The sequence below is a fragment of the Bos indicus genome, chromosome 9, assembly GCF_029378745.1.
Source record: "Bos indicus isolate NIAB-ARS_2022 breed Sahiwal x Tharparkar chromosome 9, NIAB-ARS_B.indTharparkar_mat_pri_1.0, whole genome shotgun sequence".
NCBI lineage: Eukaryota > Metazoa > Chordata > Mammalia > Artiodactyla > Bovidae > Bos > Bos indicus.
Window position 1 is genome coordinate 96,276,096 of NC_091768.1, and position 144,179 is coordinate 96,420,274.

Sequence of the window (144,179 nt, forward strand, 5' to 3'; positions counted from 1 at the left end):
GACTTCTCTCCCTCTACAAAGTGAGATCCTAGATAAAATAGACTTTATACTATTTTTTATGTGTCTGGGCTCCAGGAAGTTAAGTCTCCAAAGACACTTTTTTTTTTTTTTTAAGTTACTGAGCTGAAATCAGAGCAGGAAGTCACAAGTTCCAAACAGAGGCATCAGGTGCAATTGATGTGAAAGCAAATGATGATCCCACTCATCAATAAAAATCCGAGACTTGCACCTGCTGCTAGGTGAAAAGATGACTTTGAGATTCCTGCATTAAGTTTGACCACCTGAAGACACTGCTGTTGCTGCTGCTGCTAAGTCGCTTCAGTCGTGTCTGACTCTGTGCGACCCCATAGACGGCAGCCCATCAAGCTCCACCGTCCCTGGGATTCTCTAGGCAAGAACACTGGAGTGGGTTGCCATTTCCTTCTCCAATGCATGAAAGTGAAAAAATAAAGTGAAGTCACTCAGTTGTATCCAACTCCTAGCGACCCATGGATTGCAGCCTACCAGGCTCCTCCATCCATGGGATTTTCCAGGCAGGAGTACTGGAGTGGGGTGCCATCGCCTTCTCCACCTGAAGACACTGCAGTATGCCAAATCCTAGTGAAACCAAATGCAAAGTCTTCTCTGGAGGGAAATCCCCAGTTTGGGCTCTCAGGATTCCCCAGTATAAAGATCAAACAAATTCAAGCTCACAACCCAAGATCAAATTTGCAAAGGAAAAATTACCATGAAAGTGAGTTAACAGAAATAAATTTTGGGTCCCCCACACAAGGACTTCAGAGAGCAAGATCATCAAACACAGATAAATTCTGTGTTAAGTGTTTGAAAGAAGGAAATTTTGTTGTTGTTCAGTCGGTAAGTCATGTCCAATTCTTTGCAACCCCATGGACTGCAGCATGCCAGGCTTCACTGTCCTCCACTGTCTCTCAGAGTTTGCTCAAACTCATGTCCACTGAGTCAGTGATGCTATCTAACCATCTCATCCTCTGCTGCCCCCTTCTCCTCTTGCCTTCAATCTTTCCCAGCATCAGGGTCCTTTCAAATGAGTCAGTTCTTTGCATCAGGTGACCAAAGTATTGGAGCTTCAGCATTAGTCCTTCCAATGAATATTCAGGACTGATTTCCTTTAGGATTGACTGCTTTGATCTCCTTGCTATACAAGGAACTCTCAAGAGTCTTTTCCAGCCCCACAATTCAAGAGCACCAGTTCTTTGGCACTCAGCCTTTTTTTATGGTCTAACTCTCACATCCATATGTGACTACTGGAAAAACCATAGCTTTGACTAGATGGACCTTGGTTGGCAAAGTAATGTCTCTGCTTTTAATACACTATCTGGGTTTGTCATAGCTTTTCTTCCAAGGAGCAACTGTCTTTTAATTTCATGGCTGTGGTCACCATCTGCAGTGATTTTGGAGCCCAAGAAAATAAAAATGATTATAAGACTTCAAAATATGTTTTAATACAAAGGAAGAAAGAAAGAGTTAGGAAGGCAAGCTGTGAAAACTGCACTTAACTTGTATGACTCATTTGTTGGACATCAGACTTTCAGGCTTGGTCTCGCCTCTTAGAAAGACTCTGACATTCTTGAACACATGGATTACTAGACATCCCAAGAGTGACAGCGTTCCTCACATGTCGTTCATATTCTGACTACCCACTTGTTAAAGCAGAGCCTTGAACACTATTGGACATGAGTCTCTTCTGAGTCTCCCTCCCTTGGTCACTCATCTGGTAACAGTCTACCTCTGAGAGCTGATTTGCTCTACCTAGGTGCAGAGGGAAAAAGCAAATGGGCTCAATCCCTGCTTTGCACTCCACTGTCCTGTGACAGAGTCCTAAGAAATGATGGTGGATCTTCACACACAGAAGCTGACACTTGAATGACTCCATGCCCTGGAATTTAGCAGCAGGTTCCTACATTTTCTGGGAGAGGGGAAGCAGCAGGAGGGTCATTTATCCAAAAACATTTTGTAGGAACATTTTTTTTTCAGTCTATCAATCAGACAACACCATTGGACATCTACTTGTCTCCAGCAATGCCCTGGGCACGATGAAGTAGTTCAAAGAAATGGAAGTCATGGCCCCGAGCAGCAGGCTCAAAGGTCATCTGGGAGGGTTGGACAGTGTACAATCAAGGTTCAGTGAGAAAAGCAAAGCCAGGTTTTAGGGATAGGGGATTTAATGTGAATTAGACCTCACATTAGAGGTCTAATTAGACTTCCCTGGTGGCTCAGACAGTAGAGCGTCTGCCTACAATGCGGGAGACCCAGGTTCAATCCCTGGGTCAGGAAGATATCCTGGAGAAGGAAATGGCAACCCACTCCAGTATTCTTGCCTGGAAAATCCCATGGACGGAGGAGCCTGGTAGGCTACAGTCCATGAGGCTGCAAAGAGTCAGACACGACTGAGCGACTTCACTTCAGACCTCACGTAAATCTTGGAGTGGTTTAAGAAGTGAAGACTTGGAAGGCAAAGTTTGAAGGATCAGAGAAGAATCACTCACTAGGCCACCTGAGGCTCTAACAGAAAAGTTAGAGCTTGTGGGGAAATCTGAAAAGCTGGGGTGGGCAGCCCCTAAATAAGATAATAAAGGGGTCTTATGAAGGGGGATTTGGGGCCATGCCTCAGTGGCTTCTACCTCTGAGGGTCTATGGCCTGATACTGGGCTTGGACCCACTATGGCCAGCCAAGCCAGCAGCTCGGCAGAGCAGCTGGACCCAGAGCAGAGAGGACCTGGGACAAGCTGGGAGCCACTGGGCAGCTCTGAGTCCACCCATCACTAGACGTGACCACCAGGAACTTCTGTGAGTGATGGTCACACTTCACTCCTACCTTCCAAGGCTCACACAAATTGCTTTCAGTTCAGTTCAGTTCAGTTGCTCAGTCATGTCTGACTCTTTGCAACCCCATGAACCTCAGCACGCCAGGCTTCCCTGTCCATCACCAACTCCCGGAGTTTACCCAAACTCATGTCCATTGAGTTGGTGATGCCATCCAAATCTTGATTCCAAATCTCCTTGGCCAACTCTAACCCGGGGAAGGAAAAGTAAGGAATCGCAGTGCAGCCAGCTTGACCACGTTGGCCCAGAACAACCTAGCACAGCTGGCAGTGGAGAACAGTTCCTGAGTGAAGAACATAGCTTGAAGAAGACAGAGAAAAGGTGGGTAGAGTCTATGTAAAACATCCATGAAGGTGGTATGACGCTTACCAAGGTTCAAGGAAAGATATGATTAGAATATGGGGAAAGGAGAGAACAAGCTAATCAGTTCAGTTCAGTCGCTCAGTCGTGTCCAACTCTTTGCAACCCCATGGACTGCAGCACGCCAGGCTTCCCTGTTCATCACCAACTTCTGGAGTTTACCCAAACCCATGTCCATTGAGTCGGTGATGCCATCCAACCATCTCATCCTCTGTCGTCCTCTTCTCCTCCTGCCCTCAATCTGTCAGAGCATCAGGGTCTTTTCCAATGAGTCGGTTCTTCGCATCAGGCGGCCAAAGTATTGGAGTTTCAGCTTCAGCATCAGTCCTTCCAAAGAATATTAAGGATTGATTTCCTTTTAGATGGACTGGTTGGATCTCCTTGCTGTCCGAGGGACTCTCAAGAGTCTTCTCCAACAGCACAGTTCAAAAGCATCAATTCTTCGGCTCTCAGCTTTCTTTATGGTCCAACTCTCACATCCATACGTGACTACTGGAAAACCAACGTGGCTGCTTTTTTATTTCAGTGTTGGTCCAGGATGTATACAGTTTCTGCAGAGCACTGACGGGAACCATGGGCTCCTGAGCTGGGGTGTGATGTGGGGACATAGACAAACGAACAGCATCATCTGGCACTTGACTCTGTCCTGGGGGAAGACTGAGCCAGGGTCCTGCTGCCCAGACCTGGAGAAATGCGTGTGTCCCGAGGCCTCATCTTTGCATCCCACTGCTTCTGTGTCTCCTCGGCAATTACTTGGCAGGCCTGCCCAAAAAGAGAAGTCTGCTTCGAGAATAATGAATTCTGTCTGGCTGCTTTTTAAGGGCAAATTTTAAAATAAAGACAGCATTGAAAGCAAGTAGTGTTTTGTTCTCTGGTGACCTCAATGAGGTGCCTGCCAGCACCAGGGCCCAATAGCCTGGATTACAGGTCCAATGAGCCGGTGGCCCAGAGCACAGATCGAACAGTGCAGGGAATGGACCCCGAGCTGTGAGCTTGCACCACAGCAGGAGGAAGAGTGGCCACTTCCTGAAGGGTCCCACCAGGGAGGGGCTGCAGAGGTGGCCCTGGGTACCTCACAGGGGAGGAGGGTGGGGAGATGCTTAAAGGGTGCCTGGTGCTCAAAAGGAAAGAAGTTCTGAGAGGGAGGAGGTTGTAGCCAATGAAGACACGGGGTCTCCAAAGATGAACATCAAACCTCAACCTGTTGCCATGTACCCCAAAACCTCAGGAGCCTTCAGAGACCCAAAGAGTAACATAGGAGCATAAGACGCCTCTGGTCCCATTGTCCTGTAAACTGTGTCTCCTCATTTCAGGACAAGATTTGAAAGCAAGCATTCTCCTGCATGTTCCTTTGGGAACAATAGCAGATGTTTTCAAAGCTATCTGTCCATTATTTTCAGGTCCTCTCCTCTAGATTGTCAACATTTCAATAGACTCTTCACCTTGCCAACTCCACATGTATGTTACTGTATGCATGGCAGAATATTTTGAATGGGATGCTAGATTGCTAACTGGGAACATTAATGTTAACAGGCTTTAAAAATTATTTTTTATTGAAGAATAATTGCTTTACAGAATTTTGTTGTTTTCTGTCAAACCTCGACATCAATCAGCCATAGCTATACATATATTCCCTCCCTTCTGAGCCTCCCTCCCATCTCCCTGCCCAGCCCACCCCTCTAGGTTGACAAAGAGCCACTGTTTGAGTTTCTTGAGCCATAAAGCACATTCCCATTGGCTATCTATTTTACATACGGTATTGTAAGTTTCCATGTTAACTCCCTCCATGCATCTCACCCTCTCCTCTGCTCTCCCCATGTCCATAAGTCTACTTTCTATGTCTGTTTCTCCATTGCTGCCCTGCAAATAAATTCTTCAGTACCATCTTTCTAGATTCCATATGTATGCGTTAGAATATGATATTTATATTTCTCTTTCTGACTCACTTCACTCTGTATAATAGGTTCTAGTGTTAACAGACTTTTTAAATGGCATGGAGGAATACTGAGGTGGTTTCTGTCCCATTAGGTCACTAAGTGAGTGTTAGCAGCTCAGTCATGTCCGACTGTTTGTGACCCCATGAACTGTAGCCTACCAGGCTCCTCCATCCACGGGATTCTCCAGCAAGAATACTGGAGTGGATTGCCATTCCCTTCTCCAGGGGAATCTTCCCAACCTGGGGATCAAACCCAGGTCTCCCAGCATTGCAGGCGGATCCTCTACTTCTGCGCCACCTGGGAAGGGTAGGACGGTGCCAATTCACATTTTCTCAGTTTGCATCTACTCAGAGGGGTGGTTCCTCCACCTACCGCTGGAATGAAGACGCTCCCTCCCTGGAGCAGTCATTTGCCTGAAGCTGTCACTGCGCTCACGAGGGGCTCTTCTCCGACCCCCATCTCAGGGGGACCAGTGCAGGAGGATAATGAATGTCTTAGATGAAGGGAGTTGATGGAGACGGGGAAGCCAAGGCCACAGGTGGTGGCCTTTGACCACCTGGAAGGGCAGCCTCCCACCGGCCTGTCCCGCTTGGCCTCACTGTATTCACACCCCTCTGTGTCCAGCCAGCCCCACCCACTCTCCAAGCTGCTGCAATTATATCTTTCCAGTGCAGGAGGGTGGGAGGAGGAGGGGTTGTTACTTTCCTGCTGACAACCACCCTCTGGCTTCCACTGTCTGGTCTAAAATCTTTTTCAGGCCTCCAGCCCCCTCTCTTCCCAGCCTCCCTCCCTGGCCTGAACTTCCTTAGGTTCTTCCCTGCTGTCACAGCAAGGCCCCCCTCTGGTTCCCACCTGCTCCCTCCCTGCTGGGCTGGTGCCCTGGCCCTCTCCCCTGTCCTTCTGGCCAATGCCTCTGCCTTCAGAGGACTTTGTGACCTCTAACCTCTGTCCCCGAAACCTCCTGCATATATTTTATTCTTCATTTAGTTTTCATTTGTCTAGTTTTCCAGCCTCCATCTCTCCCAACAGACTCTTCAAGCATCCAGAGATTGTACCTGTTTTTCCCACCATGGTTTATTTAGAGCCGAGTACAATGCCCGCCATGCTGAAAGGGCTCAATGATCACTTGCTGAGTGAGTGAGTGAGTAAATGGACAAATGGTGTGGCTGAGGTTTCTACATCCTGCTCCACCCGTGCCCCCGGGTGCACAGGGAGGCCCCAGGCCTGGACTCAGGCCTGGTGTCTGTGGTTATGTTAGATCCATCCACCAGCAGGAAATGTGCCCCTTCACTTCCACCCACAGCAAAAAGCACAGGAGATCTCTGTGTTCTGGAACTCCAGAAGCTCCAAGGAACTCCAGCTTCCAACTCGACCACCCTGTTCCCCTTGTTGAAGTTAACGTCACCAGCACGAGACCTGGAAGGTCCCCCTGTGGTATTTCCCCTTCGTCTCTCCTGCCCTTGTTTACTGATGAGCAAAAGATCCAGGACAGTCTCAGAGGAAGTAACTAGATAGTCTGTTCTAAAATCCTAGGATATTCTAGAATTCCCAGAAGTCTTACTGCTGTGAAATGAAATATTTTCTGCTCTACCATCAGTCAACAAGCCTTTTCCAAATACAAATTTCTGAGCCCAGGTGAAACAAAGCCAGCTGTTTGGAAGCCATCAGCTACTTCCTCCCGGTAAGTGCTGAGGAGCTGGAGGGACGTGAGAGGTGGCCATGTGCCACATCCACCATCTCTTACGGTAAACAAGGAATTAGGAAGTGAAAAATAGAGAAAGCGGGGACTGGCCCCAGATAGCTAGGTACATATGAAAGAAATGATTTCAGCAAGCCCGGATGCCTGCATCTTCCCATACATAGAAGATTGTTAAATCTCTTCCTGTGAGAGATTTAGTTTTTCTTAATCAACAGTAATCTTTTCATATTCAGATTACCTGCCCCTTGCTGCAACCTTGTATATAGCCTGGCTTCTCCCCTGCCTCTCTGGAGTCAGCTCTCTGGGGGTCTCCTGAGGTATTGTCTCCCTGGATCGAGTCCTAACATGCTCACCGAATAAAATCTAACTTTTAACTTTTAGGTTGCCGGTATTTATTTTTCAGTCCACACTGCGTATATAGTCGATCTCTCTTACATGGTCAGCATCGTCCCCCTCCCGTTCTTTGGGTCAGAGCTTCAGATCCCCAGGAGAGGGTTATTCTTATTTTCCAAGGGCTTCTTCACGGCCAGCTCTGATTTCAGAATGACTTTGAGACGTAACAAGATTTAAACCAATATTGATAGAGTCTAACCAAACAGTGCTTTCGCCAGCTCTCCTGTAGAAACAATGTCTCCTCCATTTTCACTTTAAATATTTCATTTCTGGAGCACCAGTCCTAAAGGAAAACTTGACACTTGTGTTCATAGGTGTGCCTGAACACACACTTAAATAACCTGAGTATCTCTTCCAAGGGACTCCACGTCTGAGGGATGAAATCTGACTAAGGAAGAGGGATTCTCAATGACCACAGTAAATGAATAAATGATCTGATGACCATGAAAGGAGTAAGTAGAATTTTGAGCCACGAGATAAGGGAAAGGAATTTACTGTTAAAAATGTGCACAGAAAGGTGTGTCTTAATAATAATGCTGTTCTAAAATGAAATTCGTCTAACATAAACAGCCTGAGATGTTTTCACATGCAATAACAAAATGAAGATTATTGGCCCCTATAGCTCCTTTGGGATTATTTGTCTGTGAGCAGCATATGAAGAAACCTTTGGAACCACATCCATATAACAGAAAACATCTGTTTGGGCATCTTTCAATTACAATATGTTACAGAGGAGAAAAAACTGGGATTCAGAAATACCAGTCTGACATGTAAACTGGCCATTCCTGATTTAAACATTTCATAGACTTCCTTGGCAGAAACAGCTATGATGATCCTTTAAATTTTCCTCTTTTGCAATTCTTAAAAAATTTGTCTCCCCATCCTCTTATATGGTAAATAAAGTAACTAGCGTGCTTGCGTGCCCAGTTACATCCAACTCTTTGTGACCCCATGGACTGCAGCCTGCCAGGCTCCTCTGTCCACTGAAATTTCCAGGCAAGAATACTGCAGGGGGTTGCCATTTCCTCCTCCAGGGGACCTTCCCGACCCAGGGATGGAACCGGAGCCTGTTGCGTCTCCTGCATTGGCAGTCGGATTCTATCACTGAGCCACCTAGGAAGCCAAGATAAAGACATATAAACTAAGAGTAATCATGAGGCCAGGTTCAAAAACACTTCCTTATGAATATGTAATAAGAGGGAGGAAATAGGACAACCTGGACAGACATAGTTGGAAAATCTTAGTCATATAATGTGAGTCACTGATTTTCATTTCTCAGGTGGAGGGTGGCAGGCAGTAAAGGGGGGAAGAGACGCATCTTCCAACTTTAAAAAAATGTCTGTGATCCCACAAGGCTTTCCAATGCTGTGTTCTCTCCTCCCTCACAGTAAACCAAGCTCCCAGCCATACTCTCACCAGGATGATACCAGGCACTTGGGCTCCAGAAGCTGGACTCTTCCTTGAAGTCTTGCGAGAGTCACCGGTGGTGTCCTGATTGGTAAATGGTTAAGCCACCTGGGTTCAACCCCTGGGTTAGGAAGATCCACTGGAGAAGGGAATGGCAATGCACTCCAATATTCTTTCCTGGAGAATTCCATGCACAGAAGGAGCCTGGAAGGCTACAGTCGGTGGGGTTGCAAAGTCAGACATAACAGGCTAACATTAGGACTTTTCCTGACTCTCCAAATACTCTTCACCTTGGCACTTGATTCCTCTTCTTCTCCACGCTATTTGCTATTTGCACATACTGGTGATTCCTAAAGCTCTGTCCTGTGACAGCAGCTGCCAGCCCCAGGGTGTTTCTAAGCCTGCTGCATTGTCAGCTTCTCCACCTTGGTCCAGACCCTCGTCTTTCTCACCTGGACCACTGCATCTGTCTGCCCATTGGCCTCCCCCACTCTAGGCTGGCATCTCCACCACATCCCACCTCCTAATCATTCCCCAAGTGTAGCCAGGATGGCCAGCCTAAATGGCTTTTTCTTTCTCTTTCTTAAAATCTTCCACTGTGCCTCCTGGCCCTCAAGATAAAGCCCAAACTCCTCAGCTTGCCCCTCCCAGTCTGGGCCATCCTGGCCTGCTCTGCCTCCTGTCCTGTCTACCCTTACAACCATCCAACTGCTCTGGCCAGTGAGTAACTGAGGCCTCAGTCCCAATTCAGGTTGTTCCCACTGCCCAAGATGCCCCTTCCCTTTCATCACCTCCTGATGCATGCTCATCCTCTAAGGCTCAGCCTATATGTCTCCTTTTTCCATGTCCAGCATTGGTTATTTCTATGTTCTTTCCATTTTTTCATTGATCAGTCTCACCCAAGTTTTTTGAAAAGTTTTATTCATCTTTTCAAAAAGCACAACTTTTGACTTTGTTGATCTTTTCTATTCTGCTTTTTCAGTACTTTCTTCTCTTGTTTTTATTACTTCTTCTTTCTTTGCATTTATTTTGCTTTCCTTTTTGCAATTTCTTGAGATGAATACTTGGCTCATTGAGTTTTTTCAGCCTACAGTCTTTTCTAATATAACATTTTAAAGTGAAGATCTCCCTAAAGGGAGTTACTTTCACAGGTTTTGAAAAAAAAGCAGTATATTTGTTTAGATTTTTGGGGGAGCTACTGAGTTAAATACTTGTCTTAATACATATGCTGATTTTTTTAATATATGCTGATTTTCCAATTATCTTTTTGTTTTTTATTGTGATCATAGTATATACCTTGTCATTTTAAAATCCTTTGAAATTGTTGAGACTTGCTCTGTGATCCATGCAGAGGTTTCAGCATCTCAGTTTTCTACTCATGCATTTGAAATCTTTTTTAACAGATTTTTTTTTTTTTTTGCCTGCTTTTCCTCTTTCTGAGGAAGATTTGTTGTAAAACTCCAGCATGGCTATGGATTTATCCATATCCCCTCACAAGTCTTTCTGTCTCTTTTTGCTTCAAATATTTCAAGGCCATAAAATTAGATGCATATAAATTTTAAATTATACTATCTTCCCAATGGATTGAATCCCTAGTCAATAAAAAATGACTCTTAATCTCCAAATTTTTTTTTTTGCTTTAAGATCAAGTTTGTCTGATGTCCATATAGATTTACCAGCATTCCTTTGGCTACTATTGGCACAGTGTGATTTATTCTACTCTCTTATTTTCAAATTCTTTTTATTTTTACATTTTAATTTGTGCCTTTAAAAGACCATAAAATTTGGCTTTGATTTACAATCATGTCAGAATGTTTTTGTCTTTTAACTGAAGTATTTTGTCTATTTATATTTAATATACTTGCTAATATATTTGACTTTAAACCTACCATCTTTCAGTATGTTTTCTATTTGCTTCATTCACTCCATGTTTTTTTCTCTTTTCTTGCCTTTTTTTGGATTGACCATTTTTATTATTTCATTTTTATAGCTTCATTTTAACATTTTATTTATTTGAAAGTTTTACTCTTTCTATTTTGCTTTTATGGCTACCTTGGAAATTATAACATGAATTCTTGACTTATCAAACTTTAAGGGTACTTGGTACTTTTACTACCTCTTGGACAATAAAAGGACCTTCAGTTCAGTTCAGTTCAGTTGCTCAGTCGTGTCCGACTCTTTGCAAGCACACCAGGCCTCCCTGTCCATCACCAACTCCCGGAGTTCACTCAAACTCATGTCCATTGAGTCGGTGATGCCATCCAGCCATCTCATCCTCTGTTGTCCCCTTCTCCTCCTGCCCTCAATCGCTCCCAGCATCAGAGTCTTTTCCAATGAGTCAACTCTTCGCATGAGGTGGCCAAAGTACTGGAGCTTCCAACACTTAAAAGTTCTTTAATGTCCCTCCCAACTTAAAGATTTTTAGGTCTTATGTCTTTAAATAGATAGATGATACATTGTTATTGTTCAGTTGCTAAGTCGTGTCTAACTCTTTGCAACTCCATGGACTGCAGTACACCGGTCTTCCCTGTCCTTCAATATTTCCCAGAGTTTGCTCAAACTCATGTCCATCGAGTCTGCTCAAACTCATGTCCATCGAGTCAGTGATGCCATCCAACCATCTCATCCTCTGCCGTCCCCTTCTCCTCCTGCCTTCAATCTTTCCCAGCATCAGGGTCTTTTCCAACGAGTCAGTTCTTCCCATCAGGTGGCCAAAGTATTGGAGTTTCAGCTTCAGCATCAGTCCTTCTAATGAATATTCAGGACTGATTCCCTTTAGGATTGACTGATTTGATCTCCTTGCAGTCCAAGGGACTCTCAAGAGTCTTCTCCAGCACCACAATTTGAAAGCATCAATTATTCAATGCTCAGCCTTCTTTATGATCCAACTCTCATATCCACACACAACTACTGGAAAAACCATGGCTTTGACTATACTGACCTTTGTTGGCAAAATGATGTTTCTGCTTAGATGATATATAAATGGATAGAAAATAACTTACATATATACGAACCCACACATATACATTACTATTGTTTTATAAAATCAATATAATTTTGATTTACTCATATATTTATACTTTCCTTTGCCCTTGATTTATTCTGTATCCTAACCTTCCATCTAGGATTACTTTCTGTCTGCCTAAACAACTCTCCTTAGTGTTTCCTTTACTGAAGGTCTAGTGGTAACAGCTCTCTCTGATTTTGTCTGAAAATGTCTTTATTTCACTTTATACTTAAAAGACATTTTTATTAACAGTCTACATTGGTGAGTTGTTTTTTTTTCTCAGTGCATTAAGGATATTCCACTATCTTCTGACTTCCACTGTTGCTTTCAATAACTCTATTATCAGTCTAACTATCGTATCTTTTAAAAGTAATCTCTTTTTCTCTCTGGCAGCTTTATGTATCTGATTGTCTACAATTTCACTATAATATATCCTTTATGTTTATCCTAAGAAACTTTGGGAATTTTCCTAGGAAAATTGTCACTCGTTTTTGTTTTATGCTTAAGACTTTTAGACTCTGCTCCTTCTGAGTAGCCCTTTGGACATATGCTGGACCTTTTAATTATATCCTCTACGGGTTTTATGTTTTGTCATGACCTTATTGCCTTTACATGCTTCAGTTCAGTTCAGTTCAGTCACTCAGTCGTGTCCAACTCTTTGCGACCCCATGAATCGCAGCACGCTAGGCCTCCCTGTCCATCACCAACTCCCGGAGTTCACTCAGATCACGTCCATCGAGTCAGTGATGCCATCCAGCCATCTCATCCTCTGTCGTCCCCTTCTCCTCCTGCCCCCAATCCCTCCCAGCATCAGAGTCTTTTCCAATGAGTCAACTCTTTGCATGAGGTGGCCAAAGTACTGGAGTTTCAGCTTCAGCATCATTCCTTCCAAAGAAATCCCAGGGCTGATCTCCTTCAGAATGGACTGGTTGGATCTCCTTGCAGTCCAAGGGACTCTCAAGAGTCTTCTCCAACACCACAGTTCAAAAGCATCAATTCTTCGGTGCTCAGCTGCTATAACCAAGGTTATAGTTTACTATAGCTTTCTCTTCAACTACATCTAATTTTAGTAATTGAACCTATACATTGAATTTTTAATTCAGTCAGATTTTCAAGTTTTAGCATTTACTTTGCTTTTATGTAAGTCTGCTTTGCCACTTTTTATAGTTTTCAATAATCTAACAAATTTTCCCCTGAGTGGGAAAGATCCCCTGGAGAAGGAAATGGCAACCCACTGCACTATTCTTGCCTGGAGAATTCCATGGACAGAGGAGCCTAGTGGGCTATAGTCCATGAGGTCACAAAGAGTCAGACAGGATTGAAGGACTAACACTTTGACCAAATTTTTCAAGCTTCCCTTTCTCTTCTCGAAAGTAGTAAATATAGTTGCTAGGTAGTCTCTTGCTATTAGTTCCCATACTTGATATTCTTGAATGTGTGTGTGTTATTTCTTATTTTCACTGGTTCTTTCATAGGTGAATGTGTACCTTGTGCCCAGCTTTTTGTTGTTTTATAGCTGATTTTGACTATGTGCTTGACATTGTATTTTTTAATTTATAGAAATATTTTGAAGCCTCAGATGATGCTATTTTTCTTTAGATAGAGTTTTCATTTGCTTTTGCCTAGTCCTGGGGCACAATCAAACCAATCAATTATCATTTAGTCCAACTTCAGGCAATAAAATTTTCTTGATCACCCAGATGACCTACAAATGGGCAACATTTCACGGAGGAACTGTTTGACTTCCATTTCACCCTTATTTCTAGGAGAAGCAACTCCACTGAAACTGAGACCAAGGCATAGGAAGTTTTATCCTGGGGAGCCCTGGGCTCAAATTTCATGCACCCCTGATCTTACAGGACTAGAAGCATATTGCTCACTCTCCTAGACATGTATTTCAGATTCCCAGTTGCCCTTTGGTCAAAAGTAGTCCCAAATACCAACCTCGCTTCTATGAATTTTCATCTTCTTCCAAATCTGGAGCCAGTGATTCCTCACTACCTTTATAGCTCCTTGATGCTATTAAAGAACTTTTTTTAATGTTTGCTGACAAAGGTCTGTATAGTCAAAGCTATGGTTTTTCCAGTAGTCATGTATGGATGTGAAAATTAGACCATAAAGAAGGCTGAGCACTAAAGAATTGATGCTTTCAAATTGTTGTGCTGGAAAAGACTCTTGAGAGTCCCTTGGCCTGCAAGGAGATCAAACCAGTCAATCCTCAAGGAAGTCAACCCTGAATATTCCTTGGAAGGACTGATGCTAAAGTTGAAGGTCCACTACTTTGGCACATGATGCGAAGAGCCGACTCATTGGAAAAGACCCTGATGCTGGGAGAGACTGAGGGCAGGAGAACTGACTCAATGGGCATGAATTTGAGCAAACTCTGGGAGATAGTGAAGGGCAGAGGAGCCTGGTGTGCTGCAGTCCATGAGGTCGGAAAGAGTCAGACACGATTTAGCAACTGGAGAACAACAATTACTTGGTGGTTATTTTCAGTGAGATGATTGACCTAAATTACTCCATCACTATCACTATAAAATGAAGAATATCTTGTGACACTTTAAAGCAACATTATAATCTTCACATCATTTCTATGCAGTACCAAGTAATAGTACAGCACTGGTCCATGGTATTGTGAGACTGTGATGACCTCGAGCACTAAATCAATAATTTATTTAATACTGGGCAAAAGGCTAGCAAAGAAAAAATATCCAGCTTCTGCAGTCGACTAGTGTCCCCTTCCTGGGCCTCATCCTCTTCCGTCCACTTAGTCATCATCAGTGATATCATCCCCACTTGCCCTTGGCTCCCTTCTCTCCTGCTCCTGTATCTTTATAAAAGCAATTCATCCTATAAATGGCTTTTGAATCCATTCTCACTTTTTATCCTAAAAAATCAAAAGTGGTTTTGTTCCTGTAGGAATTCAGATGACTCTTCATTTTAAAAAAAGAAAGAAAGAAAGGTCCAGTTGCATTAAACTAAAAGAGACTTTAAGAAGCAAAGTTAAATAAGTGATTCATCATGCTGACATTGACTGGGAGAGCCTCCAAAGCACACAGAAGAGTAAATACCACTTAGAAAGACGGCTTTTCATGTTTAAAATCGTGATAATCATGTTACCCGAGTCCTCTTTGTTGAGGCTTAAAGTGCCAGGCTAAAAGTAATTAAGTTTCACACTCAATACAGAAATATATTCAGAAAGCCATTGTGTCTCAACTTTGTTTTTATTTTTATGATTTTCTAACAAGGACTGGCTGTGATGTAAAGGAGGTGACCCTGCATTGTAAACCCTGCCATTCCACACATGCTCAGCTTCCCTCCACTCTCAGAAAAGCCTCAAAGGATGTAAAACCCACAAGATTGAGCTTATTAAAGAAAAACCCCAAATAAAATCCCTACATTCCTCCCTTTTTACATATCTCCAAAAGAACCAACAGCCCTCAGCCCTGAAAATGACCACAGTATTTCCTTTCCAATGAAAACAAACATGCTTTAACTGAGAAATCTCAAAACCTATGGCAATCAATACGTCAGATAACTCCCCTCAAGAAAGACACATACTTGTAAATAACGAAGCAGAGCAAATTTTGAGGGGCATTCATACTCCATGATTTTCATCAGCTATTCCCCCAGTGTCGCCCATGCCACCTAACATTCTTCCCCAGTCAATAAACAACCTAATTAAAACTAGCTGCCTGCCGTGGAAATGTATATGTGTACAGCCAGAAAGAGACAGAACATGATGTAGCTGGAGATACAGGTAAAAATAGAGATGACAGACAGTGGAAGTGGGGAGATGGAGAACAATAAGAAATGTGGAAAAGTGTTCACATTTGGGTGATCTGGGTGAAGAAATCTGGTTGGAAATTTTTTCTATAAGTCAAAAATCATCCCAAAATAGAAAGTAAAAACAACAACAAAATTCCAGGCCTTCACCCTCCATTCATGAGCTAAAACACAAATCTCCGTTCTCTAGCCGCTTGTTAAATAAGTCACCGCAAACAACATCACATCCTACAGGCGAGGTGCAAAGCAGTCACCTGTGCTAGGAGCTTCTTTTACCTCATTGCTCTCAATGATCCTCCCTAAAGCCTTGCCTTGTTGCCATGATCAAACCTGGGCGCCTTGCTGGTGTCTGCTAGACATAGGTTAGCACACCATCTCCAGGCAGAGACCTTCTGCAGATGTTCCCAACCAAAAAGAAAAAAAAAAGTTGAGGATTAACAAGGTTAGTTTGTAAAGAAGAAACCAAAGTTACTGATAGCTCACAGCAGACAAGGTCTGAAGTAACCTCTATTGATGTTTGGTGGGTCCATGCCAAGGTACGAAAAAAAGAATGAAGCAAAGAGGCAGACCACAAATTGCACAAAGCGCACATATGCGTCTGTGGTGTGACTTGCAGACTCTCCTCTGGCCTGGTCTTGCTCAACGTCGTGATCGTCTACTGAGCTCCACATTCTGGCTCTGCTCCATCCTGCGGCCACGTCAGTTTCCTCAGACCCTGGAAGCTTCAGGACAGCCATGTTAACTGCAGAGAGAAAAGTTCCTTACCTACAAATTCTCACGTTTCACTCTTTAATGCACAAACATTAAACACAACTTAAGCACAAACATCTCTCAGCCTCAACTACAGAGACTTCATAAACATTCTTTTGCTCCAGGTCTTTCTACTGAACAAATTCATTCATTTCAAGAACTGGTGGAGGCGGAACCCTCTCCAAGTCAAACGCACTCAGCAAAATGCCGTAAGCTTGCTAAGTCCTCTGGAGTGTGGCTAGGGGCTTACAGACATTCCTGGGTTTCGGTAGGAACAACCATATCCTCCATGCTGAGGGCTCTCTGCGTGACCAATCTCCATTTCTCACTTTTCCTCTGTATTTGCCTCCCGTCTTTCTTCTAGGTGTTAAAACCCATCCACCTGCTAAATATTTGCCTCGTTGGACCTTTGAGATTTCATGTTTTATGTACTCACACTGGTGAGTTACAATTATTCAGCAAAACCTGTCAGTGGGGTGGACCACAAACAAGGTATTTTTCCTGCTGACCTACAACGCATGTGCTCTCAGAAATCATACTCAAGGTATGAGCATTTGCAGTGTATCATGATCCACATGAGAAGTATCAGCTCATATAATGTTGGTTAACCCTCTATGCCCACCTTGCACTAGGCAGCTTTTTAAATAATGAACGAAAATGTAGTGAGCATCTACAAAGTGACTCCCCTGGTGGCTCAGACAGTAAAGCGTCTGCCTACAATGGCAGGAAACCCAGGTGTGATCCCTGGGTTGGGAAGATCCCCTGAAGAAGGAAATGGCAACCCACTCCAGTACTCTTAACAGAGAAGCCTGGTAGGCTACAGTCCATAGGGTCTCAAAGAGTCGGACACGACTAAGTGATTCACTTTCTTTTAGACCCAAAAAAGGGATAGAAAAGAGGTGTGAGACGGTACTTCTTAACCTACAGGAGTGGGAGAGTTCAAACTCTTCTTAGAAGAGACAAGACATAAATGTGTGGAACAGCAACCATTTATGAAACCTAAGAGCCAAGAACCCCCACTCCTTTAAAAGAAAGATATGAAGTCAAAGCACCTGCCCTGGCGGGTTCCAGACACTGTGAAAGCGATGTGAGAAAGGTTTCCAAGCCGACTTTCCGGATGCTTTTCCACTCAGGTTACACGGGATACTGTCTACAGCGCATCCCTGCAACGGTGCAGAACGGGGTACCCCACCTGCTCACAGCAGCAGCTGCGCAGCTCAGGTTAGAGCGGGTCCAGGGGTCGCGCAGGAGACCACCAGGTGTGGGAGCTGCGCACGCGCACGGCTACCCCGTGTGCTGGGCGTTCCCAGGCACCCTGGGCGGTGGAAGGAAGGTCTGTGCGCGTCTAGCTCCCTGAGTACTCAGGAGGCACGTCCTATCATCCCGGACAGTCTGAGATGTCTGCACTCCTCTCCCCAGCAAAAGGGGCAGACGATGCAGCCTGATTCACAGCTGCCACCCTGAGTCCTCCGGGCATCAGGCTACGTGGCCTGGACGGTCCGGCCGAGGCCTCTAGTGCCTACTGTGGAGTGGACTGGGGCTGGACCACAGGGCACTTGAGAAACACACACGAGTGTGGACAGTACAGCCTACCCGCGGGGCCCAGGCCGGGTTGTGGGGCGGGGGGAGGTGGTTGTCGGGCTGTTGTCACTAAGCCACACGGCTTCACCTTCATTCACTCCTTCCTTGGGATGAACCTTTGCTGAGGGCATTCCTGGTTGCTCCGAACAGTGACTCCTGGGTTAAAGCAGTGAAGACTCCAGAGAGACCCCTCCATCACCCATGAGGCCAATGGCCCACTGTTGTGCCCCAATTAATTCACAGGACACCACAGAGGGCCCGGCTCTGGGACACTGACGCGGGATGCCCGTCTGAGATGTGGGGACAGAGACACGTCTGGGAGAGTTGGGGTTCACCTTCCTGCTGGAGAATCTCCAGCCCCGATTCTTCCTTGGGGAAGAGGTTACCAAGCTGATTAAATCTCCCACCGTGCCAGGACGCAGGCTCCATGAGCTCCATACGCCACCAGTCAGCTCAGGTCTGGGAAGGAGACGCCAAGCCAGCAAGTAAAGCAAAAGCTTCCCTCCGCCTCCACCCCACCCCCTCAATGATGAAGCCCACCTGCCCCACCTCCTGAGTGGCCCAGGAGACGCAATGTGGTGAGGTGCAGAGTCCTGGGTGGGCTGCCCCTCCTCCAAGCCCCCCTAACCTCTCCACCTTCCCGCACCTTCCCCCACCACCCCACTCCGGGGCTCAGCCTTCACTTTGGAAAGTGCCACCCAGGCAGCTCCTGAGTGTGCCTTTATGAAACTGCCCCCATAGTCCAGAACCCTCTCCTTGGGGTCCTTCCTGGCCACAGGCTGGAACAGAAGAAGGTGCACAGCCCTTGTTGCCAGGCACAGCAGGATGTGGTGAGGATTTTCAGAGGCTGCCAGGTACCTTTGAGTGGTGCTTTTTCCTCCAGGAAGGTAGACTCTCCTGGAATAATTGAGCCAGCCTGAGCTCCTGCTCCACCCTTTTGCATCTGGCCGGGCGGCTGAGCCCAGTGCTCACAGCACCCTCATTGACCATGACCCCATCCCCAAATGCCACAGGCCAGGCCTTTCGGAGCGGGAGCAGCGGGATGGAAAGGAGTGTGAAGTCTGTGGATGTGGGCAGACAGAGCTTCACAGAATTCCCAGCCCCTCTCGACTCCTGCACTCACCTCCTCCCACACAGTGAGGCCTCCCTGGAGGGCTTCCAGGAAGAGGAGGAGGGTGGAGCTGAGTGTGGTGGGGAGGTGATGGGCAAGGAGGGGGAGCCATGACGCCAGAGTGACGAGGCTTCTCTCAGGTTGGATCAGGAACCCTCTGAGGGCTCAGGGCACCTCCTCTCCAAGGGAAAGGCAACCTAGACAGACGTCAGGGGCCATCCCAGAAGCCTGCAGATAGATAGGGACAGAGGAGGCCAAGCTGGGGAAGGCAGTCATGTGACACACTCTCACGGCACCTGGCAAAGGGACCTTGAGGTCTCAAGGTTCCCACTACTTGGCCCAGCCTAGACCCTTGTCTCCCTGCTTACCCTCCTGACCACTGCCCCCTTGGTCACTGCCAGTCAAAGTCAGAATGCTCTTCACCTTGACTCCCATTCTGTGTCAGCTGCTCAGAGTTCTAGGGGCTTCAGAGGAAATGAGGAATTGCTGGGGCCACCCTTTCTTTCCCCAGGAGCCCTCTTTCTGCTCAGCCTAGTCGTTATTAAACAAACTAAACCTAAATCTTCTGCTTCATCCGGAACTATGGGCTACAAGGGAAATCCATCAGGGTCCCAAGAAGGGACAGTCTTATCCTGGCCACATAGGCAGAGAAGTCTTGATAACTCAGAGTTTGCACCAAATGCCATGTACACCCACCATACTGATGGTTCCCAAGCCTTTGCCTGTCAACCCCATGAAGATTCACAGCAACACTTGAGGTAAACACAAACATCACAGCTTCGTAGAGAAGGAAATGAGGGGTCAGGGTTCTCAGCTGTAACAGGGCCTGTGAAATTCCACCTCATAGTATTGTTTTGAAAATTAAATGAGATGGGAAGAGAGATGAATAGGTAGAACTCAGGAACATTTTAGACTGTTTTAAACTATTCTATGCTGGTGGCTCAGTCAGTAAACAATCTGTCTGCCATGCAGGAGACCCAGGTTAGGTCCCTGGGTTGGGAAGACCCCCTGAAGAAGGGAGTGACAACCCACTCCAGTGTTCTTGCCTGGAGAATCCCATGGACAGTGGAGCCTGGTGGGCTACTGTCCCTGGGGTTGCAGAGTCGGACACAACTGAGCAACTAACACACACATGTGTAAATGCATTATACGTTTGTCCAAACCTGTGGACTGTGAAGCACAGTAAACTCTGGGCTTTAGTTAATAACAAGGTAAAGCCATTGACAAAGGTTATGTTGAGAATACTTGGCACTGAGCTCACAGTCACATCTTACTACAAAATTACGACAGAAGGTTGGGAAGGTTTATAAGTCAAACCCATCAGAAACACTCAAGGATATAAACAGTAAGCAGTTTGAAAAATTCTTATTCTGTATCTTGTCCAACTGAGTCTAGGCTAATTTGTTTGCAGGAAATTCTCCTTGGCCATTCTGTTTGTAAATCCTAAAAGCCTTACTCCTATCTTATCGGAGTTCAGTCGGGGCTGTAACCCTTAATCTCCAGGCTGTACTGGCTTTGCAAGGTTGTTATGGAGAGTTGCATTTCCTCCCTCTTTTGTTTGTTTTGGAAAGTTGTATTTGTTATCAGATGTTTATGGGAGGACATTAGTTTACTCACCTAAATTATAATGTACACATCGGCACTGTTGCATTTAACTCATTATCATGACCTCGCTAATTTTATTATGGAAAGCTCATCTGTGTGAATGGTTTGACTTCGCTTATGAATCAGAAAGTATCAAGAGTTTATCTTGGTTTTCACTCTACAGGCTGGTTTGGGAAATAAAATAGACCTGATCAGATTCAGATTTGTTCTTTTGAAAACAACTCGAAGTATGTTTTCCACAGCACAGGTATGTAGAAAGTTTAGGTGAATAATGCTATGGATGAATCTTAAAGACAGCTGTGAATTACATAGGCTTCTTTCTAATAAGTGCTCCTTTTTATCCATTGTACATGCAGCTTTGCCAAACCCTCCAGAGAGATGCTTCAGAAATAACCTGGGAGGGAAGAGAGGGTTATTTCTGGAATCCTTGCTCATCATCAACTGCTAGACGAGAGCAGAGAAAAATGGTACTTCTTAGCATCACATGACGACACACTCCATGGGGCAGGAACCATGACTGTCTTGTTACCACTATATACTGCTATAGCAGGGCTTAACATACAGAAATTGTGCAATAAATATTTATTGGATGAATGAATGAATAAACTAAGTCCAGCTTTCATTTCCTGTATCGTATATTGCAGAGAAGGCAATGGCAACCCACTCCAGTACTCTTGCCTGGAAAATTCCATGGACAGAGGAGCTTGGTAGGCTGCAGTCCATGGGGTCGCTAAGAGTCGGACACGATTGAATGACTTCCCTTTCACTTTTCACTTTCATGCATTGGAGAAGGAAATGGCAACCCACTCCAGTGTTCTTGCCTGGAGAATCCCAGGGATGGGGGAGCCTGGTGGGCTGCTGTCTATGGGGTCGCACAGCATCGGACACGACTGAAGCGACTTAGCAGCAGCAGCAGCAGCGTATATTGACCTGTCTTAGTTTCTTGTTTTTCCACGACACACACAACCGCAGCCTCCCATGTTGAAGAAAGCATTGTATAATGGAATTACTGGGACTTCCTGATTGTCTAGTGGTTAAGACTTCGCCTTTCAACGAAGGGGGTGTGGGTTCAATCCTTGGTTAGGGAGCTGAGATCACACATCCCCCTTCGGCCAAAAAAGCAAAACACGAAACAAATTCAATAAAGACTTGAAAAATGGTCCACCTCCAAAAAATCTTTAAAGAAAAGATAAAATTAAGAATTTTTAAAATGGAATTAACATGTCATGGGGTAAGTGAAAAATTGATCATAAAACATCACAGTTACAGCTAGTGATCTCCTTCATGGTATCGATGATGACTCACAGCCAGGAGAAAAGACACAGCTGCCTCTGGCTTCCTTTTTACCACTTGGGAACCACCTGCTATGAAGCAGACACCAGGCCACGTGCTGGGACTGGCCTGCAGAGGTCACCATGCAGTGAGCGCAGAGGTTCCCAAGTGCTGGCCCTCTGTCAATGAAAGGGCTTCCCAGGTGGCTCAGAATCCACCTGCCAAGCAGGAGATGTGAGTTTGATCCCTGGGTCAGAAAGATCCCCTGGACAAGGAAATGGCAACTCACTCCAGTATTCTTGCCTGAGAAATCCCATAGACAGAGGAGTCTGGTGGGCTACAGTCCATGAGGTCGCAAAGAGTCAGATACGACTGAGCAACTCAACAGCAGTAACATTCTTCCATCAATGAATGCTAAAGCCAGCGGGGGAAAGGGTCGAGATTATAGGGACTAATATTTTCTCAAAGTCTCTCTCCACAGGGGCTTCCCTTGTAGCTCAGATGGTAAAGAATCTGTCTGTAATGCCAGAGACCCTGGTTCAATCCCTGGAGTGGGGAACACCCACTCCAGTGTTCTTGCCTGGAGAATCTCATGGACAGAGGAGCCCGGTGGGCTACAGTTCAAGGGGTTGCAAAGAATCAGACACGACTGAGCGACTAACACTTTCACACTTTCTCCCCACCAAATCCTTATTAATTACAAGATATAAAGTTACTTTTCAGTGGAGAAAACTGGCAGGGACCACCTTAACCAATCACCAAATTACCATTTCCAGAAACAGAACTGATCAACTGCCAGGGCCTCTGGACTCTATGCACAAAGACACATCATCACTCCCTTGCTATGACGGATGGCCCCAAGTGCACGACCCGAACCTGATCACGAGGAGTCAGTCGACACACCCAGAGTGAGGGACGAGTTGCACAATCAGTGACCTGTACTCTTCAAAAGTGCCAATGTTATGAGAAACAAACAAAGCCCCAGGCCCTGCTCCAGAGGATGAAGGACTAATGGGACAAGGCGATGGAATGCAAGGCCTTGGGTTTCCTTTTTCTGTAAAGAACACTGTTGATCCATTGGCAATTTAAAGTTTTCAAATTAAATAGTGTTATTGTATTGGTGCTGATTTCCATTTTTTTATATAATTATACTCTATATTGTAATTCCTGGATTTTAGGAAACAAAGACATTTAGGAATAAAAGGGAACCATATCTCATGTCCATAACTTTCTCTTACATTGTTCAGAAAAAACCCTACACATATATAATAATAAACCTCTGTGTGTCTGTGCGTGGTGTGTGTGTGTGTGTGTGTAGAAAGAGAGAGCGAATGAATATAGTTATTTGTTACCATTTAGGTCCATGGACGGAGGAGCCTGGTAGGCTGCAGTCCATGGGGTTGCTAAGAGTCGGACACAACTGAGCGACTTCACTTTCACTTTTCACTTTCATGCATTGGAGAAGGTAATGGCAAACCCACTCCAGCGTTCTTGCCTGGAGAATCCCAGGGACGGGGGAGCCTGGTGGGCTGCTGTCTCTGGGGTCACAGAGTCGGACACGACTGAAGTGACTTAGCAGCAGCAGCAGCAGCAGCAGCAGGTCCTCTAGGTGAAATTGTTCAGGAATTCCTTGTATGATTCTTGCACCTTTTCTATAACTTTCACAGTGTCAAAATTTTTAAAAATTTACATTGAGGTACTTGGGCTGTGCCCTGGGAAATTTTGATTCTGTAGTTCTGGGATGAGTTGGTGTTTTCATTTTTAACAAGTACCTAGGTAGTTCCAATGCAGCGGCCTGCAGGAAAGGATTAGGGAAACGGTATGCACTGAGATTTCCCCAGGATCATACAGCTAGTCAGGGACCAAGCCAAAACCAGAAGCTCTCTTTCCTTCCCATCCAGGGCTCCTGCCACCACACTGCACACTTTGTTAAAACAAGTTAGGCACATTTTAAAGATGATTTCCAATCAATAGTTTTCAAAATTGCAAAACTAGGGGTAAAAAAGAAAGAAAGAATGACCCATTCAGGTCAACTCCTCTCAATGTTTGTATCAAAATTAAACTCTCCGTCCTCTACTAACCCCAGAAAACCTCTCAATGGCTGTATTTCCTGCTAGTCAACTCACTCACCTGAGCCAGAAACCGGGAGCAACCTAACAATTCTATGTTTCCATCAGTTTCCAAATCCTTCTGCCCTAAGTGTTAAATTCTGTTGTCCTTCTCTTACTTCAGGGATGGTTTTGTTTCTCATCAGGACAACTGCAAAACCTGTGCCTCGCTTTGCTATATCAAGTTCATTAACCTTTCCTTCTGCAGTGTCTTCTCTGCTGTTAGTTCTGTCCAGGAAACTTTGTATCTAAAAGTCTTTAGAAGTTTAATATGGATATTTTATATATCTTTTACTTCTCTATTTAATATTTACTTACTTAATATTTCTCCACTTAATACTCAAGTATTCCCCTATGTTCTTAAATACAAGGAATTGCTGTTGTTTTGTTCAGTTGCTCAGTTGTGTCTGACTCTTGGCCACCCCATGGACTGCAGCACGCCAGGCCTTCCTTGTCCTTCACCAACTCCTGGAGTTTACTCAAACTCGTGTCCATTGAGTCAGTGATGCCATCCAACCATCTCATCCTGTGCCATCCCTTTCTCCCGCCTTCAGTCTTTCCCAGCATCAGGGTCTTTTCCAATGAGTCGGCTCTTCACATCAGGTGGCCAAAGTAGTGGAACTTCAGCTTCAGCATCAGTCCTTCCAATGAACATTCAGGACTGATCTTCTTTAGGATGGACTAGTTGGATCTCCTTGCAGTCCATGGGACTCTCAAGAGTCTTCTCCAGTGCCACAATTCAAAGGCATCAATTTTTCGTCGCACAGCCTTTTTTATTGTCCAGCTCTCAAATCCATACATGACTACTGGAAAACCATAGCTTTGACTAGATGGACCTTTGTAATGCAAAGTAATATCTCTGCTTTTCAATACACTACATTTGTCATTGCTTTTCTTCCAAGGAGCAAGCATCTTTTATTTCATGATTGCAGTCACCATCCACAGTGATTTGGGAGCCCAGGAAAATAAAATCTGTCACTGTTTCCATTGTTTCTCCATCTATTTGCCATGAAGTGATAGGACCGGATGCCATGATCTTTGTTTTCTGAATGCTGAGTTTTAAGCCAGCTTTTTCACTCTCCTCTTATAGTCAAAATTATTTTAATATCCTTGTCTACTAGTTGAAATGAATCATCTGTGTCATTTTCAGATTGGCTTCCATTGACTGACTTTTCTTCTCATTATAGGTTATACTTCCCTGTTTTCTTGTAGCTTGATAGTTTATTTATTAGATAATGGATTGAGTGAATTTTTTCTTACTGAGTGCTGAATACTTTTGAATTTCTATAAATATTCTAGAGCTTTGTTCTGGGGTGCAGTTAAATTACTTTCCAATAGTTGAATCATTTTGAGGCTTGTCATCAAGCTTTCCTAAGGGAGACCAGAACAGCCTTTAGTCTCAGGCAAATTTCTAACCCACCCGCCTCCTGGTGAGCCAAAACTCAGCTATGTACTCTACCCGTCGTCCCATGAATTCCAAGGCTTTTCCTCTCTGGCTGCAGGGAACACAAATTATTCCTTCCCTTGTGTGAGTTCTGACATTTGTTCCTTCTGTGCTTCTTCAGTGGTTCTGTCCCCAGCACTTGGTAGAACAACGCTCAGGAAAATTTGTGTGTTGATGGAATGATGTGCTACCTGTGAAACCCAACACAAGGTAACATCCAACATGTTCCGAGGGAGGGAAGAATCCTGGAGAAGCTGGGCCTTGGCAGCATGGGAACGCTCAGTGCAGGAGGTGGACCGCATGGGTTGTGCATGCTATTTTGTGTTCTGTTTCTACGTTATGCTCCTCAGAAGGCATAGACGTGCAGGTTCACAGCCTCAGAAGCTTCCCAGTGAAACATGAAACTAGCCCTCATACTTAGAGCGCAAGGAGAGACCAAAGGAAGAGGCAGACAGCTCTGGACTGGTCGGTGGAAGGCATAATAAGCAGAGAACTTACGCAGTAGGGGTGTCTTGGGCAGCCTCAAGATGGGTAGATCTCTGCCACTGCCTACCACAATCTTGAACATTTAGAGACCTTAATGGCTTTCAGTTACATACACCCTCTGATGGTCTCAAAACACATTGTTCTTTCAAGTTTGTGCCTTTGAAAATGGCTCCAGCTATGGGGACAGTTATATCTACTACTGTGGGCAGGAATCCCTTAGAAGAAATGGAGTAGCCATCATAGTCAACAAAAGAGTCCAAAATGCAGTACTTGGATGCAATCTCAAAAACAACAGAATGATCTCTGCTCATTTCCAAGGCAAACCATTCAATATCATGGTAATCCAAGTCTTTGCCCCAACCAGTAATGCTGAAGAAGCTGAAGTTGAATGGTTCTATGAAGACCTACAAGACATTTTAGAACTAACACCCAAAAAAGATGTCTATTTCATTATAGGAGACTGGAATGCAAAAGTAGGAAGTCAAGAAACACCTGGAGTAAGAGGCAAGTTTGGCCTTGGAGCACAGAATGAAGAAAGGCAAAGGCTAACAGAGTTTTGCCAAGAGAATGCACTGGTCATAGCAAACACCCTCTTCCAACAACACAAGAGAAGACTCGACACATGGACATCATCAGATGGCCAACACTGAAATCAGGTCTATTATATTCTTTGCAGCCAAAGATGGAGAAGCTCTATATAGTCAGCAAAAACAAGACTGGGAGCTGACTGTGGCTCAGACCATGAACTCCTTATTGCTAAATTCAGACTTAAATTGAAGAAAGTAGGGAAAACCACTAGACCATTCAGGTATGACCTAAATCAAATTCCTTATGATTATACAGTGGAAGTTAGAAATAGATATAAGGGACTAGATCTGATAGACAGAGTGCCTGATGAACTATGGATGGAGGTTTGTGACGTTGTACAGGAGACAGGGAGCAAGACCATCCCCAAGAAAAAGAAATGCCAAAAAGCAAAAATGGCTGAGGAGGAGCTATTTGTCTTACAAATAGCTGAGAAAAAAGGGAAGCGAAAAGCAAAGGAGAAAAGGAAAGATATAAGCAACTGAATGCAGAGTTCCAAAGAATAGCAAGGAGAGATAAGACAGCCTTCCTCAGTGATCAGTGCAAAGAAACAGAGGAAAATAATAGAATGGGAAAAATTAAAGATCTCTTCAAGAAAATTAGAGCTACCAAGGGAACATTTCATGCAAAGGTAGGCTCAATAAAGGACAGAAATGGTATGGACCTAACAGAAGCAGAAGATATTAAGAAGAGGTGGCAAGAATACACAAAAGAAGAACTGTACAAAAAAGATCTTCATTTCGAGGCCCAGCCCCGGCTGATCCAGGGAGTTCGAAGCGGAGACGGCGTCGGCGAGGATCAGGATACAATAGCTTAAATTAGATATTAATTAGAGATGTAAAGAGTAATAGAATGAGGATAGCTCAGTAGGAAAATTCAGTGGAGAAAAGAGGCTGAGTAGCTTGATTTACGCGGGAGACCAATAAAACTTCAAGACAAGAAGTTTGCACCACTTACGTAGGCCGCAGGCATCCTTCTGTTCTCCTAAAGGAAAGGAGACACTGAGGCCTCCCTGGTCGGATCTTAGAAGCCCAGGCATAATTAGTAAGTATGGCGGGCTCCGAGCTCCAGATGGAGACTCAGCCAGAGTTTGAGAGAGAGAGTGACATGGGGAGACCAATATTTCAAGAAACTGATCCCAATTCTTTATTTTCCATGGTCTACTTTTATACACTGAGATGTTATGCAAAAGTCATGTGGGGTCAGCAGTCCTGACTTTTATCAAAGTCAGGTACTTCATACAAATGTATACAGAGGCCTTAGGGGTGTTACATCATCTTCTGGCCAGGGGGCCTGCTGACAATTTATGACCCTCTCCTTGTGACAGCAGTCAGTCAACCAGGACACTTATTTCTCCAGGGGTGATTATTCTTAAAAAAGACTCCACCTTCCGAAGGTACCAGATAAAGTTACATTCCTATAGGGTGAGGGTGTAGTGGGTTTTAATTAAGAAAAGAATTTACTTAGCCTAAGGTCTAACATGATTAATATCAAAGGTTAATACTTATTTCTTCTATATATTCATTAATGTGTGTAAGGGCAGGGAATATGGAGACTTAGCAACAAACATTGGCTCAACAAATGAAAAACCCCTCACCAATACAATTTCTAATCAGCCCACTATACTTATACTAATGGTTTTCTAACTTTTCTAAGGAACCTGTTTTTAGAAGGTTTAAAGCATCTCGTGCCTCTCACGGTTGGGAGGCTGTGAGCAATCACATGTGGCCGGACAAGCCTGTCAGGCAGGCTAGAGAATCTTCAGAGGAGTTTGTAGGTTGAAACACTCCTATCATGCCCAGGAGTTTTTATTAATTGGAGCTCTAAGTTAACTCCTTCTCCAAAAGAGGTGGTGAGGGACAGCCCCCCATAAAGTCAGAGGTGTAGGTGAGAGCATAAAGTAGTAAAGTAGGCAGGCTCTGGTTATGGGGGTAGATGCTCGAGGATTTCCAGGGGGACTCCTGAGGCTCGATCCCGCCTTTGCGTATGTCGAGCCTCCTTCCTGATGACCTTTGCCACGGGCGGAGTGCCTCATGCTGGCCCCCAACACTTCATGACCCAGATAATCACTTGACTGGAAGGTGAAGTCAAGTGGGCCTAAGGCCCATTTTGAAGCATCACTACAAACAAAGCTAGTGGAGGTGATGGAATTCCAGTTGAGCTATTTCAAATCCTAAAACATGATGCTGTGAAAGTGCTGCACTCAATATGCCAGCAAATTTGGAAAACTCAGCAGTGGCCACAGGACTGGAAAAGGTCAGTTTTCATTCCAATCCCAAAGAAAGGCAATGCCAAAGAATGCTCAAACTACTGCACAATTGGACTCATCTCACATGCTAGTAAAATAATGCTCAAAATTCTCCAAGCCAGGCTTCAACAGTGAACCATGAACTTCTAGATGTTCAAGCTGAATTTAGAAAAGGCAGAGGAACCAGAGATCAAATTGCCAACATCCACTAGATCATCAAAAAGCAAGAGAGTTCCAGAAAAACATCTATTTCTGCTTTATTGACTATCCCAAAGCCTTTGACTGTGTAGATCACAATAAACTGGAAAATTCTGAAAGAGATGGGAATACCAGACCACCTGACCTGCCTCTTGAGAAACCTATATGCAAGTCAGGAAGCAACAGTTAGAACTGGACATGGAACAACAGACTGGTTCCAAATAGGAAAAGGAGTACGTCAAGGCTGTATATTGTCACCATACTTATTTAACTTCTATGCAGAGTACATCTTAAGAAAATCTGGGCTGGATGAAGCACAAGCTGGAATCAAGATTGTTGGGAGAAATATCAATCACCTCCGATATGCAGATGACACCACCCTTATGGCAGAAAGTGAAGAAGAATTAAAGAGCCCCTTGATGAATGTGAAAGAGGAGTGTGAAAAATTTGGCTTGAAGCTCAACATTCAGAAAACGAAGATCATGGCATCTGGTCCCATCACTTCATGGCAAATAGAAAGGGAAACAGTGGAAACAGTGGCTGACTTTATTTTTGGGGCTCCAAAATCACTGCAGATGGTGACTGCTGCCATGAAATTAAAAGACACTTACACCTTGGAAGGAAAGTTATGACCAACCTAGATAGCATATTCAAAAGCAGAGACATTACCTTGCCAACAAAGGTCCATCTAGTCAAGGCTATGGTTTTTCCAGTAGTCATGTATGGATGTGAGAGTTGGACTGTAAAGAAAGCTGAGCACTGAAGAATTGATGCTTTTGAACTGTGATGTTGGAGAAGACTCTTGAGAATCCCTTGGACTGCAAGGAAATCCAACCAGTCCATCGTAAAGGAGATTAGTCCTGGGTGTTCATTGGAAGGACTGATGTTGAAGCTGAAACTTCAATACTTTGGCCACCTGATGCAAAGAACTGACTCATTGGAAAAGACCCTGATGCTGGAAAAGATTGAGGGCAGGAGGAGAAGGGGACGACAGAGGATGAGATGGTTGGATGGCATCACTGACTCAAGAAACTTGAGTTTATTTGGTAAACTCTGGGAGTTGGTGATGGACAGGGAGCCCTGGCTTGCTGCAGTTCATGGGGTCGCAAAGAGTTGGACACGACTGAGCGACTGAACTGAACTGATGGGGACAGAGGACAGAGCCTACATCCCAAGGTCAGGGGTGGGAGATGCAGTCTTTGTGCACCCAGGTCCAGTTCTCAGGTCAACAACAGTCACTTCCTTCCAATTACCTCCTCCAACAGGAGGTCAGAGTTCACAACTGCAGATGGTCAGGCCCCCACTGCAATGAAAAATAGGCACCAAGCCAGGGGTCATGGTACTCACCACAGAGCTATGAGTTCACACTTGCCCTGAAACAATAATTATTTCCCAGTGATGTGTGTATGTGTGCATGTGTGCACACGCACAGGAATTCTACAGGAATTCTTGGATCCAAGCAGTACTTGGTGCTATATAAAATACGGCTCAGAGAACATTAGAGTCTTCAGTTCTTAGAATGGGAGACTCTTTCCAAAAGAACATGTTCCCAAATATCACCAATTTTCATAAAGAGAGAGAACTGTTTTGGGAATTAATGAAATTCTTGGTAGGGGTGTTGTTTAGATGAATGCTCTAATATCAACCCTGCCCAATATGCTCTCAAGAACAACATGGCAAGAAAACATAGATAAGCCATCAACAAAGTAAGAGGATATTTCTTCATCCTCAGAAAGAAAAAGAGGGCTATGATTGCTTTTGAACTTGGGTATCCTAACCAGTCCAGGGTGAGTCAAGTTCTGTGAAGTGGATTTGCAGTTGGTGATGACAAGTGGAGAAGAGAAGGATGGTTGATTGAAGAAGAAATAGAAAACAAAAGTTATTCCCCTTAGGAGCAAGATCGTGTGATGAACTGTTATTTCCCCGTGAGCATACATTTTCCTTCTGGAGACCAGAGGAGTAGGAAGATCTGCTTCCCACCACCCTGGTCGGCGAGGCTGGGTCGGGGAGATGCAGCTTTTGCCTTTGGTTTGAAAAGTCCAGAGATCAGGTGACCGGCGTGCTTCCAGTGCAGGCGGAGAGTGGTACAACCACCAGTGTGTTTCCTCTGCCTTTTCCCACTCCTCTGATCCAAATCACCTCCAGTGCAGGGGGAGAGCAGAGAAGCAAGCATGAAAAAAGCGTCAGTCACTCAGTCGTGTCCGACTCTGTGACTCCATGGACGGTAGCCCAACAGGCTCCTCTGTCTATGGAATTCTCCAGGCAAGGGTACTGGAGTGGGTTGCCATTTCCTTCTCCAGGGGATCTTCCTGACGCAGGGTTCAAACCCAGCCTTCCTGCATTGCAGGCAGATTCTTAACCATCTGAGCCACCAGGGAAGCCCTTGAAGAAGGGTTTCACGTCCCTTAATGCCTGGATTGTAAGCTGAATTGAGAACAACCTCAGCTTTTATGCACACCTTGCAGAGAATGCAGGAACAAACCAAGGGGCAAGCACGGCAGTCGCCCTGGAAGACTGGAATGAAGACACCACCTGGACTGACCTTCCACCGTGCCCTTGGAGGAGGGGGGGACTCTGCATGTGCACCTCACCTGACCTCTGGGGCCTTACAGCCATCAGTAAAAGGATGGCCACTCTCAAACACACGTGCCAAAGCCCTGGATGAAGTCATTGTTATTATGCTCATTTTCAAAGGGAAAATTTTGTCTCTAGAGTGGGGACCTTTGCCAAATTGCTTAGTTACCAAGTATGTGTTTGCAGTTATATTTACAAAGTCAGCCCTTCCCTCCCCTGTTTCAATCACCAGGAACCCCCTTGGTTTACATCCCAATGCCTGACTTTGAGACCTGCTGCCAGCAGAGCTCCTTTCTAATAGCTGCACCAAGAGGGCTGTTCCCCCAGGACAGCCATCGTCTTGTTCAGAGGTCAAGTTCACTCATCTCTAGCTCTGCGTCCATCGCCTCACTCCCTCCATGTCCCCAGTCGATGGTGTTGAGCAGCTACTGCACCAGCCACTCTGCTGGGCATCGAGAGCACCTGGACAATGCATGGTAAAGCTCTTACAGCACATGAGGCTCAACTCCAGGGACTTGACATATCCTGACATATATGTAATCCTCACAACAGCCCTAGGGAGAAGACGTCAATGTTCCCACTTAACAGAAGAGCAAATAGAGGCACAGAGCACTGCAAGTAACGTGGCCAGTGTCACAGTATGACCAAGTGTTGGAGCCATTGTTTGACCCAGGAATTCTGCCAACAGAGCTCCAGCACTGTAATAAGGCCTCAGGATTCAGCAGGAGGATCAGGACACTCTCGCAGGTCACCAGTGTGGGGAAGCAGGCTGGGTGACGTCTTAGAGGGGGACTCGGGGAACCATGGGGCACTGGAGGGTGTCCAACTTTACCTGGGATCCTCTGCACTGAAGACGCAATGTCCGCAATTTCTCTCACTGGCCTTGGAGCCCCAGAACCATCATGGCAGCATCTCAGATGCTCACCTCAGGGCTTCAAAATCAACTTAAGACATAAAGTCATGGGCTAATGACTCCAGTGTGTGTGGACATAGCGTCCTCGGGGCTGATGCCCCCGTGGGTTGGTTCAGTGCCTCCATAGCTCCCTTCCTGTGGCATTAGAGGGCATGTGTCATCTAAAAGGAGCGTTGTTTAAGGCTGTAGCCCAGGATGGTTCATTGCCTCCAAGGAGCTGCCAGGCCTGGCTCCCTTAGCACGTGGGGCTTTCTCACCTTAGCCTGTTTCGGGGCCATAGCTCTCCACCTGCCCTCTGGACCACAGGGTCTGCTGCTGCTGTGGACACACAGACCTTCACTCACAGGCATTCCTCAACACCCACCACGTGCCAGGCACTGGTCCAGGCACTGGCAATACTGCAGTGAACGAACAGGAGAATAACTGCCCTCATGGAGGTAGTGGAGGCCAGATAACAAACAGAATGAGTACGTGCGTGCTCAGTTGCTTCAGTCATGTCCAGCTCTTTGCGACCCTATGGACTGTAGCCTGCCACACTCCTCTGTCCATGGGATTCTCCAGGCAAGAATATTGGAGTAGGTTGTCATTTCCCTCTCCAAAATGAGGGAGTGAGGCATGCAAATAAGCAGGGCAAGTATTCTAGGCATCAGTCATGGAAAGATCCTGAGGCAGGCATGCGTCTGACCCACCAAACGTTCCAAGGCTGATAGAGGACCATCCAACTGTCCCCTGAAAGAACAGGGGTGGGAGTGATTAGGGAGCAAGGCTACCAAAGAAGGTGGCGCATCAACAAATAAAATTCAAATAAAACAACCTCTTGCCTAAGTTAGCTAAAAGAGACTATCTGTGGTCAGCTGAGACTTCTAATTTTGTTAGCTGGTTTTGTTTTGTTGCTATTCAGTCACTCAATTGTCTCTGACTCTTTGTGACCCCATGGACTGCAATACACCAAGCTTCCCTGTCCAGCACTAACTCCCAGAACTTGCTCAAACTCAAGTCCATTGAGTCAATGATGCCATCCAACCATCTCATCCTCTGTCGTCACCTTCTCCTCCAGCCTTCAATCTTTCCCAGCATCAGGGTCTTTTCCAATGAATCAGTTCTTCCTATCAGGTGGCCAAAGTATTGGAGCTTCAGCTTCAGCATCAGTCCTTCCAATGAACATTCAGGGTTGATTTCCTCTAGGTTTTATTTTAATCTTGTTTAATAGTTTATCTTCAAACTGCCTGTCTGGGGCTATGTAGTCCTATCTATAGAGTCAGAAATCACAGTATTTTCAAGTTAGAAAGGCTGTTTGAGACCCCTCAGGCTATTCCCCATTTTACAGATGACAATACTGAGGTCCATAGAGATTTGGTCACAAGTTCAACTTCCCTTTTCTACCTGTGTAGAAGTGAAGTGAAGTCGCTCAGTCGTGTCTGACTCTTTGTGACCCCAGGGACTATAGCCTACCAGGCTCTTCCATCCGTGGGATTTTCCAGGCAAGAATACTGGAGTGGGTTGCCATTTCCTTCTCCAGGAGATCTTCCCAACCCAGGGATTGAACCCGGGTCTCCCGCATTGTAGGCAGATGCTTTACCATCTGAGCCACCACCTGTGTAGAGCAGGGGTTAAAATGTCTCTGCTGTCTCTTAGCCTAAACTACTATTGCCCAAACCCTCAGGATTCTCTTCTCTAATGCCATGGCTATTTCTGTACTAAACATAACAGGCTCAAAGATAAAATTTCTGAAAATCCTAAACTCAGTTCAGTAGTTTTAATCAAAGCATCCTATGCTCCTCTGCCTTCCTGGTTTCTCTGCTTGCTTCTGTGACTCCTTCACCCTCATATTTTTTTTACTGCTTTTTATTCTCATTTCTACATAAAAGAATCCCATCTGCTTCTAAATGTGCCTTCTGTGTACAGTGGCATCTGTTTGCAACCATCTTATTCCCTGACAGTCCACAGTGTAACCTCTAGACTGCCGTGTGTCTCAAGAGGGCATATGGCACCAAGTTTTATAGAGATCTAAATGAAGAGCTGAGTTGAGAATAGAGTGATTATGATTGTGCTTAGCCACTCAGTCATGTCCGACCCAAGGGTCCGCCAGGGTCCTCTGTCCATGGGATTCTCCAGGCAAGAATACTAGAGTGAGTAGCCATTTCCTTCTCCAGGGGATTTCTTGATCCAGGAATCGAACCTATGTCTCCTGTGGCTCCTGCATTGCAGGCAGATTCTTTACAGTCTGAACCCCTGGGGAAGCCTGTAATTATGATTACACATGCTTTATTCACCTTCATGTTCATTTGCTAAGGATAATGTTGAAATAAAATCTTCCAGGATAGGAAGTTGCCTGTGAATGAAACTTTGGCATCAACATTTTGGAGGGCCCTCTCCCAGAACTCACAGATGTATGCACTTTTCTTATATATACATACATATATATATATGTGTGTGTGTGTGTGTGTGTGTGTGTGTGTGTTCTAGGTGCATAGGTCTAGTTTCCTGACCAGGGATCAAACCCAGGCCCCCTACATTGGGAGCACAGAATCGTAGCCACTGGACCACCAGGGAAGTCCCTGAAATTTTCTACTCGGGTAACTAATCACATATGATTTGGTAAAGCAAATGCAGATCAAAAAAGAGAGAGAGATCTGAAGATTTAAAGCCTTCTTTTATTTGTCCCCACTGCTGACAACACCAGAGGAGGCTGGTCTTGTCACTGGGGTTCTTTTGTTAAGGGTAGAAAGAATACTTTTTCCTTTGTAAGCAGTAATGTAAAAGCCAGCTCTTTATTACTTTGAGTGACTCCTAAGTGTCCTACAGCTGTGTCCTTTTATGTTCTGAAGTCTCAGAGGAGGCACGATGAACTGGGCTGAGAGAGTGGGGGTGGTGAGGAAGGGGGGACTCGAGGAAGGCATCCAGAAGGAGCTGAGCCTTGAAGAACTGCTCCCTCCCCACCCCTGGCAAACAGGGCAAGGAGCGGGGGATGGGCTTTCCAAGCAGAGGCAGCGGTGGGGGGGTTGCGGGGGGTGGGGTGCGTGTGTTAGGGGGCCGCCCAGGTTTGGTGGAAGTGGCCCAAGGTGGGCTTTTCATGCCAAGCAAAGGGACCACCTGTAGCGTGAGGTCCTCATTTGGGGTCTAGAGAATAAGTTTTTAGAAATTTTTGTTATTGTCTTGAAACTGTCTGTGTGTCTGTTTATTTTTCATAAACTTTTCAAAGACACATGTGACCCCTAGTAGTTTAAAATCAACTGCTGGAGAGGATGAGAGCCACAGGAGGGATTTTAAGGACAAGAGCAACCTGGCCATGTTTTTCCAGGTCTCTGTAGTGAGAATGTGGAGAATGGACCCCAGGGGAGCCAGGTGGGCAGCATGGAACTAGTGAGACGCGTGATGAGGGGGCTTGGGGGGAGGGGATGGTAGGCACCGAGCCAGATGCAGCCTGCAAGGCAGGGGGCAGGGAAACGGGTCGTGAACACTAGGAGGGCACCATGGAAGAGTTTAGAACCTTCCACGGGTAGAGGAGGTGGGAAAAGAGAGGAATCTGACAGGAGGCCCTAGATTTCAAGCATAGGCAATGACGTGATGTTGTCAACAAACAAGGCAGGGAGGCCACTGTGAAGGGAAGGGGATGGACTCAGCCTTAGACACTTGATACTTGAGCTTCCCATGACAGAGATGCTCAGAGGTGGTTAAAACACATCCAAAGCTGTGGGGTGATCAGACATAGATAGAAAACGTCATTAACATGCATTTAGGTGTCAAAGGTCCATCTAGTCAAAGCTATGGTTTTTCCAGTAGTCATGTATGGATGTGAGAGCTGGACCATAAAGTAGGCTGAGCACAGAATTGATGCCTTCGAATTGTGGTACTAGAGAAGATTCTTGAGAGTCCCTTGGACTGCAAGATCAAGCCAGTCAATCCTAAAGGCAATCAACCCTGAATATTCATTGGAAAGACTGATGCTGAAGCTGAAGCTCCAATACTTTGGCCACCTGATGTGAAGAGCTGACTCATTGGGAAAAAACCTTGATGCTGGGAAAGATTGAAGGCAGAAGGAGAAGGGGACGACAGAGGCAGAGATGGCTGTCATGCTGCAGTCCATGGGATCGCAAAGAGTTGGACACAACTTGTGGACTGAACAACAACAAGGTGACGGTTAGAATCATGAAATAATTGATCTTATCTGCAGAGAAACTGAGGCAGGAGGATGGAGACAGGCAGGAGACAGAAGCCTGTGACACGCCAACATTTAAAGAGGGAAGAGAAGGGCGAGTCATGAAGGAGGCAAAGGAAATGACTCACGGAGGGTGAAGGAGGATCCCAGGGTACACAAGTCAGTAAGACAAGCCCTAGGAGCCATTCACTGGACTTTGCAAGTAGAACAATGTTGGTTACCTGAGCTGCAACAATTCCACTCCCTTGATCTAGATGGAAGAAAAATGGTTACGGATTTTAAACGTTTGAAAAGTAATGAAGAAGAAACAACTAGTGCATTGATCCATTCAGGATGCTGTAACACAGTACCACAGACTGGGTGACTTATAAACAGAAATCTACTTCTCACAGTTCTGGAGGCTGGAAGCCCAAAGATTTGGGGTCTGGTGAGAGCACACTACTAGATTGCAGACTGCTGACTTCCCGATGTGTCCTCACCTGGAGGAAGAGGCAAAAGAACTCCCTGGGGTCTCTCTGCTGCTGCTGCTGCTAAGTTGCTTCAGTCGTGTGCGACCCCATAGACGGCAGCCCACTAGGGTCCTCTGTCCCCGGGATTCTCCAGGCAGGAATACTGGAGTGGGTTGCTGTTTCCTTCTCCAATGCATGAAAGTGAAAAATAAAAGTGAAGTTGTTCATTTGTGCCCAACTCTTAGCAACCTACCAGGCTCCTCTGTCCATGGGATTTTCCAGGCAAGAGTACTGGAGTGGGTTGCCAGTACCTTCTCTTGGGGTCTCTTTAAAAGGGCACTAATCCCATTCATGAGGGCTCCACCCTCCTGACTGAATCACCTCCCACTGGCCCCATTTCCTAAGACCATCACATCAGAGACTAGGTTTCAACATATGAATTTGGGCAGATGCAAATACTCAGACTGGTGGTGAATGTAAATCACCACATGGAGAATGTGAAATGAGAAAGAAAGAGAGCAAGTGTTAGAGTGGTAGCTAGAGATGGAGTAGAGTCCAGGGGACTGGAGTGTGCTCACACTTGGAGGGGACAGTGAAAGATGGAGAGAGATGTGCAAACTCAGGAAGGAGGGGGAAGCTGGTTGGCATGGGTCTCTGAGGAGACAGTGACCTTTGTGACATAGGTCAGCTTTCTTTTCTCTTTTCTATTGTATATATTCATACTTAATATGCACTCAATATGTCAGCAAACTTGGAAAACTCAGCAGTGGCCACAGGACTGGAAGTCAGGTTTCATTCCAATCCCAAAGAAAGGCAATGCCAAAGAATGCTCAAACTACCACACAATTGGACTCATCTCACATGCTAGTAAAGTAATGCTCAAAATTCTCCAAGCCAGGCTTCAACAGTGAACCATGAACTTCCAGATGTTCAAGCTGAATTTAGAAAAGGCAGAGGAACCAGAGATCAAATTGCCAACATCTGCTGGATCATGGAAAAAGCAAGAGAGTTCTAGAAAAACATCTACTTCTGCTTTACTGAATATGCCAAAGCCTTTGACTCTGGACCACAACAAACTGGAAAATTCTTAAAGAGATGGGAATACCAGACCACCTGACCTGCCTTTTGAGAAACCTGTATGCAGTTCAGGAGGCAACAGTTAGAATTGGACATGGAACAACAGACTGGTTCCAAATAGGGAAAGGAGTACATCAAGGCTGTATATTGTGACCCTGCTTATTTAACTTCTATGCAGAGTACATCATGAGAAACGCTGGGCTGGAGGAAGCACAAGCTGGAATCAGGATTGCTGGGAGAAATATCAATAACCTCAGATATGCAGATGACACCACTCTTATGGAAGAAAGTGAAGAAGAACTAAAGAGCCTCTTGATGAATGTGAAAGAGGAGAATGAAAAAGATTTAAAATTCAACATTCAGAAAACTAAGATCATGGCATCTGGTCCCATCACTTCATGGGAAATCGATGGGGAAACAGTGGAAACAGTGACAGACTATTTTTGGGGGCTCCAAAATCACTGCAGGTGGTGACTGCAGCCATGAAATTAAAAGATGCTTACTCCTTGGAAGTAAAGTTGTGACCAACCTAGACAGCATATTAAGAAGAAGAGACATTACTTTGCCAACAAAAGTCCATCTAGTCAAAGCTATGGTTTTTCCAGTAGTCATGTATGGATGTGAGAGTTGGACCATAAAGAAAGCTGAGCACCAAAGAATTGAACTGTGGTGCTGGAGAAGACTCTTGAGAGTCCCTTGGACAGCAAGGAGATCCAACCAGCCTATCCTCAAGGAAATCAGTCCTGAATATTCACTGGAAGGACTGATGCTGAAAGCTGAAATTCCAATACTTTGGCCACCTGATGTGAAGAACTGACTAATTGGAAAAGACCCTGATGCTGGGAAAGATTGAGGGCAGGAGGAGAAGGGGATGACAGAGGATGAGATGGCTGGATGGCATCACCAACTCAATGGACATGATTTTGAGTAAACTCCAGGAGTTGGTGATGGACAGGGAGGCCTGGCATGCTGCAGTTCATGGGGTCTTAAAGAGTCGGACACAACTGAGCAACTGAACTGAACTGAACTAATACTTACAGTGTACAAATTGATGGTATGATATACATGAATATTTCATTGTGAATGCAATAGTCACGGCAACCAAACCAATGAACACATTCATCATTTCACATGGTTACCATTACATATGTGTGTGTGTTTACATGGTGAAAACACTCAGGATCTACCCTCTTTATAAATGTCAAATATACAGGACTCTGTTGTAACTAAAGTCACCATACTGTACATTAGATCTCCAGAACCCATTCATCCTACATAACTGAAATTTGGTACCCTTGATTGGAATCTTCCATTTCCCCTCCCCCCAGTCCCTGGTAACTATCACTCTACTCTCTGCTTCTACAAGTTCAGCTTTTTAGATTCCATGCATATAAGATCATACAGTGTTGGTCTTTCTGTGTCTGGCTTTTTTCACTAAGTATAATGTCCTCCAGGTCTCCCCAAGCTGTAGCAAATAGCAAGACTTCTATTTTTTTTTTTTTTTTAGACAGAATAATATTCCTTTGTGTGTATAAACCACAGTCTCTTTATCCATTCATCGTTCAGAGGCTTCCCTGGTGGCTCAGAGCATCTGAGCCTGCATCTGCCTGCAATGCGGGAGACCTGGGTTCAATCCCCGGGTGGGAAGATCCCTGAGAGAAGGAAATGGCAACCCATTCCAGTATTCTTACCTGGAGAATCCCATGGATGGAGGAGCCTGGTGGGCTACAGTCCATGGGGTCACAAAGAGTCGGACATGGCTGAGCGACTTCACTTCACTTCACTTTCAGTGGACACTTGGGTTGCTTCCCTGTCTTGGCTATTTTGAATACCACTGCAGTCAACTTGAGGAGTGCAGGTATCTCTTCGAGATCCAGATCAATTATTTGGGGTAAATACCCAGATGTGGGATGATATGATGGATCTACTTTCCACAGACCCATACTGAATCTCTATACTGTTTTCCATAGCAGCTGCTGCTGTTGCTGCTGCTAAGTCACTTCAGTCGTGTCTGACTCTGTGTGACCCCATAGACGGAAGCCCACCAGGCTTCTCCGTCCCTGGGATTCTCCAGACAAGAACACTGGAGTGGGTTGCCATTTCCTTCTCCAATGCATGAAGGTGAAGAGTGAAAGTGAAGTCGCTCAGTCATGCCCAACTCTTAGCGACCCCATGGACTGCAGCCTACCACACTCCTCTGTCCACTGGATTTTCCAGGCAAGAGTACTGGAGTGCGGTGCCATTGCCTTCTCCAATAGCAGCTGCACTAGTTTACAAATCCCGCCAACAGTGCACTAGGGTTCCAATTTTTGCTCATCCTTGCCAACACTTGTCATCTTTTGCTGTTTTTAATTATAGTTATGCTAACAGGTGTGAGGTGATATCTCATTGTGGTTTTGATTTGCATTTCCCTCTTGATCACTGATGTTGAGCAACTTTTCATGGACCTCTTGGCCAGTAAGTCTTCCTTGGAAAAATACGTCAGTTTTCAATGGGAACTGAGGAGTTTCAGAACCAAGTAGAACTTTAGCATTAAGCCATCCAAGCCCTTCAGTTGCTGGGCAGAGCTTAATGCACAGTAAGGATCTTGGCTGTCCTAGGTTGCAGAGAGGGGGTGGCAGGCAGAGCACTTTTTCCTCCAGAAGAGAAGCTCTACTAGTTATTGTTCTTGTGCTTCTGAAAATAAGCATCTGAGTTGCCAGTGGCAAGTTTCACGGAGCTGCAGTTGGCTGATAACCCTATATCTCTGCGTCCAAGGCTGAGTTATCCATGCACGGCTCATGATCACTCCCCAGAGACCACGACCACTAATGTCTGCCAGCGGTCACCCCCACAATGAGCGTGGTTTCATTTCTTTGTCAATGATCTGGAAGAAAGAATGGAGAACACCCCCATCCAGCTTGGTAGATGCTGCTGAGGGAGGCAGGACAGCTAGCATCTTGGAAGAAAGATGCAGAATTCAGCCACTTGGATGAGTTAGACAAATGATTCAAAGGGGAAAAAAAAAAAAAACAAGATGAAGTTTGCCAGGAATAAGATTAGAAAAGAGCATCACACATGCCCAGAGGATAAAGATTCAACAGGTAGAGCTCAGAAGAAACAAAGGAACCAAGAAAAGACAATTGCTTCCAAAAGTTGGGAAATTATTGTCCTATTACTATCAGTTTTGGTCTCAAAATTCCTATAGCATTGTATCTAGCTTAGATCTTTGCAATTATTAAAAATTGAACTAAAGAGAGCTAGGAACAAGAAAAAGAATGAAAGGAGATATACCTTACATAGGAAAGATAAAGAATAGAAGGACAAAAGGTTTGAGTACTGTCATGACCATTCAACAATTGTTTAGAGAAAGGCCACCTCATTCAAAGAGCCCACTCATTAGAAAAGACCCTGATGCTGGGAAAGATTGAAGGCAGGAGAAGGGGACGACAGAGAGTGAGATGGTTTGATGGCATCACCGACTCGATGGACATGAGTTTGAATAGGCTCTGGGAGTGGTGAAGGACAGGGAAGCCTGATGTGCTGTAAGCCATGGGGTCACAAAGAGTGAGACACAACTGAGCAACCCAGCAGCAACAAAGATGTGAATATATCAATAAATGAACATAACGTCTTTAACTACTGCTTTACAATGTTCAAAGAATAAATATTAAGAAAACTGGTTTGTCTTTATTTTTTAAAAGAATTAATGAAGCCAGGAGGGGCAGAGCTCAGCTGATCTACAGAGAAGAGTCTGTGGTCTGGAAATGTCATCCAAACCATTTGCATGACAGGGGGAACAAGCAAGATTCTTAGAAAAATGGGAGGGGCCTCATAGGAGATCTGTTAATGATTTGGATTAAGATTAGCTTGAACAGTCTAAGCACAGTGGATAAATCTCCTGTAGTAGAGTTGAGCGGAGAAGGCAATGGCACTCCACTCCAGTACTCTTGCCTGGAAAATCCCATGGACGGAGGAGCCTGGTAGGCTGCAGTCCATGGGGTCGCTAAGAGTCAGACACGACTGAGCGACTTCACTTTCACTTTTCACTTTCCTGCATTGGAGAAGGAAATGGCAACCCACTCCAGTGTTCTTGCCTGGAGAATCCCAGGGACAGGGGAGCCTGGTGGGCTGCCGTCTATGGGGTCGCACAGAGTCGGACACGACTGAAGTGACTTAGCAGCAGCAGCAGCAGCAACAGTAGAGTTGAGGGACAGGGGTCACTGTTGTAGATCCCAGATCTATAGACTAAGACCAATTAATTTTCGACTCTGAGATCAAATGTTAGACCAGTATTAAATTCAACTGTCCTAGATAATTATTAATTTTTAGTGAGAGCAACATAGAAGCTAATAGAGTTATTTTGTTTCTTTTAAGAGTTTACTCCATAAGAAGTAGCTACTCTACTCTTGGGTTTTTTTTAATGTAGTTTTTATTTTGTAAGTGTGGTTTGGAAAATTCCTGGGTATGCTCTGGATCTCAGAATAGACACACATACATCCTACGCGCTGAGAATGCATGAAGGGGGCCCCGGTGGCTGCTGCCCCCTGGTGGCAAGGGTCCAGCGGCGTACAGAAAGAACACCTGTTGCAGGGACCCAGGTGACAGAGGCAGCTTCCAGTTTAGAAACAACAGATCCAGGGTTCAGTCACTGCAAATGCCCCACACTGATGTAAGCACTCATCTCTGCGAGCCTTGTGATTGTGTTCAGGTCCCCAGACCTTTTCCTCTGTGAGGGTCTGGCTGGATGCTATATTTTTGCTTGCAGTTTGGAGGGAGGCTGGTGAGCAGTCGGTTGCTGGAGCCCCCTGCATGCTTCTGTGAAAAGAGAGAAAAGGGAGACACTTTCAGAAACATGGTGAAAAATCACCATGCAGAACTTAGTGGCTAAAGAAACCCTGAAACACAAGGTAAAGACCGGGGGAGATGAAAGGCAAAGAACTGATGTTCTCTTGAGCTCCAAATCTCTGCCTCTTCTCCACTGCCCCTACCAACCCTCCCCATTCCTCACATCCAAACGCACTCTCACAATTCCCCTACCTTGAAAGCTTATGACCTGAAGTAGTGACTTCACCCCACCATCGCTCATCCACAGTGACCATGAGGTAACTGGGCCCGCATGGGTCAAGGGGGTTGACTGAAGGGCCCTGAAGCTCCATCCTGAGCCTGATCCATGCAGTGATATGACTAAGGTTAGTGATCTGGACCATGACCGAAAGTGAACAAGAGCCCTGGAAGAAGTTCAGGGGGAGAGCAGAGACCAGGGGTGACGGTGGGCCAGCCCACAAGTTCCCACATGAACAGAGGCAGTCCAGCAGCTCTGCTCAGGGTCAGAACTCACCCAGCACAGAGTGGCACTCAGACTGGTGAGGACGATTCATCGTCATCAACTCACTCTCTGTATTCGGTTGATAGTATGGGCAGGAGCGAGAGCTGTGGCCTTCCCTGGCGGCTCAGCTGTAAAGAATCAGCCTGCCAATGCAGGAGACTCAAATTTGATCTGTGGGTCTGGAAGATCCCCTGGAGAAGGAAATGGCCACCCATTCCAGTATTCTTGCTACAGTTTCTATGGGGGTCACAAAGACTTGGGCACGGCTTAGCGACTGAACTAAGGTCACCAGTTCCCTTGTGGCTCAGCTGGTAAAGAATTCGCCTGCAATGCGGGAGACCTGGGTTCAATCCTTGGGTTGAGAAGATCCTCTTTAGAAGGGAAAGGCTACCCACTCCAGTATTCTGGTCTGGAAAATTCCATGGACTGTATAGTACATGGGGTCGCAAAGAGTCGGACAGCACTGAGCAAATTTCACTTTCACTTAGAGACTAAACAGCAGCAACAATGATAGCTGTAGCACGTTACCTTAAGAGAACATTGGTGGACTGCATGGAGAGATACAAATCAACTGGGACTCAACAAGAAAACTGCTTGCAGCCTCGCCTACCAGACAAAGAGGAAGAAGTCATCAAACTAGACCAACCTGGAATTGGAATTAAGTCTGGGAAGAGCCCCCAGGACTCTTCAACCCAGCAGAAGTAGGAGTCCTCATAATCAAGGCCGAGAGGCAGGAATGGAAACCTGGAGGCCAGTCCTCGCCCAAAACTCCAACCACAACAATGGCAACTTACATGCATTGATTGCCTACCTATGCTGTGAACTTGACATTGAGCACCTCATCCTCTCCACGTGAAGAAAGGTTATCGGGGTTCCCATTTTGGAGATGAGAAAGCAGAGCCTCAGAGAGCAGCCTGTGGTGACTTCACTCACAGGAGATGAAATCCAGATGAGGCCAAGGCACCCTAACTCTAGAACTCAGTGCTTTTATTCCACTTTTTCCAGTTTTTTACTGAAGCATAATTGACAAATAAATTGGATATATTTAAGATGTCCAACAAGGATGTTTGGCAGAAAACAACAAAATTCTATAGAGCAATTATCCTTCAATTAAAAAACAAATAAATATTTTAAAAAGATGTCCAACATGATTATATATGTGTGTGTGTGTGTGTGTGTGTGTACACACACACACAACACACACTGTGAAATGATTACTACAATCAAGTTACCATCCATCACCTCACATAAGTTACCAGTTTAAAAGTTATAGCTTCATATATTGGCTCCCTTGAGGAAGTCCCATGGAGGAGATAAAGGAAATAGAATTAGATGAGGCAAACTCAGCACCCTGCCATGCAGACACCAGGTAGACCCCGAGGGTACAGGTACAGGATGGCAGTCACCCAGTTCCTTCTCAGTGCCTGCGGCTGGCTGTCTTCAGCTGTTTGTAGTCCAATTCATTTCATTTCTTCTTTGGCCCTTGAATTACCCATCTCCTTTGCTCTTCTCAGTCAAGCAAATCTTTGACAAGTCCAAACCTACTTTCGACAGGTCCTTGCCCTTCAGAGTATGGAAGTGTGTGATCCTTCCACTCCTTCACATGAACAGACCCTCCCCCACCAGAATTCTCCCTCACTTTATCCAGGACCCTCTTCCCATGAGTTCCAACCACATGGATTGACTTCATGAAGATGGTCAGGGTCCAAATACCCCCAAAACTTATTATGAAAAGCTGTTGTTCAGCTTGATCTTCAGTTAGTGTTTGTTTAGAGAAAACAGCAAGAGTCATTTGTGGCTTCTTTGAAGGAATATGCTGCTGCTGCTGCTGCTGCTAAGTCGCTTCAGTCGTGTCCAACTCTGTGCGACCCCATAGACGGAAGCCCATCAGGCTCCACCATCCCTGGGATTCTCCAGGCAAGAACACTGGAGTGGGTTGCCATTTCCTTCTCCAATGCATGACAGTGAAATGTGAAAGTGAAGTCGCTCAGTCATGTCCGACTCTTCCCAACCCCATGGACTGCAGCCTACCAGGCTCCTCCACCCATGGGATTTTCCAGGCAAGAGTACTGGAGTGGGGTGCTATTGCCTTCTCTGTTGAAGGAATATGAACCTTCACCAAAGCCCATTTGAGGCCTTGAGTATAGTCAGAGCTAAGGAATCTTTGTGTGCCCAGCTGAAGACTAGGGTAACACCTCTGTCTACTGTTGGATCATCAGATTCCCACCTTTGCTCCTATTGTCAACTTTCCAAGTTTGCATAAATAATCTTTATTATTCTACTTACTGTAAACTCCTTCAGAGAATATGTCTGTTTTCCATAGGGCCTAGCACACATCTCTGCCAATAGTATAAAGTGAATAAATTTAATAAAATACATTAGTAAACTGTCAGTGCAGTCAGGAGATTTGGGGAACGGTAATTTTATAAAATTCCACTTGTAACAAAGGTACACAGTCCAACTTCAACCAACAACTCACCATGGCACTAAAACAGACCTCAGTTTCCCCATTTGCTAGTTGCTGTGCCCTTTGTGTAGATGAGCCTCCAGCCTCTGCTGCTAACTTGCTTCAGTCATGTCCGACTCTGTGCGACCCCTTGGACTCTAGCCCACCAGGCTTCTCTGTCCACGGGATTCTACAGGCGAGAATACTGGAGTGGGTTGCCATTTCCTTCTCCGGGAGATCTTCCCCACCCAGGGATCGAACTCAGGTCTCTTGTGTCTACCTGCATTGACAGGCAGATTCCCCCTAGGAAGCCCAATCTCTAGCCAGAAGATATTTAGAACATTCCTCAAAAATTGTTTGATTAATTTTAAGACCTTGAGCTAAGTCAGCACTGGAACCTGATTATACACATCAATTTCCACAGAGATTGAGAGGTGCCTCCCAGGGGCCATTAGCCTCTCCTTCGCAAGAAGAACCCCAGTTTTTAGTTGGGACCATTGGTGCTCCAGCCTTTCCAGCAGCTAAAGGTAAGCACATGACTGAGCTTCAGCTAATGACAAATGAGCAGAAATGTATGTGGCTCCTGAAAAATGTCTTTGGAGGGAAGGAGCTGGCCCCTCTCCCTCCTCCTTCCTGCCATCTGGAAAGAAAAGCTGGTGGCTGGACCTGATGATACAGAATCAAGACTTCACCTTGGAAATGAAATTCACACATAGGAAAACAATATGGAAGGCAGACTGAGTGCTAACACCAGGGGACTGCCCACCGGCTCCAACCCTGCCCACGACTGCCAACCTCTAGACTTCCTCTGCATGAGACAGAGAAAAAAAATTTAACTTCTCCTGGAGAGAGGGCTTCTCCATTGCTCCCAGGCAAATCTAATTCAAGCCAAACTCAACCTGACATGGCAAGCCCTCCAGCCTTGCAGGTGCGTTTTTTAAGGTGGTGAAAATGCAGTGATGCAAATTATTCTTAATGAGTCCACTGGGAGGAACTCCAGCAGTTAAAGAGAATTCAGGTTCACAGGGTCTAGCCCCAAGTAGCAATTTCTAGCATGCTTTACAATGTACAGCATAAACTGACTCGGTTCGGTCCTAAACTCTCTCCCATATCAAAACTCCCCTCCCCTTTAGGAGAAACTCACATTCCTTTTGATCTGGGTGAAATTCCTAAGCTGCCCTCCGGCCCTGCCCATTTTCCAAGTGAAGCGATGAGGGAGGCCCTGAAAACAACCTGTCAATCACAGTTTCTGTACGAGACCAGCTCCATTCCCAGGGCCTTCCCGGGGAATTGCCCCTGCCTGTCCTGCTTTCTGAAACATCATGACCCTCATAAATGAAGTTGCCTGGAGGAGAAAAGGGGCTTCCCAGGTGGTGCTGGTGGTAAAGAACCTGTCTCCCAGAGCAGGGGACTTAAAGAGACACGGGTTCGACCCCTGGGTCAGGAAGATCTCCTGGAGAAGGGAATGGCAACCTGCTCCAGTATTCATGCCTGGGGAGTCCCATGGACAGAGGAGCCTGGCAGGCTACCATCCATAGGGTCATAAACAGTCAGATACAACTGAAGCGACTTAGCATACATATCATGCAAGCATGAAGGGAGGAAAATCAGTACTTTGTAACCAAATTTCCAACAGTCACAAGGCCCAGGTTAATCCTTTGCTGAGATTATTGAGAGGCGAAAGCTGAATGTGAGTCCCTGATATTCACAGGGCATCCGGGTTTATGCCCTTCAGAATACACACTTGGGGCTCCCCGGAGTCAAACATTTCTGTCTGAAACACATCGGGGCCCATTTATTAGCTACAGCATAGCTCCTAATTTCTTCTTTATAAACAGAAGATCAGAACACCACTCAGCATGATCCCCACCTTTATGAAGCCACTCAGGCACTCGCCAGCCAGTGTCTGAGTCACACGGTGCCCTTTGGGTTACTAAACCACTGTCTGATAATTCATAGACAAATATTTTTAGAATACTGTGTAGCTGTTACGGGGCTTGCAAACCCTCTGCAGCCCCTGAGGCTCTTCCCAGAAACAAGAAAACTCAATATCAATTAGACAAGCTTTTCTCCTAAACAGTGCCCACCTTGAATCTCTGCACCCTTCAAAACCTCCTAAGCATCTGCCCTTCTCCTCTCTCCAAACGTTTAGGGCCCACGAACCCAGGGTTTACATTTTCTTCTCCCTCCTCCTAAAGTTCCCACTCAGGGCCTGATGCCTGCAAGGATGGGCTGGCTTGGATGGGGCTGGGGGCTGTCATCCCCACTCTGCTGGAATGATCTCTCCCTTTCCTAGCCTCTCCAGCTGCCTTCTGCTCTATTTTCCCCCTTTACACAGAAACTCTCAGCCTTTTCCTCCCCTCCCTGCATTAGGAACTGGCTCCTCTTCAGCCCCGCTCTCTGGGGCTTCCGTGTCATTTTTCTCAGCCAGGTCTCTGATTGCAGATCCAGGAGCCACCTGCTCTTCCCACCTCCCCCTCCTCTGAGCATCACTGGGACATCTTTCTAGAAAATGTGGTTATATGCAGTAGACTGTGTCGAGGAAATAGGAAGATCTCACTTTTATTGAACATTTACTCTCTGCACATAGTATATTTATTTTTTGCCCCTAGTACGTTTTCTCATTTGATACTTACAGTGAGTCAAGGTGGTTTGTCTCGATATTCCCATTTTTTAGATGAGAAAAACCAAAGCTTTGAATGGATAGAAAACTTTTCCAGGATTATAGCATATGCTAAAGTCTGCACTCAAATCCAGGGTTGTATGACTTTACAGCCCATCTTTCCACTACAGTCTAAAATAGGACAGCTCTAAAAGTAAATAAATAAATAAAAGGATTTCCCTGGTGGTCCAGTGGTGAAGACTCCATGCTCCCAAGGACGGGGCACAAGTTCGATCCCTGGTTGGGGAACTAAGATACTTCAAGCCACGTAGCATGTCCAGATTATTACATTAGCATGGCCTAAGAATTAATTAATTAAAATGGGACACCTCTGACAAATATATTAGAAATTATTACTATTTACCAGTTACCTGAAAATGCAATTCAATTATTTTACTCTGAATCCTGGAATTAAGGCAGTAAGAAAACACCTTGTCTAATTTGGAAAAAATAGTTGGATTTTTGAATTTTTTTTTTTAATTTGAAGTCCCTTAAGACAATAGCATGTCAATTTCAGGACCAAGCTAAGAAAGAAGCACTTAAATCCTAATTTCATTTTAAAAGAATTAAGAGTTTTATTAAGGTCAAAAATAGAGCTTAAGACACAGAGTCCAAAGTTTAACTATCCTGAATTTAGGCAGGAACAATACAATCAAAACAATAATTTACATAATAATCTGGACAATTTGGGGAAATATTTTGTAAATGTAATATATAAAATAAAGTTTGGTCACAGAAAGTCCCCACTTCACATTTATGATGCCAGCAGCAACTCAGCTACATCCATTTAAATTCATACTTTAGTTTCTAGAATTGTCAACTTCCTTTAATCCCAATTGGAGAAGGCAATGGCACCCCACTCCAGTACTCTTGCCTGGAAAATCCCATGGATGGAGGAGCCTGGTAGGCTGTAGTCCATGGGGTCGCTAAGAATCGGACACGACTGAGCGACTTCCCTTTCACTTTTCACTTTCATGCATTGGAGAAGGAAATGGCAACCCACTCCAGTACTTCAGGAAAAAGAAAGGAATATTTGCTTTCGAGTATGTGCCTTCTTTGTTTCAAGGGAAGGAAAGAAGGAGGGTTAGCCTAGGTGAACATCTCTGAGATTCTTATTACATATGTGGAAAATGGACTGAAATTGTCAAGAAACTGATTTCTGTAAGACTGGGCGGTCTCCAGGCAGGAGTGATTGTGGATTTATTCTCAGCAGTTGAAGTCACTGGTTTATCCTTTTTATTAAATTTTTCATCTTCAGTTTTCAGTGCTGTTGCCAAGTTCCATGAGAAGATGCTTAAAGACATGTTACTGGGAGCAAAGGGCCCCTCTGCTGTATGAAAGTAATCTCCCTGGTCCCCTCCTCCTATCCCCCAAGGCCTTCAACAGACACATAAAATACATAAATTCCATTTCCGTATGTGGCCTGGAATGCTAGTTGTCATCACGCTATTGTGTCTGCTGTAAATATTTGTGTTCTAGGAAGGCAACTGATTATAGCTCCGCAGGAGGGATGAGGGACCCACAGCCTTTACTCTCTTCCCATTTGTATCATCGCTTCCATTTCCTTCTCTTCTGAGAAGCTGTAGGACTGCTCCCCTGTAGCATGGAAAATTCAGGTCCCACCCTAAAACCCAGAAATGGGAATCAGCTGGGTAGCACCTAGAGCTCAGACTTCACCTCCTCACCATTTGGGGCTGCAGCCCACCCACATCCCACAGGAGGGAGGCAGAGAAGAAAGGTTAGGGAGATCTTTATTGGGAGTGGGTGAGGCAGGACTACCATTAGTCTTAAGGCTCCCAAAACTTAATTCTGCCCAGCCTTCCTGCCTGCCAGGCTCCAAAATACTGTTGGCTGTTTCACAGCACAGGGCATTTGTCCCACATGTTCTCAAGTCAATAAAGATCAGCTTTGTCCTGGAGTATTTAAAACATACAGAAAGGCAGAAAGAATGATGCAACCAACACCCGTTCCCATCACCCAGATTTTTAAAGCACTGAGGGCGCAGAGATGTCTAGGCAGGTGGACATTCCAGACCAGCTTTGCCAGTCAATGCCGCCCCTGATTCATCTCCCTATGTTGGGACACCCAGGGGTTTGCATCTCATGTATCAGCTAAGATGTGTAAACAGCACATCTAATTCCTTGAGCTGATGAAAGGTGCCGTGTAATCATGGTACATGCTCCACCAACAGAGCTCACGCACCCAGAATATCCCTGCAGCATCCCAGGCTGGAGGCCCCAAGGAAGGACCACCTATGCATAGATGCATCATAATTGTGCTGAGTTCAGTGGTCACAATTATCCTAATTTGAAGCCTAAAGAACTCCCAGGGCACATCCAATGAAACTCTCACTTTACAGATGGCAAAAAAATTGATTCTCCTTTTTCCATACATACAGATGACCAACAGGCAGATGAAAATATGTTCAACATCACTAACTATTAACATTGGTGTTAGTTGCTCAGCTGTATCGACGCTTTACGATCCCATGGACAGTAGCACACCAGCTCCTCTGTTCGTGGGATTCTCCAGGCAAGAATACTGGAGTGGATTGCCATTCCTTTCTCCAGGGCATCTTCTCGACCCAGGGATTGAACCCAGGTCTCCTGCATTGTGGGCAGATTCTTTACCATTTGAGCCACCTAATTAATAGAAAAATGCAAATCAAAGTCACAGCAAGATATTATCTCACACCTGTCAGAATGGCTATCATCAAAAAGACAAAAAAAAAAAAAAAAAACAGAACAAATGTTGTCAAGGATGTGGAGAAAAGGGAACCCTTGTGCACTTGCTGATAAGAATGTGAATTGGGGCCGCCACTATGGAAAACAGTATGGGATTCCTCAAAAAAATTGAGAATGGAACTACTATACAATCCAGCTATCCCACTTCTGCATTTTATCCAAAGATATGAAAACAGTAGTCCAAAAAGATACACGCACCCTTATCTATGTTTATCGCAGCCCTGCTTCCAACAGCCGAGATACTGGAGCAACCTAAGCAAACTAGGTGCCTATCAATGAATGAATGGAAGAAGAAGATGTAGTATATTAAGCAAAGGAATACTACTTAGCCATAGAAAAGATGAAATCTTGCCATTTGGACAACACGGTTGGCCCTTGAGGGTATTATGCTAAAGGAAATAAGCAGTGTCCCCAAGGTCACACTTGATAGAGTCTGGGCTAGAAACTCTAGTACCACTCAGTCTGATGCTTTTTCCATCATCACACCATATTGCTTTCGTGAAGAGTAAAGTGGAATCCATGCGCTCTTGTGTTGACCATCAACGAGGAGAAAGCAGGGAGCAAAGGTGGTGTTGGATGCGTTGTCTCCTTTCACAACATTGGCTTCATTTGGGGCAGGTTTCATCCCGACTTCCCAGCACCTTCTGTGGCTCCCTGTCTGGACTCACCTCACTGAACCCTTCAGCAACACCCCAGTCCCGTTCCCTCTGCCCTTTGCTGTGCCAGGCCACTCAGAGCAAGGAGCGATCCCGACAGACACTACACAGCTGGGTAACTGCCCGCTGGCAGCCCTCAGCTCCCAGTGCCCCTCAGACTCCCTGACACCTGACCCTGAACCTCTTCCTACTGTCATTGACAGGGAGCAGTTCATTGAGACTTCTCCCATTCTCTTTCCCTCCACTATCAGAAAATCCAAGTGCAATATCCAAAATGCAAAAACACGAGGAAAGAAATAATATACAGGAAGAGAAAAGGAAGGGACGTGGATCCACCAACTAAAAATAATAATAATAATAAACCTAACACTGGAAAATAAAGAACAGGCTATAATTCTGTCTTCTCGTGAACATACTTCCGAGTGACTAAATCTCCCGAGTATTTGGGTGAAGCAGTGAAATCAAATCTGGAGACACCAAGAAAGCTTGCACTTTCATGTCAGGGAGAAAGGGGCGTCTGGACTTCTAGTCACCTGGGGTCTGGATACAAAACACAAATACAGACCCCGGTCCCAGCTGCCTCCCTGTCAGGTTCCGGCTCTGCCCTCATCCACACGACGTCCCCTCAGGACGGTGACAGGGCCTGACTCCACACAGCCTGGACGGCAGCAAGGAGCCCTGAGGCCAGGTCCAGAAAGAGGCCTGCACGTGGCACTCAGAGCTCCTCCATCGCCGCCCCCGAGCTCTGAGAGATCTGATCTCCCATCATCTCCAAGTCTGGCCTTGGGCCATGGGATTCAGATGAACTCAAGGGTTAGAGTCAGTCAGTTCAGTTGCTCAGTCATGTCCAACTCTTTGCAACCCCATGAACCACAGCACACCAGGCCTGCTTGTCCATCACCAACTCTCAGAGTCCACCCAAACCCATGTCTGTTGAGTCAGTGATGCCATCCAACCATCTCATATTCTGTCGTGCCCTTCTCTTCCTGCCCTCAATCTTTCCCAGCATCAGGGTCTTTTCAAATGAGTCAGCTTTTCGCATCAGGTGGCCAAAGTATTGGAATTTCAGCTTCAAAATCAATCCTACCAAGGAACACCCAGGACTGATCTCCTTTAGGATGGACTGGTTGGATCTCCTTGCAGTCCAAGGGAATCTCAAGAGTCTTCTCCAATACCACAGTTGAAAAGCATCAATTCTTTGGCTCTCAGCTTTCTTTATAGTCCAACTCTCACATCCATACATGACCACTGGAAAAACCATAGCCTTGACTAGACAGACCTTTGTTGACAAAGTTAGAGTAGCTGAATGCAAATATCCCTTTTACTTTAAAGCCCTAAAGACCCTGTGATTCCAGGGTTACTTTTCTGCAGGGCTGGGGATCCTGACATTCCCAGAAGGGTTTCCCCAAGTTGTGCCCTGTGGGCCCCAGAGAAGCCCTCATTGACCTGAAGAACCCCTCTTTCTTCTCCTCACCTTGGTTCCCAAGTCCTGGCAGTCGGGCAAGAGAGGAGAAGACACGCACGTGTCTGTGAGGAAACCTCATGAAAGTGGCAGCTGACCACTGACGAGGGCAGACGGGGACCCAGGCTGGGGACCATCCTCTCTGGGTGCCATGGAGACAGACACACAGCAGCCGCATCACCACCTCACAATACGCTCCAGAGAGGCAGGCTTAGATCTTATGCTGCCTCCAGAACTGTCCAAGCTTGTGCATCCAAGCAAGTTACTTAACCTCTTCAAGACTCACTGTCCACCTCTAAAACAAGGAGGATAGTTTAACAACTCAGAGGGAAAGGAAATCAGTCCTGACTATTCACTGGAAGGACTGATGCTGAAGCTCCAATACTTTGGCCACCTGATGCGAAGAGCTGACTCGTTGGAAAAGATCCTGATGCTGGGTAAGACTTCAGACAGAAGAAGAGGATGACAGAGGATGAGATGCTTGGTTGGCATCACCAAATCAGTGAACACGAACTTGGGCAAACTCCAGGAGACAGGGAAGGACAGGGAAGCCTGGCGTGCTGCAGCCCATGGGGTGGCAAAGAGCTGGACACAACTGAGCAACTAAAAAATAACAACAAAATGAGGAAATACACAAAAGTGTCTTAGCACAGTGACTGGTGCATAGTAAGCAAACAATATCATTCACCAGCAGGTCTCACAGGAGCTGAGAACTAAATAATCTTGGAAATATTATTAGATGGGTCCACCCATCTAGAAAGAGAAATTACTAGAAAGAGAAATTACTCTCCCAAGTTCATGCCTCTTGTTGGCACAGAGTACAGATCAGAATTCGTGTCCACTGGGCCACATCTGTGTGCTCCTGACCCCTCACCACCTGAAGACTGTTCTCTGTCTCAGCTTAGCCCTTTTCCTAATGACCACAAGCTGTCTTTAATATTTGCTTGGTGTTCTCTGTTAAGCTGAAAATGCCACCTTCTCAAGTGCCATTCAGCCTGATTCCCTTCTCAGAGAGGCCCTCAGACTCGGGAAAGGCATAGCATTTCATCCAGTATCTCTGTAAACTTGGCATCAGGCATCCTTCCTTTCCCTTTCCTACTTTTCTTTTTGAGCCCTTTGGGTACTCACAGTCTCACCTACAACCAACTTGGGAAATCCAAGCGCTTGTAATGGCTCGTGTCAAAGCTCTCGTCTCACCTTCTGTCGTGAACAGGTGACCTCTCATGTGTCCTTGAGGTGACCTCCCGGCTGACCTCTCATGTGTCCTTGAGGTGACCTCCCAGCTGACCTCTCATGTGTCCTTGAGGGTCGAGGGCTGGGTCTATACGTCACCTCAGGTACAGAAGCTACCGCTGGGCCATGTCACCTGGCCCTAGGGACAGGGACACAACTCCCACGACAAACATTTTACAGCTGCGCTGAAGAAATGTGGCTTCTGCTCTGGAAGTGAACTTCAGAAATGGGTTTTCTTACTAGGATTCTCACCAGCTACCCTGACACTTCTTGTCATAAGACACTTATTCAGTATCCATTGATCCGAAGTCAGCTAAATTCAAAGCTGACTCACTGGGTGACAAATATACTTAGAGGCAGTGCCACAATTTATGAAATAGAAATTCTATTTTCAAAATCATTTCAACTCAACACATATTTATGGAGCACCCTGTGTGCAGGGCTCAAAAGAGGCATTTTTATGTACTTTTCTTTGTTTGTTTAATCCTCATACTCCCCAACACGTAGGTTTTCTTCTGTTTCAGTGAGTATTTCGTGAAGGCAAAAGTGAACAGTAGTACAGCCCAGGGCCAGGGCAAAAAATTATATATACATCCTTGTCATCAATTCAGTATAGTATTCATACATTTCTCGGGGCTTCCCTGGTGGCTCAGATGATAAAGAATCTGCTTGCATTTCTCTACTTATGTGTTCTGTGAAAAACATACTTCATTAGTGGAATTAATAGCCATATAGTTTTACATTAAAAGGATCGATTAAAGTGGTTTTATTCTGAGCAGGAAAATTTATGATAAGCCCTTAGTTACTATTTTATTATTATCTAGTTACTGTTGCATTATCTTTTGGGAAGCCAGATGGGTGGTAGAAACTCAGAGAGCTCCTGTGATTCACGAGGATTTTCAGATTTTAACAGTTTGCTCAGCATGACCAAGATTACAGCAGGGCCCAGGAGCAGGTATTACTGGAGTGACTGTTAACATGACTCAAAGCAGGACACACATGAATCCCTCCACCCCTCGAGGGGGTCTGTGTGGAGGCCGACTGTGACCCTGGGGTGTCGATCTCACGTGGTGACACCGAATTGTGAAATCCTAGATAGACCCAGGATGGGTAGACAGCTGCTGCCAATTAAAACCAGCCCAAAGAAATGATCATTCTTATTACTGGGTAATTTATAGCATTCTCTCTGATCTTCTGCCCTGGGAACCATGTGCTTCAAGACATCTTGCACAGGGATGAGAACGCCCGGCTACAATAAAGCCTTATTTAGGTTACTGTTTATTGAGATGACTAGAGGCCTCCCACCAGCCCGATGTGGTAGATTTCAGCAGGATTTTGTCACTGCTGGAAAGCTGGCTCTCAGGCCTTGCCATGTAAACAGAGAGGCATTTCTATACCATCCGGTGGTGGATTAGCCCCTTGGTAACTTGCCGACATTCAGCCAAACTCTCAGGGATTCACCAACATCCACGTTCATTATTCATCTCTTTTATTGAGCTTGTGCATCCACATATTGTGTATGCTAATTTTTGATATTAACCTAAATAAAGCATCAACAGAAGGCAAATCTCCTGGTCCAGATGGACCAAAAGAAATAAAATCATTTCTGTCTTTTGCAGAGGTTATTCCACTGCTTCCTGCCAACAGTGCTGTGGTGGAAAGCTGCCTGGGAATAAGCATGTGTGTTTCAACTTAGCTGGGATGTTACTTCCCACGTGTGGACACAGCAGGGCCTGTGGCCTCTGGAGGAGGTGTCCAGGAGTGGGTCCTCCTCGGTGGCTGCTGAAGGCAGAGGAAGGCAGTATGTCCTGACTCTGTGCACATCTGGCAACCTCCTGCTTCCCAGTGGGTTCTTCTGCATATTCGCCAGCAGGAGAAAATGGCAGTATTTTTCTCACTGTAGATTGCAGCTTCAATTTCCTGATCTCTAATCTGCCTCTTAGAGTGTAGTCAGGGAGAGCTGACTCCACTTAGGTGATCAGCTCTGGGATTCTGTTGATGTCTTGACCTCTAGCCACAGATAACCCTTATTACCTGGCCCTAGAGGTCCTGTCTAAGCTGTAGGTCAGTATCTTAAGGTCTGGTGGCCTGACTTCAAGGTCTGAGTCAGCTTGAAGCAACCACCATCTCCCATATAGGCCTGGGCTAGTCCAGCAGACCAGACAGTGCATGCGGGCAACCAGCACGCTGTCTGCTCCCTGCCCCCCAATAGAGGGAGACCTCTCAACTATTCTTCCTTCTTGCGGATCCTGTTCAAATCATCCAGTATATAAAGTACATGACAATTGATTGAGTTCTTTATTAATCACAACTTCAGTGCTGTTGTAGATCCCTCATTCACTTTGATCAGACTCTGATAATCCCAAATCTCTCAGCTACACATTTATAAATTATTGAGAAAGAATTTTTTTTTTGGCCATGCTGCATGACATGCAGAATCATAGTTCCCAACTAGGGATCAGATCTATGGCCCCTGCAGTGGAAGCACAGAGTCATAACCACTAGACTGCCAGAGAAGTCCCAGGAAGGCATTTTTAGAAGGCACTTATTTGCCCTAAATGTATTTCAATTAATAAGGGGTAAGGGGAATCAGGAATGCCAAAGGTGGGATGTAAGCTGGAATTTTAAGTAGGACGATAAGTACAGACCTTATGAGAAGGTAACATCTGAGCAAAGATCACATTTCACTGTACAAGGTATTGCAAGATAACCAAGGTGAATCAGACACAGCATCTGAGCCTAAGTAGTTTGTCTCTAGTAAAGGAAAATTTTCAAGACACACACCAAACTGAAGTCATAAAAGACAGAAGTAAAGGTGTACATAAATAGCGGTGAAAGAAAGAATATTTTAATTCTAATGAGATATGTGTAAGTAAATAGCTTTTGTCCTGGAATGAAGACAGGGAGAAAAAGGCAATTACCTGGCCTAGTAGCTTGATGAGGAAGGGAGGAAAGGGTTTGAGCCAGTGTTAGAAAAGCAGATGGTATAATGTTGGGAAGAGGTGAGCATGTGTGAAGCTTGGAGGAGATGGGAGAAGGGTCAGTGGGTGGTGATGAAACATACAGCGTGATGACTGTAATTAACAATGTGTGTGTATACACTCTTTGTGAATCCATGGATTGCAGCCCACCAGGCTCCTCCCTCCATGGGATTCTCCAGGTAAGGATACTGGAGTGGGTTGCCATTTCCTTCTCCAGGGGATCTTCCCAATTAGGGATTGAACTTGTGTCTCCTACATCCTCCTGCATTGGCAAGCAGATTCTTTACCACTAAACGACCTGGGAAGCCCTAATTAATTATTATTACTTAATAATAATTAATAATACTGTGTTGCATATCTGAAAGTTGCTAAGGGAACAGGTTGTAAAAGTTCTCATCACAAGAAAAAGTTCTGTAACTTTGGTGATAGATATTATCTAGACTTATCATAGTGATCATTTCACAATATATACCAATATTGAATCATTATGTTGTATGTCAATTATACCTTGAGAAAATAAAATAATCATAATCATAAAATAGTCAATGGTGAGAAAGCAACTAGAAGGTATGATAGATGTTTGTCTTCCAGGCAAGAATGGTCTAACCATGTTTCTTACACGAAATACTTGGGATTCCCCCAAATAATACTTTTAAAGTGATTCATTTATGTTTAGGATGGCCATGTGCACATTGCTATATTCAGGGTGGGTAACCAGCAAGGATCTACTGTGTAACACAGGGAACTCTGTTCAGTGTTATGTGGCAGCCTGGATGGGAGGGAAGTTTGGGAGAGATTTGATACATGCGTATGTATGGCTGAGTCTCTTTGCTGTCCACCTGAAACTATCACCATATTGTTAATCAGCTACACTCCAATATAAAATTAAAAGTTCAATTTTAAAAATTAAAAAAAAAAAACACTCTTCTCTGTATTTGGGCAAAGGAACCACATTAGCCAGTACGTCATTGCCAATGACTATCAAAGGGTTCCGTCCAGGCTGTGTGGTGAGGCAAGCGAGGTCAGAGAAGGAACTGTGAACTGTGAGGTTTAGGGTCGTCTGACGGCTGGGAAAAGAGAGTAAGGGTGAGGAGCAGTCGCCGTGGGAGAGGAGGAGGGAGAATACAGGAAAGAAGTGTCAGAGAGAATGTCAGGAAAGGAAAGCCCAAGCTGACCTAGAGCGCAGACCCTAATGCTAAGGGGTCCAGTGTGAATGGGAGAGCTGACCTGGACCACAGGTGAAGGTCATTTGGGACCGGGAGGCTGACTTGCTGTGGGTCTGTTTTTCCTTCTCCAACCCATCCTTCTAGAAATCTCCAGAGTGCTCTTTCCAATAGCAAAATCTGAACTGAACTGCATGCCTGACAAAGGCCAACTGATTCCAACTGATGAACACGTGCACATCCTTCGAGCCTCTGCTCAGGTGTTAACTTCCTTGAGAAGCCTTCCTGGGCCCTCAGGTGGAGTCTGCCATTCGCTCCTCCACAGTCTCCCAGCACTGCTCGTAAGTGTCATTAGCACATATTGCTGTGTGTTGCAGAGTCAACATACTCAATTCTCCTCTAAAACCTAAGATCTTAAGGGCAAGAGTCAGTCTTCTTTATATCTGTGCCCTGGGCCTACACAAAGACTGGCATGCTACTTGTGCTCAACTAATGAAGCTTTAAGGGTAGGGGTTTTTAACAGGTGTGAATGGTTGGACCTCTTAGGAAATTTTTTCAAAATGCAGAGACCTTGGCCCTTCCCAGGGCTAATGGATCCAATCTCTGGGGCTGCATTTGGGTAATTGTGTTTTGGAGAAGCTTCTTTGGATGAGTCAGATGCTGTTCATGATGAAAAGCCTCTGCTCCAGAGATGCGGCTCCAAATTCTATGCACGCTACTGACATCACTCGTGGAGTCTGGAAGCAGGAAGTCACCGTGAAGAACCGAGGTTTCAGAGCCAGAAGGATCTGGATTCAATCTGTAGTCTCAGCCTGTGAATCCATCGCCAGCCAACCATGGGAACTTGGGCAAATTCCTATACCTCTCTGAGCCTTGACTCAGAGGTTGTAAAAATTAAATGAGACCATAATACATAGTAGACACTCTGATTTCTGTAACAAATCAAAGTCTCGGGCATGCTCTTTCCACTCAATCCTGTCTATCAGAATAATGATGATCTTTCGTATGTTTGCAAAGTATATTATTCTTCTCACAAAATGTTCTTGCCGTTGACATCATTCAAACCTTTTAGTGACTCTGAGAAAAGGGGCAGAAAATGTCTTGTCTGGTCATTTTATACGTGAGGGAATGTCATTTCTTGGAAGTGGAAAGATTAGCCGTGAGCATATCCGAGTGTCCATTTGGGAACAGACACCTTCCTGCTCTTCTCTGGGGCCACCAGCTCATCAGCACACACCTGCCGTCTCTCCCAGGTAGTTGCAGGTGTGCCGGGAGCTGGGGAGAAGCCCCAGGCTGACAGCCATGGATAAGTCATCATCTGCCCAGGATAAGCGGAAAGCAGCCTGTCAGGAGTGAGGCTTCCATCTAGAAAGAAAAAACTCCAGGCAAAGAGAATGTCATGTACTACTGTGGAGAGGCAGGAAAGAGACTGGTGTGTGTGAAGGATAAACTCGTGGCTGATTCTGATGAGTAAGAGAATGTGCTGGCAGGGGCATCCTGGCCTGATCACAAAGAACCCTGAAAGACATTCACACTTTGTTTCCTTGGCAATGCAGAGCCACTGAAGATGGTTAGCAGGAAAATTGATAGCCTCAACATTCTGACCCTGGCTTTCTGAATGGATTAAAGTAATAATAATAACAGAAGCTAAACACACATGGGCACTGCCCTAAGGGCTTTACAAAAGTTAACTCAGTTAATCCTCATACCCACCTTTTGGACAGGTCTTACATGACTGAAGCGACTTAGCAGCAGCAGCAGCAGCATCATTTATTTTCCTCGTTTTATAAATGAGGAAACTGGGATGAAGGAATGTTAAAGAACTTACCACCGTCACACAGCTGGTAAGTGGCAGAGCTCAGATTTGCTAGTGGTCTGGCTTAAAGGGTGATGCTTCTAATTACCCCAAGAGTGGTACCTCACAAGAAACCAAAAAGCAGACAAAGCAATTAAGAGATGGTAGCAGTTTTGGAGAATGAAAAGGGAAAGAAAGAAGACTTGGTTATGGATAAATCAATGTAGACTTCTAAACACTATTATTTAGTGTACGCGGAAACTTACTGGCCAGAAAATTGAAAGACAATTTTCACTAAGCATTTTTATAAGGAGAAGGATGATTGGTAAGAATGATTTGTTTTCACCTCCATCCTTGCTTTGCAAGTAAGGAAATGTTCGCAGGTGTTCTAAGGATGCTCCTTCTATCTGTCAAGCCCATTCTTTGCTCTGATGGGACTGATATCTCACACTTCGTATAGAGAATAGGTCATGGCTCAAGCAGAATGATCACAGGAAGGACAGCACCCAGTCTGTGCTTGCGCTCAGCCTCCTTCATCTTCTGAAGCCACACCTTCTAAAATGGTGGTGGTGGTTTAGTCATGACCGACTCTTGCAACACCATGCCTGCCAGGATCCTCTGTCCGTGGACTTTCCCAGTCAAGAATACCAGAGTGGGCTTCCATTTACTTCTTCAGGCGATCTTCCTGACCCAAGGATCGAACCCGTATCTCCTACATTACAGGCAGATTCTATACTGCTGAGCTACCAGGGATTTCAGGCTTCCATTGTGGCTCAGCTGGTAAAGAATCTGCCTGCAACGTGGAAGACCTAGGTTTGATCCCTGGGTTGGGAAGATCCCCTGGAGAAGGGAAAGGTTACCCACTCCAGTATTCTGGCCTGGAGAATTCCGTGGACTGTATAGTCCATGAGATGGTTAGATGGCATCACCGACTCAATGGACATGAGTTTGGGTGAACTCCAGGAGTTGGTGATGGACAGGGAGGCCTGGCATGCTGCCGGTTCATGGGGTCGCAAAGAGTCAGACACTACTGAGTGATTGAACTCAGTGAAGCGACTTTCACTTCACTACCAGGGATTTCCCTTTTAAAACGTACTTGGCAATATAAGATAGAAGAATATAAAGATTGGGAGGGTTAAGGAGAGGGATCAAGAGTAAAAACAGAACTGAAATACTTCAGCTCTTTTTGAAAATGACCAGAAATCTCAAAGCATAAAACACTTTCAAAGTTGCAACTGAAATGGAAAAAAAAGAACAGTGTGAAATGAAAGCGGGCCCAAAGCATTGCCTCAGCTGTCCCGGTGTCCTCCTGAAACGGCACTGAAAGTCTCTGTGCCGAGCATCTGGATGCTTCAGAGGCGTCCCTGCCGACCTCATGCCCCTTCACTGAGCTCATCTTGGATGGCTTCATGGACAGGCAAATCATGTTTCATGTATGGCTTTTAATATCTGTCCTTGTTTTCTGGCTTCTCTTTGCAGAACCTCCAGAATGATGTCAGCTCCAAACTTTCCTGAAAGACTGTTTCCAAGGAGCTCCCATTTTGCCATCCTGAGCAGTTAACAGTAGCCTCTTCAGAAGCCATCCCTTTGGTGGGTTTTGCCATAGGCTGTTCCTTACAGGCAGATGTGACGGACACTAGCTGGCTGCTCTCCCAGCTGAGTGTCATTCCCTCCTGGGCATCCAGCTACTCCATTTCCCAGCATTAGGGGCACCCTGTGCCTGGGTTCTAGGCAAAGAAGGTGGCCAGAATGATGGACGCGATTTTCATTCTGGCCCCTGAAACCCTCCCACATGCCGTGTGAGCTCTGCTTCAGTCCTGTTGAGTTTGACATGCCAGTGAGACATCCAGAGCTGCACGTTTAGAGAAACGTCTGAACTCGAGATGCAATCACTGGTACAGATGTGATTGTCCAGAGGCTGGAGAATGAGGAAGGGCCAAGGACAGATCCATGAAAACCACCTGCCCTTCACAAGGAAGGCTACCCAAAGAAGCTGGCGATGCATTCTGAGAAGGAAATGGAAAAAGAAAAGCAGGGTGAACTTTTCCATGAACATGAAGGAAGCAGAGTGTTTCCAGGAGGCCGCAACCAATAGAGACAACTGTCACTGAATGTTCAATAAAAAGAGGAAAGAATAAGGGTCGGTCAGATTTGCCAGCGCCAAGGTCTTTGACGGCATTTGCCGGCATCTGGTGGGGATGGGGAGTGGGATTTGCTGGTGCAGGATACAGTCTTCAAGAGTGTGAGGACTGAAGGAGGACTTGATGTTTATGAGGGAAAGGAAGATGGAAGGAAACAGCAAGATAGAAGGAATATATTAACAACATGAAGAAAGGCATTTTAATGCGAAGACAAAGTAAACCAGAAAATTAATCCTTGTAATCATTCCAATTGTGTGTGGAGGGGCAGGTGGGGGGGGGGGGAGGGTAGATAAAGAGAGTGAGAAAGAACACACATACCAAAAAATTCAAAATACAATACACAAAAATTAGAAAGGTCATTATCCTCTAATAGTAAGTGGATTTGGGGGTTTTATTTTCCTTCTTCAGACTTTTCTGGATTTTCCAAGTCTTTGACGGTGACTACTATATTACACTGGTACCAGTAACAGGTTTTGGTTTCGAGACTCAAGCATGATTAAAAGCCAAAACCTAAGAGAAAGTGGGAAGAAAAAGAAGGAGGAAGAAGTGTGTTAAATAAAACTCTGAGGCAGGGTGGGGTGGGGAAGCAGCAACTAGGCTTAGTGGAGAACATTCTCCTCTGACACTTTATTTCCTCAACGCTGAGAGTGAGGAAGAAGCCACAGGCATGGGCTGAAGAGTTCAGAGCTGGGAATTGACAAGAACATGGAAACTCGTGATCACCACTCCACCACCCACCCACTCACCCCTGAGAGCCCATGCCCTCCTGCCCCAGCTTCCTGTCGAGACTGTCCTACATTGTCTCCAGGACTGGTTCTTGGGGCAAAAAGAGAGCTGTCTTCCTTCCTTCCTTCTACCCAAAATTAGTTTTCCTGTTCATCCTATGTGGTCTTCCTCCAAGCAACAACATTACCTAGCAGCCCGAGAATTAACTCACCGTGTGAAGCTGACAGTGAATAACAAATATCCCTTAACATTCCTTCCTACTGGTGAGAAGTTGCATTTTAATACAAGACCTTTAGAGCTATGTGTTTTAATCAAGAGATGGACATTTCCACCTCTGTGGTGCTCGAGAGAGCCTTTTTATTTTTCAGTAGAAGGGGAATGGTGGTTCCAGTTTTCTCTAAACTCACCATCCAGATAAAGGTGTACCTTGTTTCCACGAGAGGACAGCAATGCTGATAGATGGGTTTTAAATCCTCTTCTGTTACAGACCACTTTAATGGAAAGACAAATAGCTGCATAAGAAAAGAAGATTGTATACATCACATGTGTCCTTCCAGGACCAGGATAAAATAAAGATCTTTTAAGAAAAACAAAAACTGAGAGAGTTTGCTAGCAGCAAACCCTTACTAAAGGAAATCCTTAAGCATTTATTTCAGGAAAAAAGGATATTATCCCAGATGGAAAGAATGAGATACAGAAAGAAAAACAAAGAAAGGGGAAAATATGTGGGTAAATATGGAAAAATATTGATACATAAAATAAGAAGAATAAGCTAATAATAATAATAATGTTCTTAGGGAGCAATTTAAAAATAGAAATAAAATACATAGTAATAATACCACAATGTTAGAAGGAACAACTGAAATTGAAGTATTTTAAGGACATCATGTTACTTGAAAGAGGGTTTACTGTCAATAACGTAACATTTTGATAAACTGTGTATATTAAATTTCTATGATAGCCATGAAAATAATAGAATGCAAAACTCTTAAACTACCATAGGAAAAAATAAAGTGAGAAAAACGGAACAATCAATCCAAAAGAAGATAAGAAAGGAGAGAGAATGGAACATAGAAATGGTGGAACAAGGAGAAACTGCAATTATTTTAATTAAAAATATTAAAATCACAACAATATATTGCTGTTGTTTAGTGGCTCAGTTGTGTCCAACTCTTGTGACCCCCATGGACTGCAGCAAGCCAGGCTTCCCTGTCTTTCAGTAACTCCTGGAGTTTGCTCCTATTCATGTCCGTTGAGTCCTCTCTTGCTCCTTTTCTCCTCCTCTCCTTAATCTTTCCCAGAATCAGGGTCTTTTCCAATGAGTTGGCTGTTGGCATCAGGTGGCCAAAGAATTGGAGTTTCAGCTTCAGCACCAGTCCTTCCAATGAACATTCAGGGACAAGTTCCTTTAGGATGGACTAGTTTGCTCTCCTTGCAGTCCACAGGACTCCCAAGAGTCTTCTCCAGCATCACAATTCAGAAGCACAAATTTTGGGGTGCTCAGCCTTCTTTATGGTCCAACTTTCACATCTATACCTGACTACTGGAAAAACCATAGCTTTGACTAGATGGTCCTTTGTTGGCAAAATGATATCTCTGCTTTTTAACACACTGTCTAGGTTGGTCATTGCTTCTCTTCCAAGGAGCAAGCATCCTTTAAGCGTCCAGTGGACTGGACGCTTTCAGTCAGTTTTCATTTAAATACCAAAGAAGGGCAATGCCAAAGAATGTTCAAACTACCACACAATTGCACTTATTTCACTTGCTAGCAAGGTAATGCTCAAAATCTGTCAAGTTAGGCTTCAACAAGATGTGAACCGAGAGCTTCCAGATGTACAAGCTGGGTTTAGAAAAGGCAGAGAAACCAGAGATCAAATTGCCAACATCTATTGGATTATAAAAAAAGCAAGTGAATACCAGAAAAACATGTTCTGCTTCATTGACTACGATAAAGCCTTTGACTGTGTGGATCACAACAAACTGGAAAATTCTTCAAGAGATGGGAATACCAGACCACCTGACCTGCCTCCTGGGGAACCTATATGCAGGTGAAGAAACAATAGTTAGAACCAGACACGGATCAGCGAACTGATTCAAAATTAAGTAAATAGGTCAAGCCTGTGTATTGTTACCCTGCTTATTTAACCTCTATGCAAAGTACATGTGAAATGCTGGGGTGAATGACGCGCAAGCTGGAATCAAGATTGACAGGAGAAATATCGATAACGTCAGATATGTGGATGACATCACTTTAATGGCAGAAAATGAAGAGAAACTAAAGAGCCTCCTGATGAAGATGAAAGAGGAGAGTGAAAAAGCTGGCTTAAAACTCAACATTCAAAAAATGAAGACCATGGCATCCAGTCCCATCACTTCATGGCAAATAGATGAGGAAACAATGGAAACAGTGACAGACTATTTTCTTGGACTCCAAAATCACTGTGAATGGTGATTGCAGCCATGAAATTAAAAGACCTTTGCTCCTTGGAAGAAAAGCTATGACAGAACAATATAATAAACACAAAATGTCAGTAATTATAATAAATGAAAACAGATTAATTTCTCCAGTTAAAGACAATAATTAACAAGTGATTTTTAAAAGAAACACATTAAAAACAATTGGATACAAAAGCATTAAAAGGAAAAGGTAAAAATATATATGTGGATGAATACTAGTCAAAGGAAAACCATTGTGGTTATAGAAATTTTAGGGGAAAAAAGTGGACTTTAAAGCAAAAGGCACTGCTATAGGTATGGAGAGTCACTACTTAATGATAAAAGATTCAATTTGGTAGTAAATTAAAGTAATTCTAAACTATTATGCACCTAATCACAAGGCCTCAAAATAAATAAAGCAAAAACTGACAGAAGATATGAAATCAACAATTTCACCACCACCGCAGGCTTCCCAGGTGGCACTAGTGGTAAAGAAGCTGCTGCCGATGCAGGAGAGGGAAGAGACGTGGGTTGAGTTCCTGGGTTGGGAAGATCCCCTGGAGGAGGGCATGGCCACCCACTCCAGTATTCTTGCCTGAAGAATCCCATGGGCAGAGAAGCCTGGCGGGTTACAGTCCATAGCATCACAGAGTTGGACACAACTGAAGTGACTTAGCACTCAGCACACCACCATTGCAATAGATTTTCAAATAAAACCCACAGAAATTATGAATCTAAGCATTCCAAAAAATCATCAGAGACATAGAAGATTTGAAAATAAAAGAATTAAAAAGTTTGACCTAATAAACAGATAGAATATTATACCTAATAGCTACTCAGAGTATTTGTAAAAACTGACTATACAGAGTGCCATTACACAAGTTTCAACACATTTAAAAGAGTTGGCATCATACAGAACACATTTTATTACAATGGTCTCAACAGATATTATAAAATATAGCAAGGAGGCCACTAAAACTGCCATATATTTGAAATTAAGAATCACTTTTAAGTAATTTACAAATCAAAAATAATCAAAATGAAAATTGAAAAAAAATTTAACTGAGTGCTAATGAAAATACTATGTATCAAAGCTTTCAAGATGCAGCTAAAGCAGAACTTAAATGGAAATTCATGGCCTTAAAAATTTAGATTAGTGACAAAGAAAAGCCAAAAATAATTGCTATAAGCATCCATCTACAGGTCCTAGAAAAAGAATTGCAAAATAAATTCCATTTCAGTAGACAGAAGAAAACAAAGGTAAGAGAGAAAATTTATGGTACTAAAAAGAAACATAAAAGAGAACAAAGTAAGTCCTTTGGAAAGACTAAAAAATAGCAAACAACTGATAAAGAAAAAAAGAGAAATAAATACAATTAAGACAAAGTTTCAAGTATTGCTGATGTTAAGAAACAACAGAATATTAAGAAAAATGTTTAGGAAAAATTTTGTACAAATAAAATTTACAACATAACTGAAAGAGTCAAATTCCTAGAAAAATATTACTTACCAAAACTGAGTTAAGAAAAAATGAAAAACCTTAATAGTCTAACAAGCATTAATGAAATCAAATCAATAGATCTGTCAGAGAACACACTTTTGCACAAACTATTCTAGGATTCAGAAAAGAAAGGAACACCTCCCAAGTCATTCAGTGAGGTTGGTATAACACGTAGATGAAAGAGAGAGGGAGAAAGAACGAGAGAGAAGATAAAGAATGTAGTGTGTGATTAAGAATAAGGTGTCTGTCACACACAGAGAACAAGGTGGTGGTTGCCAGTAGAGACGGGGAGGGAAGGGGGAACCTAGGGGTAGGGGGCTAAGAGGTACAAACAACTAGGTATAAAGTAAACTATAAGGGGGACCTTTCTGGGGGTTCAGTGGTTAAGACTCCATGCTCCGAATGCAGGAGGCCCAGGTTCGATCCCTGGTCAGGGAACTAGATTCTGCAACTAAGACTTGATGAGGCCAGATAAATATCTTAAAAAAAAATAAACAAAATAAGCTACAAGGATGTATTGTACCACACAAGGCATATAGCCAATATTTTATAATAACTGTAAATGGTTTATAATCTTTAAACCTTGGGACTCACTATATTGTACACCTGTAACTTATATAATACTGTATACCAACTATACATCAAGAAAGAGAGAGAGAAAGTGCAGGAATAGAGAGCCTTTATAAACTGTACTTATTGAACAAACCAAAGGAGTATTTGAAAGTATTGCTGTCTGTGTAGTCTTCCCTCAGCAGGGATTTCAGCAAGAGTGACTCTGACAATTTCAAACTCTCAAAGGAGTGTAAATCTATGCAATTCCAAGGGGGGACTAGGAAGTGGGAGGGTCCTCTAATCACTGCAGATGGTGACTGCAGCCATGAAATTAAAAGACGCTTACTCCTTGGAAGGAAAGTTATGACCAACCTAGATGGCATATTCAAAAGCAGAGACATTACTTTGCCAGCAAAGCTTCGTCTAGTCAAGGCTATGGTTTTTCCTGTGGTCATGTATGGATGTGAGAGTTGGACTGTGAAGAAGGCTGAGCGTCGAAGAATTGATGCTTTTGAACTGTGGTGTTGGAGAAGACTCTTGAGAGTCCCTTGGACTGCAAGGAGATCCAACCAGTCCATTCTAAAGGAGATCAGCCCTGGGATTTCTTTGGAAGGAATGATGCTAAAGCTGAAACTCCAGTACTTTGGCCACCTGATGCGAAGAGTTGACTCATTGGAAAAGACTCTGATGCTGGGAGGGATTGGGGGCAAGAGGAGAAGGGGACGACAGAGGATGAGATGGCTGGATGGCGTCGCTGACTCGATGGATGTGAGTATGGTGATGGACAGGGAATTGGTGATGGACAGGGAATTGGTGATGGACAGGGAATTGGTGATGGACAGGGAGGCCTGGCATGCTGCGATTCATGGGGTCGCAAAGAGTCCGACACGACTGAGCGACTGATCTGATCTGATCTGATCTGAACCACTAAGAAACTGGTTCTCTTCTACATATGGCCCTTGACTCTTGAGTGCCACATTTGGGACAAAGTCATTTGTTTAAAAAACAAGGCTCAGAATATATGCCCTCTCTCATGCCAAGACCATGCCTTTCTGGGGTCCCTCCATCTTCCCAGGATGCTATCAGGAACGTAAAGATCTCTGCTGGCTTATATTCCAAGGTAATGTCTACACCTGTTTCTCCAAAATAAATGACTTCTTTGCTTAACCCCTTTTCTCTCTCTTGTTCTTGATACAGTAGATATTTACAACCTGCTACATCCAGCCTCTTAATCAGTCCTACCAAAAATGCAAGTTGCCTTAACTTCAAGGGCAAAGAGCATTTAATTTTTTACATCCCTGGTGGCTCAGATGGTAAAGAGTCCACCTGCAATGCAGGAGATCCAGGTTAGATCCCTGGGTTGGGAAGTTTCCCTGGAGAAGGGCATGCCAACCCACTCCAGTATTTGTGCCTGGGAAATCCCATGGACAGAGGAACTACAGTCCATGGGGTCGCATGAGGCTGTAGAGTTGGACACAACTGAGCAACTAACACACAGGAGGGAGAAGAGAAATATTTGTGTTCCATCCTTCTAAGGCATCAAGGATGAAGAGAAAAATAAAATGGTTTCATTTCCTATTGACCCAGTCTGAGTATTCACTTGCTGTCACACTTTGATCACAAATATTTACTGAAATCAGTGGCATGGGAGCCACGGGGCAGCTGTGCGCCCCCTGCTGTTTGTGATGGGCGACTGGGGAGGGTGTGCTGGCTGAATGCTTGAGGTGGGAACACCTCCATCCTGTTGCTGTGAAGGAAGTTCAGTTCAGTTCAGTCCAGTCTCTCAGTCATGTCCGACTCTTTGCGACCCCATGAATTGCAGCACGCCAGGCCTCCCTGTCCATCACCAACTCCCAGAGTTCACCCAAACTCATGCCCATCGTGTGAAGGAAGACAAGTGGACAAAGGATGTATTCCACCAAAACCACACTAAACAGAGTTTTGTAAACTTTTTTCCACTTAAAATGCATTGCTGACATTCTCTCATCTTTAAAGAATCTTCAACATTACTAACAGTAACGGTGGCTTAATCATCTGTACACGTACATAACCTAGTTTTGACACAGCACTCCCTTGTTGTTAGATGTTTGCATTGTTTCTCATTTCTGGTTATTGTATGTTATGCTTCAGTGACTGTCCTTGTAAAGAAATATGGCTTGCACCCTTGATATTCCATCTGGATTCATTCCTAGAAGTTAAATTGCTGGGCCAAAGGATGTAAGCCTTTTCTTTAAAAAAAAAAAAATGAAAACCATGATCAAAATGCCCTCCCAAAGTCTTGTGCCAATTTACACTCCCACAGTCACTAGAGCATGTCAGACTGAAATCCTCAAAGGGGGATGTCTTTGAGCTCACGAACTCCAACCTCAGTCTAACAAGATTTTCCTTGCAAGCATCTCTTAGTTGGCTTTTACCACGGCCTTGTATGCTTTCAAATGCCAATCGCTTCTTTTCCAGATTGAAATACTCTGGATAAACAACTTCTGGTGGCTTAGTGGTAAAGAATCAGCCTGCCAATGCAGGAGACACAGGGGACTTAGGTTCGATCCCTGGGTCAGGAAGATCCCTTGGAGGAGGGACTTGCAGTCCACTCCAGTATTCTTGCCTGGAGAATCCCATGGACAGAGGAGCCTGATGGACTGCAGTCCATGGGGTTGCAGAGTCAGACACAACTTACCAACTGATTGTGCACAAACAACTTCTCAGTGTGATAAATGGTAATCAGCTGATATATAGTATGCATTTTCATTCATATGATAATAAAAGCTAAGTTGTAGGCATCAAATACTTCATATCAGGACTTGTTCTAAGTGCTACATGCATGGATATATAAATCTTAATAGTTCAGTCAAGTAGCTGAGGCTGTTTTTTGCAGAGGAGGCATCTGAGAAGACACAAACTATAAAATCTGACCACACATACACACACGCACACACACACACACACACCAAGATTTTTGTATTGTAGCTTATAGTAAACCTCTCAACATACCTGACTGTCAAAGCTTCTTCTGTGTTCCACATAAGTCTATCTCCTCCCAAGCGTGGGCTGTGATCTCCTCGTCTCCAGCTGACCTCCCTTCTCTAGGTGCCCATCCCCAACCAGTCCCTTGGCCCCAGGCCACATATAAGGGATACATACACCACACCTCACAGTGGTGATGCACTGGAGACTGCACTGTGCAGAGTCGGGGTGGAGGTCACTCACTGCCCTTGGCCTGAGATCATTTCCTCGTCCATGTCATCTTGGTGTTGGCAGCTTCGAATTTTTTTTCATTCAACTGGAGATTTTCCTCTTTCTTGGTTGGTGTTCACTCGCTCAGCCATGACCGACTCTTTGCAACCCCATGGACTGCAGCACGCCAGTCTTCCCTGTCCTTTACTGTCTCCCAGAATTTGCTCAAACTCATGTCCATTGAGTCAGTGATGCTATCCAACCATCTCATCCTCTGTCACACCTTCTCCTCCTGCCCTCCGTCTTTCCCAGCATCAGGGTCTTTTCCAATGAGTCAGCTCTTTGCATCAGGTGGCCAAAGTATTGGAGCTCCAGCTTCAGCATCAGTCCATCAGTTTCTTGGTCAGATGAGTGATTTTCTACTGTATCCTGGAGACTGGGTGTCACCAAGGGCATGCGATTCTGGAAATGCCCACAGGCACTGAGCAGTGCCCATGCCACACTCCCCATGAAAGACATGTTCAGATGTCACTGATCTAGTCATCTTCTCGTGAGATTTTCAAAATTGAATGATCACACAATAAGGATAATTTGTTCTTCCCCTTCAACAGGCATCAATCATCATAAGGAAAAAAAAAAAAAACTCTGAAAAACTAACTTTAAATTCTCCCAAGATTCTCAAGTTTGAAACACATTTCTCAAAGGAAGGAAAGCCTCCTGTTTCTTGTTTCCATACCTCCAACCCATAAAGCAGAGAAAACACAAGAGTCTGCCAGGACTTTTGTAAAGAGTTATTTATTATGACAAAGCCAGTTGTCACTGTCCACATGAAGTCATCTCGGCCTGAGCATGTTAGGCGCCTGGTTTAGAAGGCCGTGTCATTCCTTGAGCTATGGAATATTGTTTTGGCAAAAAGCAACTGACTGTATGCTCTCACCGTTAGGAAACCATCCAATGCTTCCCCTCATCCAGCTCATCATAAGCACGCCTTCCCCTTAGACTCACTCCCCTTGCCCTGGACATGCTCTGAGGAAGCACTCTTTCTGCTGGGAAGGGGAGGGGTGCTTCCTGATGGACTAGAAAGGTGTCAAGGTGATTGGCCCCCGGTGAAGAAGGCCCTGTCTCTGCAGCAAGATGCTGTAGAGTCTGCGGCCCCAGCTGGCATCCTTCAGAAGAGCTGTTGGTGAAAGGGATGAACAGAGGGTGTTCTTAGTGGGGACCAGGACCCCAAAGCCTTCCCCAATCAGAAGGGCCTATGTGTATCCTGCCAGCTCATACTTTTTCAGCTGATTCTACTTTAGAGCAACCTTGCCAGAGAAAATGGAAAAACACATCTTAGAGATAAATCAACACTGGGTCCAAGTTCCTGTTTCAGTTGTTTTGCTTCGCGGTCTGCCCTTGCTCCAGATTATATTGCAATGACCTACCACTGTTCTCCTGGGTCCAAGGATGAGATCTGCCTCAGAGAGTTAACTTTTCACCTGGGTGGTCTGTCGTAAAGCAGGTCCCCTTTCAGAACCATAGAATTTTAGAGCTAGAAGGAATCTTCCAGATCAATTACTCCAATACATTGCTTCTACTGAGAACACAAGAGACCCAGAGAGGTTAAGTCACTAGCACACACTTACACAGCAATCCAGCTGCAGAAACAGGAATGGTACAGGGTCTTCAGAAACTGCAGGATGCCCTTTCTACCTCAAGATGGTAGACCCCTAGATTCTCTACAGTTTTCCAATTTGATTCCAAATGTTTTCATTTTAAATGGAAATACCTAAAAATAGCCCAAACCTCTGGGCACCTTCCTAAATTTCTCTACTTCTTTGGAGCAAATGATAGACTGCTGCTGCTGCTGCTAAGTCGCTTCAGTTGTGCCCGACTCTGTGCAACCCCATAGACAGCAGTCCACCAGGCTCCCCCCGTCCCTGGGATTCTCCAGGCAAGTACCATTTCCTTCCCCAGTGCATGAAAGTGAAAAGTGAAAGTGAAGTCGCTCAGTTGTGTCCGACTCTTTTCGACCCCATGGACCATAGCCCACCAGGCTCCTCCATCCATGGGATTTTCCAGGCAAGAGTACTGGAGTGGGATGTTATTGCCTTCTCCGAATGATAGACTACTTTAGAATTTAAGCCACCAAAATCTGAAGCATGCCTATCCTAACCTTACTCAGTTGAACCAAAAGATCTTAGACTTTCAGATATTTGGAAGTGACTTCGAGTCAATTTCTGGTTTGAGTTTAGCATCGTAAGCAAACATTTCATGCCTGTCATCTCCTTTGATGTATTTGGAGCCTGAGATTTATAGTAATAAACCTTCACTCAGCATGTCATCCTCATAACAGGCATCAATCTCACCATCATGGCAAAGATGGGACTGGTGTGTTGGATGTACTGAAGATATTCTAGGCGGATTTCAAAGCCAAGAAAGCAATTACTAGATAAGGCATATGTTCAACCTAATGAAGAACATTCTCAAATAATACACTGGATCTTGTATGTTTTCAATAAAGCAATAATTGGTTCATACCTGTACACAGAAAGATAGCTTTCATGTTTATTTAAAAATATGTTCTTTAGACTAAAGGGCAATTGCTCACTGGATAAACTCTTTCACTGAATATATATTGTGGGGACACTACCTGTCCCAGACTTGCTATCCAAGACATTGGTATCTGTAGCAGGATAAAGGATGGCCCCCAAGAGAGGTGTCCACCCAGAATGTGTGGATTTCACCTTATTTAGTAAAAGGGTCCTTGCAGATATGATTAAATTAAGGATCTCAAGCTAAAGAGGTGATCACCGATAATCTGGATGGACCCTTACGCCAGGGAAGTGTTCTTATGAGAAGAGAAGGGAGACACAGACATGAGGGAGAAGACACACACATGAGGGAGAAGACACACACATGAGGGAGAAGACACACACAAGGAAGAAGACACACACATGAGGGAGAAAACACAAGACTCACATATGAGGGAGGAGACACACACATGAGGGAAAAGACACACATGAGGGAGAAGACACAGATATGAGGGAGAAGACACAGATATGCCAGAGAAGACACACACATGAGGGAGATGACACACACATGAGGGAGAAGACTCACACATGAGGGAGAAGACACAGATATGAGAGAGAAGACTCACACATGAGGGAGAAGACACACACAAGGAAGAAGACACACACATGAGGGAGAAAACACAAGACTCACATATGAGGGAGGAGACACACACATGAGGGAAAAGACACACATGAGGGAGAAGACACAGATATGAGGGAGAAGACACAGATATGCCAGGGAAGACACACACATGAGGGAGATGACACACACATGAGGGAGAAGACTCACACATGAGGGAGAAGACACAGATATGAGAGAGAAGACTCACACATGAGGGAGAAGACACACACAAGGAAGAAGAGACACACATGAGGGAGAAAACACAGGACTCACATATGAGGGAGGAGACACACACATGAGGGAAAAGACACACATGAGGGAGAAGACACAGATATGAGGGAGAAGACACAGATACGCCAGAAAAGACACACACATGAGGGAGATGACACACACATGAGGGAGAAGACTCACACATGAGGGAGAAGACACAGATATGAGAGAGAAGACTCACACATGAGGGAGAAGACACACACAAGGAAGAAGAGACACACATGAGGGAGAAAACACAGGACTCACATATGAGGGAGGAGACACACACATGAGGGAAAAGACACACATGAGGAGAAGACACAGATATGAGGGAGAAGACACATACATGAGGGAGAAGACACAGATATGAGGGAGAAGACTCACACGTGAGGGAGAAGACATGCACATGAGGAAGAAGACATGCATGAGGGAAAAAAGACAAGACACACACATGAGGGAGAAAACACAGAAGAGAAGCTTGTGTGAAGATGGTGGCAGAGACTGCTGTCATTCTGCCGCACTGAAGAAATGCTTGGAACCACCAGAAGCTAAGGAAGAGGAAGAAATCCCCCCAGAAGTCAATCAGAATGTGACCCTGCAGATATCTTGATTTTGGCCCAATGATACAGACTTCAGACTTCGGGCCTCCAGAACTGTGAGAGAGTAAATTCCCTGGGTTTGTGGCCATATCACTGCAATCTGCCTCCAGGGTCACGTCAACTTTTCTATGTGGATGTCTAATCTTTCTCTGTCTCTCTTATGAGTAGACTTATGATGGCATTTAAGACTTTCCCACATAATCCATGACAACAACTTCATCTCAAGATTCTTAAAGTAATCAGACTTGCAAAGACCCTTTATCCATTTACAGGTTCTGGGATTAGGACCTAATATCTATAGGGGGGAATTAATCAGTCTTCCATAGCCCCCAAATCTCATTGACTTAACACAGCAGAGACCAACATGAACAAGTACCTTCCTCCATCTTGTGGTATGCCAACTGGGACACTTGGTGGCCAAGGTCAGAGCAGCAAGGAAAGAAGAGAGAGAAGAAAAGATTCTAGGCTTTTAATTACCTTTGGCTGAAACTGACTCATGTTAATTTTGCTCACAGTCCATTGGCCAGAACTAACCATAAGGACACAACTTAACTGTAAGGAATACTGATGAAACGGAGTAGGATCTTAGGACCCTTCCCCACCCCTACCCCACCACATCCTCACCCCATCTTTTGTCTGTGGGAAAACTTTAGCCAAAGAATAAGTTTAATCGGAAAAATGAGAAAATGCAGGGACAAAAAATAGTCCAACAAGACTAAATAATAATAGTTCTAGTCATTCAGCAAAGCCAAGGACCTTTAGTTCCTCCTCAAGGGCTGTAGATAATATTCTGAGCCATATCCTGTGAGCTGTCTTGTAGATACTGAAACTCCCACCAGGTGGAAGAAGTTAACTGCATAAGTCTAGACTGTAGCCATGACATAAACTGCCACAGTTTGGGAGAACTGGCCTCAAGGAAATGGGAACAAACCAATTCTGGAACTAAAGATTATGGACTTAAAATAATCTAGATGATGCTGGTCAGACCACCAATGACGAATTTCAAGATGACCGTCAGAGCTGACTGTGCTGTTTCTGCACATAGCCGCCTCCCTCTGCCTGTGAAAAGTCTTGCCTCCTGATTGTCAGGGAGAGGGGGAGCTGGCCCTTGGACAGGAGTCTGTCCTCCCCCAACACAGGTTGCTGGCATCCAAAAGAAAGCAAACTTTCCTTTCCACCAAACTTGCCCCTTTATTGGCTTTTGAGCAGCAAGAAGTCAGACCCCACTTGTGGTTATATTGGCATATGTAAGGGGGCAAATAAATATTTGATGAACACTAACTGTCTTTGCAACGTGCTGAGGTCAGAAAATGATGCAAACTGTTGCTGTGGGAGACAACTACTGCTCTGTCACCCAACATGCATCCCCGCGCCCCCCGCTGCAGCAGAACCGCTCCTCCTCACGCCGTGTGGAGCCAAAGTTTCAAAGGTGGCCAAATTACCCAGTCTGTCCAACCAAAGTCTTAGTGTGGAATTTTCCACTTCAGTGTTGCAAACTGCACCAAAGTCAGCGCAATGCAATTTGTGCACTAAAGACGCAGGTGCTGGTCTAGTTGCTCAGTCATGTCCGACTCTTTTGCAATCCCATGGACTGTAGCCCACAAGGCTCCTTGGTTCATGGGATTTCCCGGGCAAGAATACTGGGGTGGGTTACCATGTCCTTCTCCAGGGGATCTTCCAGAACCAGGAATCAAACCCACATCTCCTGCATTGGCAGGCAGATTTTTTTTTTTTTTTTTTTACCACTAGCGCCACCTGGGAAGCCCCAGCTACCCAGAGTTAGGTCAAATTTCACAGGTTAAGGGCACTGTCCTCTACAGCCCACCCTCACGTCAGTCACCAGCCCAAGCCACCCACACTTCTGACCCACTGCTGCAAATGCAGGGGTTCCCACCAGCTCCTCGGGTTTGATAATTCACTAGGACAACTCATAGAACTCAGGAAAACACTATCCAGATTTATTATAGCAAAAGGATACCAAACAAGAACAGCCAAGTGAAGAGACATATGGGGCACCATTTGGGAAGGTTCCAAATGCAAAGCTCTTGTGTCCTCCGGATGTGTCACTGTTCTGGGACATTGATATACTCAGTCAGAGTTTTTACTGGGGTTTCACTCTATAGCCATGTGATGGGGCCACTGGCCATGAGATTGAACTCAATCTCCACTCTCTTTCACCTGTGGAAAGTGGGGCTGATACTACTTGGTTCATAGCCCCAGCCCTCTAATTACATGGTTGGCCCTTCTGACCTGGCCAGCCCCATCCTAAAACTGTCTGGGGGCCAACAATGAGTCACCTCATATAAACTCAGGTGTGGTCCAAGAACCCACGGATGAATTACAAAGACACTCCTATCACTCGGGAAATTCCAAGAGTTTTGAGGTTTTCTTCCAGGAACCAGGGACGGAGGCCAGCCAAATTCATCATACAACAGCTGGGATGATGAAAGTCTGTAGCTGCCGGCTACCAGGTCACCTGCCCTCCACTCATTCCCTCTGCCCACCCCCATCACCTACCACAGACAGGAAAACCCTGGTAATGAGAGAGAATAAAACCAACACAAAGAGAAGATGAGATGAGATGAGACGTGGAGACTGAGAGCAAGCCCTGAATACACAGGCTGATTTCTTCAATGCAGCCCTGTCTCTCCCTGTTACAGAAGTCAGTAAATCTCAACTCTTACTTAAGCTGCATGGAATTAAATCCCTGTCACTTGAAATCCAAGAAAGAAAAAAAAAATTAATAGCCTTCCCTTCAGGAGCATACCATTTGAATGAAGGGTGACATATACAAATGAAAAATGACATGACAATTTTCAGGCAACAATTTAAGAATAATCATACATTCATTCCATTCATTCATGATTAAGTACTGCAGGAGAAACAACTATTCTTCTCAAGGAAGATCCAAAAGCTATGACACTCACTTTTATTCTAGTTCTCATTTTATTCAACAACATTCTGGTGCTTGGAATGACAGGACAAAGCTACTATGAAACATATCTAAAAGCAGGAGGAACATAAGGAAGAGTTGGATCTTATTTTATGCATCAGGGTGCTCGCCATCATCCCCATGGGAGTGGAGGCCATTAGGAGTACAGTAGAGTCATCAAATTCTGAAAATACATATTGCTTTTAAAACCAAAAACAAGCTTTAATTTGCAGTCTCTTTTTAAAAGTATTAATGTGTATCTTTCAAAGTAGGTTAAAAAGCTTATTTCAATGAAAGAAAGGTGGAGAGCAACAATGGCAAATCACACAAGTAGCAACATGCTCCTCTTCGTAAAACACTGAGAATCACTACTTTATACAATAGGTGTGTTTCTGAGAATCCCTCTGTGACTCCTTGATTCGGGTCCTATTTTACCATCAATTACCATGATTATTTCAGATCGATGGGCTGCTGCATTCAATCAGACAATCAGCAGTGTGTCATCTCTCTGCCAGGTCCTGATGGGTCAGTGAGTTAAGCAAAGTAAGTGCTGAACAGGCATTGCTCCTGTCCAGAAAGTATGTCTCATGATACCAGCAGAATCCTAAGTCCATGGTGGGTGTCAAAAGTAGAGACTGCTTGTCAGAGCCCCGCTTCGAGAAAGTCTCATCAGAGTCACCCTAAAAGTATCCTTCCACGAGGGTGAAGCTGTCAGCTTCAGTGTGACTTGCACAGTTCTCCAAGGCAGGCTCCACCTCCAGGATCAGACCATAGAGTTTTGACAGGGAGCTTTGGTCCTAAGGATGTTCTTGAATCTGAGGAAGATGGCCAGGATCTGAAAACCCTAGAGGGCAGGTAAGATGGTGACTAATGGCAGTTGATAGGCTCTGAGGGTGGCAAAATTATCTGTTGAATGAATCCCTTTGACTGCATGGATCACAACAAATTGTGGAAAATTCTTCAAGAGATGGAAATACCCGACCACCTTACCTGCCTCCTGAGAAATCTGTATGCAGGTCAAGAAGCAGTAGGTAAAACCGGACATGGGACAACAAACTGGTTCCAAATTGGGAAGGGAGTACGTCAAGGCTGTGCATTGTCACCCTGCTTATTTAACTTCTATGCAGAGTACATCACGTGAAATGCTCTGCTGGATGAATCACAAGCTGGAATCAAGATTGCCAGGAGAAATATCAATAACCTCAGATATGCAGACGACACCACTCTAATGGCAGAAAGTGAAGAGGAGCTAAAGAGCTTCTTGATGAGGATAAAAGAGGAAAGTGAAAAGGCTGGCTTAAAACTCAGCATTCAAAAAACTAAGATCATGGCACCTGATCCCATCACTTCATGGCAAATAGATGGGGGAAGAGTGGAAACAGTACGGATTCTTATTTTCTTGGACTCTAAAATCACTGTGGATGGTGACTGCAACCACAAAGTTTTAAAAACTCTTGTTCTTTGGAAGAAAAGCTATGAAAAACCTAGACAGTGTATAAAAAAGCAGAGACATCACTTTGCTGACAAAGGTCCATATAGTCAAAGCTATAGTTTTTCTAGCAGTCAGGTATGGATGCGAGGGTTGGACCAGAAAGAAGGCTGAGCACCGAAGAATTGATGCCTTCCTACTGTGGTGCTGGAGAAGACTCTTGAGAGTTCCCTGGACAGCAAGGAGATCAAACCAGTCAATCCTAAAGGAAATCAACCCTGACTATTCATTGGAAGGACTGATGCCAAAGCTGAAGTTCCAATACTTTGGTCACCTGATGCAAAGAGCTGACTCACTGAAAAAGACCCTGATGCTGGGAAAGATTGAAGGCAGGAGGAGAAGGGGGTGACAGAGGATGAGATGGTTGGATGGCATCATCAACTCAATGGACATGAGTTTGCAAAAACTTGGGGAGATAGTGAAGGACAGGGAAGGCTGGCATGCTGCAGTCCATGGGGTCACAAAGAGTCGAACACAACTTAGTGACTCAACAAACAAAGCAAACAAAACATACTGTGACATCCTTGTAGCAAAGGATCTTTTTGCTAAAATGACATCACCTCCAGGGGCCTGTAATTTTGGTAAATTCTGATTCCTAGGAATAATATATTTCATATCTACTGAACTTTTCACGATGACCAAGAGCTTTCAACACTGTGGTTTAGGAAACTGGAACTTCAGAACATGTACCAACAGCATCTTGGCTTGAATGCCAGCCAAGGACTCTCTGCCCAAAGGTGGGATCAGTCAAGACTTGAGAAATCAGGATATTAACTACCACTTATTTGTGCTTACTATGTGCTATATCGGGCTTCCCTGGTAGCTCAGATGGTAAAGCATCTGCCTGCAATGCAGGAGACCCGGGTTCGATCCCTGGGTTGGGAAGATGTGCTATATTAAATTGTATCAACATCATCTTATCAAATCTCACAATGACCTTACATGGTAAATATTGTTATCCCCATTTTAGAGATGATGAAACTGAGGCTCAGAGACGTCACCTGCTGCTAAGCAGTGGAACTAGGACGTGATTGCTTGTTCAGCTCCAAAACCCACACTCCAAACACCTGCTCCCTCAGCTGCAAGTTGCCAGCATTGTCAAGGAGAGTATCCCACTCTTCACCTACAGCCTGATCAAACTTGCCTTCCTGTCCTCTGAGACCAGGTGCAAGTTCTTCAGTCTGACCAAGACGCCAGAGGATTACACCATCATTGTCGATGAGGAGGGCTTCCTGGAACTGCCCTCCTCAGAACACCTGGGTGTGCCCGATGCCACCTGGCTGGCCCTCAATGTGGTGTCCAGGGCGGCAGCTTCTCCAGTTTCCAGCCCACCAGCATGACCAAGATCGTCAAGTCAGTCATCACCCCACTGGCTGATCAGAACATCTCTGTGTCCACGCTGTCCACCTTCCAGATGGACTTCATCCTGGTGCATGAGTAGGACCTGCCCTTCATCACCCACACTTTGTCATCAGAGTTAACCACCCTGCACGTCATCAATAGCGAGACGCTGGCAGCTGAGAACCTTGGCATTACACACTGCTTCATGAAGCCCAAGGCGGTCCAGAGGCCCGTCATCCACCCACTGTCCACCCCAAGCAACAGGTTCTGTGTCACCAGCCTGGACTCTGACATACCGCCCACTGTTGCCACACTCCTTATGGACGTCACGTTCTACTCCAGTGGACTGAAGGACCCCCTGGTGTCCTCCGGCGATAACTGTGGCCACATCCGCTTCTTCTCCTTCTCCCTGATAAAGGGCTACATCTCCCTGGTGAGGGACAAGCAGACCCAGCAGAGGTTTCCTAGTAATTTGTTGTTCACAAGCGCATCTGGGGGGCTCTGGAAGATGGTGAGGATTGGAGGATAGGCCCCGGGATTTGATAAGTGCTTCGAAGTGGCCTGGATCGCTGAGCCTTTGGCTGCCGCAGACATCCAAACCTACTACATCAGCACCTTCAAGTTCCTCCACACACTGGTGCCGGAAGAAAACATCAGCACCCTGAAAGTCAGCCAAGCAGAAAAATATGGAGGGCCTCTTTTGTTCCTCCCCTTCAGTGCCCCCAGGCCTGGGCCCGCCCTGCCCTGAAGACTCTTGCAGTGTTTCTCAAAAGACTAGAAAATTGGCCCCGTGGCCCCCAAAGGATGGGTCTCTAGGAGACACCCTCAATGGCTGGGACCCAAGCCAAGGCTTCCCCGTGCCTTCCTGCCTTCCTGGAGTCCCCAGATCCTCCAGTGAGACCCCCACCTCTTCCCCCACCCCAGAAAATGATGTCTGGGGCCCAGGGAGTTGTAAGCCCGGCCACCTTCTCATCAGGCCTCACCCAGGGCTGGGGTAGGGGGGGCATTGGTAGATGCTGAAGGAAGCTGGGGTACCAATTCTCCTGTCATCTTGGGGGCTGGCTGAGCAGGACAGAGTTCATGGAGCCCAGGAAGGCCCTTGTGAGGGCAGGGGCTCTGGATCCTGTGTTTGCTGGTCTCTGGTTCCATCAGCTCTGGGCTGGTTCCTGCACACTGGAGGTCAGTGAATGGTGGTGTGCTGGTGAGGCTCCCAGAGAGCCCCCGGCAGGGGCAGGGGGAACGGATCTGGGCAGGGACCCCAGCCACCCAGAACCTTGCCTGCCAACCATAGGCCCTATGCCCCAACTCCCAGCAAGACTGCCAAGGGGGTCCTGTCCAGACCCTCCCCACCACAAGCACTCATCCTCGGGGCAACAGGGTTCCCTAGAGACCCAGCAGCCTGGAGCACGAGCTCCTATGCCCTCTCCTTTCCCCGGACCCTCCTGGGGCCGGCAGAGCTTGGTTCTTCCCAGGTGGGGGCATCCCCAGCATTCTGGGCTGGGGTTTCCTCAGCTCACCCCCACCTCCCCAGCAATCGACTAGACTGGCCCAGGGCTCCCCCGTTGTCCTGCCCTCCTCTCCCTGCCCCACTTGTGGGGGAACATGGAAGGCTTCTGCCCCCCAACTCATCTGCCCACGCGCCCCTCAGTCCAAGGGCTGTGGCGTTCATGAGTACTTGACCATGGAAGCAGCTTATCTGAGCCTTAATAGAGAAAACCATACCTTGGTATAGTTTCCCATTTAATGTATTTGCACCCAGGCTGCGGTTGGCACTGGGTTCAGGGCACAGGACCTGCTGAGCCTGTCAGGGCCCAAAGTATGACATCACTTGGTTGACATCTGTGGCTCCAGGGACAACCATGAGAACTGAAGCTGCTTCCAGGGCTTTCCCTTCAGAGCAGGAAGCTGGAAACAGAGGTCAGTTACGATCCAGGGGTCCCCAGGGCACCCCACACAGGGCTGGCAAGGCAGAGTGGTTCTGAGCATCAGAGGAAGGTTCCCATGGGCCACGAGGAGGTGGACAGGCAGATGGCAGGCCAGCCCCCACCCAGAGAATGGGGGACCCCTGTGTCTCCTCTCCAGTGGGTGGTGTTTTCTGAGTGAGCAGGACTGGCAGAGTCCTCCTCGGTGACCAGACATCTGCTGACACGTGCTGTCCCTGAGAAGCTGGGAGGAGAAGGGCCATTCTCTTGACAGAGTGAAGCCCTCACCTCCTCTCCAGGCCACATAGGACCCTCTGAGCCCCGGAAACCCACCCGGTGGGGGAGCTGTGTGTCTGAATCCTTACAGATGTTCAGAGCCCAACTACTGATTCGGAACCCATGTAGTTGGATTTGTTGTTGTTGTTGTTGTTTTTAAGTGAAGTCATTTTGCACAAAAGTCCAGAAACACCCAAAAATGTCAACTGTTTGCTGGTTCCAAAACCGGGGTGACCACGTGGGCAGGGCAGCCCTTCACGTCCTGAGCCCCCTTTCTGTCCCTGGAAGGCCTTGATTTTTCCGTGGTGTGCACCCTCCAGTGACCCCGAGTCACTCCCCCACCTCTCCTCTCCGCAGAGCAAGTGTGTGGGCCCCGTGACCCCCAGAAACAGGTCTCCCCAGACAATATACACCCTAGGACATATATTGTACACACATATAGATACCTGTGTTTTATGTTGATATAGATATATACTGTAAATAGCATATACACTTGAGCACTATATATGTTAATATATATTTTAAAAAGCAACAAACAGCTGTTCTCATGTAACCAACACTGCCAGTTGCCCTCTAACTCCCATTACCCACCTCTTTCATACTTGCATAACCCCAATTGTATATTAATCTTATACGAGCCAGCACCACTTCTCAAGATTCAAGTAAAGCATCATTGGTCTCTGAGAGAAATGAACGTGAGCCACAAATGCAAGCTACATGCATAATTTCATATTTTCTCATAGGCATTCTGAAAAAAAGTGGTGTAAGAGAAAAATCAATTTTTATAATCTGTTTTAATTAGCCCAATATACTTAAAATATTATCATTCAATATGTTATCAATTTTAAAATTATAAATGAAAACATAAAATATAAATATAAGGACACTAAAAGTGTGGGAGAAACCCAAGATTTGAGGGCAGAAGAAATGAAAGAATGGAGTTGTGATTTACTGAGGTAGGGCAACTGGAGGAAGGGCAGATTTGGGGCAAAGAAGACATAAAGAACTCAGTTTTGATGCACTGTTTGAGATGCCAATCAGACATTGCATAGTCAAGCTAGATTTGTGGATTTACAAGGTGGATTTATGAGTCTGAAGTTTGGTGGAGAGGTCCAAGTTGGAGGTCTAACCTGGGCGATCATTAGCACATGAATGAATTTTAAAGCAGTGAGATGGGATGAGCTCATCAAGAAAGAGAACAAATAGAGAAGAAAGGTTTGAGGACTGGCCTCAGGGTATTTCAATATTTGAAGTCCAAAAAAACCAGAAGAATCTCAAAAGGAGACTGAGGAGCAGTGTCAGCATTACAGGAGGGGAACAGAGGAGCCAAGAAAAAAAGTGTTTCAGAGCAAAAGGGCTGATCAACTACATCAAATGCCGCTGATGAGTCAGGAAAGGAAAATCACCCGCTGGGTCTGCCAGCACATCAGGAACTCTGCTAAGAGGAGCTCCCGTGGAGGAGAGGGTGGAAAGTCCACTCATGCTCCACGTCAGGGAAACAGAACTCAGAGCCACAGGGAGACAGCACCTCACACCTGTCAGACTGGCAGTTGTCAAAAAGTCAAGAAATAACAAATGTTGGCGAGGGTGCAGATAAAAGGGAATCCTTGTGCACAGTTGGTGGGGAGTGGTGCAGCCACCATGGAGAACAAAACGGAGATTTCTCAAAAAATTAAAAAGAGAACTACCATATGATCCAGCAATTACACGCCTGGGTATTTATCCAAAGAAAACAAAAACCTAACTCAAAAAGATATATGTGCCTCTCATGTTCAATGCAGCATTATTTACAACAGCCAAGACATTGAAACAATATGTGTCCATCAATAGATGAATGGATTTGAAAATGTGGCATACATTTAAAATGTGGATTTTTAAATGTACCAACATGAGAGTTGGACCATAAAGAAAGCTGAGCACCGAAGAATTGATGCTTTTGAATTGTGGTGTTGCAGAAGACTCTTGAGAGTCCCTTGGACTGTAAGGAGATCCAACCAGTCCATCCTAAAGGAAATCAGTCCTGACCATTCATTGGAAGGACTGATGCTGAAGCTGAAGCTCCAATACTTTGGCCACCTGATGCGAAGAGCCAACTCACTGGAAAAGACCCTGATGCTGGGAAAGATTGAAGGCAGGAGAAGAGGACAACAGAGGATGAGATGGTTAGATAGCATCATCGACTCAAAGGACATGAATCTGAGCCAACTCCAAGAGATAGTGAAGGACAGGGGAGCCTGGCATGCTGCAGTCCATGGAGTCTCAAAGAGTTGGACACGACTTAGTGACTGAATAACAACAATATGATGGAATATTAACTGTAAAAAGAAGGAAATCTTTCCATCTGCAACAAAATGGACAGACCTTGAGGGTGTTATGCTAAGGGAGATGTCAGACGGAGACCAATAGCAGGTGATCTCAAGTATGTACAGAATCAAAAACAAAACAAACAGCAAATTCCCACTGGCTGTCTATTTCACACACTGTATTGTAAATTCCCATGTTACTCTCTCCATGCTGTATGACTCAGGGAACTCAAACAGGGGCTCTGTGACAATCTAGAAGGGTGGGATGGGGAGGAAGATGAGAGGGGGGGTTGGGAGGGAGGGGACATGGGTGTGCCTATGGCTGACTCTTGTTGATGTATGACAGAAAACCACAAAATACTGCAAAGCAATTATCCTTTAATTAAAAACAAAAAGGAAAAGCCCAAACTTATAAATAAAAGATTGGAGGTTTTCAGAGGCAAGAGGTGAGGGGTGGGAAAAATGGGTGGAGAGAATCACAGTGTACAAACTTCCAGTTATAAAATAAATGTCATGGGAGTGTACTGTCCAGCGTGGTGACTATAGTTAATAGTACTCTGCTGTATATTTGAGACTTGTTAGTAAATCTTAACAGTTCTCATCACTGTGGCTGATTCATGTTGTATATGGCAGAAACCAACACAACACTGTACAGCAATTATCTTTCGATTAAAAATAAAAAGTTATTTTTAAAAAGTTCTCATCACAAGAAAAGTATTTGTAACTATGTGTGGCGATGGATGTTAACTAGATTTATTGTGGTGATCATTTATCAACACATAAAAATACCAAATCATGTTGTACTGATAAAACTAACACAATGCCGTATGTCAGTTATAGCTCAGTATTTTTTAAAACCTGATGGGAGAAGATTCAAAAGAAAATTGAAGGAACAGAAGAAGAGCTGGTGAGTAGGGAAACCATCTGAAGCAGTTTTGCTATAAAAAAGAGAAACGGTTCTTTTAGTGTACATGTTTCAGGGTTGTAGGTGCTTCCTTGTGTGAGTATCGTTCAGTGGAGTGGAAATATGATTTTGAAGAAAGGAAAAGATGAGAGTGACACAAGGGAAATTCTTAGGTGGGGGGGGGCAGCAGTGCACAGTTTGAGAAAGTGAGATGAAGATAGGAATACAGAAGCTCACCCGGGATCTCCTGTTATGTAAAGCTATACATGTCCGACACGATAGACGTGAGTTTGAGCAAGCTCCGGGAGTTGGTGATGGACAGGGAAGCCAGGCGTGCTGCAGTCCATGGGGTTGCAAAGAGTCAGACAAGGCTGAACAACTGAACTGAACTGATACATTTTAATGTTTGTTGTTGTTCGGTCGCTAAGTCACGTCTGACTCTTTGCGACCCCATGGACTGTAGCACACCAGGCTTTCCTGTCCTTCACTATGTCCCAGAGTTTTCTCAAACTCGTGTCCATTGAGTCGGTGATGCCATCCAACCATTTCTTCCTCTGTCATCCCCTTCTCCTCCCGCCTGCAATCTTTCCCAGCATCAGGGTCTTTTCCGATGAGTCTGTTCTTCACATCAGGTGGCCAAAGTATTGGAGCTTCAGCTTCAGCATTAACCCTTCCAATGAATATTCAGAGCTGATTTCCTTTAGGATTGACTAGTTTGATGTCTTTGATGTCCAAGGAACTCTCAAGAGTCTTCTCCAGCGCCACAATTCAAAGGCATCAACTAAGTCATGTTATTTGATTTTTCAGTTGTCTACAGGCAAAACAACATCCCGGTAGAAACATTTTACCAGGAGACCCTAAAGGAGTTTACCAAGTGACTTATATGATCGGTAAAGACATGGGCTTTGAAAGCCAATAGACCAATAGGCAAAGCAGAGATTTAGGACCTTCAGAACAATGAGACTCTCAGCTGCCCTGGAAGCCACAAATTGAAGCTCAGAATAAAAGGGCTTCCAATACTTTAAGAATGTAATAATTTAACTCTGCTATCCATTTGTCCTACGCTGATGACTCTCTCAATAAAAACCAAGGGCTGGACCTCTCCCAGAAAGCACATTCATCCTATTCTGAGGTCATTCCCCTGGAGGAAGGAGCTCCCTTGGAAATGGATGTGTTTTTTTGGCAGGAGACAGCAGGAAAGAGTCCCAGATTCTATTCAGTAGATGTCCCCTGACTCCTACCTAAGCTCAGCCGAATTTCCAGGAGGTGGGAAATGGAAGTCAGTTTTAAGGACACAGAAATGAAATGCCATAAGGGAAAGTTAAGGGCTCTGCACTCATGATCCCGACGTGGGGGTGGGATTTTCCCCACACCAAGTGATGTTCCGTGACACCAACTGGGGTCCTACAAATCAGCTCCATTCTGACACCATCTATCCGCAGAGAGCATCAGGTTCTGCAGGTAAAGGGCTCAGACCCCAAGCACAAGCCCAGGTTGTTACCTGTGCTTCTGATTGGCTACAAGTTGGAGGTTCAAACCATCCCCTCCAACTCAAAAACAAACACTGCAGCAGTTTCCTGTGGCTCATAGAAAGTGAAACTCCAAGCACAGCCTCCCGGCTCCTTCCTACACTGTAGCCCCGCCCCCTCCCCAGCCATGGTGCCTCAGCCCCTCTGTCCTTTTTCTGTCCTTCACACACGCCATGTGCCCTTCCCTTCGTCTGACACACTTCTCCCTCCATCCTGCCTCCTTTTCTCTGCTTGAAACTCATTTTCACTCAGAACTTTCCTAACATCCCTGAGCGGGTTACATCCCCATCCTGTGTTCTCATTAAGCGGTGTGTGTCTCTTTGCTGCAGACACTGTTTGGGGTCCTGTTGGGCTGACATGATCAATACCTAAGAAGGCATTATACTTCCACCACCAGGCACAGAAGAGATAATTGGTCAGGATGGACTGAATACATGATATAAAGATGAAATGCGCATCAATGTAGTTCTCTGCAGTCTACAGAGTGCTTCTGCACAGAGTAACACATGACCTTACAACTTCACTTTGAAGGCAATGTTAGCACCACTGTTCTGTAGATGACAACGCTTAGTTTCCTTAGATTTAGTTCTGTTTTACTCTCCTGTGATTTTGTAAAATGCTATTCCATTATCCCTGCTCTAATCTTTACTATTTCTGTTCTTGTTTTTTTTGATTTTGCTCAGTTGCTCTTTTCCTTCTTAAACTGGAATTCAGCTCACTGATTTAACAAACTTTTTTGTATACATTTAAAGCCAGAAGCTGCACTCCATCCTTAGCTATAATACATTCCACGGTTTTGGGTAGTGTTTTTGTTGTTAGTTCAAAATATTTAAATTCCCCCATTAAGACATTTTCTTTGCTCTAGGAATCACTTAGAAATCATATTTGATTTGACTTTTAAAATGCTTATATCACAAAAACTTTAGGCAATATCTTTTTAGCTGTTGCTCTCAAAAAATTGCTGTAGTTTAGTCAGACTTTTTATTATTGATTCTTTGATTTTGTTGTGATTTCCCTTATGGTCAAGTATGTAACCAGTTATTGTAAATGTTGCACGAGTTGCTTGAAGCCTCAACGTTACACTGGGTGGCCCACTTGGATGGGAGACTCTAAGACTTAGTGTGCTTGATATTTCTCTTGAGAAACTTAGGTTTATAAAAGCTTTTGCTTTTTGCTTCCTTTCTTTTTTAAGTTTATTTTATTGAAGTACAGTTGATCTGCAATGTTGTGCTAATTTCTACTTTTTCTACAGCAAAGTGATTCAGTTATACATATCTATGTATACGTTCTTTTCGTTTTCTTTTCCATTATGGCTTATCACAGGATACTAAACATAGTTCCCCAGGTTCTACAGTAGGCCCTTGTTGTGTATTGACTCTGTATACAATAGCTTGCATCTCCTAACCCCAGCCTCCCAATCTTTCCCTCCCCCAACCTTGGCAACCACCAGTCAGTCCTCTGTGTCTGTGAGTCTCTTTCTGTTTCACAGGTAAGCTCATTTGTGCCGTATTTTAGATTCCACATATACGTGATATGGTCTTTGTCTTTCTCTTTCTGACTTAACTCAAAGTGAAAATCTATAGGCCCACCCATGTTGCTTGTGCTTCCTTTCTAATCACTGTAATAAAATGCAATGTGTTTCTGCTGATATTAGTACATTTTTTGAGTCATTTGTGCCATCCACCGTGTTAATCTCCTGCTTTACGAACATAATCTTAGTTAACTCTTACCGCATCCTGAGAGGGTATCTTTTATTAACGCAGCCATTGTACAGACAAGCATACATGGCACTCAGCGGTTAACCAGCCTTCCTAAGGCAACTCCACAGCAGAGCTGGTTCGCATCTGGGTTTACACGACTCCCACGGCTGCACATTTAAGGACAACATGCTGGACCAAGGGAGTGAGCTGCCATGTCTTGCTGGGGAATTAGGTAATCCCCACCCCTCCAACTAAATGAATCTGAGCCCTTCTAGGCCATGGACAACTCAGAGAAAACACACATGTGATTCCAGCAGGGTCTGTTTTCCTCTGCTTGGTTTTACAACAGCAAACCATCTTCTCCTGATCCTGTTATGCTATGCTATGCTAAGTCGCTTCAGTCGTGTCCGACTCTGTGCGACCCCATAGACGGCAGCCCACCAGGCTCCACCATCCCTGGGATTCTGCAAGCAAGAATACTGGAGTGGGTTGCCATTTCCTTCTCCAATGCATGAAAGAGAAAAGTGAAAGAGAAGTCGCTCAGTCGTGTCCGACTCTTAGCGACCCCATGGACTGCAGCCCACCAGGCTCCTCCGTCCATGGATTTTCCAGGCAAGAGTACTGGAGTGGGGTGCCATTGCCTTCTCTGCCTAATCCTGTTAGTTGGGGTTAAATCAAGTTTCAATTACACATTAAAATCAGAAGCTGTGTGGGTGCTAGGATGAGAGAAGCGGGGCAGGAGCCCTTTAGAGCTCCAGTCTGATGGCCCCTCACTGCACCCAGCGACTCCATTCACCTTCCAAGCATGGGGACTCTGCCCTACGTGGGCCACGAGAGGAGGAACCAGCATCTTCTCTGTTTTAAAATGTATCCAAGCCAGGGTGGCCTACAGTGAGATATAGATATAATAACGTTATTAAGACAGAAACAGGAAGCATACAAAAAGAGAAAAATCAGTATACCAAGAACTTGGCTCCACCATTTATCAGCTGTGTGTCCTTGAGCAAGTCTCAACCTCTCTGGGCCTTCAATTTCCCCACATGTAAGATAGAGATAGCAATGGTATCCACTTCACAGGATGTTATGGTGATTAAGTGAGTAATACACAGAACACTGAAGGCAGCGTCTGGCACATGACAATGGCTATATAAATGTTAGCTACTATTATGTTGGTTTCCCAACAAAAGAGACACAAGAGCGATGAATAAATTTATATCTAAACTATGCATTTTGGAAGCTCTTTCCCAAGGGAAAAACTGCCAGGCATCAAGATGGAAACTTGAATAATATTTGTGTTTTCAGTGAAGTTTCTGATGGGCCAAACAAGATGCTGAAAGTTTGTGTTCTGAAGCTGAAACTTTTCCTGTATTTGAATAATTCTTGACATAAACTTGGAATCCTATGTGAACACACAAAACTATTTTTAGTCATTAATTGACAGAGACTTAATATGGTCATGTCAACACCATTTTTTTTCCCAAATAATTTTCCTGCCACAATTTAAGCTAGAAACTGGCCAGTTGGAGGGCACTCATGCTTCCCTCATAGTTCAGTTGGTAAAGAATCCACCTGCAATGCAGGAGACCCAGCTTCAATTCCTGGGTTGGGAAGATACGCTGGAGAAGGGATAGACTAACCACTCCATTGTTCTTGTGCTTCCCTTGTGGCTCAGCTGGTAAAGAATCCACCTCCAATGTGGGAGACCTAGGTTCAATCCCTGGGTTGGGAAGATCCCCTGGAGAAGGGAAAGGCTACCCACTGCAGTATTCTGGCCTGGAGAATTCCATGGACTATGGATCGCAAAAAGCTGGACCCAATTGACTTTCACTTTCAGGTAGTTAGTGGTTAATCAACGAGATTTAATTTGGCACCTTCCCTAGAGCAGACCCACCCAACTTTGGAGATAACTGGAATGCAATCTTCTATACATTTTTAATCTTTCTGACTCTGTTTTTCTCCTTCTATATAACTGAAGGGCCACTTACATGGTAAAATGATATTACACAGGAAAACCCCATGGACAGAAGAGCCTGGTGGGCTACAGTCCATGGGATCGCCAAGAGTCAGGCATAACTTAGCGACTAAAGAACAACAATTAAGATTCCTCCCAGCACAGTGCCCGGCTCTGAGCAGGCACTTGAGAGCTAGGTTTCCATCTCTTCCCTTTCTTCACAGGTCGTGACCTCTGCTTTGAGGGGCTCACCACCCTCAACCCTGTGGTCAGGGCGAAAGCTTAGGGGGCTGCAGGGCTTGACTGAGCTCTGACCCCCACTGAGGCCTGGGTAGAGTGACAGCCTGTCAGGTGGGTTGTGGGACACGGGAGTGCTTAAATTGATGGTGGATTCAACAAGGGGGTGGTGGTCTGAGCCCCTCTCAGGAGGGTCTGCCCGGTGGGGAGTGGGATGGGGGCAGGGAGTGGGGTCTGAGGCAGCAGAGGCTCCTCAGGGAAGTTCTCAAATGTTGTCTAGAGACAAAATCGCCCCTCCCGCGGCTTCCTAACTGTTGTTTCTAATTAGTTCCATGAATCTGTCAGGGTCGCTGAGGTTACTTTGAAAGGAAGCATGGAGAAGTGGGTGGCTTTCCTCTCCCATTGTCGGGTGACTAATACAGCCGTCTTGTTTTGTTTTCTGGCCTGGGACTCTGTGAACATTTTAAGAAAGAATAGAGAGCTTTTCAGAGAACGCAAAGCCTCTGTTCTGTAACTCCCCGGAGGAAGGCACCTCCGCACCTCTCTCCCCCGCCCCGCCAAATGAGAAAACAAGAACACTGCTTGACTCAAGCATCCATGTTCGATGGAGGCGCTGACGTGCTGACGTCATTCGTGCGTTTTAAAGCCCGACCTGAAAACTCCTCCCAAAATGGAGCTAACAGCCCGTGTGTTCACTTTGGTCATTGGACAAAAACAGGAAAGGAGCATCTTCTGTTGAAATGAAGCCCTGTAAGCCCCAGGTGCCTCACCGGATGGAAGATCCTTCAGCTGGAGCTGTGGTGACTCAAGAAACCCAGGAAACCACCAAAGTTGGGAGGAAAATTCAACAAACCTGAAGGTAAAGAGCAGCCCCACCAAAGACCTTCGTGGTATCAGTATATTAACAGAGACCCTCTAATAAGCAAACATTAAAATGTGAAGTTCTAAAATGATAAATTCATAAATACTAAGTAATGCTGCTGTCTACCTTAAATGTTTCAGGTAAACATTTAAAATGTTTATTTTCTTTTGAAAATAACAGAATATCTGGGGGAAAAAACAACAACTAACAGCCCAATACTTTAGCGCCCGCCTGGGAGGACCTCTCAAAAAATGAGCAGGACTGAGGCAGCATTGCCCAAGTCCCCAGAATTTTCCTTAACCTCCTGGTTGGGGTACTGAACGTAATTTGTGGGTCTGAAAAGACATACACGCTCGTGTCGCAGTGAGAATTTCATCTAATCATGTTGTCCAGTCGCTCAGTTGTGTCCAACTGTTTGTGACCCCATGGACTGCAGCATGCCAGGCTTCCCTGTCCTTAATCTCGTGATTGTAAAAGACAGACTTCAAATTAAATGAATCCACTGCTATAAAAACCGCTGTCTTCTGGTTGAAAATTTCCTTTCTTCATTGTCAATTTCTAGTTCATCATTACTTTTTCTCTAATTGATCACTTGAAATCACTGGATTTAGAAGTTTGATTTTGACCAATCAACAATGTCTTTAAAAAGTATGGCCTTAATTGTTCCCTTACTTTCAAAAAATGCCATCACACACTGAGGGTGTCATTCATTCAACAAATATGTGTGCATGCATCTATCACATTTTGCAAGAGACTGTATTAAGAAGAGTCATTAAACAAATCACAAGCACCTGAAAAGTTCAATAACAAGGCCAAACAATGAACACAGGATGAACGGTCAGAAATCTATGTTTAATTCGTAAAAAACACTCAGAAAGCACAGCCTGAGTTCAGCACAGAGAACCCGCAAGGTTGTCCGGAGTGGGCCAGAAGTCTTGTGAGAGAGATCAATCTGGATTTGGGCCTTTAAAAATAAGGAAAAGTTGGAAAATCTTAGCAGCTAAGAGAAGACATTTCAGAACAGAAAAATTATGTGAATGAAAGCTCGAAATCTGAGCAGTGTTGAAAAAGTTTCTTAATGGAAAGTTTCGTAGCCTGATACCAGAACCAATGAGCGATGGAATTAATGGGAAGAACATATCCCTACCTCATCTCCTCTGCTGCTTCACTGCTGCCCTGGGTCCTGGCACACAGGGTCAGTGATGTAATTTGCCAAACTCAATGCAAAATGAAAATGCACAGCCCAACAGGGTGGGGAAGCGAACCTCCCCTTCCCTTGGGCCCATCAAACCAACGTACAAGGAATGGATGACCCCAAGGAATTGCAACCTCTGCACAGGATGTGCTGGGCCCCTGGACCAGGAGCAGGTGAGAGGCCCCTGCCAAAGCCAGGTACAGCCAGCCTAAGACAAGACACCACTGCCCCAGATGCTGTGGGGCCTGCACTTGACTCTGACCTTCCTGGGCCCACAGGCAGGCCCTGACAGGAGTGGAAATGGAGCCTGGGCCTCCGCACCAGAAGGCAGAAGGGGTCCTACGCAGGCGTGTGGGGAAGGGGGAAGTGGAAGATCAAGGGAAGGGGGAAGACCAAGTCCTCAGGGAGCTGGGTGCAAGCAACTAAAAGCACAACTAAAAGAAATTGCAGTGCAGTCAGCAAATGTGAAGGGTCAAGTTATACTGTGAGTAACATATTCTGGTTCTACTTATTCCCCTGCACCCCAGATACCACCAGGACAGTGACTCTCCTAGCCTGGCTGACCCCATGCTGTCACTCTCTAGAAAAACTGTCTACGATTAAGAGATGATGGACAGAATCAAACCAATTCATCAAGTGATTCAATGTGCAAAATCCAAAATAATAACTTCAAACCTCAGCTCTCCCTGTTATAGCTTAAGTAACTATTTTTTGTCCCCTCTTTTTATTTAGTCTACTAGGGCAAAAGACCAACTATCGTATTTGCCACAGAAAGTCCTTAAGATGAATGAGCATCAATCTTTTTGAGCTACTGCTGTCATATCCTTCCATTATTGATGCATTGCTTACTTTTTAGATCATTTCACATCTTCCAAGAGAAATTTTGTTAATTCTTACCACACTTAAGAAAATTCTGGGTGATTCTAGCTAAAGATTTGTCAATTTTGTGTATCTTTTCAAAGAACCAGCTCTTGATTTCATTTTGTCTTTTTAGTTTCATTTATTTCTGGTGTAACCTTTGTTGTTCCCTTCCATCGACTAACTTTGGACTTTGTTCTTCCTTTTCTAGTCTCTTGAGGTACAACGTTAGGTTGTTATTGGAGATTTTTCTTTTTTCCTGATGGATTTCCTCTTTTCTTTTATTTTTTTTAAATTTTTAAAAAATTTTTTATTTTTTTTTACTTTACAATATTGTATTGGTTTTGCCATACATCAACATGTATCCGCCATGGGTGTACACGTGTAAAATTTACTTTATTGAAGTATAGTTGATTTACAATGTTGTACTGCAAACTGATTCAGTTATACATATATATACCTTCTCTTTTATAATCTTTTACTTTGTGGTTTATCACAGGATGTTGAATCGAGTTCCCTGTGGTATACAGTAGGACCTTGTTGTTTATCCATCCTGTATATAATAGTTTGCATCTGCTAACCCCCAAACTCCCAATCCGACCCTCTTCCTTCCCCATCCCCTTGGCAACCACAAGTCTGATTAACTTCCCTCTTAGAACTGCTTTTGCTGTATTCCACAGTAGGATTCTAGAAGTTGACTCTTCGTTTCAGTTCTCCCAAGAGAATCAAAGGCCTGATAGCTTCCTGAAAGTGGAACAGAGCTTAAACACAGAGACGTCCTGACTCACAGGTCTGGGGTCAGCTGACACAGTTCCAGGAGAAGCGCTGGAAACACACCTGAAGTCCCCCAGGTGTGAAAGGCTCTGATGGGTGAGGGTCCCTGGGGGACAGCACAGAACGCCATTCACCCATGAAAACTACAACTAGAGATTCCACCTCAGAAATAAGACCTACCGTGGCATGCTAATTTTGCCCTGATTTGTTGCAAAGGCCTGACTGACCTTGCCTGTGTGTGCTCCGTCGCTTCAGTCGTGTCTGACTCTTCGTAACCCTACGAACTGTAGCCCGCCAGGCTTCTCTGTCCATGGAATTCTCCAGGCAAGAATCCTGGAGTGGGTTGCTATGCCCTCCTCCAGGGGATCTTCCTGACCCAGGGATGGAACCCAGGTCTCCTGCATCTCCTGCATTGCAGGTGGATTCTTTACTGCTGAGCCACCGGGGAAGCCCCTGACTGATCTTAAAAATACATAAAATAGACATATTGGCCATCAGATGCATTATACTCCTAAACAAACCAGATATTTTTCAATTTTCTGATCCAATCAGGCTGTTTGTCCTTCAGTCTTACATACACAAAGTTTTTCTAAAGGCAATTTGAAATCAAACAGCATTTTCTGTGATGTTTTCCCCCAACTTTTTATTTTTAAAATGTTCAAACTTGGAATAAGATGACAGAATGCCACAGTGACTATCCCTACCCCCCCACCTACATGCACCAGCTGTTACACTTTGTCATGCTGGCTTGGTGGAGCAGTAGTTCACCTTGGAGTCACACGGGATGACCCTTGAGAAGGGTGAGAAGAGCCTCACTCAGGCCAAGATGCTCTGGTTTCATGCCAACAGGTGATTTCTCAGTCGTCAGATATCTTGAGACTCTCTGGGCCTCTGCTAAGGTTTGATTGCTCTTTCTAGATTAAGAAGCAAGAGAGATTAATTGAGGAAAAGTGTGCATTGCACTTATGCAAATACACTTAAGGGAATGTCAATAAATTCAGTAAACACAAGGACTTCCATGGTGGTCCAATTGTTAAGAATCTGCCTTCCAATGCAGGAAACATAGGTTCAATCCTTGGGCAGGGAACTAAGATCCCACTTGCCAAGGGGCATCCAAGCCCACGTGCCACAACTAGAGAAAGCCGGCATACGCACCGCAATGAAGACCCAGCACAGCCAAAAAGAAACATTCAATAACAGAAAAAGAAAGAAAGTGAAGTCACTCAGTTGTGTTCGACTCTTGGTGACCCCATGAACGGTAGCCTACCAAGCTCCTCCATCCGTGGGATTCTCCAGGCAAGAATACTGGAGTGGGTTGCCATTTCCTTCTCCAGGGGCTCTTCCTGACCCAGGGATCAAATCCTGGTCTCCCGCATTGCAGGCAGATGCTGTACCCTCTGAGCCACCAGGGAAGCCCAATAAATAGAAAGTGTATTTTTATTTACTGGAAATCAAATTTCAAGCAAAACATGTCTTCAGTTCAGTTCAGTTCAGTCGCTCAGTCATGTCCGACTCTTTGCAACCCCATGAATCACAGCACGCCAGGCCTCCCAGTCCATCACCAGCTCCCAGAGTTCACCCAGACTCACGTCCATCAAGTCAGGGATGCCATCCAGCCATCTCATCCTCTGTCGTCCCCTTCTCCTCCTGCCCCCAATCCCTCCCAGCATCAGAGTCTTTTCCAATGAGTCAACTCTTCACATGAGGTGGCCAAAGTACTGGAGTTTCAGCTTTAGCATCATTCCTCCCAAAGAAATCCCAGGGCTGATCTCCTTCAGAATGGACTGGTTGGATCTCCTTGCAGTCCAAAGGACTCTCAAGAGTCTTCTCCAACACCACAGTTCAAAAGCATCAATTCTTCGGCGCTCAGCCTTCTTCACAGTCCAACTCTCACATCCATACATGACCACAGGAAAAACCATAGCCTTGACTAGACGGACCTTTGTTGGCAAAGTAACGTCTCTGCTTTTGAATATGCTATCTAGGTTGGTCATAACTTTCCTTCCAAGGAGTAAGCGTCTTTTAATTTCATGGCTGCAGTCACCATCTGTAGTGATTTTGGAGCCCAGAAAAGGAGGAACAAGTTTGCCCTCCCCATGCCCTCCCCATGGGAGGGAGCAAGTAATCGTGTTACTTGTTTTTGCTCCCTCCTGTAGCCAGCACAGGAGCCCCAATAAAGCCTTGCCTGAATTTTTTTCCTTTTTTTTTTTTTTTTACATCAAGGCAATTTATTAACAGAAAACAATAACTTGAGGAGTTCAGTTCACAGATAGCAACCATAGTGACCCCTCTTCCCGCAGGTGCTGTCAAAGGGGTTGGGTGTGACATCCCCAATCTGCCCAATCTCCATCCTTGAGTGGGTGAGGGCTCCAAGAGCTGACTGGGCCCCTGGTCCAGGAGTCTTGGTCCTATTTCCTCCTGCAGCCCAGAGTTTGATGTGGAGGGCAGTGATGCCCAGCTCCTTGCATCACTGGGCTACATCCTGGGCAGCCAACATGGCAGCATATGGCAAGGACTCATCTCGGTCAGCCCTTCATCCCACCAGTTATACGACAGATGGTTTCCTTGCCAGAAAGATCAGTGACATGGACAAAAGTGTCACTGAAGCACGCAAAGGTGTAGCACACACCAAATACATTTTCTCCTTCAGCCACCTGAGGGCCAAGGCTGATGACCTTTTCTTCCTTCTTTTCTTTCCCCTTGCCAGGTGTTACTTCTGCATGTCTTCTCCACACTCCACCACCAGAAAGAGAGCTTGCTTGAATTTCTTGTCTGGGCTCTTGTTGTTGTTGTTTAGTCACTAAGTCGTGTCCGATTCTTTGAGACCCCGTGGATGGTAGCCCACCAGACTCCTCTATCCATAAGGATTTCCCAGGCAAGAATACTGGAGTGGGTTGCCATTTCCTTCTCCAGGGGATCTTTCTGGACCAGGATTGAACCTAGGTCTCCTGCACGGGCAGGTGGGTTCTTTACCACCGAGCCACCACCTCTAGTCGATTTCTACTGACTGGGGAAGGCCAAGAACTCAGTCGCTATCAGGCCTGGGTTCATGGCAGCATCATCACAGTCTCCGCCTCCATCGTCACCTGGCCGTCTTCCCTGTGTGTGTGTGTTTCCATGTCTCTTCTGCTCACAAGGACACCAGCCAGATAGGATTAGGGCTAACGCTAATGATTTCATTTTCACTTGATTGTAACTGCAAAGATCCTATTTCGACATAAGGGCACATTTCAAATTTCCAGGGATTGGGACTTCAATTATCTTTTAGGGGGACATAGTGGGCAGGGGCACGGGAAGAAGTGAGGGGCTCTGCAGGGCTCCTGCAGTGTCCAGATAGGAGAAAGGCAGCTGCGGTGCTTGGACAAGGAATGGGGGATATGAGGGAAGATTTTGTAAATCTACCCACAAGACTTAGGGAGAGTGAGAGCAAGAGAGCCATCAGGAGTGCCTTCTAGAATTTCAGATGACAGAAGTAGGAAGATGGTGCAGCCATTTACGAGATGGGAAAGTTAAGAGAAGGATCAAATTTGGAGAACAAATCTGTAGCTGTATTTGGAGCATGTTCAACTTGAGATGCCCTTGAGATGCACCTATGGAGGAAACTCTTGAGTCTGCATGTCTGGGTCTCGGGAGAGAAGTCAGGACTAGACATGTGAATTTGGAAATTAGCGGCATGGGGATCTTCATTTTAATTTCTTCTTTTTCATATGTATTTATTTACTTTTGGCTGCACTGGTTCTTCGTTGCTGGGCACAGGTTCCTCCAGCTGCGGCCAGTGGGGGCTACTCTTCCCTGTGACGCCCGGGATTTCTCATTCCAGTGGCTTCTCTTGCTGTGGAGCACAAGCTCTAGGGTCAGTAACTGCGGTTCGCAGGCTCGAGAGTGCCGGCTCAGTAGTGGTGGCACAAGAGCTTAGTTGCCCCTCCGTATGTGGGATCGTCCCAGAGCAGGGATGGAACCTGCGTCCCCTGCACTGGCAGGCAGATGCTTAACCGCTGAACCATCAGGGAAGTCCTTAATTTGAATTTCATCATGAGTAGGACAGTTGAGACTTTGAATGAGAAAATGATTTTTAAAAAATATAAAGACTAGTTTAATCATCAATATATTGCCAGAGCGTAATTACTTGATGTGAAGAAAATTGAAAGTTTTAGTCGCTCAGTCGTGCCTGACTCTTTGTGACCCCAGTGATTGTAGCACACCAGGCTCCTCTGTCCATGGGATTCTCTAGGCAAGAATACTGTAGTGAGTAGCCATTCTCTTCCCCAAGGGATCTTCCCAACTCAAGGATCCAACCCAGGTCTCCTGCATTGCAGGCAGATTCTTTACCCAACAAGCCACCAGGGAAGCCCAATTACTTGAAGCTTCATAGCTAAACAGAGAACGTTGTGGAGTCACGGGCCGATGGTTTAGTTTACTCATATATTAGGAAGTGAGGGGACTGTGCATTGCTGGCTTTGTTACTCTGCGACTTGTGAGCCCTGGAATTTGGTTGTTAATCAAGGATAAGTGAATCCTGTGTGACATGACAAAAACATTTCCATATTTTGAACAACTATTCTTAAATCCAAAATAATCCCATAAGAAAGAGCCTGGGCTCCATTTGTTGATGTTTGACTGCTGACAGCTTCTAAGCCTCATCCTTCCGGCCAACCCCTCCACCTCATGGAGCAAGAAAGCCTGAGTGCTCCCTCTTTCGGCCCAGAGGGACAGTCCAACCATGGAAGCTTTTCCCATGCCTGGACCCTCACTCAGCCCCGCCCCAAGAAGCCCCAGGCCAGTCTCTCTTCCTTGCTCTCTCAAGACATGTCTGGACCAGCTTGAGAAGCCTAGTCTGCTCTTCCCAAATGCCTGATTATGTGGGCAATAACCTTTTTACACACCCTCCTGCTGTGAGTGTGGCATCAGCAGTCTTAGCATCCAAACCCAGGGCCAGGTGGGATTCCATCTCACTTGTTCAAAGCAGTTAAAACAAAGCCCAGGAATCAGCCGTAAAGTAGTGTTTAGGGAAGAAAAGGACCGTTTACCACTCCAACAGAAAAGACAGGAAGAAGCTGGGAAGGCTGATGAAACAGTGTCCAATAAGACAGCTGGATCCACAGGAGAGGAACCTGCAAGCCTGGGGCCACTCGGTGAGGCCCCAGCACCCCTTGCAGAGGGAGCATAGAGCCTCACCAGCAAAGAGTAAGAGCAGGCTGATAGTTGAGCCATGTTCCAATACAAATCAGAATCTCAATTTGAAAGAGAAAAGTGAAAGTCGCTCAGTCATGTCCAACTTTTTGCGACTCTGTAATACAGTCCGTGGAATTCTCCAGGACAGAATACTGGAGTGGGTAGCCTTTCCCTTCTCCAGGGGATCTTCCTAATCCAGGGATTGAACCCAAGTCTTCCGCATTGCAGACAAATTCTTTACCAGCTAAGCCACAAGGGAAGCCCAAGAATACTGGAGTGGGTAGCCTATCCCTTCTCCAGCAGATCTTCCCGACTCAAGAATCGAACTGGGGTCTCCTGCATTACAAGCGGATTCTTTACCAACTGAGCGATCAAGGAAGCCCCTTGAAATAGAAAGGTTAGTAAATTATAGAAATTTGCTTCTTGTGTTTGGGGGCTAGAGGACAGGTGGGGAGGCCCAGGAGATGAAGACAGCATGTGAGGTACAAAAATCACATCCTCCAACTTGTAGAACAAGACAAGTGACTGTGTTACCTGGAAAGCATACGCCTCTGTGGTTTCAATTGTGTTTTCTCTAAACCAGCGGTCCCCAGCCTTTTTGGCACCAGGGATGGGTTTCATGGAAGACAGTTTTTCCATGGAGGAGGATGTGAGGATACTTTAGGGTTTGCCTGCTGCTCACTTCCTGCAAGGCGGCCCATTTGCTAACGGGCCACAGACTGGTCTATGACCCTGGGGCTGGGGACCCATGTTCTAAACCACTCACAGTTTTCAGGTTAAGCCTTCTCAGAGTCGGTAATCTCTAAACATGTGTTGTATCTTGTTTCTACACCCTGGTTTTTGTACTCCTTTGTAGGAAATATGCACCAGATTATAGAAAGGCTCAGTCAGGATGGGGCCGTGGTGGGGTGCCGGTGTGGGGGGCGGGCACAGGGCATGGTTTCTGGTGCAAAGGTCTCCACGGAGACCATGAGAAAACACACCCTTTGTGTTGGTGCAAAAAAGAGGGGCAGGGAAGGACAATCGGGGAACTTTGAGTGATGCTGCAGAAAGGATGCGAGAGCCAAGTTCCAGCCCCACTTCTGTAACTGACCTTAGGAAACTCATTTAACATCTCACTTCCTCAATTTCTCTTCCATAAAAGAGCGAGGTTCAAGCGGATGGTCTCTAAGGTCTGAAATCACTACAGTTCCATAATTCATGGTCTCTAAGCCAAAGACATCAGGCTTAAAAAGTTACAAAGGACAGAGATGTGGCCAGATACAATCCCCTTCCAGCATGACTTGTGTGTAGCCTGTGAATCCATCTGAATGAGGTTCCATGTCTCAGATCCTACCAGACCCCCCCATAAATCCTGGGGGACCACAACCCTGTTATTTCCAGGGCTGGAGTCGATGGGTGCCAGCCTCTCCCGTCTCTGCCACACACCCCTTTGGAAACCACTCCAGTCACGAGGCGAACGGGAAATAACTCAGGTCTTCCAGCTCCTGCGGATGCTGTACACGGTTTCTCCATGGGAGCTGCCAAGATGCTAAGCTTCTGTCCGCAGTTTTAAGTGGCTGCTCTCGAAGAGACCAAGCAAGACGAGGGATGTGGTGAGGCCAGCCCCAAAGCACAGAACGACGGAAGCCAAAGCCTCCTTAAGCCCACAGAACCTGGACCAGGAAAAGGCTGGTTTCCTTTCTGTTTTGAAGGCACGAGAGACGCTCCTGAGAACCAAGCAGTCAAGCTAACCCTGCTTGGAAGGATCTATATTCTAATGCTTTCTACATTATGCTGTTGGCCAGCCAGCCACCTGGCACATCTGTTTCCAGCTACGAAACTGTTCATGGAAAACACTCTGGCACACGCATCCTGTCCTCAGACCATCTCCTCTCTCCAGGACCCCAGGAAAACCAAGACAAAACCAGGACCCCAGGAAAATCAAGACAAAGGTGGCCCTGGTGAAGATGAACTGAGCCAGGTTCTCTTGACTCACATTAAGACTCTGCAGAAGTCACCACTAATTTACATCTAAGTTGCATCCAGTTATACAGGAAATAAAGTCAGGCTTTGCTTCCTGGTGTTACGGCTTTTTCCATGCATGCCTGCTAACTTGCTTCAGTTGTGTCCGACTCTGTGCGACCCCATGGACTGCAGCCTACCAGGCTCCTCTGTCCATAGGACTCTCTAGGCAAGAGTACTGAAGCGGGTTGCCATGCCCTCCTCCAGGGAATCTTCCCGACCCAGGGATCGCAACTGCCTCTTCCATCTACCAGCATTGGCAAGAGGGTTCTTTACCACCAGAGCCACCTGGGAAGCCATCTTGTGCTGAATCATGAGCCACGGTCTTCTTTCTCCGGATGGATATATTGTTATGGAATTACTCCTCCCTCTTCCCTGCAAATGGAGAGAACTTCCCCCCACCCAATGTCTAAGCCCTTTGACCCTTTCTTTTGTCTACGAAGGGCTTCATCCACGTGGAGAGGGTGACGGGCCTGAGAAGCTGAGGGACATCGTGCCTGGCCTAAAGGAAGAGGACTTTCACTTCTAATTACAAAACATACCCACTGGATTCATGCTTCTGAGAGGGTAACAGGCAGGAAGGCCAGGGGTCTCCAAACAGAGGAAATAGGCTGCAAGTGTCAGAAGTTTTTTATCTCTCCCTTAAGCAGCAGGAAGAAACAGACCACAAGTGCCAGCTTTTTCTCTCTTCTCCATACAAAAGTAAAAGGAGGTTTCTCATGGAAATGTTTTTCTTAAGCTATGTTAATGAAACTGTATTTGCTTTGGAATTTACCTTTCTTCAAAATGGTTCCACCTAAGACTAACTTCTTTTCTTTTCTCAAACCTTGGGCTGATAATAGCTCAACAAACCAGTATTCACATCGATTGTTTTACGGCTGGGGGATGACACACATCATGCCATCCTATCTCAAAAACGCACATTGTGGGAGAAGGGCCTGCTGAAACTCATCAGCCTTGAGGTGTCTCTCTTATCTGATTCACAGCTTTCTAACAGACATAAAACAGCTTGCTAAAGACTAGCAGGGGGCACCCTCCGTCCCCCTTCTGATGTCTATGTCAGACGCTTTCTCTGTACCTTTTTATACTTTAGTAATATTCTGCTGTACAAAAGCTCTTGAGTGATCGAGACAGGTCCCTGGTCCCGAAGCTAAATCTTCTTCTTTGGAGATCACAAATCCGACATCGTTCACCGTAAGCTATCATTTCCCTCATAATTATTCCTGAATTGACATAATTTGATGAGCCAGTCAAATATGGGAGGTGCATTCAGTCTCTGGGGGACTAGAATTAAGAGTGAGAGGTGTCCCTCTGGTTTAAGAGGAGCCCATGGAGGGCAGGCCACCTCTGCTGAGAAGTTCCTGTTCCAGAAAGACTGGGTTCCCCACACTCGAGTGGGGAGGATGCACACACACTCACACGTCACTCAGAAGAACAAGCCCATGATTCGTACACAAATGACAACATGAAGACACTGGACTTCCTGGTCTGGCTGGTAAGACTTTGTCATCCTAATGCAGAAACCTGGTCCCTGGCCAGGGAACTAGATCCCATATGCCTCAACTAAGAATCTGCATGTTTAACTAAGGCCTGGCATGGCCTAAATAAGCAAATAAATAGAATATTTTAAATAATAATAATAACCGTTACTCCTCCTAGTCCTGGGCATTGCCAGGCACTATGCTGGTCCTTCATCTCTCTGCTCCAGATCCTTTACCTTGGTCCCTTCTTTGCTGCCCTTCCTTCCCCAGCCCTGAGACCCCATCCAAAAAGTCCCTCTGACAGATGTCAGTGCATTTCCATTCAAAAGGATGGGTAGTGTGACTGGATAGCCCACATATTTGGACTACAAGTTTTCTAGGAAAATACTGGTCATAGGAAAAATGTATTCTTAAAATCACAAGAATAAAAACCAAAAATGGTGAACAATACCATTTAGACATGTGAGTCAGTGATAATGTTAGTTTCTGCAGCCTTCAGATCAAAATGTAGAGTTAATAAATTGTGATAACTGTTAGTGTCCCCATTTTGGACTTCCCTGGTGATGCAGTGGATAAGAATTCACCTGCCAATTCAGGAGACATGGGAGTCTCAGGTTCGATCGCTGGGTCGGGGAGACCCTCTGGTGAAGGAAATGGCAACCCACTCAGTATTCTTGGAAATCCCATGGACAGAGGAGCCTGGTGGGCTACAGACCACAGAGTCGCAAAGAGCTGGACACAGCTGAGCACACACAGGACCCCGCTTCCCAGGTGGGGACATTGGAACAACAGTGAATGCAAACTATTTGTATGGCTCCAAAGATTTGTCAAGTGTGAGTGTAAAACTATGTCCAAGTCGTCCAGGGGGTAAAACCTAGAGGCCACACCTGGAAACGGTGCCCTGCAGACAGAGGCCAAGTCACTTATCACACGTAACTGTCTAACCCGCACTCCTCAGAAGATGCGGGTTCAGCATCATCAAGGGGAATTTTTATTATGTGAACCAGAGCCAGAATTCCATTAGGGAGGGAGATAAGCCTCACAAGTTGTTCTGAGTAGAAGGTGAAGATCTAGTGGAATATCTGTGTGGAAAAGCCTGGGCCACCAAGATAGGTGCACTGTGGGGGCCGTGGGGGAACCAGCGATCAGACAAGGAGACAAGAGAAGGCGGGAGGGGAGTAGAGGAAGCAAGGACATGAGTAGGAGAGGCAGAGCCAGAGGCAGTGAGATGGTAACCAGTGGGATGGCCGTGGAGCAGGGCCGTGAGAAACGTGGAGCAGGGCCGTGAGAAATGTCCCTGGCCAGAGGCTGAAAGCGCTCAAGGGTAAAAATGTCTGACGTCAAACACCGGATGATATCGCTTGTGATATGTGCAATTGCAACTATAAAACAGATGGGACTTGCCTGGTGGTCCAGTGCTTAGGACTTGGCGCTTTCACTGCTGAAGCCCTGGTTCGATCCCTCCTGGGGGAACTAAAGGCTCGCAAACCTTGAGGCACTGCTGCTGCTGCTAAGTCGCCTCAGTTGTGTCCGACTCTGTGCAACCCCATAGATGGCAGCCCACCAGGCTCCCCCGTCCCTGGGATTCTCCAGGCAAGAACACTGGAGTGGGTTGCCATTTCCTTCTCCAATTCATGAAAGAGAAAAGTGAAAGTGAAGTCGCTCAGTCGTGTCTGACTCTTTGCGACCCCATGGACTGTAGCCCACCAGGCTCCTCCATCCATGGGATTCTCCAGGCAAGAATAGTGGAGTGGGCTGCCATTTCCTTCTCCAATATAAATAAATAAACAAGCAAATAAACAAATAAAATATGAACACATTTATGAAACAAACTTACAGACACAGAGAACAGACTGTGTTTGCCAAGCAGGTGAGGGTCGTAGGGGAGGGATGGATTGAGAGTTTGGGGTTGGCAGGTGCAAACGGCTATACATAGAATGGAAAAACAGCAAGGTCCTACTGTAGAGCACAGGAGACCAGATTCAATATCCTGTAATAAACCATAATGGAAAAGAATATGAAAAAGAATATATATATGTATGACTGAATCACTTTGCTATACATCAGAACCAAACACAGCATGGTAAATCAACTAGACTTCAATAAAAAATTTTTTTAACGTCTGACATGACTTTTAGGTTCTGCACTGTGGTACTAGGGTTAAAACTTGACGTAAGTGTTTTGAATGTTTCAAATGTTATTCATTTTCTTCCATCAGATCTCATCTCGTATTTCAACCCTGACCGCCCCTGATGCTGCACACCTGATCCTGTCAAACAAGGTACCTTGATCCTTTCTGGCGTAAAACAGTCTGTTTCACATTATAACCACCCCTTTCCAAGTCCTTCTCCCCTCCGTTTCTCCTCAGCTTCTCCGCAGACTTCATGACCATGTGTGTGTGTGTGTGCCTGTGTGCTCAGTTGATGACAATGTCTGTTCCGGTTCTCATGGCTGCTGTGCTGACATCTCTCGGACCTCCGGCTTCGACTGCCAGATTCTCAGCGTTTTTAACGTTCTCATGTGTGTCATGAAATCCAGCACCTGACAGAATGCGCTCATTGGCTGGCAGGGGCATTGCCCGCCCCCTCATCGAGTTCTCTCCTCTTGAACGTGGCTAACAAGCCTCCTTGGAAGCCTGACATTGCCTTCAGAATCATTAAAGACCACGCATGAAATATCAGCCTCTGGCAAAGCGAACTCCAAATAGTCCCTGATTGCGAAGTATGGTGTAGCAGCGCTGCTGGCAAGGGATAAAACTAATCTCATGCAAGTGACTAACTGGTCTCAGTGTAACTGTGACCTTGGGCAGCTGAGCCCTGAAGAACACGAGGAGTCTTCTGCTGCTGCTGCTGCTGCTGCTAAGTCGCTTCAGTCGTGTCCAACTCTGTACGACCCCATAGACGGCAGCCCGCCAGGCTACCGCATCCCTGGGATTCTCCAGGCAAGAACACCGGAGTGGGTTGCCATTTCCTTCTCCAATGCATGAATGTGAAGGGTGAAAGTGAAGTCACTCAGTCGTGTCCGACTCTTAGCGACCCCATGGACTGCAGCCTACCAGGCTCCTCAATCCATGGGATTTTCCAAGCAAAAGTACTGCAGTGGGGTGCCATTGCCTTCTCCAGAGGTGCCTTCTAGCTGCCATTAAAATAGACAGACCTTGTCCTGATGGATTAACCTCCCCCATGTTCCACACTCAAATATAATCTTAGCTAGAAACCTGAGCCTGGATACCCATGGTCCTTCAAGCCCGGAGTGATAACCTATTGCCAAAAACCTGTTGGGTTTTTCCAGAAACAGCTCAACTGCACATTTAGGGATGTCTTATCTTCCTCTCATTGCCTCCTAGCCTCTGCCCCATTCCACTCCATCAGATCCTTCCAAAAAGGAGAAAATGAGAGCTCTAAACAGTCCACCAGAGCAAACCTTCTGATGCCTTTTGCATCTCAGATCTGCAGAAGACACTCGTGGCTAAGAAAGATGCTGAAAACTGCTGTCCTGGACCAACTTCACCTTCATCAGAACGAGTTAAGAAAAAGGGAAGAAAGGGCACTAATTTTAATGTGTGCAAGCAGTGCTGGGCAGTAGCATAGCATAACTTGTTCATCTGTTATCTCTGTTACAATCAAGAACACACCTAATTAAACTTAAAAGCTTCTGCACAACAAAGGAAACTATTAGCAAGGTGAAAAGGCAGCCTTCAGAATGGGAGAAAATAATAGCAAATGAAGCAACTGACAAACACTAATCTCAAAAATATACAAGCAACTCCTACAGCTCAATTCCAGAAAAATAAATGACCCAATCAAAAAATGGGCCAAAGAACTAAACAGACATTTCTCCAAAGAAGACATACAGATGGCTGACAAACACATGAAAAGATGCTCAACATCACTCATTATCAGAGAAATGAAAATCAAAACCACTATGAGGTACCATTTCACGCCAATCAGAATGGCTGCGATCCAAAAGTCTACAAGCAATAAATGCTGGAGAGGGTGTGGAGAAAAGGGAACCCTCTTACACTGTTGGTGGGAATGCAAACTAGTACAGCCACTATGGAGAACAGTGTGGAGATTCCTTAAAAAAACTGGAAATAGAACTGCCATACGACCCAGCAATCCCACTGCTGGGCATACACACTGAGGAAACCAGAATCGAAAGAGACACGTGTACCCCAGTGTTCATCGCAGCACTGTTTATAATAGCCAGGACATGGAAGCAACCTAGCTGTCCATCAGCAGATGAATGGATAAGAAAGCTGTGGTACATATACACAATGGAGTATTACTCAGCCATTAAAAAGAATTCATTTGAATCAGTTCTAATGAGATGGATGAAACTGGAGCCTATTATACAGAGTGAAGTAAGCCAGAAAGAAAAACACCAATACAGTATACTAACGCATATATATGGAATTTAGAAAGATGGTAGCAATAACCCTGTATACAAGACAGCAAAAGGGACACTGATGTATAGATCAGTCTTTTGGACTCTGTGGGAGAGGGAGAGGGTGGGAAGATTTGGGAGAATCGCATTGAAACATGTATACTATCATGTACGAAAGGAGTCGCCAGTCCAGGTTCGATGTACGATACTGGATGCTTGGGGCTGGTGCACTGGGACGACCCAGAGGGATGGTATGGGGAGAGAGGAGGGAGGAGGGTTCAGGATGGGGAACACATGTATACCTGTGGCAGATTCATTTCGATATTTGGCAAAACTAATACAATATTGTAAAGTTTAAAAATAAAATAAAATTAAAAAAAAAAATAAATAAAATAAAATCCCCCAGTTGGAAAAAAAAAAAAAAAAAAGAACACACAGGCTCAGAGAGGCTATTGACCACGTGCATGATCATAGCAGTAGGAAGGCTATGATTTGAACTTTTGCTTCTGACACAGAAACTTGTGCTGCTTCCAGTAGGTCCATAGCTCTGTGGGGTACTTGACTACAAGGGTGATGAAAAAAGAAGCGTTTTTTTTTAAATACACACCTTTATCAGACTGAAGACGTTTCCTTCTGTTCCTAATTAACTGAGAAGTTTTATTGTAAATGGCTATTGAATTTATCAAATGCTCTCTCTCAGTCTACTGAGATGAAAATACGGTTTGGTTTTGGTTTGTTTTTGTTGGGGAGGGGTTTAAGTTTGTGAATTATATAGACTGATTTTCAAGTTTCATGACAACTTTGTACTCCTGGATAAATGTATTATTCAATTTAATATATAATTGCTAAAATTGTGTTGAGAATTTTTACAACTCTTCTCATGATAATATTCTTTCCTTATAATGCCTTTGTATGACTTTATTATTGTTTATCTTTTTCTTTTTTTTTTGGTCATGCAGGAGCTTAGTTCCTTGACTAGGGATAGAATTCGAGCCCCTTGCATTGGAAGTACAGAGTCTTAAGCACTGGATCCTCAGGGAAGTCCCTACCATTTATAGAAGGTGGTGTTAACCTCATAATGATTCCCTGGTGGCGAAGATGGTAGAGAATCCCCCTGCAATGTGGGAGACCTGGGTTCGATCCCTGGGTCAGGAAAATTCCCTGAAGAAGGGAATGGCAATCCACTCCAATATTCCTGCCTGGAGTACTCCATGGACAGAGGAGCCTGGTAGAATACAGTCCATAGCGTGGCAAAGAATCAGACAAGACTAAACAACCAACACATTCACTTTTCAGCCTCATAGAATGACTTGTGGAGTATTATTACCTTTTTCTTCAATTGTCTGGAGGACTTCAGGTAGAGCTGACATAATTTTTCTGTAAATGTTTGGTATGATTCCTGAGTGAAGCATCTGGGCCTGAAATTTTCTTTGTGAGAAGTTTATAACTACAAATTCAAATTTTTAAATAGATATTGGACAGTTTGGGTGATTTGTCTCTTTTGGAGTGGTTTTGATAGCTTCTATCTTTCAAGGAAAGTATCCATTTCATCTAAGTTGTCAAATTTATTAGAATAAGATTGCTCAGAATAGTCTTCTATTATCCTTTAGTATATGTGGGATCTGTAATGATATCACATCTCTCATTTTTTATATTGGCAATTTCTGTCTGCTCCCTTTGTTTCCTGATTAGTATGACTAAGGTTTATCAATTTTATTGATTTTCTCAAAGAAGCAGTTTTTGGCTTATTAATATTCTCTACTGTTCTTGAAGTTTATTTCAGTAATTTTTATACTGTTTCCTTTCTTCTGCTTACTTTAGTTTGCTCTTTTTGTTTGCTTGTTTCCTAAGTAGAAAGTAGAATGCATTGATTTTGAGACCTTTCTTCTTCACGAAATATAGGCATTTAGTGCCCTGAATTTCCTAGTAAGTACTGAATTAGTGGCATGTCACAAATTTTTATATATTGCATTTTCATTTTAGTTCAGTGCAAAGCACCTTCTAATTTCTCTTTTGAACACTTCTTTGATCCCAGAGTTTTTTACAAGTGTGTTGTTTAATTGCCAAACATCTAGGAACTTTCCAGAGAACTTCCTGTCGCTGACATCTAATATAATTCCATTATGATCAGAGAGCATACACTGTGTAACTAGAATTCTCATCAGTTGTATTCAGATTTTAGGGCCCCACACACGGTCTATCTTAGTGACTGTTCTGTGTTCACTTGGAACAAATGTGTACACTGATGTGGTTATGTGGAATCCCAGTCAGGTCAAGTTGGCTAATAGTGTTTGCTCAGGTCCTCTTCTGTATCCATGGCAGTTTTTTGTCTACTTGTTCTATTCATTATTGAGAGAGGGACATTGAAATTTTGGACATGGGAACTTCTGAGTGAAAGAATCAACTTTCCAGGACTTCCCTGGTGGTCCAGGGGGTTAGCACTTTGCCTTCCAATGCTGGGGGTGTGCTTCGATCCCTGGGCAGAGAGCTAAAATCCCACATGTCTCATGGCCAAAAAAACAAAACATAAAGCAGGAATAATATTGTAACAAATTCAATAAATGATCCACATTGAAAAAAAAGATCTACCTTCCAGTGCAGGAGAAACAGGTTCCATCGCTGGTTGGGGAACTACAATCCCACATTTTGTCAAGGCAACTGAGCACGTCAACTAGAGAGCCTACGCGCCCAAAGGGAGAGCCTGTGTGCCGCAACTGAGACCCAACGCAGTCACATAGAAAAAAAGAAATCTCTGACACGATTGCAGCTTGGCTATTTGTCTTTGCAATCCTACCAGTTCTTGAGCTACATGTATTGAAGCTCAGTTATTAGATGCATGAATGTCTATGATTGTAATGACCTCTTGATGAACTAACACCTTTATCATTACGAAATGACCTTCTTTATTTCTGTTAATCTACTTTGTTCTGAAATCCATGTTGTCTGATATTAATGTAGTCACCCCTGCTTTCTGATTAGTGTTAGCATGATACATCTCTTTTCATAGGTTCACTTTTAACCTATTTGTCAACTTATAATTGTGCTTCTTGTAGACAGCATACAGTTCTGTCTCACTTTTTATCCGATCCAACAATCTCTTCGACTTAATTGAAGTACGTACTAGTTTGCCAAGGCTGCTGTGACAAAGAACAACAAAGTTAGTGGCTTAAACAACAGAAACTTGCTGTCATACAATTCTGAAGGCTAGCAAATTTTGCACGGTTTCCAGTGCTCTGTAACAACCTAGAGGGGTGGTGGAGTGGGGTAGGAGGTGGAAGAAGGTTCGAGAAGGACGGGACATATGTATACCTATGGTTGAACCATGCTGGTGTATGGCAGAAACCAACACAATATTGTAAAGCAATTATACTTCAATTTAAAATAAATTTTAAAAAGAAAGAGGGAAATTAAAATAATTTTTTTCATGGTTTCTATTTCTGGGCCTTCGATCTTTTCACTAAACCACTCTTCTATAATGTCTCATTTGTTATCAGTCCCATCCAGTGTATTTTTCATCTGAGACATTGCAGTTTTCATCACTAGAAGCTATACCATAGTTTTTTTATAATTTCCATGTCTCTAACTTTCAAACATACATAAAACAGTAATATTAATCTTTAATGTCTTTCTCTGTTAATCCTAAGCTGACTGTAGTCAGTTCTGGGTTATTTTCAGTTGATTGACTTTTCATTGTGAGTTGCATTTCCCTTCTTCCTAGCGTGCTTGGGAATTTGTAATTAGGTGTCACATATTTCCAATTCTAATTCATTAGGCGGTGTCTATTTTTGTATGCCCATAAATTTTCTCTAAGTTTGTTTTGGGATGCAATTAGGCTTCTTAGAATCTGCTTGATCATTTTGGGTCTTGCATTTAAGCCTTATCAAGCCAGACCAAAACAGTGTTTAGTCTAGAATTAATTATTCCCCACTATTGTGATCAATGAGCAAGCTTGTAATCAGATCCTTCGGGGTACTCTATCCAATTCTCTATGAGTTACAAGCTTTTTCAGTCTGGCTGGAGGGAACAGGCATTATTCTTGGCCCTGGGTAGACACTGTGTACTGTTTCCTCCACCCGCTTCAGACAGCTCTCTCCTGATCTCAGGAATCACCCATCCCTGCCTCAGCCACCTGGGATAAAGGCAGGAGACCCCTCAGGCCCTTCCCAGAATCTTAAAGCTGGGTACCTGTGGGCCTGGCCAGTTGTATCTGTTGGCCTGGTGGGTCTGGTATCACCCCATAAGGAGACAGAACTTCCTCTGACACAGTTAGAACATTTGACCTATGACTCTCACCTCCCCGCCTCCCCCCCATGCTATTTGCTTCTGGATGCTCACCTTCAGCTGGACAAACCCCTGTCTGTTCTCTGTCTGGCCTCACTCTCCCAAGTGATAATGGCAGTGGGCCTAACTGGGCAATACCCAAGGATGAGGTAGGAGATGGGGTGGGGTCCCTCTTACTTGAAGCTGGCTGGTGATCATGAGAGAGGTTCATCTGTGAGTGGAGCCAAGTCTAAATGAGTAACTGGTTCAGATCCAACGTGAGAAAGAAAGGGGAGTTTAGTGAGGTCAGGAGGCCAGGAGGCTGGTGAAGAAGAAATGCGGGGCTTCCCCGTGGTCCAGTGGTTAGGTCCTCCATGCTCTCACAGAGGTTGAGAGTTTGATCACTGCTTCAGGAAATAAGATTCTGAAAGCCATGCAGCTCGGCCAAAATTTTTAAAATGTTTTTAAAAAGAGAAAGCGTGGGGAAGGGGAGAGTGGGACGAATTGGGAAATTAGGATTGGCGTATATACACTACCATGCATAAAATGGATAGCTAGTGGGAGCCCACTATAACATACATGAAGCTCAGCTCAATGCTCTGTGATGACCTAGAGGGGTGGGATGGGGTGGGAGGTGGGAGGGAGGTTCAAGAGGGAGGGGACATAGGTATGCCTTTGGCTGATTCATGTTGATATATGGCAGAAGCCATTATAATATTGTAAATCAATTATCCTCTAATTAAAAATTAATTAATCAATCAATTAAAAAATAAGCACCCATGTCCAGGTGACCACAGGCTGGTTTTGCTCACTAATTGACCTGGTTGGTCCCTAGAGGCATTGGAGACAGTGACCTCTGCCACAAGTGGAAGCTTGTACAGGATGAGCAGAGGCTGGTGCTCTTTTCTTCTCTTTGTAGATGTCACAGACATAATGTCTAAATGTAAGAACACATTTTTAGGGGAGTGAGGGCATACCAAATTATAAACTGTAAAGACAAAACTCATCATTTTGCATTGAGAGGTACTACTTTTAGCCTTTTCCTCTGGGCGCTTCACCTGCCTCAATTCTCAGAACTATGATCTGTCTTTGGTTCTCTTCTTCATTCTTCAAGATTTTTATTCTTAAAAGGTTTGTTTTAAAACACTTATATATGGACACACAAGTTTTCAGCCACAGCGAAAACTCATTTTCTGCTTTTAAATTTTCTGCTTTTAAATCAAAATAGTATGGAAAACACATCACAAGGAAATTTTGAATCTTAAGAAAATGCATATTGGAGCACATGTTTTCGATTATATTGGAATGAATTTGAAGCTATGGAGACCCAGCTTGGCACAGCAAACAACTGGCGCATGATCATCCCCACAGCTTTCATCATATGATGCAAACCAGCCTCCCAAACAGAGCCTTCTGAGGCCGACTTCCAAGCGTCATCTGGCCCGGCCCAGGCCTTTGACGAAGAGAGGAAAATATGCACTATCCACCCCTCGAGCTCACACAGCAGTGAACAACTCGGGACACGAGGTTCAGCTGCTTCATTTGCCTGCACGTTGCATCTCAGAGGCACCAGCCTGCCCTCTACCACCTTTTGAAACAGGAAAGTCAATTCGGATACAACTTTGTTTTCCTACATGTGTTGGCTTAGAGAGGTGGTTTGCTCTTAACACCTACGCAGGCTGAGTGAGATTCTTTCCTCAGTTAAAAGTGGCACAGTGTTATTTTATGGCCAAGGGTAGTATTTCTTTGAATTTATTAGAGGCTGGAGGATTCCAGGGACCATCTTTTGAGTAGACTCAAAGGCTACTTGACAAGCCCAGTTCAGTCAGTTCAGTCGATCAGTCATGTCCGACTCTTTGTGACCCCATGAATCACAGCACGCCAGGCCTCCCTGTCCATCACCAACTCCTGCAGTTCACTCAGACTCACGTCCATCGAGTCAGTGATGCCATCCAGCCATCTCATCCTCTGTCGTCCCCTTTTCCTCCTGCCCCCAATCCCTCCCAGCATCAGAGTCTTTTCCAATGAGTCAACTCTTCGCATCAGGTGGCCAAAGTACTGGAGTTTCAGCTTCAGCATCATTCCTTCCAAAGAAATCCCAGGGCTGATCTCCTTCAGAATGGACTGGTTGGATCTCCTTGCAGTCCAAGGGACTCTCAAGAGTCTTCTCCAACACCACAGTTCAAAAGCATCAATTCTTCGGTGCTCAGCCTTCTTCACAGTCCAACTCTCACATCCATACGTGACCACAGGAAAAACCATAGCCTTGACTAGACGGACCTTTGTTGGCAAAGTAATGTCTCTGCTTTTTAATATGCTATCTAAGTTGGTCATAACTTTTCTTCCAAGGAGTAAGCATCTTTTAATTTCATGGCTGCAGTCACCATCTGCAGTGATTTTGGAGCCCCAAAAAATAAAGTCTGACACTGTTTCCACAGTTTCCCCATCTATTTCCCATGAAGTGATGGGACCGGATGCCATGATCTTCGTTTTCTGAATGTTGAGCTTGACAAGCCCAGTAGGAGTCAGATTAGCACGTACCAGGCAGACTCCAAAAAGCCTTTGTTTCGATGACATTCCCAACCATTCTTTAAGAGACTAGCAGTTCCTCAGAAGTTCTCACAGACTGCTTCAAGGAGGGAAAAAAACAAGAGTAAGGACTCCACTCCCAACCCAGGCTTCAACTAGGGCAGCTCTGTTTTAATACTAGCTTATTCTGAGTAACATTTCATTTAAGGGGAAAAAATCTGAAGGATAAAGAGTTAGAAAACCACGGCCTCAGGATAGATACTATTTGGGCAACTTCTCCTCCGAAAAAAAAAAAAAAAAAGTTTTTTTGTTTTTTTTTTTTTAATAAGTAACACACATGATCTAACTAACCCTCACTATCTAGAGCTATTTGCTTCCTGAACTTAGTTACAGGAATCCAGACATATCATTAGGCTGCTTCTGTTGAGAGATTCCTGCTAGGCTCACATCAGCAATTTCATAGTGAATCTTCAATTCATCGCGTCCTTTGGATGTTTTCACATTTTAATCATGAAACTTAGGCAGGATCACTGGCATCAAGAAAGAGGATCTAACCAAAGCCTCCACCTATGTGAGTCATGTTCAGGTCACATCTAATCTTTGAACCCCTCAAATCACCATCCTAACAAAGAAAGGGTTTGAAAAGTCTTCACACATTTGGATTTCTGCTCATGTGTGTAGCCCACAGTTGAAAACACGAAACATCTGGTTGCCTTTCAGCTGAGAAGTTGACTACCTGTTATAAATATGAATCCTCCTGCAAGCTGACCCAATAAGTCATTCTCAACCCCAGCACCTTAGGTGGCTCTGTGTGTGTGTGTGTGTGTGTGAAGTCACTTCAGTCATATCCAACTCTGTGCAACTCTATGGACTGTAGCCCGCCAGGCCCTCTGTCCATGGGGATTCTCCAGGCAAGAATACTGCAGTTGGTTGCCATGCCCTCATCCAGGGGATCTTCCCAACCCAGGAATCGAATCTGTGTCTCTCCTCTCTCGCATTGGCATCAAGTTCTTTAGCACTAGCGCCACCTGGGAAGCCCTTAGGCAACTGGGTGAAGCAAACAGCCAAGTTCAGGATCTAAAGGGAACGGGATACCTTGGGTCAATGGGATAGCCACCACCCCGCTACCCGCCGGCTGGAAGCCCTATAACCATGTTCCTCAAATCTAAAAGTAGAACTTATGGGACTTCCCTGGTGGTCCAGTGGTTAAGACTGTGTTCCCAATGGAGCGGACCTGGATTCGACCCATGGTCAAGAAACTAGAGCCCATATGTTGCAACTGAAGATCCGGCCTGTTGCCTCTAAGATCCGGGTGCAGCCAAATAAATAATAAATACCTAACACTAGAACTCGTAACCCAACAAGTTCGACTATGCTTTGCAGAACATTTATGCTGAACATTCAAACCAGGGACATCTTGGGCTGTCCTGATTACACACTCACCAGAGTCTTAGGTCTCTGTGGGAAGTGTGGAGACCCAGAAGGGAAACGGAGTTGTCAGGCGGTGTCAGGCAAGTCACGCAAGCACACGCCTTGCCGCCTCATCCTCATCTGCCGTGAGCCCTGAGCTTCACGCTCTTGCTTCTCACAGGTGGTGAAACTGAAGCCGTGGAGGTCCCTGGACAAGTGTTGGCTGAGTCTGTAGAAGACCCCAGGATGCTCAGAAACACAGTCAAGAACTTGTGCTTGGAGCCAGTCCCTGCAACTCTTATTCCACAACCAGAAAGTCCTGTGTGGTGTTTTCCTTGGAAAACAAAACCGACATCTCTCACTTTCTGTTCCCTTTTGCCAAACATGCAGGTTTCTTTGGAGCGTGTTTCATCTGACCCAACCTCGGTTAATCCTGTTCAAAGTTTCAGATCAAACTGAGCAGACATCCCCTGTTCACCATGAAGAAGCAATAGCAAGCGAGAGGAGGGTGGAGAGGAGGCATGAATGCCTAGGATCCCAGGATGGAGTGAAGGACAGAGGTCCAGAGGGTGCCCATTGCCAGGGGTCCATGGCTGGAAAGCAGAGACCATAATAAGCAAATGGAAAGCCCCAGTGGACGCCCTTCCCAAACCTCAGCTAATCACCAGTTTCAACTTGTGCTTTTGGTTGTTCGTGTTCTCACTATTATAAAAGATGAGTGAGGAAAGCTTCCATCCTTGACTCCTGTTAATTCTACCCTCTGCGGTCACAGTTTTTCCATCTAAGAATAGACACGAACATCCCAGCGCCCTCTTCTGAGAGTGCACATAGATGTCTGTTTAACCAGCGAACAGTCGTATAGTGTGATTTTTCTCATGTCGTTACATAGAATTAGGAAAACTTTGGCACTAAGGAAGCTCAGTGTTTGGTGAAAGTCCAAGAGAAAAAAAGATAGCAAAATGTAAAAGTTCCATTTTCCCTTTTCTCTCCCACTTTATGAGGTTGCTTGTTTTTCCTTCTATTCATCATTCTTTAGTGACTGTTTATTTAATCACCATGTCTCCCAGTGGTGAAGCCAGGAGACCTCAGGCTCCATAATGAGGGTGGGAATTGACATATAATTTCCAGATACCCATACTGCACCAAAAGAGCCACTGGGATGCCTAATATCCCCATAAGTCACATATCTGAGGGCCCAAATCCTTATTTCCTGGATCGGTAAAGTGAATTTGCTCAAGAAATTCTTTCCAACACCATAGCGAAGTCCCTCCTCCTGTTCAGCCAAACAGTAGGCTCACAAGGCAAAGGACTGAACCTCAGGGGCTGGAGGGAACTGAAGGAAAGAAGTTGAAAATTGGCAGAAGTCAAACATTCTCATTGGCCCTGGGCTCTCAGGCCCACAGACATTAAGTCACAAGTTCATGGTCAAAGGGCAGAGCAGAGGAAATGAAAGTCAAGAAGCCAAAGTGTTATCACTTTATTCTATTCCATCAAGCTTAAAGCGATATGCTTTATTTCCTGATTTTGCTAAAGAAACTGCTTTTAGAGCTCACGTTGTATTTGCTTTCTTCATTTCCAATTTCCCATGGATATTTCAATTCTCTGGATTAATTTGATGGTGCCAGACCAACACTATGAAACCAAATAGGCATGTATAGTGATTGGCTCCCAGAAAAGTGAAACAGTAGTTCCCATCTTCATCAATATTAGCATATAATATTATTTTTAAAATATGAAAGGTAGAGAAGGAGAAAAGTTTGCCTGAGAGCAGTAGTTCCAGAGAGAAATTCAGGGATGAGAGATATCTGGGTAGAGGATCAAGTTCTAGGCCCTTTTGTTTGCCCTGAATCCCCCTCTTCCCGAATGGCTCTGTGGTAAAGAGTCTGCGTGCAAAGCAGGAGACGGAAGAGACACTGGTTTGATGCCTGCGTTGGGAAGATCCTGTGGAGGAGGAAATGGCAACCCCACTCCAGTATTCTTGCCTGGAAAATCCCATGGACAGTGGAGACAGGTGGGCTACAGTCCATGGGGTTGCAAAGAGTCAGGCATGACTGAGGACACAGACACACACATGCGCACACACGCACGCAGACTTGTCCCAGGGGCAAGCAGCCAGCCACTCGTGCAGTGGGGTTGGTCCTTTATCTGTTCAGGCAGGGCCAGTGCATTTTGTCCCGAGAAGCATCTTCTCTAAGGAACAGTGTTTCCGTGCAAAAAACAAAACAAAACAAATAAACAAGGACTGTTTATCCTTTCAAAATATGGACAAAAAGAAAGAGGGAGGAGTTGAAGGCTTTGCAAGTGAGAGCCAGGTTTCTGCATTTTTTGTTAAGAGTTTTTAAAAGATACTACAATCTCAGTATTGTGTATTATCAAGCAGGTGACAATCAGTATTATTTCCATTCTCATAGTATATAAGGACAGCCCCAACCTGTGCACCTCTGATCCCAGTGGAGCTATGGAGTTGTTACCTTCAGGCAGGAAATCATCATGTCTATGGACTAAATGATGAATAAATAAAGTGATATATATATATATGTGTGTGTGTGTGTGTGTGTATAATATATATATACCACTTTTAATGTTTTTCCATGCTTTATAAATAATAAAATGCAAGTTTGTAGAAACATCACTGAATTCATATCAGATTTTATAGCTATATTTGTTTCAAAGATTTGACATTACAAAAAAAAAAAATACAACTGCCATAAAACTGATTAACTGGAAATGTCAGATTTCTTTCTTTGCTTTTAATCAACTTGATTGCAATTCTGAGTTCCCATCCCTCTGGATCAGCAGGAAATTCAAGCCGTTCTTCTCCAGGCTCCCCTCATCCACAAGCAGTGCTAATGTTATATCTTAAATTCTTATGCATTCTCCCCAGTGATTTTGTTAAGTATGGAAATCTTCAGTGAGTTTTGGTACCATCAGGTGCTGGGGACCAAGTCCCACTGGGAACAAGTGTCTGAGGGCTGACACCTGTCAGGACCAGGACCCTAGAACCCCTTCTATGCTGGGCCTCAAACAAGAAGGAGGTAGAATATACAGAGGAACAAACTTCATATTTCTATCAATTATTCTACAATCATCTTGTATCAGGGTCTAACTAGAAAACAGAACCCACACAATAATTTTAACAGAAAAACTTTAATATAAAGCATTATTAACTATAACAGGAGATTAAAGGGATAAATAGAACTCTAAACTATGAAGGGATAAAGAGAACTTCATCCATGGGATGAAGAAGGGCCTCCCACAGGGGTGCTGGTAGACCGCACTGTGGGCAAGGAACTGCAGCTGGACTGGCAAGCAGGGAACACCCCACCAGGATGCAGGTACCTGAAAGCTGAGAGGCCAACCACTGGGGTGTCTGTTAGACCCACCAGCAGGGATGCCTCTGAAATGCAATGTCTAGCAAGGTGAGCATCACTAGACGTTCCTCCCCTTGTGTCTTCTTCCTGCCACAGTATGATTTAAAAAAAAAAAAAAGAATCACACCAAAAAAGAAAAAAATCATACAAGTACAAGGAAGTGCTATTCATCCTGCTTTACTGTCAGCCTAGCACTCTACCAACAGAGCATTAACCACGTGCCAGCTGCTAAGCAGAGATGCTCACAGAGCCCAGCTCCACAATCACAGGGCAAGCAATAAAGGGTGGGTCTAGCGCCAGGCAGAAATAAAGAGACAATGGGCACATGTATAAAGAATCCTGGAAAGGTCTGTGTTCAACAAGACCTCCTGTCCACAGCAACTGGGAACTCATGATCAACATTAAATGATAGTAAGCTGCCTTCCCTTCTGTTATCGGTTTGAGAGGCCAGGATTCCATCTTGGGTGGGTGTCATTCTATGGACCACAGTCCCCCATCTTCCAGAAGGACCTAGTGCAGAGACTCCTCTTTGCTTTCCCAGGACCCAGTCCACCCTCCCTCCAGAATCTAGCCTTGTCACCTAATGCCCAAGAACCCAATACATGTAACAAATCCTCAATGGGACGATTGAACTTCCTACAAAGTCTATTTGAGGTTTGAAAGGCAAAGACTATAAAAATTCATATGCAATACCACTTAATCGAATTTTCAGTGAAATTTTTACTAAACCTCTTTTTTGATAAAGTTGTGTATATAAACATAGCTTCCAAAAGTATTTCACATGCTGGAGTATATGCTTCTCTGACAAGAAATAAAATTTAATTTTGTTGAACCGCTGCAGCTGTCCACAAAGAACACATTTCATGATTACATACTATTACCTACCTACCCATATGTATCAGATTAGTTCTGATGGAAGTAAAATAAATTTTGGCACATTTGATTATTTGAAAAAAAAAAAGTCTTCAGTGAGTTACAAAATGCTTATGAATTTTATTGAGAGAAATAAATATTATAAATAACAAGAACAAATCATTATTTGCAAACAACATAATCCTATACTATGAGGAGTAAAATTTCAGATTAAAAAATTAGGATTAGGGGTCTTCTCTGGTGGTCCAGTGGCTAAGACTATGCCCCCAGTGCTGGGGGAAGGGAGGCGGGTTTGATCCCTGGTCTGGGAACTAGATCCCACCTGCTACACTAAAAGGTCCTGAATGCTGCAACAAAGACCTGGTGCTGCCAAATAAAGAAATAAAAATAAATATTCAAATTAAAAAAAAGTTAGGATTAATGAAGTTTCCAGTGAAGTGATCAGAAGTGAGAAAACACTTAAATAATTTTCCCATGCATCAGCAAAAATGTATATAATGCAAGGGAAAAAGACATTCCACTAGGAAAATATCAACAATGGCATTTTAGAATAAAGAATTTCTATACCTTTCTGAAGAATAACTAGTGTCTAAGAACATAATCAAAGATCTTTTTGTAAGCTGACAGCACTCAGATCAGTGTCTGACCCATAGCTGACTCAAAAATATTTACTGATTTGACTAGAGTTGAAACCCTAAGACATTTTCGTAAGCTGATTGGTTTACCCAATCTTATTTGGAGATACACACAGTTACATGTCAAGTCTGCTGAGCTTTATCCAAAGAGCTCTATGCTTATTGATTGTGGTATCTAATGGCTCTGCTTGGTTCAAGATAACCATCCAGGGGATGGATTGGAACAGCACATCTGTGTGATAGAGTGCTGTATCCAGCAGATGTGCCCCCAAAGCCCAGTCAGGCTGGAGCAATTGCCTGGCAGAGTGGTATGAGTTGGTGAGGAGGAGGGAAGGCCAAGCTGCAAAGAGAACCAAGCTTGGTGAATATTACAGGAAGCTGGTGGAAAGCCCATCTAATCAATGCCTACACACACTCACGTGCTGCAGAGTGAGGGGCAGGGGATGACCATCCTCTGGACTAAATGCGTCTAGGACTTCCCTGGCGGTCCAGTGGCTAAGACTATGCCTGCTAATGGAGGGGATGTGAGTTCAACCCCTGATCCAGGAAGATCCCACGTGCCGAGGGGCAATTACACCCGTGAGCCACAGCTACTGAGCCTGAGCTCTGGAGCCCGTGACCCACAATGACTAAAGCCCTGCACACCCTATGGCTGGTGCCCTGCAGCAAGGGAAGCCACCACAATGAGAAGCCGGAGCACCACAACCAAGAGCAGCCCCCGCTCGCCACTAGAGAAAGCAACGAAGACCCAGCACAGCCAAAACTAAAAATCAAGAAATATTTCTTTAAAATGCATCTAGTCATAGAGTGTGAAGGTGCTAGTCACTCAGTCGTGTTCAACTCTGTGCGACCCCCTGGATGTAGCCCTCCAGGCTCTTCTGTCCATGGGATTCTGCAGGCAAGAATACTGGAGTTGCCATTCCCTTCTCCAGGGGATCTTCCCAACCCACGGATCAAACCTGTGTCTCCTGTGTCTCCTGCATTGGAAGGTGGATTCTTTGCTGCCTGAGCCACGGGAGAAGTCCAGACACAGGCAATAGTTAGAACATGGGTGAAACTCTAGATTCCTCAGAGCTTCCCCATCTATGAGGAGAGATCGAGGTCACATCAGTTATAAGAACTGCTGCCCTGGTTGTGGCCTGCCTTGGTCAGTCTGAGACTCCTGGTCCTCCAGCCCTTCCCCATGCCTGCTATTTACTCCGCCTCACTCCCTAGCCCTGATATTTCCTCCACCCCCTCCATCTCTGCCACGTGCTGTGGGACCCTGCCCAGAGCAGTGGGGCTCTCCTGGTGTCCCAGCAAAAGGAAACAGAATGCCTCACCACCCACTTGAGCTGCATACGGGTGAAAATACTAGACAGATTCCAGGGTTCTTCAAGCCTTGAAGGTGAAGTCACTCAGTCGTGTCCGATTCTTTGTGACCCCATGGACTGTAGCCTACCAGGCTCCTCCGCCCATGGAATTTTCCAGGCAAGAATACTGGAGTGGGTTGCCATTTCCTTCTCCAGGAGATCTTCCCAACCCAGGGATTGAACCCAGATCTCCCGCATTGTAGGCAGACACTTTACCGTGTGAGCCACCAGGGAAGTCGGTCTCCATGCCTTACAGAGATTGTTAATAAGAAAGCTTCCAGGGCCAGATCAGGTAACCAGGGAGACAAATCCCAGCATCCATGGTGAAACCCGGAAGCACCTTTTCCCTCCGGTGATGGAGATGTTCCCACCCTGCCTGGCCCCTCTGCAGACTCGGGCAAACACCTCAGCCTCTCGTCAGTGTACCAACAAACCCAAACTCCACCATGGTCTCCACCCAAATTCTATCTCAGGAGGCTCCTCATGGGTGGGGGTTCCAAGAAGAAGCTGAAAGGATTGGCCTTGCTTCCCCCATCCCACCCCACAGTCAGCAGCAGCAGCCCTTTCCCATATTCTTTGATAAGTAAAAGAAATAACATCTCGATCTTGTATACAGTACTACGCAGCTGGAAGGCATGTCCCAGCCTTACACCCTTTTATTAGCTTATGGCTATCTTCATCCTACATGAAATCCTGGCATCTCTGCCTCCAAGGATTCCCACCACCAGACAAGCTCCAGTGGGGCTTGTCCAATTCTAGTGGTAGATTTGGGGGAATACCTCAAAGCTATGGTTTTTCCAGTTCAATTCAGAGTTCAGTCGTGTCTGACTCTCTGTGACTCCATGGACTGCAGCACACCAGGTTTCCCTGTCCATCACCAACCCCTGGAGTTTGCTCAAACTCTTGTCCATCAAGTCAGTGATGCCATCCAACCATCTCATCTCTGTCATCCCCTTCTCCTCCCACCTTCAACCTTTCCCAGCAACAGGGTATTTTCCAATGAGTCAGTTCTTCACATCAGGTGGCCAAAGTATCGGAGTTTCTGTTTCAGCATCAGTTGAGTTGGACCATAAAGAAAGCTGAGTGACAAGCAATTGATTCTTTTGAACTGTGGTGCTGAAGAAGATTCTTGAGAGTCCCTTGGACAGCCAGGAGATCAAACCAGTCCATCCTAAAGGAAATCAATCCTGAATATTCACTGGAAGGACGGATGCTGAAGCTGAAGCTCCAATTTGGCCATCTGATGTGAAGAGCCGACTCTGATGGAAAAGACCCTGATGCTGAGAAAGATTGAAGGCAGGAGGAGAAGGGGGTAAAAGAGGATGTGATGGTTGGATGGCATCACTGATTCAATGGACATGAGTTTGAGCAAACTCCAGGAGATGGTGATGGACAGGGAAGCCTGGCGTGCTGCAGTCCATGATGTCACAAAAGAGTCAGACACGACTGAATGACTGAACAGCAACAATTCAGTTCCTCAGAGTCACACCAGCACCCTCAGCTCCTGCAGCCTGATCCCCACCATCCACAGCAGATCCTTCCTGAACAGCAGGGAGGCGGGAAGGCGGTGGCCTCCCAAGTGCTCTTCTTCACGCTGTTTCCAAGGTGAACTTTCTAATAAGAAGAATTTTATGTAATAAAGAGCTGGAGAACAATGGATATTTACAGAAAAAGAATTTTTAAAGAGTTGCTTGTATCTGAATTTCCATTTGGCATTTAGAGCAAGACCCATTAGGAAAATGGGTTGTCTGACTTTTATCCAAAAGGAGGATATGAATTATTTGGAGAGGTTTTTGGTTAGATTTGCGGGGGTTGGGTTGGTTGTACATTTGAGGGGGAGTGAGTTAGCTGGCTCAGGGCATTGGCATTTTAAATGATGGAGACTAATTCAGCTTTGACAGCAAATTCACCCATAGGTGCTGACTTGAAGGAAAAAAGAAAAAAAAAAACAAGCAAACAAACACAATGACTCAGGACTTAAGAGTCTAGAAGAGAATATAAAAATATCCAGGCATATCTCTGTCTCCTGGCACAGACATTAAGGGATTATTTTCCCTTGAAGTATTCTAAAACACAAAAAGGAAAGGAAGAGAAGGAGGGAGGAAAAAGGAAAGGAAGGAGGAGAAAAGAAGGAAATAAGGGAAAAAATGATTTGTGGGATTTCTTTTTGGACAGGGGTGTGGGGACGTCTTCAAAAAACATTAGTGAAATATATGTAGGTTCCAAAAGCATAGACAGATGTTGGAGGAGGATTAAGAACTTAGTTATTTGCTGTTTTGAAACTTTAGTTGTGTTTAGAATAAACATAGAAAGAAAGAAGGAAGGAATTGGATCTAAATTTGGAATAGCTAACTGGGTGGTATGGTCGGAGCGATCCCATGGACTGCAGCACGCCAGGCCTCCCTGTTCACCACCAGCTCCCGGAGCTTGCTCAAACTCATGTCCATTGAGTCAGTGATACCATCCAACCATCTCATCCACTGTCCTCCCCTTCTCCTCCTGCCTTCAGTCTTTCCCAGCATCAGGGTCTTTTCCCTGATGTTCTTCACATCAGGTGACCAAAGTATTAGAGTTTCAGCTTCAGCATCAGTCCTAACAATGAACATTCAGGACTGATCTCCTTTAGAGTGGACTGGTTGGATCTCCTTGCAGTCCAAGGGCCTCTCAAGAGTCTTCTCCAACACCACAGTTCAAAAGCATCAATTCTTCGGTGCTCAGCTTTCTTTATAGTCCAACTCTCACATCCATACATGACTACAGGAAAAACCATAGCTTTGACTAGACAGACCCTTGTTGGCAAAGTGATGTCTCTGCTTTTTAATATGCTGTCTAGGTTGGTCATAACCTAGACCTCTGGGTCTTACCTGCATTCAGTGAGGGAGGCTGATGATGACTGAGGAACCAAACATAATGAGTGGACAAACCACATGATCTCCAGGAGTCTACTTCAGTAAGAGCACGGGAAAGACAGCTCTGAGAAAGTGACATTTGATCAGACACTTGACCTGACCCCATGGCGACAGGCACCGGACAGTGTGACAAGCCCCTCTCACAGGTCAAGTTAATTTTGTTTCCAGCTCTACACCAGCTTTTCCTATTTCCTCCTAGTGTCCGTGGATCACAGGTATTAATGGCAGTGGCAGTGCCGCCAAGACGGTTTTCTCAGGAAACAGAATGAATACAGATGAAGAGGAAAACATTTCCATTGCACATTCAGGAAGACCAAGGTGGGGTGGAATTATCACCCCCAAGGAGAGGCTCCTGAGCTTGACTTTCATCACCGACAAGGTCATCATGCTTCTTTGCAGTCCTTGGTTTGAGACAGTAAATGAAGTCTGCACCCAGAGGACAGACAGGCGCTTATGGGACTTAGCAACCACAATCCTTTCCCTGGGCAGCTTTTTGAGCTCATGTCTATGCTAGAACTGGCCTGAGGGGCAGTTGTGTGCACCCATAATATACCCAACATCACAGTCTCCACTGGCCACCAACCCCCAGCCCACTCATTCTTGTGGTTGGGTTATTCCTGGTGTCCAATATCTATTCGCCCTGCTGGCAGTGTCTTATTCCACTGTTCTGGGCTAATTAGAATAATCGAAGCCTCTCTCTTCTAAACACGAGCCACATATCATTAAATCAGCATCAAGCTGGTCTGGGCGCTTATCATCAGCTTTCCACATTCCTCTTTTTTCCAAACTTTAGGTCGAGATTGCTGCACTCCTTTCAGCAACATGTGATTTTTGGAACTGTGACAAAAAAGGAAGTCTAAATAGGCTTCCTTGGCTGCAGCCCGGGAGAGCCCAGAAGGAAATGGAATAATGAACCGTGTGCTGTTAGTCAGCCTGGGTTTGTTACCAGGTCCAAACATAGCTTTTGCCTTTTATGGTATTTAGATCATATCAATGACTTAAGTTCAATAGCCTAGTCCAGCCCCACTTTCTTTCTGGGAATCTTCTGCCCAAAGGCAGTTTTCTATTAACACAATGGGGCATGTTATTGGGCCATTGTTCACAGATAATTCACCGAATTGTTCCTTATTAACTCTCCTTAGATTGCTTTCAAATGACTTCTATTTGCCAACATAGGTAATATATATTTCATTCCTCTTCTACATATTAAAATATTGTTATTTCCCATATAATTTGGATCCTAAATAGTTTTTTTTCCAAGTATTATTATCACTTAACACTCAAGGAATACCCCATAATAATAGCAAACTCTAAAAGAGCACTTATTATATGTTCTGGGCACTGTTCTAAGAACTTCACATTTATGAACTCATCAAATCCCCTGACAACTCTCTAAGTTAGGTATTATTATAGTATTTTACAGATGGAGAAACTGAAGCACAGAGAAGTTAAGGAACCTGCCCAGGGTCACACAGCTAGTAGGGCTGGGCCCATAACAGGTCTAATGCACTTGTTCCTTGGCACTTAGACTTAATCACAAGATCTCCCATTCTTCTTGTCCAAGTTTAATGATCATCAAATTCGCTACTTATCTCTTCTCTGAAACAGGAGAAATAGGTCGTGCCCTTCAAAATGGTAAACATAGTCAAAATGTCATCCCCTTCAGATTGACTGCTTAAATGGGGATTGGTTGTACCTCAGCTCTTCCAAGAGAACGGGTAGTTCCCTTACAGAGAAATGACTCAGATGCATTAGCTTTTCCAGGCCACTGGGCTACTATTTAACTCATTAACATTCAGGAGACTTTTGTATCCGAATTTTCTAGCTCGGTGCACCAGACTTTTAAGGCTGCAACTAGCTTCCCTTTCTTTTCTCATCCCTTATTCTTCCCTCCCGTGTCACCGACCTCCTGCAGCCTCCTTCCCACACTTGTGTTCATGCCTTTAGCCCAGAACACCCTCCCCCCTCCCCCAACTTTTCTTTTTTAATTAATTTTTGTTTTTCTCCAATTTAGACATGTATATAACTTTAAAATAAAAAATAGTTCTAAAAGCTTACAATAAAGGAAACCAGCAGCTCCCTACCCCATCTTTCCCCATCCCCAAGTCTTAGGGACTTTCAACTCTTTTAACTGTGTCTTCTCCATATCTCTAAATAGCATGTGTGTCAAAGGGATTAGGATTATATTCCTTTTCACTTAAATCAAAAACCTTTCTACTTTGACTTAAATAAATAAGGCATTTAATTCACACAAAAAGAAGCTCAAGGATTTCCCCAATGGTCCAGTGGCTAAGACTCCACACTCCCAATGCAGGGGGCTCAAGTTTGATCCCTGGTCAAGGAATTAGATCCCACATGCCACAACTAAAGATCCCACATGCTGCAAGGAAGATCAAAGATCCTAGGTGCTGCAACTAAGACCAAAGCAGCCAAATAAATTAATTAAATAAATATATTTTTAAAAATTAAGTAAGCTCAGGCATAGACATTCCAAGGCAAGAATAATTTCAACAGGTTCTTCAGAAACCAGGCTCCTTCCACCTTTCTGTTTCAGCATCCTTGCTGGTGACATTCATCTGCATGGTCAAAAGATGGCTGCTGTGCCTCCAACCATTGTGTCTACATTCCAGGAAAAAAGAATGGGAAGGACAAAGATCTCTCTCCCAGTAAGGCTTCACCTTTTTAAATTTTATTTGAAAAGTAATATACTCTGCAAGGACTTCTGCCTATGGCTTCTTCAGTGTTTTCAAAGTTATTGCGTATAAAGGTTTTGGGCGAGGGGGGAGTTTTCTGCTCTTCTTATAGTATCTGTATTCCCTCAAGTTCTTTTTTCTGTTCGTGTCTTTGTCATTTGTTTGTTACCGATCTGTCTTTAACATTGGAAACTTTCCCGTGCATCTTGCAATCTTTGCCTGCTCTTCCTAGTTAAGAGTAAATCTCAAATGAAGTGGTTGAAATAGCTCTATGTGGGCAGGATCCGTGGGACAGGGGACCCCAACACAGGCAAGCAGGTGTGTAGTCATCATCTGACACACGTGATTGTCAGTATCTGAAGGTCTTTTCTCTTGAGCTGCTCAGTTTCCCCAGAGAGAACTCCTCCAATATGCTGTTTAGGGTGCATAAGCTTGGTTGCCAGCATTCAAAACATGGGTAGAAAAGGTTCTAGGGCACCTCACTGCACAGCATGTAGCCCCCAGCCTTAACTGTGCCTGGCGTCCCTGAGTCCAGAGCATGTGTGATGAAACATCTGGTGGACTGTGGCCACCATACTGCTCAGCTGTCAGACGACCAGCAGCCTGAGCACAAGACGGTAACCAGCCTGGGCGTCACGGCTGATCGGGTGAAACGAGGGGAGAGTTTCCATGCTCACCAGCAGAACTAAACAGCCTTCCCACAAGAAAATAAACAATCCAACTTTTTCCATTTGTAGGAAAGAGCAAAGATGGCTTTGTCAGTCTGCGGTATCGAGTATGCCGGTCTCCTGTGAAAATTACCTCACTGACCCACCCTTGTTACAGCTGAAAGTTGGAGAGGTGCCCCTGTCGGGGAGCAGGCCAGGGCCGGCGTACCCACACCCGTACCCGCACCCCAGCCCCTGGTGTGGCTTGATGTGGGTGTTGGGGGGAACAGAGCCCTCGATCCTGGCCTCACCCATGCCCACCACGGTCCCTGGAGCCCACCAGCTCAGGCTGAGCATGGTTTCAAGGAGAGAGATGTCAACACACGGTCATCTTGTGATTACAACACCAGGTTCCAAATGCAAATCCTTGGGCACCCACCACTGTCAAACAGATTGTCTCTAAGTATTCATTGAGGCCCACACTGAGTGATTTTCTATCATTGTAAGTGTACACGTGAACAGGCTCATGACGAGCTCATTTCCATAGGCCAACACAGAGTCAGGGTTTTGGGGCGGTGGGGGGTGGGGAACTTGGCAAGCTTCTCACTTTTCTGCAGTTCTTTTTTTCTTTAAGTTTTTGGGGAGGACTTTCAGAATTACATGATTGCAGAGGCAAATAAAAGGGGTCTTGATTTAGGAAAGCTTAACCAATTCTCAGGGCTTCCCAGGTGGCGCTAGTGGTAAAGAATCTGTCTGCCAAGGCAGGAGATGCAGAAGACTCAGGTTTGGTCCCTGGGTCAGGAAGATTCCTGGAGTAAATGGCAACCCACTCTAGTATTCTTGCCTGGAAATTTCCATGGACAGAGAAGCTTGGTGGGCTACAGTCCAGGGGCGGCAATTTCCACTGGCCTTGTCTTCCAGCTGATAACCTCGAGGGCACCCCCAGATCACGAAAATACAGGGACAGTTGGCATCATGGTGGCGTTGCTTCCATCCCACCTCACCCCCTCATCCCAGGGCACCCCCACCTGGGGAAGCAGGGCCCACATGTGTCCAGTGATGAAAGGACTTACTTCCATCACAGGTCCTTACTCACAGGTGACTTCCATTGCTGATTTCACCCAGCGATGGTGCAGGGCCCTCTGTGAATCAGATTCTTGCCTGGCTGACCTACTCATAAATCAACCCGTTTTATATATTTTCGGGTTGTTTTTTTTTTTTTGGCCACACCATGTGGCCTGCAGGATCCTAGTTCCCCAACCAGAGATTGAACCTGCACCCCCAGAATTGGAAGCATGGAGTTCTAACCACTGGACCGCCAGGGAAATCCCTCAACTCTTATTTTAGTCTGAACCTTCCAACCTCACCAGCTCAGGGTCAACCTCACCAAGCAGGACGGCTGGAACGAGGACTTTGGGGAGCACAGAAGTTGCCACGTGCAAAGTTAAAAGGTGAGTGCACAAGGCTCAAGGCCAGACCCTCTGAGATGCTGACCTCAGTCTGGCTTCCCCCCTGAACTGGACACCTTTGACCCATGCAGAAAAGGTCACCATTTTCCAGGGTATCTCTGGCCAGAATCACCCTTCCTTGGCTTCAAGGTCATCTATTATTTAGCCCAGTTTTACTTAACCTTCTTATTATTACCATCCTTCTCCCAAGAAGCCTTTTTAGACTTTTTCCCCCCTAATCACCCCCTCCTATAACATTTTCATACTGCAGATATACTGTCCATCAATGTGTGGACTGAATCCCTTTGGAAGGCATAAACCATTGTAACAATCTAAGGTGTTTTGCTTCCTGAGAACAAGTTTTTGTGATTTCTCTGCATTCAGAAAACATGTACTAACTGTTACTGCCATAAATTTTGTCTTCTATCATCAGAGGAATCCACCTGCCCACAGAGAGGGCAAAACCAACTCACGAATAGCACCAAGATGATGGGCTCCTCACAATAGTCCCAAGGACTCTCCCTGCCAGGCTGTGCTGGACAGGGCATTGGTCCCCCACCCCGAGCCCACTTCCCAAGCCCATTCTGCCCTCACTAACCTCCTCTCTTCCCCTGGTTTATTCCTCCTCCCCAGGCTGTTTCCTGGTATGCAAGAGAGATTCAGCTCACAAGGAAATCTCATAAACTTTGAATACTTCATGAAACAAAACCTCATAGGTCTCTACGTTAGCAAGTTGATAAAGTCGTATATTTATTCATTTATTTATTAACTGGTTCAGTTAATCAACCAACAAACATAAGAAGATGATTCTGGGACTTCCCTGGTGGTCCAGTGGCTAAGACTCCACACTCCCAGTGCAGGGACCCAGGTTCAATTCCTGGTCAGGGAACTAGATCCCACATGCCACAACTAAAAGATCTCACAAGCCACAACAAAGACCCAGCACAGCCAAATAAATCAATAAATGTGTTTAAAAAGAAGACGATTCTGGGTGCAAGATGAACGAGATATAGCCTTTACGCACAGGACATGGGGGTTGAAGGATGTAGAGTGACCTCCACCCAGAGCTGGTGCTTGACCAGGTCTCGAGGAGCAAACACGACCTGCTTTAGAGAACTGAAGAGACATCTGTGGGAAGACCAGGGGATTAGATGGACAGTGACCACTGTTTTGGGAAACTGTACCAGAGTCCAGCATATTGAAGGCACAGTGAGTGCAAGACAGTAGGGGCCCCTCTGTCTTTTATTAGAGACTTTGTTTTAGAGTCTACTTTGCATGATATGAGTATTGCTACCCCAGCTTTCTCATTTGTATTTGCATAGAATATCTTTTTCCATTCTCTCACTTTCAGTCAGTGTGTGTATTTAGCTCTGAAGTGGCTCACTTGTAGACAGCAAATAGCTGAGTCTTGTCTTTTTATCCAATCAGCCACCCTATGTTTTTTGATTGGAGCACATAGTCCATTCACTTTTAAAGTAGTTATTGATAGATACATACTTATTGCCATTTTATTACTTGTTTTCCAGTTGTTTTTGTAGTTCTTGCCTGTTATTTTCTTCTTCTTTTGGTCTTCTCCCTTGTGATTTATTTCCTTTAGTACTATGTTTGGGTCCTTTCTCCTTAATTTTTGTGAATCTATTGTAGATTTTTTATTTACAGTTAACGTGAAGTTTATGTATATTGACCTACTGTATATGTAGTTGTTTTAAACTGATAGTCATTTAAGTTCTAACATTCTAAAAGATCTACATTTTTACTTCCCTCTCTCATATGTTTTGTGGTTTTGATGTCATATTTTACATCTTCATGTCTATCTTTAAATGCTTATTGTAGTCACTATTGATTTTGCAATGTTTGTGTTTTACTCTTAATACTTACTTATTCGAGTGGTTGATCTACTGCCTTTACTATATATTTGCCTTTACCATTGAGATTATTTCCCCTTTTGTATATTTTCTTATTTTTTGTTATGTTGCTGTTCGTCACTCAGTCATGACTTTGCAACCCCATGGACTGCAGCACGCTAGGCTTTCCTGTCCTTTACCATCTCCCAGAGTTTGCTCAAACTCATGTCCATTGAGTTGATGCTGTCATCCAACTGTCTCATCCTCTGTCCTCCCCTTTTCACCTTGCCTTCAATCTTTCCCAGGATCAGAGTCTTTTCCGATGAGTCAGGTCCTCACATCAGATGGCCCAAGTATTGAAGCTTTAGCTTCACCATCAGTCCTTTCAATGAATATCAAGGTTGATTTCCCTTAGGAATGACTGGTTTGATCTCCTTGCTGTTCAAGGGACTCTCAAGAATCTTCTCCAGCACCACAGTTCAAAGGCATCATTTCTTCAGCACTCAGCCTTCTTTATGGTCCAACTCTCATATCCATACACGATTACTTGGAAAACCATAGCTTTGACTATATGGACTTTTGTTGGCAAAGTAATGTTTCTGCTTTTTAAAACACGGTCTAGGCTCATCATCACCCCACTCCAGTACTCTTGCCTGGAAAATCCCATGGATGGAGGAGCCTGGTAGGCTGCAGTCCATGGGGTCGCAAAGAGTTGGACACGACTGAGAGACTTCACTTTCACTTTTCACTTTCAGGCATTGGAGAAGGAAATAGCAACCCACTCCAGTGTTCTTGCCTTGAGAATCCCAGGGACAGCGGAGCCTGGTGGGCTGCCGTCTATGGGGTCTCACAGAGTCGAACATGACTGAGAGACTTAGCAGCAGTAGCAGCAGCAGCAACAGCTAGGCTTGTCATAACTTTCCTTCTAAGGAGCAAGCATCTTTTAATTTCATGGCTGCAGTCACCATCTGCAGTGATTTTGGAGCCCAAGAAAATAAAGTCTGTCACTGTTTCCATTGTTTCCCCATCTATTTGCCATGAAGTGATGGGACCAGATGCTGTGATCTTTGTTTTTGAATGTTGAGTGTCAAGCCAGCTTTTTCACTCTCCTTTTTCACTTTCATTAAGAGGTTCTTTAATTCCTCTTCATTTTCTGCCATTAGGGTGGTATCATCTGTATATGTGAAGTTATTGATATTTCTCCCCTCAATCTTGATTCTAGCTTGTTCTTCATCCAGCTGGGCATTTCGCATGATGTACTCTGCATGACCATGTACAGAGGTCAGTAGGTGCCCAATATGCTACTGGAGATCAGTGGAGAAATAACTCCAGAAAGAATGAAGGGATGGAGCCAAAGCAAAAAGAATACCCAGCTGTGGATGTGACTGGTGATAGAAACAAGGTCCAATGCTGTAAAGAGCAATATTGCATAGGAACCTGGAATGTCAGGTCCATGAATCAAGGCAAATTGGAAGTGGTCAAATAAGAGATGGCAAGAGTGAATGTCAACATTCTAGGAATCAGTGAACTAAAATGGACTGGAATGGGTGAATTTAACTCAGATGACCATTACATCTACTACTGCAGGCAGGAATCCCTCATAAGAAATGGAGTAGCCATCATGGTCAACAAAAGAGTCCAAAATGCAGTACTTGGATGCAATCTCAAAAACAACAGAATGATCTCTGTTCTTTTCCAAGGCAAACCATTCAATATCACAGTAATCCAAATCTATGCCCCAACAAGTAATGCTGAAGAAGCTGAAGTTGAACAGTTCTATGAAGACCTCCAAGACCTTTTAGAACTAACACCCAAAAAAGATGTCCTTTTCATTATAAGGGACTGGAATGCAAAAGTAGGAAGTCAAGAAACACCTGGAGTAACAGGGTGGGTGGGGGGGTGGGGGGGGAGTGGTGGGGGGGGGGTGGGGGGGGAGTGGGGTTCGTGAGCTCAGGGCTTCCTAGTCCTCCATTTTGATCCTTCTCAAATAACATAATATTGTGAGTTTATACTTTTGTACTCTATAATATGTCAATCGATTAAATAGTGATATTCACAATAAGCATTGTATAACTGCAAATACACACACACAAACATACCGAGACCACCTACTTACCATAATTTTAACCAGAAGGGAAAAGATCAGTGTTTGGGGAACAATGCATGTGTGTTCAGTTGCTAAGTCGTGTCTGACTCTTCTGTGACCCCCCATGGACTGTAGCCCACCAGGCTCCTCTGTCCGTGAAATTCTCCAGGCAAGAATACCGGAGTGGGTTGCCATTTCCTTCTCCAGGGGATCTTCCCAACCCAGGGATCAAACCAAGTCTCCTATATTGGCAGGCAGATTCTTTACCACTGAGCCACCAGGGAAGGTTGTGGAATGATGACAGGTTACCAAAATTACTTTAACAGTATCTCCCTGTAGCAGTGAAATTTAAATGCTTTGGGGTTAAGGTTTAGGATGAGATTTTAAACCATTGTAATAGCTGTTAGGCCCTAATAAAAATAATGAGCAAAGCCTGTGATAAATACAGGCATTACACTGAGGATATCACATGGCAAACACTCCATATGAATAAATATGTCTATTAACTACGCTGCACTACAGCTAGGCATACATAATACCAAACATCTGGTTGAAAACTAAAAGTAATCAGATAATAATGGGTGTCTCCAAAAAGTCATGGATTTGGAATATGAAATAGGATTTCATATGTTAAGGTTTTTATTCCATGGTTTTTCTGTAATACAGCTTGTCTCTTTATCAAAGTCAGAATTAAATTAAAAGCTAAAATTTAACATCCATGTATTTAGCTAATTAAAAGCTAACGTATTTTATTTGTAAACCACTAGAATTGCTCTGTAAGTAGAACTAGAAAATAAAACACAAAATTGAATTTGAAGTCCCTACACTTTTGTTAATATGGGCATCTAAATATTGAGGCTGTCATACATTTTCAAGATATAGATTCCATGTTAATTTCAAAATTTGATTTTGAAACATAAATGCATTTCAAATGTTCACAGATGTGAGAGTTCAAAACTCAAATTTAAGACATACACATTCTCTGGCAGTAGTAAAGTATATATTGTGTTTTTGAAGAATTCACAGAACCCTGCAGAAAATGTATGTGTAAAGTCAAGAAAAAATGTTAATTTGACACTGTAACTGAAGTCTGCCTCGTGACAATCACAAAAGACTAAAACCAGATAAATATCCTGTTTATTATAATCTAAATAAACACCAGTATGTCTTAGATATACTGTTTGATGAATAGTCCAGAAGATAACAAAATGATAAACACCATCTCCAGACAAAATTTCAAAATATTTGACGTTAATGGAAAATAAAAGACAATAGTCCTGGCATTTGCCCAGGACATGCATTCTCAAATTCTTGTATTTGTTTACTAGAACTAAAGAGCAACTTACATCTCAAGAATTCCAATGTATATGTTAAAAATCTTGAAAATAACCAGAGGTAAACATTCTGCCTGATTTTCTTCAAATATCTCTGTAAGAGGTTATGTACCCATCAATATTTAAAAACTAGCTTAAACAATTATACTTAAAAAATAAATCTTCTCAAACTTCGCAGGTAGTCCAGTGGCTAAGACTGAGCTTCCACTAAAGGGGATGTAGTTTTTCAATCCCTGGTCAGGGAAGTTCCACATACTGGGAAATGTGGCCCCCCCCCCCACACACACACACACAAAAAATCTTGTCTTTATTTTTTCACACACACACACACACACACACACACACACACACAACACACACATCTCCCCACCCAACACACACAAATAAAGAAAAAACACCAAATCAATTTCGGAGTCTAAATAAATAGGCAGTATACAACTAGTCAGCCTAATGTTCTTAAGCTCTAGTCCTATGATACATTTTTGGATGTGCTCAAAGTTTTTTTCATTTCAGTAGTAATGTAAAATTTTTAATGTAAGTGTGCTTTCTGGGCCATTTGGATGTCTGCTTTATGTCTGAGGATGCAAGGATGGCATTGTGTCTATCAATCACATGGTCACCAGCCACCAGCACTTTAAGTTTGGTGAGCTTAGCAGAACAATGAATATAGTAAAGTTGCAGGATATAAAATTAACACACATAAATCCCTTGCATTCCTATACACTAACAATGAGAAAACAGAAAGAGAAATTAAGGAAACAATTTCATTCACCATTGCAATGAAAAGAATAAAATACTTAGGAATACATCTACCTAAAGAAACAAAAGACCTATATATAGAAAACTATAAAACACTGGTGAAAGAAATCAAAGAGGGCACAAATAGATAGAGGAATATACCATGTTCATGGATCGGAAGAATCAATACAGTGAAAATGAGTATACTACCCAAAGCAATCTATAGATTCAATGCAATCCTTATCAAGCTACCAATGGTATTTTTCAGAGAACTAGAACAAATAATTTCACAACTTGTATGGAAATACAAAAAACCTCGAATACCCAAAGCAATCTTGAGAAAGAAGAATGGAACTGGAGGAATCAACCTACCTGACTTCAGTCTCTATTACAAAGCTACAGTCATCAAGACAGTATGGTACTGGCACAAAGACAGAAATATAGATCAATGGAACAAAATAGAAAGCTCAGAGATAAATCCACACACCTATGGACACCTTATCTTTGACAAAGGAGGCAAGAATATACAATGGAGAAAAGAAAATCTCTTTAACTAGTGGTGCTGGGGAAACTGGTCAGCCACTTGTAAAAGAATAAAACTAGAACACTTTCTAACACCATACACAAAAATAAACTCAAAATGGATTAAAGATCTAAACGTAAGACCAGAAACTATAAAACTCCTAGAGGAGAACATAGGCAAAACACTCTCCAACATAAATCACAGCAGGATCCTCTATGACCCACCTCCCAGAATATCGGAAATAAAAGCAAAAATAAACAAATGGGACCTAATTAAAATTAAAAGCTTCTGCACAACAAAGGAAATTATAAGCAAGGTGAAAAAACAGCCTTCATAATGGGAGAAAATAATAGCAAATGAAGCAACTGATAAAGAATTAATCTCAAAAATATACAAGCAACTCCTGCAGCTCAATTCCAGAAAAATAAACATCCCAATCAAAAAATGGGCCAAAGAACTAAACAGACATTTCTCCAAAGAAGACATACAGATGGCTAATAAACACATGAAAAGCTGCTCAACATCACTCATTATCAGAGAAATGCAAATTAAAACCACAGTGAGGTACCATTTCACGCCAATCAGAATGGCTGCGATCCAAAAGTCTACAAGCAATAAATGCTGAAGAGGGTATGGAGAAAAGGGAACCCTCTTACACTGTTGGTGGGAATGCAAACTAGTACAGCCTCTATGGAGAACAGTGTGGAGATTCCTTAAAAAACTGGAAATAGAATTGCCTTATGAATCCCACTGCTGGGCATACACACTGAGGAAACCAGAATCGAAAGAGACACATGTACCCCAAGGTTCATTGCAGCACTGTTTATAATAGCCAGGACATGGAAGCAACCTAGCTGTCCATCAGCAGATGAATGGATAAGAAAGCTGTGGTACATATACACAATGGAATATTACTCAGCCATTAAAAAGAATGCATTTGAATCAGTTCTAATGAGGTGGATGAAACTGGAGCCTATTATACAGAGTGAAGTAAGCCAGAAAGAAAAACACCAATACAGTATACTAATGCATATATATGGGATTTAGAAAGAAGGTAATGATAATCCTGTATGTGAGACAGCAAAAGAGACACAGATGTAGTGAACAATCTTTTGGACTCTGTGGGAGAGGGCGAGGGAGAGATAATATGGGAGAATGGCATTGAAACATGTAAAATACCATATGTGAAATGAAAAAAAAAAAAAGAAATGGACTTAAGAGATAAAAGAGGCATTGTTAAGCCAGCAAAGGTAAAAAGCAAATTGCATGGCAAATGGCAGAAGGAGTATATATTTTTGCAATACTATGAATAAAGGAGAGTGTTGGGAGAATTGCATTACCTCAGGTCTTCACTTTCATGCATTGGAGAAGGAAATGGCAACCCACTCCAGTGTTCTTGCCTTGAGAATCCCAGGGACGGGGAGGCCTGGTTGGGCTGCTGTCTATGGGGTCGCACAGAGTCAGACACAACTGAAGCGACTTAGCAGCAGCAGCAGCAGCAAGGAATGGTATGGAAGCTATAAAAGGAAACACAGGAGCAGGAAGCAGGCAATGAGATGTTTACACAAGGAGGTGTGACCCAGAATCACTGTCGCTGCCCACTGGAATCGCATTAGCCTCATAATTGTGTTTGGAGAAGGAAATGGCAACTCACTCCAGTACTCTTCCCTGAAAAATCCCATGGACAGAGGAGCCTGGTAGGCTACAGTCCATGGGGTCGCAAAGAGTTGGACATGACTGAGCGACTTCACATTCTTTCTTTCATAATTGTGTTGATACTAAATGATATATTTGTTTGATTTTATAGCTATATACAATCTGTTAAAAAAATGAGCTGTTTATAAAGGTTTATATTTTTATATAAACATATTAAATATAAAAAATGTAAATGTTAAAAACTTAACTGAGTCTCCTGAATTCTTTCATTAACTCACAGAAAAATGGGTTTTCTCATCAAACCTTACCATTCCTCTGAAATGTCCTCATCTCACGTCTATGGCGCTACCACCCTGAATGCGCCCAATCTCATCTGAAATGTTCTCATCTGACTTTCCAATAAATTGTCAGAGTGGGAACATTTCTGACAAGTGCTAAATTATGGGCAGAGCTAGGCCCCAAGGTTCACATTGTGCTGGCAGAAAATGCAGTCTTGCAATGTATTCTTAAATGATGGATTTTTATCCAACAATATAATTGCCTATGGCTCTCCAAACAGAGGTTTCACAATGTTTGGCTCCGGCATCATAGCAATAGAGAAAATAAAACTTATCATACGGATTTCATGTATTCATTCATTCAACTATTTATTAAGTCTATCTATAAGGCGGTGTCGTGGGTTCTGGGGACCCATGCTAGATGTTAAAGCAGCACCATGGCCTCTGCCTTTGTGGAGCTTATGGTCTAGCGGAGAAAATCATTGGTAACCGAACAATCCTGCAGCCTAGGAAGTAATAACCAATGATGGAATGTGTTCTCAAGTCACCTACCACCCTGAGGATATTGTACAGATGACCAAGTCGGGTCTCAACCCAATACTCTATTGTCAAAAGGGAGCCTTGATCAGAAAGTGGATCAGCTTTCTGGCTGTCAACACAAAGAGCACAATCTGAAAAGTCACACTTTCCCTAATCATTCTGCAAACCCACCAGCTGTTCAGGGACAGAGTTGACCTGCTACTGCAAGTTGAACAGAAGTTTTCTGTTGATCCACCGGAAAGAAGAGGAGGAAGAAAGAGAAGAAGAAGGGAAAAGAGAGAGAGGAAGAGGAGATGGGAGAGAGGGAGGGAGGGATGAAGAAAGAAGAAAACTGTAAGACGCAGATGAACAGCACCTTCCACGCCCACACCCTCCATTTGCTGCCATCTCATTCAGAGCAAAAGCCAATGTCCCCCCCAGAGGCCACAGGCCTCAGTGAGCTACCCCCTCCCAGCCTCCAATCCCTGCTTTCCAGCCACACAGGTCCCCTTGACCACTGATCCCCTAGGGAAGCCCACTAGGAGTCAGGCACTGTGCTAAATGCAGCACCTGCATTATTTAATTGGTGCCACACCCTGTCAAGGGTATTCTCACCCTTTGTTACAGATGGGGAAATGGATTCTTAGAAAGATCAAATAAAGATCAGCAGTCACACAGGTGGCCACGGTAAATGGCCAGGACTAGGGCAGGATTCAAATCAGGAATGTCTGTTTCTGAAGGTCAGGCTCTCAACCACCATCTTACACCTGTTCGAGAAACAGAGGTCTGCAAAACGCCAAGTGAATGTGGTGTGGGTAGATGGCACTCCAGTGGTCCGCATAGTCCAAGAAGGATTGCCAGAGGATCTAGCAAATTCTAGAGAACAAGTGGGTTGCATCAGCTCTACCTTATTATGGTAGAGGAGGAGGAAGGAAGAGGAGGAAGCAGATGAGGAGGAAGCAGATGAGAAGGGCGGCAAGAGAGCAAAACCTATCACTTACGAACAATCTCCATGGGATGTGTTGAGCAGGTATGCTCCAAACAAATTTCTATTGGTATTATTTCTTAGTTTTTATAAATATTGATCAGCAGAGAGTTTGGAGGTTTATTCTGACAACTATCTGAAGTATTGATTATATAGCACAAATTACAGGCAGGCCCATACCATACCACTTCATGGGCTTTCCGGGTGGTTCAGTGGTAAAGAATCCACCTGCCAGGCAGGCGATGGGGGTTCCATCCCTGGGTCAGGAAGATATCCCCTGGAGGAAGAAATGGCAACCCACTCCAGTATTCTTGCCTGGAGAATCCCATGGACAGAGGAGCCTGGCGGGCTACAGTCTCTTGGGTAGGAAAGAGTCAGATGTGACTTAGTGACTAAGCAACAACCTTCACCTTGTCAGTTGAGTTGAGAGGAGGGGGCTGCAGAATAAACTACAGTGTGCATGAACAGAAGGCGGTTTGCTCCGCAGGGAGGCAGCCCAGGAGGCATGGTCTCCCCAGAGGAGGGCTCTAAGCTGGCTTCAGCACACAAACAAATGGACTCTCGAAGGCAAGTATAGGCCAGGGACACCCTCGATCACTCTCACTGGGCAAGTGTTTTTAATGAATCTTACTAAACGTTATTTATAGCTATTTTTTTAACCTCAGTAAAGCCAGAAATGTCTTGAAACACTTTAACTTTCAAAAAATTTGAAGCAATTGAGCTACCTCGAGTGGTTAGCAACAAGCCTTTAAAATGAGGTTTAGATTTTCAGAGACTAACATCTGTTCTTTGACAATCATTTGACATCAGTTCAAACAGCTCCTAGATATTGATAATAAAACTATGTTATCCGTCTATGGGGTAATGCTTTCTATTCCACTTTCCAGAACTAAGAACATACGCCGTCTGGGACTTCCCTGGTGATCCAGTGGCTAAGACTCCAAACTCCCAATGCAGAGGGCCCAAGTTCAATCCTTGGTGAGGGAGCTAGATCCCAAATGTCACAACTAAGACCCAGGGCAGTAAAGTAAACAAATACATTAAAAATATATATACCATCTAAACTGAGAAAAATGTTGGACTAAAGTGTGAGAAGAAATGTCTAAAGGAGGGTGCGGGGGACTTCTCTAGTAGTCTAGTGGCTGAGACTCTGCACTCCCAATGTAGGGGGCCTGAGTTCAATCCCTGCTTAAGGAACTAGATCCCACATGTTGCAACTAAAGATCCACATGCCACAATGAAAACTGAAGATCCCACGTACCACAGTTAAGACCTGACACAGCCAAATAAATGGATAAAAACATTTTTTAAAAAAGTGCTAGTAAAAGTAAAGAGCAGTTGAAACTGATGGGAGCCTGGTGTGAAGCCCTGTGGTGTTAGGGATACAAAATGAATAGAGACCCATCCCCATCATGGATAAATCCCAAGCTCATAAACAGCAGAAATCGACAAACAAATTGTTACAACATAAACCAGTGAGTACCAGCACACAGAGAGGGGCAGAGCGCAGGGAAGGGACCGATTTGGCCTAAAGTGTCCAAAACAGGCAAATCTCAGAGAACAGTGGATTTTCCCCAAGAAGAGAAATAGATAGAGGGAAGGAGTGAAATATTTGAGGAAATAAGAATTGAGACACAGAACCTACACAAATCGGATCACACAAATCGGATCACCTTCTCGTGTAGAGAACCTCCTTGGCAGGAAGTGGAGGCAGTCAGATCTGAAAAGCCACAGAGTAATTGACACCCCCACTCGGTGGTCCTCCACTGTGGTTGGTAAAAAATGTCTGAAAACTGAACATGGCATTTCAGTAACCAAAATAAATCAGAACACAGAATTTGGGCCAGGGGAGTAGGAAGAAAAGGAACATGAAGCCTGAGCTCTTGCCTAAAGGGAACGATTTTTTAGGTGAATAAGAAAGAGAACTGCTAATAGTGATCGAAATTGGCAAAACTGTAGAAATTCGCCTCTGGCAAATTTAGAAGCTTCCTGTTTGGAGCCCTTACAAGACTCTGCATGTAGCTAAATACTCTATCCAGATGGATCAGATGCACAAAACAAAGAGAGTGTTTTTTACCCCGTCACATTTCCACAGGGTCCTCAAAGCAGGGAACTTCTAGCTACACCCGTGGCAGCTTCTAAGGCAGGAAACAGGATTACTAACTACAGTGGTGACTCTGGATTGGATCCTTTTGCTACAAAGGGCATTATTGGGACACCAAGTGAAACTCAAATGGTATCTGAGGATGATGGGGTAGGAAAGGACAACTGTTAATGTTCTGACTTTGAAGGCTGTCTAGTGGCTTTGGAAGAGAATGCCTTGTTTGCAGGAAACACAGACCAAGAACTTGGTGGTGAGAGGGCCTCCCATCAGCAACTACCTCTCAGAATATTCTGAAAAACCCAAGGTTCTTATGCTGTGATTGCAACTTTTACGTAAATTTGAGATGGCTTAAAAATAAAAAGAATTTAAAGGTTTAAAAATTTGCAAAGTAAAAGATGATCTGTTCTCAAATGAGCAAAACTGACAAGCTAATGTACTTCTTTGGCAGGGGTAGGGGACCTTCTTTAATACTGTTCCAAACCACTCTTTCAGTAAATCACTTTTTTAGCAGAGAATGCAGGGGAGAAAAGTGTAGCAATACTGCCACCTACTGGTATCGAGCAAATGTACTTAGGGTGAAGTGAAGTGAAAGTCTCAGTCCCTAAGACTCTTTGTGACCCCGTGGACTTTTCAGTCCATGGAACTCTCCAGGCCAGAATACTGGAGTGGGTAGCCTTTCCCTTCTCCAGGGGATCTTCCCAACCCAGGGATAGAACCCAGGTCTCCTGCATTGCAGGCGGATTCTTTACCAACTGAGCCACAAGGGAAGCCCCAGAGGTTTCCTCCAGTCAGTGAAAGAATAAAGCTTTTTATGGGGATTGACTTTTAAAAGCTGTTGGAGAGCAAGGCAAACAGGCCCTTTAACCTTGAGACCAGTGTTAGATTTAAATCTGAGACTCAGCGCAGATGGCACATGGCTTTTTGGGTTTCAGATGAGTCCAGGTCAAATGGGGAGTTGAAGAGATACATTTAAGGGGTCCAAATGAGACACAAGGCTTCCCTGGTGGCCCAGATGGTAAGGAATCTGCCTGCAGTGCAGGAGACCTGGGTTCGATCCCTGGGTTAGGAAGATCACCTGGAGAAGGAAATGTCAACCCAGTCCAGGATTCTTGCCTGGAGAATCCCATGGACAGAGGAGACTGGCGGGCTACAGTCCATGGGGTTGCAAAGAGCCAGACACGACTGAAGCTGCTGAACACGCAGGCATAGAGACACAAAATTTTCTTTCCTTATCCCACCCCCACAAACTTTGGAGAAGATGCATCCTCTAGGAAAGAGAAGGAATTCCTGGCTCTAGGAATAGGATATCAGGCCAGGCCCCAAGGAGGGGAAAAAAAAAGAAAAGAAAAACCGCTAACAAGATCATAGCCAGCTCACAGGGCATCTTTGTGAGAACTGAACAGGTGCAGCTTCTCGAAGAGCAGAAGGAAGGCTGGATTTCATCCTAGTTTGCACCCTCCTGGCCTGATACCATAGTAGACACACCTTCTGATGGGTGAACATTTAACTATCCAAGAGTTATTAATTTTTCTTTTTAGTTTTTATTTTTTAAAGGATAATTGCTTTACAGAATTTTGTTGTTTTCTGTCAAACATCAACATGAATCAATGTGAATTTAACTCCATTCCTACAAAACTAAAATATACTCTGATCACTCCCCTTGTTATTTACCTA

The 144,179-nt window shown here is 44.6% G+C and overlaps 1 non-coding gene and 2 pseudogenes across 1 annotated transcript; 2 read left to right on the forward strand and 1 right to left on the reverse strand.

Annotated features, from left to right (window-relative positions):
- Window positions 1-16,022: 16,022 nt before the first annotated feature.
- Window positions 16,023-81,505, forward strand: LOC109563597 (cytosolic arginine sensor for mTORC1 subunit 2-like; annotated as a pseudogene).
- Window positions 80,230-80,301, forward strand: TRNAC-GCA (transfer RNA cysteine (anticodon GCA)). The gene has a single exon. It is a non-coding gene; the product is annotated as a tRNA-Cys (tRNA).
- A 14,402-nt stretch (window positions 81,506-95,907) lies between the features above and the next one.
- LOC139185010 (small ribosomal subunit protein uS11-like) lies at window positions 95,908-102,999 on the reverse strand (annotated as a pseudogene).
- Window positions 103,000-144,179: the final 41,180 nt, after the last annotated feature.